The sequence below is a fragment of the Megachile rotundata genome, chromosome 2 (genome assembly GCF_050947335.1).
Source record: "Megachile rotundata isolate GNS110a chromosome 2, iyMegRotu1, whole genome shotgun sequence".
NCBI classification, from domain to species: domain Eukaryota; kingdom Metazoa; phylum Arthropoda; class Insecta; order Hymenoptera; family Megachilidae; genus Megachile; species Megachile rotundata.
The window spans coordinates 16,952,191-17,072,971 of NC_134984.1; the positions used below are offsets into that span (position 1 = coordinate 16,952,191).

The 120,781-nt window shown below is 36.5% G+C and overlaps 5 protein-coding genes across 9 annotated transcripts; 4 read left to right on the forward strand and 1 right to left on the reverse strand.

Moving 5' to 3' along the window:
- Window positions 1–4,694: 4,694 nt before the first annotated feature.
- Window positions 4,695–51,104, forward strand: ken (zinc finger and BTB domain-containing ken and barbie protein). 4 transcript variants are annotated; one of them, XM_076529138.1, is made up of 6 exons: window positions 4,695–8,500; window positions 44,840–45,130; window positions 45,402–45,574; window positions 45,803–46,030; window positions 46,529–46,820; window positions 47,014–51,104. In XM_076529138.1, the coding sequence occupies exons 2-6, from the start codon at window positions 44,843–44,845 to the stop codon at window positions 47,473–47,475; spliced, it is 1,443 nt and encodes a 480-aa protein (XP_076385253.1). In that variant the 5' UTR covers window positions 4,695–8,500; window positions 44,840–44,842; the 3' UTR covers window positions 47,476–51,104. The 4 variants fall into 4 exon arrangements, with proteins under 4 accessions (XP_076385253.1, XP_003699720.2, XP_012144235.1 ...); XM_003699672.3 differs by lacking the exon at window positions 4,695–8,500 and adding an exon at window positions 39,073–39,262; XM_012288845.2 differs by lacking the exon at window positions 4,695–8,500 and adding an exon at window positions 39,073–39,262 and having other exon boundaries at window positions 47,017–51,104.
- A 2,456-nt stretch (window positions 51,105–53,560) lies between these two features.
- On the forward strand, window positions 53,561–56,230 carry LOC100876228 (apolipoprotein D-like). Its single transcript, XM_003699724.3, has 4 exons — window positions 53,561–53,721; window positions 54,215–54,345; window positions 54,443–54,683; window positions 55,631–56,230. Exons 1-4 carry the CDS (start codon window positions 53,608–53,610, stop codon window positions 56,018–56,020), a joined length of 876 nt encoding a protein of 291 aa, XP_003699772.2. The 5' UTR covers window positions 53,561–53,607; the 3' UTR covers window positions 56,021–56,230.
- A 1,207-nt stretch (window positions 56,231–57,437) lies between these two features.
- LOC100876114 (apolipoprotein D-like) lies at window positions 57,438–63,180 on the forward strand. Of its 2 annotated transcripts, none has more exons than XM_003699723.3 (5): window positions 57,438–57,611; window positions 61,153–61,268; window positions 61,535–61,665; window positions 61,951–62,130; window positions 62,517–63,180. In XM_003699723.3, exons 2-5 carry the CDS (start codon window positions 61,158–61,160, stop codon window positions 62,659–62,661), a joined length of 567 nt encoding a protein of 188 aa, XP_003699771.2. In that variant the 5' UTR covers window positions 57,438–57,611; window positions 61,153–61,157; the 3' UTR covers window positions 62,662–63,180. The 2 variants fall into 2 exon arrangements, with proteins under 2 accessions (XP_003699771.2, XP_012144193.2); XM_012288803.2 differs by lacking the exon at window positions 57,438–57,611 and adding an exon at window positions 60,440–60,599.
- A 9,228-nt stretch (window positions 63,181–72,408) lies between these two features.
- Window positions 72,409–103,460, forward strand: dnt (tyrosine-protein kinase Dnt). The gene is made up of 8 exons (XM_003699671.3): window positions 72,409–72,986; window positions 90,504–90,631; window positions 97,625–98,034; window positions 98,257–98,442; window positions 99,328–99,466; window positions 99,752–100,044; window positions 101,065–101,224; window positions 101,738–103,460. The coding sequence occupies exons 1-8, from the start codon at window positions 72,887–72,889 to the stop codon at window positions 101,984–101,986; spliced, it is 1,665 nt and encodes a 554-aa protein (XP_003699719.1). The 5' UTR covers window positions 72,409–72,886; the 3' UTR covers window positions 101,987–103,460.
- A 1,216-nt stretch (window positions 103,461–104,676) lies between these two features.
- Window positions 104,677–116,129, reverse strand: LOC100876000 (uncharacterized). Its single transcript, XM_003699722.3, has 5 exons — window positions 115,900–116,129; window positions 107,237–110,053; window positions 106,725–106,830; window positions 106,493–106,610; window positions 104,677–105,461 (listed from the first exon to the last, which is right to left on the reverse strand). Exons 1-5 carry the CDS (start codon window positions 115,988–115,990, stop codon window positions 105,273–105,275), a joined length of 3,321 nt encoding a protein of 1,106 aa, XP_003699770.3. The 5' UTR covers window positions 115,991–116,129; the 3' UTR covers window positions 104,677–105,272.
- Between the last annotated feature and the right edge of the window lie 4,652 nt (window positions 116,130–120,781).

Here is a 120,781-nt window from a genome sequence, read left to right on the forward strand (position 1 = left end):
CCTCCTCCTACTACTGCCACTCTCCCTCCCCCGCCCCCTCCTCCTATCTTTCGCGCGTAATGATAAACAGCCGCATACTCCCTGTAACGATTACGCAAGGCGTTTGGCCTTCTCGACGTACTTTTAATTTAGACTACACCATAAATAAATAAATAGACAGGAATTTTAGGTGTTTGTTGATTGAGGGGCCTTTGGGATTTTTTGGGGACTTGGAGTAGGGAGGATGTGAGGAAATTTGGATTTGGAAGTTTGGGTAAGTGGGGACTTTGGAAGGTGGGACTTTGAGGGAGTAAGGATTTTGGGGTGTGGAAGATTGAGGGTTTGGAGAGCTGGGAGTTTGGGACTTTAGGGATTTTGGGAGGTGCAAGGTTAAGGATTTGAGGATTTGAGATGTTAAGGATTTAGGGACTTTGAAAGATTAAAGATTTGGAGATTTGGAGATTTGAGAGTTTGGAACATTAGGGATTTTGGGAGTTGCGAGGTTAAGGATTTAGGGATTTGGAAGATTGGAGATTTGGAGATTTGAGAGTTTGGAACATTAGGGATTTTGGGAGTTGCGAGGTTAAGGATTTGAGGATTTGAGGATTTGGGATGTTAAGGATTTAGGGATCTGGAAGATTGAAGATTTGGAGATTTGGAGATTTGAGAGTTTGGAACATTAGGGATTTTGGGAGTTGCGAGGTTAAGGATTTGAGGATTTGGGATGTTAAGGATTTAGGGATCTGGAAGATTGAAGATTTGGAGGTTTGGAGATTTAAGAGTTTGGAACATTAGGGATTTTGAGACTTGCAAGGTTAAGAATTCGAGGATTTGGGATGTTAAGGACTTTGGAAGATGGAGGATTTGAAGATTTGGGAATTTGGAACTTTAGGGATTTTGGGAGTTGCAAGGTTAAGGATTCAAGGCTTTGGGTTGTTAAGGGTTTGGGGGTCTTGGAACATTGAGATCTTATTCAGTTGAAAGTTTGCAATTTTAAGAGTTTAAGGATTTGATAATTTAGAACTTCAGAGATTTGTAAGGTTAAGGATTCGAAGACTGACATTAAGGATTTAGGTATTTGGACATTTAAAAGTTTGAGAGGTTAAGATTTAGGAAGTCAAAATGCTAAGAATTTGAGTATTTGCAAGATTGGAACTTCAGAGATTTATAGACTTACAAGAACACATCGTTAACAATTTTTTCTTATCGAATATGGGAATAATTGATCTATCGGTATGGTAACGTTGAAACGATTCATTATGGCGGTGCTCGTACCGCTTCGACTGCTTATATTTGTCAAAGGTCACCGATTTCTCATCGATTAGCTATTAAATTATTAGTTGAGGAGATGACATTTTTAACTGCTTTGGAACAATAGACTGCTTAATCTTACTGAATTGCAATTGAAGGTTACAATTTTTGTAACATCTAATTTGTTGACTTTTGCAGGGAAAATGGCGATGTAAGAAGAGGACGCTGTAACTGTTATTATATTCTTCTATTGTACAAATTTTGTTATTTTTCTTGATATATAAATTTTATCTAAAAATTAAAAAAATCAAAGTTACAAAATTTCATTAAAAATTCAAAATTACAAAATTTCATTAAAATTAAAAATTACAAAATTTCATTAAAATTCAAAATTTCAAAACTTCATTAAAAATTCAAAATTTCAAGATTTCGCGGTTTCACGATTTCAAAATGTCAAGACTTCAAAATTTAAAAATTCTAAAATTTCAATATTTGAATATTTACAAATTTTTATACTAAACTTGTACAGCAATCTTTATTATTTTCTTATAAAAATGTATAGAACAACTTCTACTATTTTCCTAATAAAAAATTTACAGACCAATCTCTACTATGTCCTAATAAAAATTTATACAACATTCTCTATTATTTCCCCAATAAAATATTTATAGACCAAACACTCCAATATTCCTAACAAAATTTTATATAACAATCTCTACAATTTCAAAAATACCCAGACCCTACCATTCAAAAATTACATAACACTTCCTGTATTTACATTTTCATCCACGAATCCCCAAATCGTGCAAACGAAAACCACTAACGTAACGTTAATATTCAAGATTGAACAAATTCGATTAGTACGTGAAACGAGTATACGCGTCAAGAAAGAGCAAGCAAATGCTTTATCAGGCAAAATCGCGACGCTGTGCATATATCGCATCAGCTGTTACTCGACCTCCTTTCGGAGCGTCCCTCGAGCGAAATTCGTCCACCGTTCTAAGTATAGCAAGCGGCTGCCCTAATCTCCGGACGCGTGCACATCGTTGACCGAATCTACGAATGGCAATAGCTTGCTGTTACGCCTATTTCTGCGAGCAACCGAGAAAAAAGGGACGAAGGACCGATCCTCGTTTCTTCACGCTCGTGACTCGAATTTTTAATTCCGCTTGGCCAGCGGATTTCCTTGAAATTCTTTCCGGCAATGTTTACAAATATCTTTACACATAAAACATTCGCGAATCTTGTTAACATGTTTTTCGTTAAGTGAACAATTTGCGGACGCAAGCTAACACTTGTTTATGAAAATTTTTGTGAGTTCAGGCAGTATTTTATTGTAAGTCTTTTGGCTGTTTTAGGAAACTCTTTTAATAATGTAGTGTCGTTTGGAATAATTAAATCGTGTTCGAGATGTTTAGTTAAATTTATACATTCACTTTCTTTTGACAGAGCTACAGTTTTATTAATAATTTATTTAATTGCTTATGCATTTGTAGGTTTGTATCATTTACATTTATGTCAATAAGACATTAATACATAAAATACAACAAATTACAGATCCTTAAAAATGGCGTCCAATGAATAACGTAAACATAACCTAACAAATATAGCAGCGTAACTTAACCTAACCACAAAAGAGTGTTTAGAAACATTCTAATTCTATAAAACTACATTGTTATACTTCTTGCACATCAATAACTATTATACACAACACTATTACAAGATACTATTACTATTATATTAGCAAGTACTTTGACGAAGCTCCACCTGTTGGGCGCCATGTTGATGCCGCAAGATCCGAATTACCTAGATTCAACTGTTATTGTTATCGTAGCGAGGGTTGGAATAAGGCCGTTTAGAGTAAATCTAGCAGCGATAAGAGTAGTTAAAGATGCTTATGGCAGCGGAGCTAAACTCGTAATCAAAGTAAACGCGGAGGAAGCTTGAAGCCGTAGGTGTTTACCAGCGAGTCATTCAAGCATTTCACTATCGATCACGGTTGAAAGCGTTTCCGATGCATAACTAGAGCAACGACATAATCCTCCGTATGAAAAAAAGAGGAGTTTTCATGGGATAGATGGGCAGCGACCGATTGGGTGAACGTTGCCCGGTCGCCGACCAACGCGTTTTCAGCAGGAAGAAAGCACGTGGGTGCGATGGGTGGCGAGAAGAATAGACGGGTTGGAAGGTCGGCGAAAGGAGCGGGAGCAATCTGCTTGTCTACAACAGAGATTCCCAAAGTGAGGGCTCTTGGGAGCTGCTTTTCGGTGGGAAACCTTCGATATTTGAATATGGGGAATTCGGAAATTATGTAGAAATATTTTCTGTTGGATTAATACGATTTTAACGTGTGATAGGTGGATGAAGAATTACTCTGAGAGGAGCAATTTTGGAAACTTAGTGAAAAGGCAGAATTTTTATATATTAGGAGTTTGTGGTTCAGGGATGAAATTTTGAGATGTTGAGACTGGAGTTTGGACAAAATTTTGGTACTTGCAATATTGTAATTATAAGAAATTTTTGTCCATTCACAACTTTGAAATTTTTTAACTTGCACACATTCAGTAGTTTGGAATATTTTAATTTTTAGAACTACATCAAAATGAGTAATTTCTTTTGAAACTTTGATATTTAAAAACTTTCTTAAACCTTGTGGAACTTATGAACCTTAAAATTTGTAAACTTCGTGATCAATTTAAAAGTTGAATCGTGATAAATTTCTTCGACCTTTGAAAACCAGTGCAATAGCTGTCGAAAAATGACCAATACCATAAGTATATCCGTCCATACTGTAGTAAGCTGGGATGCGGAGGAAGCAATAAACCGAGAAGAGAAGGGAAGAAGAGAAGAGAGAAGACCAACCGTTCTATCATCTAGTTTCGCGAGAACCTGAAAGAGAGACGCGCAAGCGCTCGAGTGCTCGGAGAAAGACAAAGAGTGGTATACCAGCAAACTATAAAGTTTTCAAGCGGTGTCGAAGAAAGAAGAAAGATAGAAATTGTCTCTACACGCGGTGGACACACGGTAGGTAAAGGCTGATGGGAGGACTAACAGAAACAACGGAAGCGTGCATGCTGGGACGGGGTTAGGGGGGTTGTTTCATCGTCGTAAAGAAAGAAGGAAAGAAAAGAAAGAAAGAAAGAAAGAAGAGAATCTCGCCAGAGGTTCAGCTAGAGCTCTCGCTCTATTCTTACGTATTACGTGCACGAGCTCGAACGGAGCCTTGTATTACACCATTACCGTGACAAAGAGGCTCTCTATTCATCGGCGTTCATGCGACGAGGACGAGAATACAGAGTATAGAGCGGTTACGAGTTTTTCGCGTGTTGGTACGTACACACCGTGTCCGTACGTGTGCATAATACAAACGGGACAGACGTAGATGTAGAAACGGGAGAAAAGAAGATAGAAGGGAGAGGCAGATAGAGGGGGAGGGAGAAAGAGATAGCGGAGGACAGCGAGCGAAAAAAAGATGGACGATGCTGTACTCTTATCGTACGACAGTGTTCCAACATGTGCATCATAGCCGCACACCGACGGTGCTTTACACACGTGGCCGGCGTACACAACGGCAACGCTCCTAAACGTACACGGAAGGAGCAACGGCTCACAAACGAGGCCTAGGCAAGAGAGCTATTTGTAATGTAATAGTGAGAGCACCAGTGGGGAAAGGGAGAGTGGAGGAAGGTGGTGGTAGGTGGAGGAGGTAGATGGTGGGAGGAAAGAGTAAGCGTAGGAAAGAGATAGGCCGAGGGAGAGCCAGCGAGAGAGTAAGAGAGAAGAGAAGAGGTGGCACTCGACGAGGAACCAATACTACGGTCCCTTTACAAACCAACTCACGAGGCTCGCGAGGCCTCCTCTCTAGCGTGAGTATTCCGCCGGGAGTTCTCGAGAGAGAGAGAACCGTGCTTTTCGGACCCTCAACCCTTTCTGGCCTGGGCTCGAACCATAAGCCACGGGGCCCACCTGGCCTCTTCTACCACCACCGTCTCGCAACGGGTCACCACCACCGTTTTACCATTTATCGTCACCGTGTCACCATCCTGAACCTCCCGATCGCTGGATGCTACGTACGTACACGCGTACACACGCACGCCTTTCGAACGGTATTCGTCTACCACCACCAACGAATCGCATCAACCACCACCATCATCCTTGTCGTCGTCGTCGTCGCCGTCGTCGCCGTCGTCGTCGTCGTCGTCACCACCACCACCGTCTCTCGCCGACTGCCCGGTCTACCTCTCTCCGCGTTTACCTAGGACCAGACAGAGAAAGAGAGGGAGAGAGAGCGCGCGAAAGATCGTGAGAGCGACGGAGCGAAAGAACGGACGAGAGACGAGGAGAGAAAGGAAGAGAGAGAGAGGGAGGAAAAGAAAGAGAGAGGTAAAGAGTAAGAGAGGGTCTCGGGTTTGCGCAAAAGTTACGACGGAGCGAGGAGCAGTGAGACACACCGCGGAGACCGGAAGAGACCCTCTCTCCCTGAAGAGAAGTCCTCCGGCTAAACGCGAGAGAGAGAGAGATCACACCGCGCGCGAAAAACATCGTGGTGTCGGATCGGAGTGCGTCGTCTTTGCGGACACGTGTGCGCGTGTGTGCGACCCGTGGTGTACAGTGATAGAAGAAAAATTTTCGACAAAGTTTCGTTATCGAGGTGTTTCTAGTCGTCGCGCGACGAGTCGCGAGTGTCCGTCTGGAAAGGACACGTGGCTCCCACATTTCCTTCCGGGTTCCCATGGGACCGTGTCGTCCCCGTAGGAGCACGCGATGAACACCGACGATACTCTTCTCGTACCGTCGTGATTTCTCCGAGCGGTTGCAGCAACAGCAACTCGTCTTCGTCGTTATCGGAGCGATCCCAGTGCGCGTTCTTGCCGAACGAAAACACCGGACACGTGCTCATCCGCACGTGCTTTCATCGACGCACGTGCTCTTCGGGCAAGTTTGGCTACGTATTCGAAAGAGCCGTTGGTCAAAAGGCGAATGTTCGCGACGGTTTTCGCGATCCGAATTCGATCGGAAAGAGGCTAGAGAGAAAGAGGCTCGATAGAAACGAGGGACGTTGATAACTGGAAGGAGACAGTTCGGTGTAAGGGGAAGAAAAGGGCGCGAAGAAGGGGCGAAAAAAGAAGAGGAGGAAGAGGACGAAGAAGAAGCTTCGAATCGAATAGCGAGACTCGCTGGTGTTCGGTTGCCACTTACGTAGTAAGCAAGAGCGAGCCGCGTTGTGTAAGAGCTGAAAGTAAAAGTTGAAACCACCGAGTTGTGCTCGCGGGAGCGCGTGCGGAGCGCGCTAAAATCCGATCCTGTCTCGTAGGCTGGGCATAGCCGAATATCTCCGTTTCTCTCTCTCTCTGTCTCTCCCTCTCTCTCCCTCTCTTTCTCTGTCTTTCCCTCGACGGCTTTCGGATTTGGTCCTACCGACGTCGAGCCGTTTCTTTTTCGAGCCGATCGCGGCCGCCAATGACCACGGAAGGAACACGGTAATTGTCGGGGAAGCGTGTGGTACCAACGAAACCGAACGAAACGAAACGAAACGAAAGGAAACGAAACGAAACGGAAAACCAGAGAGAGAGAGAGAGCGCGAGAAAAGAAGCGTGCAATTGTGTAACCAACAATTTCTAGTCCGTTGCTTCGTGAAATCTGTGTCTAATTTCGATTGGACGACTCCCGTTTGATGAAGAACCGGGTGAAAGAGGTCGCGCACGGTCGGTGAACACGATCCGTCCAAGATCGCCACGTACCCGACGAGAAGAGCTATGGAAACGTTCGTTACCGTGTGCTCCGTGTCGTGCGCTACGAAACGCGACCGCTCAAGGTCATCGTCGTTGGTATCCCACCGGTAACCCGCTTCCGGAACGAAGAAAACACCGCCGGCAGGATCCTCTGTCAACGCGGTGGCGAATTCCAGGCCGATTTCGTGGCAGAATTCGAAGCCTCCCGCCTCGTCCCTTTAGATATCCCGCTCGCTCCGGCGTTAGCCGCGTTCGGCCTCTACGGCTGTGAAGTTTCGTAAAACGGATTACAAAACCAGAAGAGAAAGGAGACAGAGAAAGGGAGAGGCAGAGAGGAAGAAGAGAAGCAAGCAGCAAGTGGAAGGAGGAGAAAAACAGCGGTTGATCCGCCGCAGGAAATTCTCTGCTTAACGATACGCAGTTCGGTGATACGCTTTTACGCGTTGACGTGGACGTGGACGTCGCGGCCGGACAACCGTAGGAGAAAGAGGAAAAAGAACGGGAGCGGTAGTTCGCTGTCGAGGACAAGCCGGTGACGGAGGACAAGTTTGAAAGACGATCCGGATGTGGCTGAATCCTACTTGTTTCTCGCTTACGGCCACCGCGTACTTTTCTAATCCCGACGGAGCATCGTCGTGAAGCGGATTTTCATCGATGCGACGTCGAACCGCCGGTGAAACCGCGACCCACACGCGTCCCCGGTCACTTAAACGCCGAGAGAGATACCCCGGCTAATATCGCGAACGCTGCAGCACGGAGACACGCGGCCGAGCGGAATTAAAAGTGCGTTTAAAAAGGTTAGCGGGATAAAAAAGGCGCGCGCGCGAAAGGATAAGAGAAAGGAATAGGAGCCACCTCCGAGTCCTTGAGAGTACCCAACGGGTAAAAGTGCCGCGCTCGGAGCCAGCCGGTTGACCCTGGCCAGCCAACGGAGCAGACCCCGTTGGAAAAAAGTACTCCACGTCGTTTTTCGTCGTTATCGTTGTCATCGTCGTCCAGGTGATCCGCTTTAACCCTACCGATGTCACCAAGCTAAATCTCCTCGATCCGTTAGAGCATCCTCAGAGCGGTTGGACCACGTGTTTTTCGTGTAGCACGTGCGATTTCGAACACTACTCCTTCATCGTGATTCTCTACCTAACCACCAAATTCGAAGATACTAGCAGAGATCGGCTCGGTTATTGTGACTGTGTGTAGACGTGATTCTCCAGTGTGAGGTGAATTCAGTGCCAACTCCGATGTTGCCTCGATTTCTTTTGGCAGCTATACCGTTTTGTTAATGTTCCACCGTTTCGTCTGCGTTCCTCTACGACGTGCTACGATCTATTTCTCGTGCCGTTCGCGATCACATGCCCCGTATATCAATGTATGCCACGTGTTTACACCGTCGTACTCGCCGCCGCTATCACGGGATTTCGGGTCGTCGGCTCGTGGAGATGCTTCGTGATTCCTCGAGAGAGTTTTGAGGAAAACACCGTCGTCCAATTAGCTTTCATTTTTGGATTATTGGATAAAACGAGGACGATCAAAATCGAAAGGTAACGATTTCATTTTTTAACGATTATCAATATTTCAAGGTACTCCATATTTTCTTTCAGTAATGCAACATTGTCGTTACAATACTATCAACACAGTGTTATTGCTACAATAATATCGATACATTATCAGGATAATAGTATGGATTCAATATTTTCAACGTGGTATCACCAATGTAATATTATCGATACAATATTGTCGACAGTGTTATCGATGCAACATTGTCACTACGGTATTACGAATGCAATATTGTCGATAAAATATTACCAATTCAAAAGGTAAAAGACCGTGAAATATTGACAATCTGAAGTAGCTGTAAGATACAAGAAAGTTGTGCATTATCGACCACTTAAAATTGAACATATCTTAGTCTGAAATTAAAAAACAGTGATTACAAGTTTGCAAGTACACAAACTTGCATAATTTATAATATACATGATACTTTAATTATCTAAAAAAAATTTGTCCTGAAAAATAACTTTCTTCCCCCATATGGGACTTCGACAACCTTGAAGTAAAAGCTATGGCTGCGAAATATGTTTCATCAAGAAACGTGTCACATATCTCGATCGGTTTCTTTGTACAAAGCACAGTTAATTAGAAGGAGGAATTAGTCAGGAAAAACAGCTTCCTTAACCTTAGTTGACAGAGATTTAAATCACGTTCATCAACGTTGAAATTTACTGAGATTAATGTTTCATTAACATCTGAAATCCTGTGCAGAGTATTTGGACAATTCCAGTTTGAGTCCAAAATACCAAAACTGTAAAGAATATTCATAAGTTTGGAAAGCTCCGGGTTTTTGATCTGCTCTGCATCATTCGCCACCACTTGGAATACACGATAACGGGAGAACTGCCAGATCAGCGTTTCCTATGATTGAATGTAAGAGTGTAAATTGAAGTGGAATCATAATTATAGATACAAGTAGATAGACTTGAAGCTACGAGTACAGATTGATAGATTTCAAGGTTCAAGTACAAGTAGATAGGCAAATTTGAAGGTTCAAGTACGAGTAGATAGGCAAATTTCAAGGTTCAAGTAGATAGACTTCAAGGTTACGAGTAGATAAATCTGAAATAGATAGACAATTGCATTGACAACTATAAAAGAACAGAATACTCTTCATAACAGTATCGTGTAGTTTCCAAATCTTTATCGATTTAAATTTCCCGCCATGAATTTTGAAGCAACGTGTTTACAAAACATCACCTGATCGATATAACCTCAAAGGAACTCATCGTGACAAACTCATGTTATTCGTGTAAAAATCAATAGTAACCGCGATGGCTGCCTGCGTTCGCTGCACTTGAAATATTGCCGAAGTAATATAATTAGTATTGCCTAACTTAATCTGACAAAATTAATATCCCCACTGCTATAGAAAATTGCAAAAATTAATCTGAATGAAAATCTGTAAAACCTAACCTAACAAAATTAAATAAATATGTAACTGCAGTAGAAAATGGTGCAAATTAGTTAGAATGAAAAGTAAGTTTATTGACAATAAACTTTGAAATGACAGAACTGAGTCCATGGAGGCTGAGTCCTATATGAAAAGAGTACAATAACGATTTAATGATAATCATGTAAATTTTGTAAAAGAGGAAGTTTCTAGCGTTCATAAAATGATCAAGTGAAGTCTCACGTAACGATGCAAAAGCTTTTTCTGAACGTATAATTCAAGTTCAGGTGTTCCATGGTCGTACGGACGTTGGTTGCGCAACTGTTTTTCAGAAGAAAAAAAAAGAAGGAGGAGGCGGTCGCGAGTCCTATGTGGTCATCAATGACTCGCGATGACGGATCGCAGAGAAAAAGCGATCTCGAGTCAAGGTCGGATCGTCAAAAGCCGTCTTTCGACGGTCGCCATTTTGTACTCGTACGGCTATTATCCGCCGGATATATAGGGTGTTTAACCCATTAATTACCAGACGCTGAAAGTATATTATTTCGTGGACGGTACTCTTTATTACAGACAAAAGTAAATTAATATAGACAGTAAGATGAATAAGTATATGTTTATAGTGATCGCACCCGCGATTATTCGCGGGCGGAGAGATAAATTACGAAATTGGCGCCAAAATCTTGCGCGGAAACACGGCTCGTGCTTTATACTTTAATTACTATTTCAAATTTTATTGGTAAATACACCTAACTATAAAACATTGTTAGGAATAACTTAGAATTTTAAATAGTATTTGAAACAGAACTTAATGTAACTAAATGTGAGACATATCCCAGTAACTTTTGTTTAAAAAATTGTATTTAAATCTGCATTAAAATGAAACTAATCTAAATATACAATTGTAAATATTTCTACTAAATATTTGTATTAAATTTAATTCAGTAGAGTAATGTTTAAAATTGCAATAAAAACTTAACCTAAACCTAACCTAACCTCTACAGAACTGAACCAAAACCTCTATAATTATAAACATCACCAAAAACTTAACAAACTCAACATCAAAAGTATAAATTAATACGAGTAAAAAGATATTCCTTAATCTTGTATCATCAAAGAACTATGTCGGACAAAATGCGATTATGCAATTAAATAAAAAAGGAGCAATCCTTATTACGTAAAATTGTGAATGAAAATTGATTCTTTTAATAAACTTAGAAGACTTGTCTCCAAGTTAAAAAAAAATCCAATTACGCCAATATCTGAATATTTATGCTACTCTGTCTTATAGTCGTAATACATAAATAGTATGATATAAACAGAAATTATGAGCAGGTTTTTAAGGTGAACCAGTTGAAATTCCAGGTTAATTTAATGTTTTTTTTTTATATCACAACTCGTGTGGACATTCTTTTCTCTGATTTGATATAAAATAAACTCTATCACTGGTAAGAAAGAACCGGTCCTTGATAAAATTCGGTTCTGGTGAACGGGAAGAAAAACAATCGATACTTTCCTTTTAACGGGTTATTTTAATATTCAGTTTATAAAAACAAACTTGTAAATTTTTTGTTGTTAAAACCACTTGAGAGATTTTTGTAGAATGTTTCGTAAGATTTTGAGATTCTTTTAAAATTTATAATATGAAGATATATATGCTCTCGATATATTGCCGTAGGTAATACGGTCTGCTATAAAGTAAAAAATTATTAAAATTGAATAGTCACTATGAATTAAAAATTGATTAACACGAAAAAAATACAATACGCGAAGTTAAAAATACAATAAAATTAAAAATTCAGGATACCATAAAATTTAAGGTGCAATAAAATTAAAAACACTATTAAATGGGCAATTTTAAGCCTCGAAACTTGAATGTGTCAAATAAAACATTTTGAAAGTGGCAATTACTGACAAATTTCAAAACTTGAATATAGTTTATTTATAGCGTGAAAGTGAGGTAACCACGCGACTTAAAATATCGTGAGCGGAAAATAATATTCTACATATTTCTAAAGTGAAAATAATATAATAAAAGGGTTATACAATTTTGTATTGCAAAATTCACTTAGAATTCCGTATAAATTAAGAAACTTGAAATACCATTTTTTAGTAAACGAAAGTGGAGCACTTAAAATATCGTTGAAGAAAAAAGGTATACTTTTGTCTGCTAATAAAAATATTACCTAAATTTACATTGCAAAACTGGAAGACAGAAAATGTATTTAAAAAATGATAATTATTTGTACATATAAATTAAACAAATTCGAATATCAATTTTTATATATTGAAAGTGAAAAATGTTTAAAATATTGTTACTCAAAATATCGTCGAGGAAAAAAGATGTACTTTTGTCAGCTAATAAAAATATTACCTAAATTTAAATTATGAAACTGGAAGTCAGAAAACATGTTTAAAAAAATGATAATTATTTGTACATATAAATTAAACAAATTCGAATATCAATTTTTATGTATTGAAAGGGAAAAACATTAAAAATATTGTTACTCCAAATATCGTTGAGGAAAAAGTATATTTTTATACGTTAATAAAAGCAAAAATTACCTAAGTTTATGTTACAAAACTGCAAGACAGACAATACTTAAAAAACAATAATTATTTGTACATACAAATTAAAAAAATTCAAATATTAATTTTTATAGAGTGAAAGTGTATGTCACTCAAAATTTCAATGATAAAAAAAATATATTTTGATAAGTTAATAAATATAAAAATTACTTAAGTTTGAGTTACAAAATTACAAGACACAAAATACTTCAAAAACAATTATCTATAGATACAAATTAAAAAAATTCAAATATTAATTTTTATAGAGTGAAAGTGTATGTCACTCAAAATTTCAATGATAAAAGAAATATATTTTGATAAGTTAATAAATATAAAAATTACCTAAGTATAAATTACTAAACTCCAAGACAGACAATACCTAAAAAACAATAATTATTTGTACATAAAAATTAAAAAAATTCAAATATTAATTTTTATAGAGTGAAAGTGTATGTCACTCAAAATTTCAATGATAAAAGAAATATATTTTGATAAGTTAATAAATATAAAAATTACCTAACTATAAATTAAAAAACTTGAAAAGCAATAATTATACATATATACAAATAAAAATTAACAATATTAATTTTTGTAATAAAAAATTGAAAACCACGTGGATTATAATGTGGTGAGAAGACATATATCATTCGGTAAATTGATAAAAACTAAATATGATGCAGGTAGATACGGCGTTAGATAATCTCCGATAGAGCGTTATAATCAAGTGTTGGTTTCGTGAAGATAATTTGATGAACGGTCGTCGAAACGAAAATATTTTCATTGGTGTCGAGATAACCGTTGTATCGCAACAGGCATATTTGCAAATAAATTATTGAAACAAACAGGTAAACGAACACGGTTTATCGTGGTTAATATTCATGTTTAGGGAAGCCTTAACGTAAATATCTACACGTGGTTTCGCTCGCGTTTCTGTTTTCACCGGCAATGCAAATATGTAATAACGTTTAGCTTACGAATTTCGATCAGTTTTATCGGCGCTGTTACGTGGCCATTGATTGAACGGATCATTGATTCATTATAAAAGGCAATCGCGGCTCGCGTGTGCGATTAGTTAACGAGAAAACTGGTAATGAGTGGCGTACGTTTGATGGGTTGCGATATCTGTTCGAAAATAGTCTACCGGTGCCTATCAATTCACGATGATCGATACACTGCCGGCTAAATCGATCGTGAATCATGTCCAATTGATCTTACGTAAGCACGGTTTGCGTTTCTTCTCGTAATCGCGACTAACAGGTAGATCGTGCACTTCCTGATACCCTGTTCATCACACTTTAGAAATTCTTTCCAATTTTTTTGCTGTTTTTTTTTTTTATATTTTTATTTGAAAACTTGGGGTAGAATTCATTGAAAATTTGGGGTAGAAAAATATGTTGCAGTGGAAATTGATTTTCCTTGTGTGGTTTTCAATTAGGTATGGTTAGGGGTTGAGGTAATTGACTTTCTTTTTATTGCAATATGTAGAAGTTTTTGTTAAGTGGGGAATGGTGGATTGAATTGATTGGGATAGGTGTTATTGTCAGATTTCTAAACTTTTATGTTCTTGAATTTCCAAATTTCCAAATTTCCAAATTCTCAAATTCCCAAATTCTCAAATTTCCAAATTCTCAAATTTCCAAATTCTCAAATTTCCAAGTTCTCAAATTTCCAAATTCTCAAATTTCCAAATTCTCAGATTTCCAAATTCTCAAATTTCCAAATTCTCAGATTTCCAAATTCTGAGATTTCCAAGTTCTCAAATTTCCAAATTCTCAAATTTCCAAATTCTCAGATTTCTAAATTCTCAGATTTCCAAATTCTCAAATTTCCAAATTCTCAAATTTCCAAATTCTTAAATTTCCAAATTCTCAAATTCCCAAATTCTCAGATTTCCAAATTCTCAGACTTCCAAATTCTCAGATTTCCAAATTCTCAAATTTTTTAATTTTTTAAATTCTTGGAATTTGTCAAGCTTCCCAAGTTTACAAAGTTTCTCTAATTTCTCAAATTTCTTAGATTCACAAATCCAAGTTCTGAACTTTCAGATCCCAAAACCTGTAAATTTCCAAGTTTGTAAAGCTACAAATTTACAGATCTCCAAGTGCAGAAATTTACAAGTTTAAAAATTGACAAAGTTCATAAATTATGAAATTTGTAAATTCACAATTTTACAAGCATTCAAATCTTCAAGATAAGAAATTTACAAATTCCTACATTCATGTCGAGGTGCAAAATGAATGAATATTAATTTACATTTTATAGTTTGCTTCTTTATTTTCCATGAATGTGTTTATATTTTATAGTTTCCTTATTTATTTTTCATAAATATGTATGTTAATATATACCTTTTGTTAGCTTCTTAAGTTTTCCTGAATGTGTAAATTAATTTATATCTTATTGTTTGTTTCTTCATTTTTCAAGAATGTATATATTAATTTATATTTTATCGTTCATTTCATTATTTTTCAACTTCAACTTCAATTCACCTTTTCATATTTTAACTCCAATATGAATTTGATGGATTTAATGCAAAATCTAATTCATCTAGTGAATTCGTAGCATAACAACAATAAAAAAATCGCGTTAAAATTTTGATTTCTAATAGAGAGTCCTATGTGCAATAAAATTAAAGAGTGAATAAATTTTTGGAACCCACTGTATCTTTCTAATAGAAATGTTTGCTCCACATATCAGGAATTCGATTATCGCGCGCCAATTGTGACTAATATAGTCACCGCGAGATAACTATAATCACCAGCACTGTACACCGAGTGTATGTTTAACTGGATTGCATTTTTTATCCACACCTTATTTTTTCTTCTTTGCCAATACGGCAATAACAACATTCGGAAAAAACTTATAAACAGATTACCTTCGTATGCTTTCCCGTATCTACTCTTATTAATTCAATAAAAAGTGATCGTATGCACTCCCACAATTTTTTTTAATGATATCATTACGATTGCAAATTACGATCACGAGATATTTTCAAGATTTCATGATGATTTTGCGTATTTGTTAAGAGAGTTTTAACTAAAAGACGCAAGAAGTTGTAATAATTGAGTGCAACGAGTGAAAAAATGAAAGAAGACACGTTGGACAAATTAATGTCCACGTATGTAGATGATGTATACACATGTGTGTTAACCTTTAACTCCAATTCAAGTGGGTTTAATTGACTTACATGATTTTTATTTCTTTCGTTATTGATGTGATTCAATGTAATTCAATACATAGTTATAGAAATATGACTGAAAATTTTTTAAAATTTACCTTATGAGTATGTTGTGCTTAACCATGTGTCAAATCACATATGATCACAGAATCATATGTGTATTGCAAGGATTTGTAGTAAGTGGTATATGGGACTTGGTATGTGATATTTAGTATTTGGAGCTTGGTACTTAATACGTGGTACTTCATCATTAAACTTGGTACTTGATATGTGGTACTTCATGATTAATATTTGGTACTTGATATGTGGTACTTCATGATTAATATTTGGTACTTCATATGTGATACTTCATCATTAAACTTGGTACTTGATATGTGGTACTTCATGATTAATATTTGGTACTTCATATGTGATACTTCATCATTAAGACTTGGTACTTGATATGTGGTTCTTCATCATTAAGACTTGGTACTAGATATGTGGTACTTCATCATTAATACTTGGTACTAGGTACTTGATATTGGCAATCATGATATTTGGTACCTATATGGTATTTAGTACTTGGTATTTGATATGTGGTACATGGTATATGATACCTAGAATGCTACATCTCTAGATCTGTAGATATCTAGGTCCCACATGTTTAGCTCATATGAGCTCATATGTTCGTGTCCAAAGACTCCTGCTGTCCCACATCTCCACATACATATATTCCTCTCACCCCATATTCCTATATCCCTATGACTACATCTAAATATCCCTCAATACCTATAACTGCATACCTAAATAACCACAGACTCCCAGTTGAAATATGAACAAAGCTTGAGCAAAAATGAAACAAAGAGTAGTGACAGTAATTGGCTACCTTTCTCCCAAATTTCGAGACACGTGTCGCCTATCATCCGTCCTCCAAGTCTCCAAAATACCACTCTAGTTTAGATAACATAAAAAAAATGAAAAGTTTCCAAGCTTCTATGTCCCCAACATTTTCACCTACCATTATACGCGCTCCCTGTGTATTCCTTCGTCGACGATAAGACGGGTTATTAAGAAGCGATTTTGCGACGCAGACGCCTCGGATTGGCCGAACGCTTTCGATGTGTTAGGGCACGTTAAATGAAGTTGCAATTAAGAGAGCTAAAAGCTACGCGGCTGACTATGCTTCTCAAGGCCTCGGGCCTCGCTAGAGCGTACTTCCGTTTTTGATTAGCTTCCTCTTTTCCCACATCGTCCTCGTAGTTTCTTCTCTCTCTTTCTCTCTCTCTCTCTCTGCACACCTTCCCACCCTCTGTCCACCTCCTCTCTACGAGCACTCTTTCTCTTTCCTCTCTTTTTTTTTTATTCCTCGTCTGTTTACTTCGTTTCCTCTTCGCGCCTCTCCCTGCATGCTCCCGTCTCCCTTTATCTACGCCGGCGTTATCTCGCACCGTGGGAATCCGCGCGTGCGATTCGCGCCGCGAGAGAGAAGAAGAAAAACCTACGAGGCTACCGTCTTTTCTGCCTTTGCATCTTGATAGCGGTTGAACGGATTCTTAGGGTAACAGTCGAACAGTAGCGTTTTATGAACACCTGACGTGTTGAATCATCTTTGGTTAAGAGATGCAAACGATGAGATACTTTGAGAGTTTTAGAGAGAGTCGTTTGAGGATAAATTGGTTTTTCAAATAAGTCTACTTTTAAATAGAGAGGATTTTCAAGTTTTGATGAGCTTGGGTTATGGAACTGATAAGTGTAAATAAGTTCGTGGGGATCTAGGGATTTTTGATATTTGAGAATTCGGGAGTTGGGGATTTGGGTACTGGAATTATGGGATTTAGGCATTTAGGGATTTGGAAATTTAGGAGTTTGAGAATTTAGGGATTTGGGAATTTAGGGATTTGGGAATTTAGGGATTTGGGAATTTAGGGATTTGGGAATTTAGGGATTTGGGAATTTAGGGATTTGGGAATTTAGGGATTTGGGAATTTAGGGATTTGGGAATTTAGGGATTTGGGAATTTAGGGATTCGGGAATCTAGGGATTCGGGAATCTAGGGATTCGGGAATCTAGGGATTCGGGAATTTAGAGATTTGGGAATCTAGGAAATTTGCAATCTAGGGAATTTGGAATTTTGGGAATCGGGGATCTAGGAAATCGGTGATCTAGCGGAATCGGTGATCTAGGGAATCGGAGATCTAGGGAATCGGGGATCTAGGGAATCGGGAATCTAAGGAATCGGGGATCTAGAGAATTGGGAATCTAGGGAATTGGGAATTTAGGGAATTGGGAATTTAGGGAATTGGAATTCTAGGGAATTGGAATTCTAGGGAATTTGAATTCTAGGGAATTGGAAATCTAGGAATTTGAGAATCTATAGATTTGGAAATTTGGAAATTTGGAAATTTGGAAATTTGGAAGCTTGAAAATTTAGAAATTTGGAAATTTGGAAACTTGCAAACTTGGAAACTTGGAAATTTGGAAATTTGGAAGATGTAAGAATTTCTAAAACTTGCAAACTTAATAACTTAAATACTTCAACACCAAAAATCCTGTAAACGTGAATCTGTGATCGAAGTTTTGAAATTTCTGTTTTATACGCTACAATCATCGATACGTTCAGATTAATGAGAACAATAGAGTACACGTGTATGATAATACTATAGAAGTAAATAGTTATAATTGTAAATTACAATGGCATTCATACATTCTATGAAGAGATAAATGTTACAGCGATGTGTCATTTAATTATCGTTTTATGGAATGCAAGGTTTTATTAAAGTGATCGAACATCTGTTTCGGTCATATGATCTATTACTCCTGGTATTCGTCGGAGGAAAAGTAGATCTACAACTACTACTTTTTCATTCAATGAGACGTCACACGTGTACGCAGAAATTGTATTACAGATCAATGTTAATATTTTGATAATATTGATTGACAGTATTCAGAATGTCAACTTTTATGTGAAATATAATGTATTGAATTTTTAAATTAAAGCTTACTTAACCTATCTCTTTGTAATAATTTTATCACTAAAACATAATAAACAATAAAAAAATTGCTCTAATAATTGTTGTCATTACACATTTACAAATTCGTCAATTGAAAATTATAGTTTGAAACTTCACAAATTTTCTTCGAAACAGAAATCAAATTTTATAGGAAATTTCATTCTAAGTAAATTTACACTGAGTAAACTTGCACCATAATAAATTTACCTTATTATATGCGGTTAAAAATAAAATTTCAATACCTCAATCAATAACAAGTAAAACTCTGAAAAATACCTCAATTTATTCTCAAAACACAGTTGACAATATATCGAATTGAAGATACACCTCTTCACAGAAGATTCGAACGTAAAGTTCAAATTTGCTCGCGAGTCACTCAAAGCCATCGCTACTCGCGCACTTTCACTCGAGCCGTGCGCTTCGCCGAATTGGCAGATACGGTTACACACTGGTCGGTGAAATTTCTGTCGATTACGTGAAACACGGTTTGTTCGATCTTCTCCGCAACGACAAGAAGAAAGCACGTCGCGTTCACTTGGAAATTCGTTTGATAAAAAAAAGCGTGGCTGTTCGATCGAATCGATATTACCAAACGGAAAGAACGTGTTTGATCGTATGTGTCGCAACCTTGAATACTCGGGTTTTAAGAGGGAACCTACAATTTAGTCACGTACATTCGTTCGATTATGAAATATTTGTCAGGGTATCTTCCGATAGAATACATACCGTTCACATTCTCTGGGTTTCGATAAGTTTTGCGAAATACGTGTAACTGAATCCGTTTAACGACCGATAGTTTATTGTGGGAATTTGTCTAATTTGGTCAATTGTTGTGTAAACTCTTCATACTTTGAGATTTTCTGCTCATTAAAAAATCAGAGTGAAGATCTGTAAATTGTTTGTGTTTGTAATTGTTATTATTTTTTAACTTTAAGTGGAAGATATTAAATTTGTAAATAATTAAATTGTGACGATATTGAATTTAACATTATGGTGGGCGTTTTATCGAAATCAGTGTATGATGAATATTTGACAATTTTTAAATTAGGAAAATAATGAGTAATTTTATTTTTAAGTGACAGCTTTGATGGCTCTCTCAAATCCCCAGACAACAAATCCCTAGATAATTACATATTTCTATTCTGAGATTTCTAGATCTTGAAATAAGTGGATTAATAAATTTCAAGGTTTTCAAATTTCTAGGTGTGAAAATTTGTGGACTCCCAATTTCCTAGATTCCCAAATCCCTAGATTGTGAAATTCCAAATTCCCCAAATCCCACATTCCCCAATTCGAAATTCACCAAATCCCAAATTTCCCAAATTCCAAATTCCCCAAATTCCAAATTCCCCAAATTCCACATTCCCCAAATTCCACATTCCCCAATTCCAAATTCTCCAATTCCAAATTCACCAAATCCCAAATTCCCCAAATTCCAAATTCCTCAAATCCCACATTCCCCAAATTCCACATTCACCAAATACCAAATTCCCCAAATTCCAAATTCTCCAAATTCCAAATTCTCCAAATTCCAAATTCCCCAAATTCCAAGTTTCCCAAATTCCAAATTCCCCAATTCCAAATTCCCCAATTCCAAATTCCCCAAATCCCACATTCCCCAAATTCCAAACTCCCCAAATCCCACATTCCCCAAATTCCACATTCTCCAAATCCCACATTCCCCAATTCCAAATTCCCCAAATTCCAAATTTCCCAAATTCCAAATACCCCAAATCCCTAAATCCCCGAATACCTCGGTCCCCAAATCCCTAGATCCCTAAATCCCTATATTCCCCTATCCTTACACCCTAAAATCCCTAGACCCCCAAATCCCAACACATCCAACCCTCCACCTTCCAAAATACCTACATCCTCAAATTCCCAATCTACCATATTTCCAAATTCCCACATCAAAAAAGTCCCCAAATCCCTACGTCCCAAAATTCCTAAACCCACCCACAGAATCTGTAATCCTAAAAAATCCCTATAAATCACCCAAGAGCTTCTCAGTTGCTATATTTTTCGTAGGAAAGGCAGATTTGCTGTTGACTGTACATTATCATAGTTGGCGTGGGGATTTGCTCGTTCTAACAGGTACTCGCGATCGGCTGGTGGTATTTTCCTTGCTTTCTGGCCCGTTCTGGCTCGTGGCGATTGTAAATCTTGAGCTGTGGGCCCCCGTGGCCCGAGTATATGGCGAGCAACACCGACTTGCGAGTATATACGTCCGCCAACCCTTTCTACCTTCCCTTTCACTTTCATCTATCGTGTATACTCGAGGCCCCTTCAGGACTTGCCTTGCTTCTCGCTCGCTTGCTCTCGCTTTGTTTCGCTCTTTTCCTACCTACTTACTCTCCGCATGTAAGTACGTACGTACGTACATACCGTAGGAAAAGAAAAGGAGAAAAATCCAGAGAAAATGTATGCCGTGTGCAACGAAAGAATTGTTTCGTTGTGGTTCGGCTGGCCTTGAATCGTCCGGGATTAATTTAATGGCTGCTATCGTGCGGTGATTCTTGAAAATATTTCGTTGCTAATTTCTTAATTGTACTTTAGTGGTGGATCTGTTGAGTCGGAGATTCGTTTAAATTTTTGGGGGAAAATTGTGTGCTGAATTTACTGGTTTGATTAGTTTTTTGGGTGATGTATGTGGAAAGTTTGTGTAATAATTTTTTAGTAACTTGTAGTTTATTTAATGTCATTGTTATATGAGTGTTTTATTTTAGCGTTTCACTGTTTTATCGAGTCATTATTTTATTGCAATTTTGTTTTGTTGTTCTACTTTTTCATTGCTACGTTGTCCAACTGGTTTGCTGTTTAGTTATTTTATTGGCTCACTAATTTATAGCTCTACTGTTTATTTATTTTACTGTCATTTTATCATTTCTGTTGTTTCTATAATAACCACTTAATGTATGTATTCCAAGATGATTGTTTCGGTAAATATCTCATGCATCACCAATTAAGTTCATAACAATACACGAAAAATAATCTGCATCGTAATATACTTATCTCAGCCTAATTATCTCGATAAAGCATTTTATCTCGCATATTAATAAATTTCTAACAAAATATGAGTAATTGGACGTAATAAATATATGGTATTTTAGCTTCTACAAAAGTAATCAATCATGTGTCTTCCTCGTTACTTTTAATCACTTATTTAATTCGTATCATAATTGTGCATTAACAGAAAATTTCCTGTATGATGTATTTGTATCATTTGCTTATCTCAAGCTTATTAATTATATTTATAAGAAATGTGAGAAAAACTTCTGTATGAATATTAACAATTTCTGTATTTTCATTACTAATTATCTTACAATTCAATGCATTACTTTATCTCATATTTTACTAATTAAATAATTTTTAGAAAAATTATTGTGTCTGTTTAAATTTCCATGAGGATATTAAATAATTTTAATTCTCAATCATTTTTACCTGTCATGTTCATAATTATTTTTAGCTACAAATTCACACTAAAACATAAGAAATAGCATATACATGAAACTTTCTAATTATACCAATTACGTATTTCTATTTTGTCCCTATATTTTTCTACAATCGTTACTTTTAAAATAATAAAACTTAACAGACTCCTACGGGTATAATAAACCTTTCCATAGTAATAACAAGCATATTACGAGAACCGCTATAAAAGTGTAAGTAAGGTCACCAGAGAGCTCGCTTCTTTAAAATAAGCGATCAAACGAGGCGATCTTTCTTTTTAATACAACGTTCAATGCACGCGAAATTGTATGTAACGTGTGCTGTAACAGAAGTATGCAAAAAAATAATGTTAAGTTAGTGACATGGTGAGAAACGTCGTCATTGTCGTTCGTGGCCGTTGGTTTCCTTTGTGAGCTTGATGAAATATGGCCGGCCGAGGTGGCGAGTCTTTCATACGACAGTGAAAGTGTCCCAATTTTCTGCAGAGAAAGAGTTTCCGAAAACGTTAACGGCGATATGAGGACACGGGTAGCCATTGTCCAATTTACTGTTAGAACCTGTTGTACCACTGGACAAATATAGAAACGTGCCTTCGAAAAAGGAGTTATGATCGGTCAACAATAGACACGTAATGTTTGTGCTGTATAATTTGCTATTATATCATGTACTACATGTTACGTGTAGTATTATTTTCATTATTATAGTTGTTATTTAGTAGATGATATGATATTGTTAATATCAATAATTTTATATTATATTGTTTGTAGTAATAGTTATATGGTGTGTACAGTATTATAGCATTGTTGTATTATGTATGTTATATGACATGTTGCTGTATCATATAATATATGATGTTCATATTCTTTGTCATTGGTTTTATAAATTATACAGTGTTATAGTATAAATTATGTACTATATGCATTTCAATATATTATATTATAATGTATGTACAGTAATAATACAATAATGGTATAATGCATATAGTGGTATTAATAAATTGCAATATATCAAGAGTTCAACTATCATGGAATCTTGACATGCAATACCTAACATTAATAACAAGAATAGAATAAAATTGCAATATATTAAATGTCGAACTATCATGGAACCTTGACATGCAATACCTAATACTAATAACAATAAAATTGCAATATATCAAAAGTCCAACTATCATGGAACCTTGACATGCAATACCTAACACTAATAACAATAAAATTGCAATATATATCAAAAGTCCAACTATCATGGAACCTTGACATGCAACATCTAACACTAATAACAATAGTACAATAAAATTGCAATATATCAAGAGTCCAACTATCTCAACACCCTGATACTCAATATCTAATACTAATAACCACCATACAATAAAATTGCAATATATCAAGAGTCCAACTATCTCAACACTCTGACACCCAATACCTAACACTAATAACAACCATACAATAAAATTGCAATATATCAAGATTCCAACTATCTCGACACCTTCACATCCAACACCTACTACTAATAACAACCACACAATAAAATAGCAATATATCAAGAGTCCACCTATCTCGACACCCTGACACCCAATACCTAATACCAACAACAACAACACAATAAAATTGCAATATTTCAAGAGTCCACCTATCTCGACACCCTAATACCCAATACCCAATACCAATAACAACAACACAATAAAATTGCAATATACCAAAAGTCCATACCCCAAAAATAAAATCCACACCCAAAAAGTAAAATTCAAAAAAGTCACCAACAAGAAACTAAAATAAATTCACCCAAAAATTCAAAACAAAATAAATATTAAAAAATACAATAACAATTGTGTTAAAGGAGTGCAGTATTGTAAAATGAAATTGATTGTGAAAAGAAAGTCGTCGGAAATTGTCTATAGTATCGAACGTATGTTGCAAATTACTATGACGATAACAATAATAGGTCAGCGTCTCAGAGAACCTTTCTGCCGTTTAGCATAACTACATTTTCGTTTTGCAATGATAAGTTGTCGCAATCGGTAACTTCTATCGCCGTTTGGTTGACTTGTGTTCGAAGGTATAGGCCTCATTAAAGATCATGACTGTCCTCGTTGTTATACATGATTTTATTTTACCATCAGGTGTAAACATCTGTAATTATTATTATTCGTAGAGAGACGGGTCAATTACTTTCTTCATGGACTTTTGGTTTCGCATTTCTATTTTGGTATTTGTTAGTTTTAAATAATCGTACGTTTTATTTACACTTATTTATTTAATTATATATTTCATGCTTACACTTTTCATATATAAAATTATTATAAAATATACAAAATATATTGTAATTATTATTAAGATAAATGTATTGTGTTAAAATATTCAATTTTTGTCTTACTACTGATTAAATGTTTTAACAAAAATATTGTGTTAATTATAAAATAATTGTGAGACAGTAATACAGGTAAACAATATCAATAAATTAAAAATCAAATAAATTGAAATTAAAAATTTATACAATATTATTAAAATTATAATAAACAACCGTAATGAGTTATAATAATGAAATCATTAACAATCTTCCACACACCAGCCCTACCTAATTACATATTCAGATTAGAACAGAATTAACGTATAACTAATTACGTAATTATCTTTCTCATGTATCCATAGAAATTGCTGAATACGATAATACTCGGTATGAATTCAGTCTAGATAGTTCTAGTGTTAATCACAAATTATAGAACAGTTAGGTGATTCCCAATGCTCTTGCACACCTAACCGACAGCGTAATTTCTCCTTCGCCATTGTTGCTCTCAAACAATCTCGCAATCGACCTCTCTCTTTCTCCCTTGTAACACGCTAATCATCCTCGGAGCTTGTTACGTTCAGTCGACCCACATATTGAATTTCGTTCTGCTTAGTTTCGTTCAAAAATACCAAATCGGTTACTTGGTAAACTAATTCGCTTAGGAAAATTTGAAACTTCGATGAAAACGTGCAACTCTAAATGATTTGGTAAAGCAAACTTAACAAACTTTTATATTTTTCAATTCTCCAGTTTTCAAATTCTTCTACTACTAAATTATTGGATTTATAAAATTGAAATTTACGAGTTTACAAATTCCGAAATATGTGCTGAAATAGGTACTTTTCATATACAGATCTCTAAATCCCTAAATTCCTTTACCTTCAGATCCCTAGATCCCTAAATTGCTGAATGAAGGTCCCCAAATTCTCAAAACCTCCAAATCCTTAAGAGTATACCAAAGTTTCTAGATTCCTAAGTTCTAAATCCTTCAGTCCCTAAATCTTTGAACCTCTGAATCCTTAAATCCCTAAAATCTCACATATCCTAATTCCCAAACCTCTCTATGCCAATATACCGAAACACCCAAACCCCTAAATGCATAATTCTCTACAAAACCCCTAAATATCTAAGTGTCTAAACACCTAACCCCCTGAATCCCTAAATCCCTACATCTCTAGACCCTTGAACCCCTATATCTCTAAACCTCTAAACCCCTAAACCCCTAAACCCCTAAACCCCTAAACCCCTAAATCCCTAAACATCTAAACCCCTAAACCCCTAAACCCCTAAATCCCTAAACTTCTAAACTCCTAAACCCCTAAATCCCTAAACCCCTAAATCACCAACTACCTAAATTCCCAACTCCAAAATTTCCAAACCTCCATCTTCAAATTCCCAAATATCTACCTCTTCAAATCCACAAATCTCCAAATTCGAAATATCATTAAAATCTAAGATTCAAAGTCGAAGCCTTCCGTCGGTAAAAGAAGCCAAAGTCGCACGCGAGCGTGCATTAGCGACAAGTCCCCACCCACATCATGAGATCACTCCGATTACGTAAGTGTCCAGTCCTCCGCGGTGTGAACGCGCATTAAGAAGGTATCGTGTAGCACACCGCATACCGCACCGGTGGACGTTGGATTCGCGTTGTTCCAACGGATAGTTCTCCACTATGCTAGAATTTCGAGGGAAAGGTGTACATATCGGCCGATTTCTTTCGGCCGAAAGTCGACTTTCCACGGTTCGCAGTGGCCCTAGTTTCGACTGTTCATTGTATAAGTAGTCACCGACGCGTAATCGCGGTGAGCAGTGTCGAAGTTCGATGTGGATAGTGAAAGGATGAAAAACAGAATGAATTTCTATAGCCATAGATGTACGGGGTGTTGCAAATGAACTGGACTATGTATTTATGATTTGGTTAGTCTCAAGGGTAGAATTGGGGGATTTAGGGATTTGGGGATTTGGGGTTTTGGAGAGTTGGGGATTTGGGGATTTGGGGATTTGGGGATTTGGGGATTTGGGGATTTAGGGATTGGAGGATTTGATGGTTTGGAGATTTGGAGATTTGGAGATTTGGAAATTTGGAGATTTGGGGGTTTGGGGGTTTGGGGATTTGGGGATTTGACGATTGGACGATTTGAGAGTTTGGAAATTTACGGATTTGGGAACTTTGGGACCCGGAAATTTGGAGATTTGAGGATTTAGAGATTTAGGGATATGGAGATTTGGCGATTTGAGGATGTGGGGGTTTAGAGATTTGGGGACTTGAGGGTTTGGATATTTAGGGGCTTGGAGACTTGGCGATTTGAGGACTCAGGGACCTGAGAATTTGGGGATTTGAGGATTTAGAGATTTTGGAATTTGGAGATTTGGCTATTTGAGAGTGTGTGGTTTGGAAATTTGAGGATTCGAGGATGTTGGCTTTGTAGATTTACACCTTTGTGAATTGTAAGATTTGAAGATTTATGACTTCTAGGATTAGAAGTTGTGGGAATATGGGGATTCAAGGGCTCAAGGATCTCAGGATTTGAGGATTTGGGAATTTCAAGATTTGAACATGTGGAGAGCATATGTGGATCTGAAGATTTGAAGAGTTAGAGATTTTGCGACTTGAATAAATTAAAGAATGTGAGGAATTGAGGTTCACATAGAAACACAAGAGCATCAAAGTCTGTAAACTCCACAAATACAAAACTCCTCAATTCCTAAACCTTCACTATACCTAAAATATCAATGACATCCATCTCAAGATCCACTTGGCCTAACCACGGCAGTGACAGATCACCCTAGCCTGGTATTCAGCTCGTTAATGTCACAACAAGTCTGACATTAAACTTGAATCGATACGAAGATCAAATTTTCCGATGTCACTAGAGACAGCCAGAGTCACAATGGCGCCTATACGAGATTCACGGGTACATAACACACGATCGGCCGCAACGTCGAGTTGCATAATATTTTGAAAAGTGTACGTAACGTGTGTCGGAAGTCGTCGTTAAGTCCCGGCTACAGTTCTCGTCACGACTGACCAAGCGTGAACAAACAAACGAATAGTCGATCGGTTTTGGATCACCTACTTGCTTTGAATTTCGTTCGCTCTCGTTGTTCCTTCGGACCGTTTATTTACCTCCTGGTTTTTTCCCTTTTTTATTTTTCTTCCTTTTTGTTGCACACGATGACAACAACGAGGCTCGCCATTTCCGATTGACAATCGTAACAAGCCATGGGGAATAATTATTCAAGGCTACGGTGTGTTGCAACTGTATCGGCTGGCTAGCTATGCCGATGAAAGTCTCGTCGAGTTCGAAACAACTTCGATCCGTACACGCGCGGACATACGTACACATCCGTAGATAGGCTTTAATAGAACGCTATACTTTCATGAAAACTCGTACCACTTGTTTCTTCCATTGACATCGGACGGAAAAACGTATCGAGCCTCGAAGGCGTGGTGAAGTGAATACGGGTTACGTAACGCTTCTCCTTCATAATGAATTCTATTTTCAAGTTAAAACTGCAATCATTACATTTTTTTTTTTAGTTTATACGGTACAGAGACGAGAAAACCAGTCGAACAATTTTAATAATGACGCACGCGTCGGGGAACAGTTCGGGCTATTTTAAGAAAACGATTGCATAGGACGTACGCAGAACCGGGCAACTTGATGCCCTTCTTATGGCGATCGCTGGATGACACGTGCTGCTAAGGGACCAAATATATGACTGCGCGATCTTGGAATAGGTGTTAATTTTGTAACAGTTTTGTTGCTGTAGAACGATGTCGGTTCTTGTTAGGTAAAAATAGGGTGTGATTCGATTAGAAAATTAGAGTAACTTCCAAATTTTTTAGTGTTACGATAAATTTTGTAAAACATCAAATTTTAGGATGTTGATGTTCTTGGATTTTTACATTAATAAATTGATGAGTTTTTTAATCTTAAAGTTTTCAAGTATACAAATATTTAATTTTCCAAAGGACGACATCTTTAAAATTTCAAAACTAAACATTCAAAGTTTCCAGATGTTTGTATTATGAAATTTCCAAATGTTCAAACTGAAAATTTCCCAAATTCCTTCAATTCCCTAAATTCCTCGAATTTCTTAGATTTCATAAAATCCCTAAGTTTACCTAATTTCCCTAATTCTCCAAATTCTTCAACTTCCCTAAAATGTCTAAATTCCATAAATTCTCCTAATTCTCCAAATTCCATAAATTCCCCAAATTCCTCAAATTTCTCAAATTTCCCAAATTCCCAAAATTCTCTAAATTTTTTGAATTCCCTAAATTTCCTAAATTTTCAAACAGCCAGTCCACACAACCTTTAATGGATACCTGACTCAAAGCAGCAACAAACTTTATTTTAATCCATCGTGACACCGAGAGAATGTGAAAGAGTTCAAGGTTCCTTTTGTAATAGCGCAGAGGATTGTCGAATTTAAATGTTAACATTTTGCATCGTCTCTTCTAAAAATACCACAATCAAGATCAGATAATTCCCAAAAAATTCTGTACAATTTGCAGCACTGTAAAAGTAAGCAAAATAATATCTGTGTCGATTAAGAACTTATAATACTTAATCTACAGTTGCAAATAAAATTATAACAAGAAGAAAAAAATATTTATGAAGTGTGGATTTGAACGTCTGACCCTATCACTTAGTCACGTAACCCATTAACCAATCACCACTTATCTAATTTTAATACTAGTTAGACCAGTAGTAATCGAACGTCACTTTTTCCAGATCATTATTTCCGATAAACGATTACGCGTTTTATCGAATGACTTAATACGTTTTCATGTTATATCACACCGTCTTTTAATCCGTCGACGATGATTCAAATTGGTGTTTCCCCGTTCGCGACCTTCGCGCGTCAGTAAAATTGAAAGTGCCCGCGGGCAAACAGCCCAAAGTGCCCGCACGCAAGGGTAAGATGATCCATCTCCCGCGAAACGTTCCTCATCACACGACATTCTTCGCTTCCGCTTGACTCATTTGTAAGCGGTAACAAGGACAGTCCAAAAGCGGCGATCTTGACGTTATTAAAATATGCCTGCAAGGCGATGCGATTACAAAGTAGCGCTTGCAAAAAGGTGTGTTCATTGATAGAAAAAATATGCGCGTTTCCGTGCATTTTAATGCATTCGCATCATATTTTGTATCAGATAGAAATTATAAGATTTCTGATAACGCTTGACCGTTCGCGTTGGAAATTTTAAGCGATGTGATATCTGATTTTAATGTTTGACTTTTTATGGTATTATTCGGTTTCTGTGCGCTTTAATAAACTCACGAATTATTTAAATGTTTTGCACACGAAAGAGGATGTATAAGAGGAGCATTAAAATATGCAATTTGACAGAATGCAAATTTTAAAGAAATATGTATAAGGAAATGTACAAATCTGAAAAAATTAATTATAAAAATGTTTTGAAATATAGAATATAAGAAGACAAATATAAAATACAAAACCATGTACATTATATAAAAATGTAAAAATATGAAACACATATACGTTACAAAAAATATAAAAGTTTAAAGATATAAAAATATGAAATACGAAAAAATACAAAAATATCTAAGTATAAAAAAAGTGTCAAAAGAACATAAAAGTATAAAAACAATTTTAAATACAAAATGCAAAGAGAAGCACATAAAATTTCACTTAAGTAAAAAACTAAGTCGAATGCAGTCACTGAAAATAACTAACAGAACTTTAATTATTAGCTATACCCATGACCCATCATTTTTTGTAGCGAGATAAAAATGTAGTTCAAGTTCGAACCTGCCGCTCCTTCCTCACAAGATGGCGATCTGGTTCCCAAGAAATAACAAAAGTCCATTCCATCAAAAATAAACGAATATATAACTTCGATGATTCAATATCACTTTCATAAGTGATTCATGCACCCGAAAATAATTCTAAAATACCAAAAGTGAAGCTTAATTTATCGTTGCCAACCGAGCCTGGTAAATCTTCGGTAATAGCCGATGTATAGCTTCTCAAGCATTTCTTAACATTTCTGTAAACTTGTAATACCAAAATGCGTCGGAGTAATGAAGAACACGGGAAGACATTACGTATAACGAAGAAACAAGGTGAAGAAAGAGAGAAGAACGCTCGTGATTGCGTAATACGAATGCACGCGAGTATCTCGCGTATATGCTCCTGTATGTAGTCTGTATGTAGATCTTCTAGGTAGTGAAAGGTCATCCGTTTAATAGTTCTCAATCGTGGCTATATATGCGATCGGATCTCCGACGACCGATGACTAACTTGTAAAGGCATCGACGAGCCAGAACGTAAGTATGTATGTATATACGGTGCATCTGCCGATGCGTAGTAAAAGGTGCAGTCGATGATGCCAGGCTTTGACATTGAACGGATCTAAATCTCGACGTTGATACTTATTTTCCTCTAACTCTTTCGCTGAATATTCTCGGGCCACCAGAATCTCTTTGGTTAAATAACAATCGTCGTTACGTATATCGTTTTTCATGCAGCGAATGTAACCATCTGGAACATCTATGGCAGGTGGGACACTTTCTCTGGGTCCAGTATAGGTTTTCAGAGTTTATTGGTACTTACGTTTATTGGTATTGGGATTTATTTATGGCGAGTGGTGTAATTCGGGGATTACGGTGTGGGTATTTGTACATTTTTAGGTATTGGATGAGTGTATAGCTGGGTTCAAGATTAAATGGCACTGGGTTGTGTTGTGAGATTGTTTGGATATGTAGACTTAGTGAGTTAGTGCAATTATGTTATAGACTTGTCACTCTTCAGAAATTAGAATATGATGAACTCTTTATATTTCCAAACATGTATACATGTATACAATTCCTTGTATGCCCAAATATAATATGTGTATCCTTGAATCCATATATTTCCATATATCCACATCACCTAATCCCCACATGTCTACATCTGTATATCCTAACTCTACGTGTAGTCAAATTCTGTATCTAGAAATCCTTATATCCCTACATCCTATATCCCAAATTTCTAAATTCCAAATCTCCTGCATAGCAAATCCCTACATTCCCAAATCTTTACACCCCCAAATCCCTACATCCCCAAATTGCTACATGTCCAAATTCCTACATCTCCAAATTCCTACATGTCCAAATATCCTACATCCCCAAATCTCTACACTCCCAAATCCCTACATCCCCAAATTCCTACATGTCCAAATTTCTACATGTCCAAATTTCTACATCTCCAAATTCCTACGTGCCCAAATTCCTACATCCCCAAATCTTTACATCCCAATCCCTCACATCCCACTTCCCTACATCCTAGTTCCCTAAATCCCAATTTCCTGCGTCGCAAATCCCTACATGCCAAATCCCCACATCCCAACTTCCTACATACCCATAACCTTACATCTCTACACCTCTACGTCCCCATATCCCTACATCCCCACATTCCTACACCCCTAAACCCCCACATCCCCAGATCCCCAAATCCTTCCAAAGCACCTACCCATATTTTCCAAAAAATCCTGACAAGAACCCTAACTCTGCAAAATAAAATCACAACAAAATAAATAACAATCTACACATAATTAACTAAATTAATTAAAAGTGATCACTTCCAAGTCTCATCTCACAATACAGAAAATACAAACAAAATTATCAGCATTTATCGTATGTTAAAAGTTCTACAAGGCTCCGTAAGAGCAGCTATCTGGCATTAGAGGTAGCAGAGGGCACGAATGCCCTTTAGATTATGGGTTAGAAGAAGAGGCAACGCGATGCGTTCAAGAGAGGCGTACGGATCGTTTATTACATAAGAGAACGCAGCGCGGAGACGCGCGTGTCGCGGCATAAAGCCTGATACACACGAGAATCCACCACGCACACACGCACGAGTGAATCTAGCGTCGATGTAAGGGGAGAAAGGACGAACATCGACGATCACGAGACAGCAACGTTGCCAAAGTCTATGCAGAAATGTTTTTTTTTTTTTGCTTTTTCCTGCGTCATCCTTTTTGTCTCGCTTGCAGTGCCGCCCTTGGTGGACGAGATGTTTTGGACCCCGCGATTTTACTTTAAGATTGGGGAATTTTTAGTTATGCGGTTTTGAGGTTGGAAATTTTCAAAATCGTAAGTTGGTAAATTTAAGTACTTAAATTTATTATTTAATATTTTATTATTAAATTGATAAATTTAGGTACTTAGGAAGTTTGAGTTACGAATGTAGAAGGTTGCAAATTTTTAAATTTGTGAACGTAGAATTCACAAATTAATAAATGTTGAAATTTGCAGGTGTATTTACAAGTTCATGAATGTAAACATTTGCGAATGTAGAATTTACAAATTTACAATGTAGAATTTACAAATGAAATTTGCAAATGTAGAATTCACAAACTTACAAATGCAGAACTATAAATTTACAAATGTAGAAATTTACAAACGCAGAATATACAAATTTACAAATGCAGAAATTTCTGAAGTTAATAATTTTCAAACGCAGAAAATTTTACTCAGCTACAATTGTATTTGCAAATTGACAAACGTATAAATTTAAGAATTCCCAAATTTTAAAATTAAAAAATGTTCACTCATACATTCTCCAATCTAGCTATCTCCAAACTGACAAAATGACAAAATTATATATTTTCAAAGCTTCAAATTACATGAAAAAAATATCTGTCTATATTGCCAATTGCAATAGTACCACACGTAGCAACAATAAAATTAATTAACCGAATCAGTACAATAGCATCGAACGCGATGTCGGTGTTTGGCACGGGGCCCATAAAAGCTAGGTGCGGCTATGGTTTATGAAGTCGGTGTTTCGTCGTATTTCCGCGTTTCCACGTGATCCTGCGGCTACGGAGCTCCACGCATCCTTCTCGTTATGCAACTACTCAAAAGTATCCGACGTACAATATTACGTCTGACATCATATTTATCCTGAAAAGATCGATCAGCTGCTAGCTCGAGATGAGAAAACAAGGTCGAAAGTCGAACGTTTCTGCATCCCACTGTTACCCTTGGCCTCTGCAAAAACTACAAAACAAAATGCAAACGTATAACGAATAAAAAAAGTAATTATACAAAACTTGCCTTTCATAAAGCCGGTTTATCTACTGGGTGTAAAAATATATTTTTTAAATGCATCTGACATTTTGGCGGTAATTTTCAAATTTGGGGTTGCGAGTGTTTGGATGCTTGAGAATTTGGAGGTTTATGACATTTGGAGATCTTAATAGCTCTACATCTTAACAGCTTCAAATATCCATAGAGTTTGATATTGATAGATCTTAATATCTTTAGATTCTAGCCCTAATAGCTCCCAATATCCCTAGATTCCAACAGTCGCAGATTTTAGTATGCATAGATATCCACATCACATATCAACATCTACATATGTCAATATGTGAGCCTACATCTCAATGTCAATCGATTCAGATAGCATCTGACTCTTGCATTTCTATGTCCCTATATCCCTAGATTCTCGTGTTCTTCTAGCTCTATATCCCTAGTACCACATATTCCTAGACCTCTGTATCTCTACATCCTCAAACCCCTATATTTCCACAGTTCTAACTTTCTATACTTTCAGACTTGAAGTGTCTCAAATTTCCAAGCATCCAAATTTCAAAACTCTGAAATCCCCAAATTTCCCCGAATCCCTAATCATCCAAGATTTCTAAATTCCCCAATATCCAACATTTCAAATTTCCCAAATTTGCCAATGTCAAGACATCCAAATTCTCGAATCTATCAAAGATAAATCGTATCCTCTCGTTCCCCAATTAGAGTTCCCTAGAGACCCCAGACCTCTCCACCTTACTACCTAGATCAATCGTAAATTCCCAAAAATTTGAAACTAACAGAAAGCGGCGCTGCACTCGATTGCCCCATAGAGCGAAGAAGTGCACGCGTGCGCGCGTAACAAGCATGCCCTTCAGATCTACAATGATGGAGCGTCTATTAGAGGAGGCGATTGTTCTTATATAATGAATGGATCATGTAACTAGCCGCTTCGCGGACTCGCTTCGCGGAACGAGAGACAGCAAGAGACGAAGGGGGGCGGGAGAGTGAAAGAGAGAGAGAGAGAGAGGGGAAGGAGAGGCGGAGGAGAGGGAGAGACGCCTTCGCGCGTACACACACAAGGCCATACACACGCGCACGAGTGTACGAGACACGCGTGTGTATACCTGGGAAGAGTGTGCGCGACCACGTACCAGTTAGAGTCGGCTAGGTTGGTACGTAAGTGCAGCTGAAAAGGCTTTTTACTTTCTGGCCTTGAGCGAAATGTATCCGGTGACTCGACGACCGCCGATCGGCCGAGGGAACGACAGAGTTCCCCTACGTCCAAACGTATATCCTCTGCGTTCTCTTTTATTGTTGCCTTTTGACGCGTGCTCGCTCTATATTGCCCCGCCATCCATCACACTACGTTCGCCGCTGTCCAATTAATTATATACACCTTTCTTTTGACGCTCAAAGGATGGCCCACGGAAATTCACCTTACTAACATCACATGTTTTTGCCTACACTTTTATTAAGCTTTAAACTTCCATTTTTATAGGACTTCTCTTGTTACTGTTGTCTGCTGAAATTATTTTCTGTTTTTATTAAGCTTCATGCTCCATTTTTATTGACATAAGTTTCGTAAGATTGAGTCTCTTGTTGCAGTTGATTATTAATTTTAATTTTTAATTTTTTACAAGTTTTGAATATTTTATGAGGACATATTTTACAAAATTGTGAAGACACTACAAAAACATAGTTTCAAAAATTGTGAAGGTACTACAAAAGTACATTTCTTAAAATTGTAACCATTCTGTAGAAGTATTTATTTCTAAAATTGTAAAGGTAGTCCCAAAGCACATTTCCCAAAATTATGAAGCTGCTACAGAAACACATCTTCAAAAATTGTGAACATATTACAATAACATATTTTCTAATATTGTGAAGGTACAAGCAAATATTTCAAAACATTTCTGGCCTACTACAAATTTTCTGAAAATTACAAGAATATTACGAAAGTGAATTTCCTTAAATGTAATTAATTTCGATGTTCAAAGAGTGCATCCCTAAGGTTCACGTTCATTTCTCGCGTTATAGCGTTTCGTAATATCCGAACGCGTTCCGAGGATTTTCGTAAGCTTGGCTATATAAAAAGCGGGCGACTGGGTGAGACGAAGAGAGATGAACGGTAGAGACAGAGAAAGAATATCAGAGAGAGTACGTTACAGTCGACGGAGCGATGCGCAAGAGGGAGAGCGTGAGAGACTGGCTGGAAAATAGTAATTCGAAATCAGGGAAAGGTGTGAGTCACTGGTTTCACGGGGTGTCATAACCCTGCCCTCGGTTCAAATTACGTATTTTCAATTCTAAAACGTGAAACACGATGGGGAATTAACGAGCCACGAAGCGCTAGTTACGAGCTGAAAGAATGGCGCTCGATTTCTACAACGCGTCTTGTCAAACGATCAGCCATTTTTGTTCGAACTCTTTCAAATTGAACTACTCTATCGGTGATAAAATGAAAGTTATGACATTATTTTGTTGGAAATAAGAATGTTGTCTACATATTTGCATGTTATGTATTTTTGAGGTTAAGCATGTTAATATATTGATTACGTATTTTCCTTAAACACTGATATTATGAAATTACCTTTCAGATTAAACACAAAAATTAAGAAATGTAGTACGCACTTTTTAGGTTGATCATCAAAATTATGAAATATATTCACTTTTGAGGTTAATCACTGAAATTAAGAAATGTATCTACTTTTGAGGTTAAGTGCTGAAACAAAAAAGTGTATTATGGATTTTTTAAGTTAATCATTAAAGTTCACGCTATGCATCACATAAGATTGTTATTTAATTACTGACACAATAAAATTTGTTATAAACTTGCAATAGAATATGTACAATTATATGTACACGACTCAAAAATGTATTAGGAAAGAAATGTACAGAAGACTTTATATTAAGAATGAAAAGTGAATTTTATCAAAGTGAACATCAATAACCCATTGACTATCATTCATCTATTATTATCGATTGAAATAGTGAAAGTCAAACGTGTTACAATGAAGAATAAAATAAAAATATCGTCACGCCTTTTAACTTTTAGCAAACTATTAATTTCTAAAGTGATAGTACTTATCCATTTCGTTGACGAGCAGTAAATAATGCGTTAAAAATTAAATGAAGTATTCTTAGCGCCATAAATAGCGGAAGGAGCTGCAGCTACGATTAACATTCCTTTTTTATCGAATATAATGAATAACTTATGTCTACAGCACACTATTTATAAATAGCGATATATGCAAATACGTAAGAAGCGGTAAGCGGTGCTTGAACAAACTGAACTGTACCACTTCCGTTATTCGTGCTCTCTCCATTTTACTTGCTTTTTAATCTCAACGTATTTCTTCTAAAATAATGCTCGTTACGTATTTCTAATTTATCGCGATTAAACTCGCTGTAATAGATTCTCAACTTCACACGATCTCGCGCACTTTAACGATCATTATTTGTGGAAAAAAGACGGTTTAATCGATCTAATATATTGCCACTTGCAAGAATTTTCTACGGGAACAATATTGTCAGCAATATAAGTCTGCATTAGGTTATAGATTCTACTAAGGAAACATATCTCACAAATTTTATTATTTGATACTAACGAGTGATGGCGATATAACGCGAGACAGTGTAAGGTGACATGTACATGTAACAACATGCATGTTGTAGGTTAATATAATGTGTAATAGTATAGCACAAGTAAATGTGCAACAATGCAATGATAATACGAGATATATGAAAATGGCGATATAGTAAGAGTCTGCTACATACGCTCCTCAACAATACTTTCAGTAACTATTACTATTGAACAACAGCAATTCTGATGAATTAATATACTGCAATGCATCGTATATTTATACTGCAAGAATATAATATGACAACATTAAAAACGGCAATATAAGGAGAGTCCACTATCCTTAACATTATAATATTTATCACCAACGATATTGATGGTTACACGTCTAATTCCGAAGAGATCATCGACTCCAGCTGAAAGGAATTTCTTCCGAATGTTACATATTTTACAGTAATATGGCGTGTTGCATCCCCGTAATCTATGGTGTTCCAAACGAACGCTTTTCGAGCGCGATGCATGCACATAAAAGATGTCCGATGAGACCGCGAAATACGGCCTATCGAGGCTGGCGAAACGTAATTGGGCCCACAAAAAATGGAGCGGAAACGTCTGAACCCCGTTACAGGCCTCGTAACGAGTTCTCTCTACGCGTTGCTCAATCCGTGCAGGCTGGTTTGCGCGGTTTGAGCCGCCTCGCCTTAATGCGTACCGTCACGATCTGTTCCCTTTACGACAAACACCAAAACAGCTCCATTATTTTCGCGGATCCGTATCGTTGATCAGGGACAAGAAATTTCACGCCTGACGCGTTAAAATTCACTAGCCCGTTTAACTGGAGACGTGCTGAACATGCTCGTCGCTAATGGCTCTTATTTTGGGGGGTTTGACGTTCCGGAATTTGGGAATTTAAGGACTTGATTTGGAGATTTGGAGATCACAAAATTTGGGGTTTGGGGATTTTTTAAGTTTAGGAATTGGGGTTCTGGGAACTTTGGGGTGTGGAGATCTGGGGATGTAGGAAATTGAGGACGTGAGAATTTGAAGATTTTTAAATTTGGGGATTTGAGGGTTGGGTCATTAGATCAGATTAAATCAAGTTCATATTGAAGTAAGTTCGTTTGAACCCATCACGACTTGGCCGCCCATTTCGTTTTCATTTCATCAGCGCTTTTGAGATTTCTCAAAATCATTCCTCTCTTAATTCATCACAGTTTACTAAAGAACGTAACCTTCTCAAAAATTCCCAATTTCACTAAACTTCCGTATCCACAACCGAATCCACGTACAACTCGCTCGAACCCATCACTACTTCTCCGCGCATTTCGTTTTCATTTCATCAGCGCTTTCGAGATTTCTCGAAATCATTCGTCTCTTAACCAGAATTCGTTAAAATCGTGCAACCGAGGGAAACAGATCTTAACATCACGGAACGTTTCCTCTTTCTTTTTACCTACAAGAGTTCAATCTTTTTCACCGTTGGATGTCGCTGGGAGGCCCCCTCCGCCCCCTCTCTCTCTATCCCCCGTGTCACGCTTTAATTTCCAGCCTCGACATTTGCGTAACCCAGTTTCGCCATTGTTCGATTCAATGGTAGATCGTAACGTCCGTCATCCGGATAGATTATAATGCTCGCGTGTGTGTATGCATGTCGACGCGTGTGCGCTCGCGTGTGTATGGCACTGCGCATCGTTGCGTCAAGAGTGTACGTTGTGAACCGACGCGACGAAAGTGTACACACACGCGAGCAACACGCGAGCGTATTAGTATGCCGCGCGGCGATAAAGCGACCGACGTCCATGGAGAGTTCGCGTAACGAAATTTACGAATTCCACCAACTTTCTCCTCTTGTTCTTATCTTATCTCCGGCTCGCGAGGCGAGTTGCACTAGTTCTTATTGCATCGTTACCTCCTTACCGTTCTCTTTATCAAACGCTAGCACGCTCCGATTCGATCTTGCACACGGGACAACCTATGCCTTGCTAATCTTTATGCGGAGAAGCACGAAAACGATGCGGAGTTATTACTCGCGAATTTTGCGCGATACACGCCGTACTTCGTTATGGCATAAACGGTGTCCTACAATTGAAGTTACAATGTAGTCGTTTCGTGTTCTTACGTTTCTGTGCATCGGCGCGGGTGCATTGCGCGCGATTAAAATGGAGGTCTATGATATTCTACGTCGAATGTGATGTGGTTTATCTTGTTTTGAGTTATGGGGAATTAACTTCTTGAGACGGAGTATTGTACAATCTTGTTTGTCATGGTTTGTATGTGATCATTTATTATTTTGAGGTTAGGTTTTGGGGATGGGGGAAATTTTATATTTTCAATTTGGGATTTGAGAATTTAGGGATGTGGTTGTTTGGAGAGTTGTACAATTTGGTAAATTGGGATGTTGAAGATTTAGGAATTTGGGAATTTGGGATCTAGAGGATTTGAGAAGTGGGAAACTGGGGGACTAGGGAATTTGGTAACTTGGAAATTTGTAAATTTGAGAAGTGGGAAACTGGGGAACTAGGGATTTGGTCACTTAGAAATTTGAGAATTTGTGAACTAGGGAATTTGGTAATTAAATAGTTTGGGAACTAGGGAATTTGAGAACTAGAGAATTTGGGATCTCGTGGATTTGGTAATTTGGAAATTTCGGAACTAAGGATTTTGGTAACTGAAGAGTTTGGGAACTGGGGAATTTGGTAACTAGAGAATTTGGGAACTAGGGGATTTGGTAATTTGGAAATTTGGGAACTAGGGAATTTGGGAACTAGAGAATTTGGAATCTAGAGGATTTGGTCATTTGGAAATTTGTGAACTAGAGAATTTCGGAACTAGGCAATTTGGAATCTAGGGAATTTCGAAACTAAGCAATATGGAAACTAGGGAGTTTGGGAACTAGGGAATTTTGGAACTAGGGAGTTTGAAAGCTAGGGAATTTGAAAACTGAAAAATTTGGGAACTAGAGAATTTGAGAACTACGAAATTTAGGAACTGTGGGATTTCTTAGGAAGCCTAAGAAATTTATTACTAACAGCTAAAATATCTAACCATTACAAACCAATATCAATTTCTTCGAAACAATTAAACTTTCCAAAAAGAAACTTAAACTATAAATACCAAAAGAGCTATTAAGATTCTAGTGACACGTATATCGCCTCCCAACGAGCCCCTCACGAAATCCGTGCTGCTCTCTCTACGCGATTCCGCAGTTTTATCAACGAGCGACAAGGCAGAGTTTACCGACGCGTCGAAATGCGTCGATTCTGATCAACCACCGGAGAGAGTGCAGCACCGTACAAAACGAACGAGAGGTACACGTTGACCGGTAAAACCGGCGAAGTCAAGTTTCCCCCCACCCTGGTGGCAGACAAGTGGGCCAGAGTTTTCTGCATGTAGCGGCACGGGGCCTTGTCCCCCACCGTACACGAACGGCACGAGACCCCGCCCGGCAAGTCTTCAAGGTCCAAATAGAAGAAGAAACACGAACGTAAGCGTAAGCGTGGACGTAATGCAGCCGGTCGGTCAGCGATTGACCCTGAACTTGAGCCGTGGCTGCTAACAGCAGCAACAACAACGCAGACGCACCACCGGCCATTTCCTTATTCAGTGATTTTCTTGGTAAGCGGCCGACGGATCATTACGTATGCGGCCGAGTAACGCACGTTCGACGTCATGCCATAATTCTTACCCCAAGGACCTGTTCTTTTTTCCTTTCTTCGGCTCTCTTCGATTCTTCTTGATCGGGAGTGCAATGCTCCGATGTTCGTTGCTTTGCCACGGGTTGCCAAGGTTGCTTATGGAGTGGAAGGATTTTACAGAGCAAGGAGTTGATTAGGATGAGTCATTGGAGGAGTATGTGGATGTGGAGGATGTAGATCTAGGGAGAACGTGGGGAAAATATAGGGAAGGTTTAGATGTGGAGGTGTTTAGGTGTGGAGGTGGATGAATTTGGGGAATTATGCAGTTAGTGATTTGGGGAATTGAGAAATGTGGAGCTTTAGGTAGTTGAGGATTTCGAGATTTGGGGATTTGGGCATTTAGGGATTTGGGAATTTAGAGATTTGGGGATCTAGGTAATTTGCAATCTATGGAATTTGCAATCTAAGGAATTTAGAATTTTGGGAATCGGGGATTTAGGGAATTAGGGATCCAGGGAATCTGGGATCTAGGGGTTTGGGAATTTAGGAATTTGGGAATTTAGGGATTTGGGAATTTAGGGATTTGGGAATTTAGGGATTTGGGAATTTAGGGATTTGGGAATTTAGGGATTTGGGAATTTAGGGATTTGGGAATTTAGGGATTTGGGAATTTAGGGATTTGGGAATTTAGGGATTTGGGAATTTAGGGATTTGGGAATTTAGGGATTTAGCAATCTAGGGAATTTGCAATCTATGGAATTTGGAATTTTGGGAATCGGGGATCTAGGGAATTAGGGATCTAGGGAATCGGGGATCTAGGGATTTGGGAATCTAGAGATTTGTGCATACAGGGACTTGGAAATACCTGTATTTAAGAATCTAGGGATTTGGGCATATCCCCATATGGACCATATCCCTACTCGAAAATAAAAGGATTTGAGAACCTAGAAATCTATGAATATAGAGATTTGGAAATACAACAACTTATGAATATAGAGATATGAACATATAATAACTTAAAGTATATTTCTTTCTACACCTAACTCATCCAAACGTCGCCTGTAAAGTTCATCGTTGCCCATCCGTGTCCCACGTGTCTCCGACACAGTAAATCTCATTACAGAGTAGATCTTCGTGACTTTTACTCAAGGTCTTCCCTTTCGAATTTGATCGAATCGTTCTTCGAAGGACAAATCTAATATATTCGCTTGACGGGCTTTCCTATTGTACCGGTTCCATCACAAGTAGTTAACAGCTTGCCATCTTGTTCTTCAACGAATGAAACTGATATATCATCGATACTTTTTGTACCTGTATAAGATTGATTCAAGGTGTGGAGTCGACATCGATTCGCTTCACTTGACAGAAAATCAGCTGATACAAAGGAGAAGAAACAAACGTGAAACCCATTGTACCTGAGACACGTTTGACATTGCGGAACGCGACGATGTTTACGGCATTGGTTTCATAATATTAATTACAAGCTGCTCGTTCGGGGATAACGTGAAATCAAACTTTCTCTTGGGTTCCCTTGAGGAACGATGGGACTGCGATGAAATGTCAAATTTATTCAAACGATGGTCACGAAACTTTGTCATTGTTGCCTCGTTATGTCACTTATCTGTTGTAAATGATCAAAAAAATAATGTACCTGTTTAGTACAATGTTTAGTCAACGAAGATTACGAAAGAAAGTTTAAAATCATGTGACAATTTATGCTTCAAATTTATGTATATAGAAATAGAGGTTATGTAGTGTTAGTATATATACAAAATAAAAATAGAGGTTAGGTATTGTTACCATATGTACAGAATAAAAATAGAGATTATGTATGGTTGTCATATGTACAAAATAAAAATAGAGGTTATGTACTGCTACCATATGTACAAAATAAAAATACAGGTTATGTATTGTCACCATAAATAAAAAATAAAAATTACACATGTAAATGTTTACATACTAAATACAATCTTAAAATAATTACATATGAACTTACAATATTTGAATGCACACCTAAATACGAATATAACCTAACCTAACATATGATGTATTCATTAATTGCATACGAAACTTTCATTTAAATAAACAATGGAATATTCTAATGATCCTCTGAATTTCTATTTTAAGACAGATTTACAGCTGTTATAAATAATATATGTACGCAATTATCGTATAAATATACGAGGTACATTTTAATTGCCGACGACAACGTTGTGCTATTTTCTAATCGTGAATTAAATTGTACTATAATTGCATGAGTCACGGCAATATTTCATCACGAACTGGCCAGTCTTCAGCGTTACTGTCGCTGCTACTTCAGCAAAAAAATTTCTCGGAGAATTATATAATAGTTTTACAGCATTTTGCTTCGAGAGATCGTTAATCAGCAAGGTCTGAACTGCTTAATTACTGCTGAAATGCGATTGTTATATTTATCAATGCATACGTGGGAACAGATTGTATTTTCTCTTTGGGAAAATAAAATGGCGGACCGAGAGTTGATAAAATGGAGGGAAAATTTGAAATATGTTTTGATTTTAGAAATTTGGAAATTTAGGAGGCTTGTTAGATTTATTGTAGGCTTCTTAGGTTAATCGAATTAACCTAATTCTTCCTAGAATATGATACAGTTATTATTTAATAGTAGAGGACTGAGATTATTGGAGTGCGAGCCACCGAACCGACTATGCCGAAAGTAATTATGCGAATAGGACAACGTATGAAGCAGAACGAATTAAATGGAGTGATTGTTAGTATTTATATAGTATTTATACAGTATTCTAGTATTGTAGAGTCTATCTAAAGCTCTAATTAAGTGGTTAATTAGCGAAGTGCATGTCAAGAACATAATTCCCTAAATTAAGATTTACTTTGATTTCTTCTGATTCCCATTTGAACAATTTCAAGTTCCAGATCAACGTAGTGATATTAGAGTTGTACAGGCTAATTGAAATTCTAATTAAACGAACAGTGTTCTGAAAATTCTACTATTTTTTACTGTACCTACCCCCAGCTATTTTTCACTATCAAATTACTATACCATTGTATAGTATCACAAATACTATAAAAGCCAATTAAAATTGTAAAGAAGCATTTTCCTTTCAATGCCACACATTACACCGATAATAAAACGAACCGATTTTTATTGAAATATGCAAATCCGTGGAACAGAATTGGTATAAATAGCTTAGTGACATGATTATACGTTCTTGCTGTCGCGATTCGAGTCCTTAGCAGAAAGCTGAGCGAATGTCAGAGAAACGTGAGAAGCATAATCTTAGGATACGTCACCGCCTTCCGTTTCGAAGAAAAGCAGAACACGGAAAGATGAAATTAGTGTAACGAAGCCGTCTTTGCATGACGCGAGACTGCAAGACCACATTTATTGGGTGAAGGACGTTTCACGTATATTTCGCTCATTTCATCGTTATGAAAGAATTTCCAGGAAAACGGTATTTAACTTTTCTATTCTGTCGTCGCGTTGCGAAACGTTACTCCGAAAAGACACCTTCGCGTTACATTTTGTGTGAAAAGTAATATTTTGTAAGAGATTTGATATTTAATGGTAGGTGGTTTAATAGTTAAAGGTAGGTTAATAAGTGGGTTAAGCTTTTATTTTTATTTCTCTTGCATTCAAGATTAGGTACACTTGGACTTATTGTTATACTGGAGAATATATATTAATTATTTAATTACTTAGTGCTATGATTTTTTCTTTTATTCAAAAGCACAAAGAAATACCAGCATGATCTTGTTTTGCAAGTCCAGCTCATATGGGAGTGACCTTGAAAACTGAAGTGATGCGCAGTCGGTTATTGTGAATAATAAATTTGCGCAATAACGTTATATTTATACCTCTATGATATTTACATCCTATAAACATAACTGCGCATACATACGACTTATCGTAATGTACTGCGCATAGGTTTTATATTTCAAGGTCAATGTCAAGGCCAATAAAAATAGGTTAAATGAACAACAGACTCCTCCAATAAATTATATTTACAATATACTATAACCATATACAACAATAACTTTTTAACTTTAAGTAGTTACTTCCTCTCAAAGTTCTGTCACCATCTTCAAATACAGATGATATGTGCAGGTTTCTTGATGATGTATGCCTATGTTTGATGAATTTAAGAGTGGTAACAATAATCATGTTAATTATTTGTGCCACATTGTAATTGGTATTTTCATCTGTGCAGACGATGTATACTGACGGTCTCCTGACACTCCATTATGGGAAGCATCCAGCGACCTTGGCCGCAGAGGTCGGAGCCTGGTACACCGGGGACCGTCACGTGGACGTGACGTTAGCTTGCGACGATGGATCCGTCGTGAAAGCTCACCGTGTTGTTTTGGCCGCAGCTAGTCCCCTTTTGGCTAGTCTTCTTCGAAATCCTGCGCTGGACCATGTGGTCCATTTGTCGGGGGTCCGAAAAACCCAGCTGACCCATCTGCTGGAATTTCTTTACAATGGGGAAGCTCTTATACCCGTAAGTAACCATCAAGTTCATCTAATTTACCCAAACTTCACATTAGACAACAACCGTTCAGCACCACAAAACTTGATACATTAATATATCACTAAAACATCTCTGCTAATATACTAGTGTTTATCATATACTAGTAGTCATCATATTCGTATCTTAACGAGGTAGACGTTACATCCCTGAAGTTCAGACTCGCAGTCCAACCTGTTCAATAAAGGCATCATAGTCCGCCATAGTGAATGGTTGAAACGGTTAGTGCCATTTTGATTTACAGTCGACGGAACTGACGCCATTGAGGGAGCTGTTCGAGCTTCTTCAAATCAAGTCGGAGCTGTTCGAGCCCAACCAACCTCAGACCTCCAGCAACTCCGATCCTGAAAGAGTGCCCACCCCTCAGCCTTCGGAGGGCCAGGAAAGTTCCAGCTACGAGTCGCAGTATGACGGCAGGTTGGTAAAGAGGCGAGCGTTAAGTGTTCGTGAAATGTCAATACGATCAACGAAATAGATATTGTAATTTCCAAGATAGAAAACTATTAAGATATCTGTTTCGTATTGATGCAAGATATCGATTCTCATAATGTCATTCTTCCCTCTTTCGACATTTACGTTCGAGTGCAGCTCCAATTTTTTTAATTGATTCAGGATGCAGAGGTTATATGACGTTGAAATTTCCAGGCAATCCAATAACCCCGCAGACTGCTGTTCGGTGCTCATAAAGACCGAGGGCTGCGAGGAGGAACCGGAAGTGGACGTCGAAGGCGTCGAGGGCGAAGCTCTCCTCACGGAGAACAGAGAAAGCAGTATAGAACCGCCTCGACGGAGGGATAGCTCTGATCCTGTCAACCTTAGTTTGAACTCTGGAACTTCGACTACCAGCGAAAGTTCGCACGATATCGTGCCTAGGTGAGGACCTCATCTTTGAACCTGTAGATTCTGTATTTGGTCTAATACTTCTACTTTGTGACTGTTTATGGCTCTTCAAGCTTCGTGTTCTGGTTTTCTTGCTGACATTTGAACATCCTTCAAGATGTCACTTTTTTGGATGCTGACATTTGGTTGTCATCCTTATGGCTCTTTAAGCCTCACTTTTTTGGATGCATGACATTTGGTTGAGACTCAAGTTTCGTTTCAATGTTTTGGCATGTTGACATTTGGTTAGCATTTCGTTTTTTACCATGATTGTCCTGAATCAGATGATAGGTCAACCAAAAGATTGTCTCACCTGAATCAGATGAGACAACCACAAGGTTACCTGACTTAAACGAAGCAACCAAAACACGATTCAACTTGAATTGGATTAGATAAAATATCTGACTTCATTCAAATAAGATAATCAGAAGATAGGAAGTAACTAGTTCAGTTCATCTTAGAATGTGGACTAATATGAGTATTTGTATTTAGGCCAGAAAAGCAATTGCTGGAGAGGCGAGAATCTCTGGAAGAGGCGGAGGAGAGGAGAAGACAGTTAGCGGCTCGACTAGCGTTAGGCTTAGAACCAGGAAAACGGAAACCTGAAGAAATACCTATCCCACCTGCGGAAGCGTACGTTGTGACGCCCCATCGAAAACGAAGGCCAGGATTCCACAATGCGCCAGCACAGAATCCAGCCTTCGTACCGTTTAATCCTGGTTTCGAGACGCCGAGGCGATTGCAGGCGCCACATCCTCTCAGCGTCTCCGCGCCTCCGTACCTGGTATGTCTTTCTATACCATTCTCAAACATTATAACTTCCTTCTAATTCACAATTATATAAACTAGATTAACTAGATTAAAATAGACTGTATTTTTCATTTAAAAAATTAAGTTGCAACAGTAGTTTTGTTCACTATACACCAACCAAATCCTTCCAAGAGTCCATATTTGTAACAAGTGGTTTTATTTTGCAGCAGGACAGGTCAGTGACGCCTCCAGGAGCGTCGCACAGGCCTCCAAGCGCGGACCCAGCATCGGCAGCGGGTTTGGAGCCACCGTGGGGTTCTTGGGCGTTGCCCCCAGCGAGGGCACCTCCGCCGCCACCCACAGACGACCCACCCAAGTCCACTCCCGTCCGCGAATATCGGTGCAGCTATTGTGGCAAACAGTTCGGAATGTCATGGAACTTGAAGACGCATTTGAGAGTGCACACCGGTGAAAAACCGTTCGCGTGTAGACTCTGTGTCGCCATGTTCAAGCAAAAGGCCCACCTGCTGAAGCATCTTTGCTCGGTACACAGAGGAGTGATAGCCGCCCCGGACAATACGTTTACTTGTTGCTTCTGTTCGTTAAGTTTCGATAGTTTACAAGAGCTGATCAGGCACCTGTCGGGTCCGCACAATAATCTGCTGCTCAGCAAGAACCTGCACGACTAGCGACAAGGTTAAGGCCGACCGGTGCTGAAGCGTGACCTCGGCATCATCTCGAAACGATTGTTCCTTCGATCGTGTTCAGATTCGAGAAGTACGACTACCTTCCAAATCGTAATTGCAATTATCGACGTTTGAATTTGGACCTTCAGTGTCTCGTACGAATCTGGACGCCGATCTCGAGATGACAAGGTCACTGCGTGCCTCCAATGAAGAAACGTCCCCAATCGTTTTCAGAACCTCAAAAGTATTTTTGTAACAGCTCGAAAACGTCTGGTGACAATGTTCGAACGTGCACGAACGCGTGTTAGGTGGTTTTTTAAACGAATTTACATGAAGCACGCTAATTTCTAGGCAAAGTACGAAGCGTTGAAGAACATCGGTTTCTTCGGGAAACGGCATGAACAGCACCGGGAGAGCCTTGTTTTATATAAAATCGTCACTGTTGTGACTATCTAGTTCGAAAAATGTATGAAGACCAAGCAACAGTCTAATATTATAAGCGATGACCAGTAACTATGACCAAATAACGTATCCCCGACGATCGGGTATGTTGTGCCGGTCTCCATTACGAAGCGTTAAGAAAGTCGAAACGAGAATGGGTGAGAGTCAATTATCGTCGAATTTTTAGCGGAACGAACTCTCGTTACGTCTTTACTTACTTGAAGAAGGAAGACGAAGAAGCTTTCGAACGCTTTTTTCGTTCGCGTCAGGTGACAGCCAGCGAAGACGTCTCTCGTTTACCTCAGCGCGCGCAAGCAATCTCACGTGTAAATAACGTTAACGTTTTTAGTAGTAGAAACAAGCGGACGGATAAGAATTTATTTATTTTACACTTCTTTTTTTTTGCAAAAGGGACCAACCGATTTTCCACCGATTTCTGTCTTAGGTAGATGTTTAGGTGTCCTGCCCGTCAATCGCCTCGAACAAATTCACTCTCGAAATTAGCTTATGGAAGGTCTTGAGAAAAGACGTTGGCGTTATCATTCGTGGACTCCCGCTATATTGCCGCCGATTGGATTGTATCGGAAAATTCTTGCAATATATTTGGTGATATGTAGATTCCTATGGTGACGCAAGCCATGAAGGCGATATAACGAGAGTCTACTGTACCCCTTTCGGTTAGGATCGGACCTTCACGAATTTTTAAAATTTCAAATTAAACACCCAAGAATATTAAAATTCTCAAATTCAGAATTTTACAAATTTAACTTTTTAAATTTACAAAATCATAAGTTTATAAATTAAGTCTTGTGAGCTCACAGTCGCACGAAAGGTCTGATCCTACGTGAAATATAGTCCTCGCGACGATATAGCGCAGTCGTAAATTAAACTCTTGAAACTCCCAGGACCGTATGCGTTCTACTTCAGGGTCTCTACGCTGTACAGAACTTTTCGCGATACGATCCTGGCCGAGGTTTCGTAAACTTTCCCTAGACGGCGCTGTACCTCGAAGAGTTTGCGACCTCGCTGTATCGTGACGCGGATTCCCTTACCCAATCGAAGAGGAACATTATCGGCGGGACACAATTGTGGAAGAAGCGACAATAATAGAATTTTTTTCTCGCAAAACGGCTCAAGCTTTTGCCGACCAAATAGAATAAAACGTTGCTAATGTTCTTCCATGTATGTACAATCCTCGTCTTCCACTTCACATATCGCCAGAGTCCTCTCCCTTCCCCGTTTTCTCTACCCTCCTACGTCACGGTGTATTTTTTTCTGTTTTGTACCATCGAAACAACGTTCTCGGTATCTCAGCCACACGAGTGCCTTGTCAAATGGGTCCAAATTGGTCGATTGGGCAGTGATTTCATGTGTTCATAGGCTTAAGGTACACGTACACGTAATTAAGATGACGATACGAGCTCGCTTTAGGAATTGAAAGGAAACGTTAATTAATTCACGTAGAAGGTTTCAAATATCACTCGAATTAATCCAAGATTAGGTAGGATCTAGATCGTTGTAAGTAGCAGCTTTTGTTTCTCTGATTTCTGTCTCATTGACGCAGGACGTCATTTATTTTTTTTCTTTTTTTTCTTCTCTTCTTGGTTAGATAGGTATTATTACTTAAGGTGCCTTGAAGAAGGGCCTCGACCTCTCTTTGGTTCCAAAAAGTTTTAGACAGCGGTACAAATTTTTATTGGAATTTGTCAAATTTGTCAGTTGGGTTATTTTTTGACACGTTGATTGTCGTGATGGTTAAAATTTGTATTTTATTGAGTTGATTGGAGTATATGAACATGTGGGAGAGTCATGTGAATAAGACCATGTGGATCATGTTTATATGCAATGTTTATCGTGGCGCTTTTATGTGATAGTCTCGGTATATGGCCACGTGAGAAAATTGTGATAAGCGTCATGCAATGTGTGATTGCCAAAGAATTTTTAATTAGTTTGCAATGATTATAGATTTTACATGTGTTTTTTAGAACTTCACATATGTGAAATTTCAGATATTTAAATAAATTTTTGCACTTTAAAATTGAAGTTTCGAAACTTGTACAAGTTGAACTATTTGTACATTTTCAACTTGTAAATCATTAAATTAAAAATTTTTATGTTAAGAAATTAGAGATGCACAAATTTGAGATTTAGAAATTTATGAACACTAATTACGAAGATTTGAGTTTTGCAAATTAAAAAATTTAAAAGCACTTGATCTCAAAATTACTACATCAAAAATTTATCTGAACAAACATATAATCAGAAATTCTTAAATTCTCAATGTAAACTTGAAATCTTCTTGAAACTTCAAGCTTGAAATAATGGAAAATCCACAGATAATAAAGTTACCCCTAAAATTCACAATTAAATTAGCAAATGTACACGGCAGTCAACGCGTTAACAACAAGTGCATTCCAAATAAATGAAAAAATGTTACAATAATAAAATTGATAGAACCAAAATAAAAAAAGGGCTAAAGCAGAGGTTAGAGGGGTGGTATGCGCTCTCATTAAGCCAGGCATAAACGGCCAGCACAAAACAGTGAACGCAATGTGATACTAAATGATAATAAGGATAAAGTAATTATTGTTTAGCGTGCAACGCCTCGGCGCATGGCACGAGCGCGACTCGTGGCTCTTTCAATAAAAAAAAGAAAAGAGAGATAAACCCTTTCGATCGCGAGAGGAACAAGCATCATGGATTCTTCTTTTTTTTCTGCGAGCCGCCTAAAGAAATTTTTACCAACTAACTTTTCGTCGTTTCTATCCCGATCCTTTTTCTCCTACAACTGTCTCCGACCCCCTCGTCCCCCCTTCTCGAGACGTAAGCGCACTAGGATTTATGTATATAGATTAATTTTAACGTTAATTAGTTTATCGTGTAAAATTACACAAGCTCGCCGCCAGATGTCCTGCGAGGAACACTGAATCGGGAATATTTTTCGAAACGTTTCAAACAAAGAATAGAATATATTTTTTGGACAGTTTTTATAGACGGTAATTTTCTTTCTGTGGAAATTTTGAAATTCGTGGAGGGATATGTGGGCTTTTGGAGAATTTTGAAGGGGTCCTGCTGGGCGTCTGGCACGAGCTGCGTAGAGTTAAGCATCTTCCGAGCGGAATGCGTTTTCCGCGTGCTTTCTTAGTGTTCATAGGTTTACAAGAAATAAATTAATTCAGTTGAGAAATCTATGGAATATAGAGTGATTGGAAATTACTTTCCTTATCCTTTCCTTGGAGAATTGTAATTTTGTAGGAGAAGGGAAATTTTTTTAGGGAAATGATTATGGTAAGTTTACAAATTTTGTGGGGGGAAAGTTTCCAAATATCAAGAACAGAGAAATCTTGAAATTTCAAAGTTAAAACCTTTTGATAATTTTGAAGATCCAAGATCACAAATACCAAGGTCTCAAAGTTAAAATATTCTAACGTTCCAAAGTTCCAAATCTTAAAATTAAAATTCTAAAAAATTTCCAAATCCTAAAATTCTAAAAATGTCAAAGTTCCAAGTACAATTTCTATCATACAAAAATCCACAAATGAACAAAACCTTTCACCAACACCCTAAACAAAAATAAAGACTTCCACGAAATAAAAATCTAAGAAAGTATATAAGAATAAAGAATGACAAGAAAAAAAAAAGAAATTAAATAGATGGAAACTACCATTAATAATGTCGCTGTAAGGTGACACTATAACGGTTCACGGTTTATGGACTTATTAGAGTATGGTTAGAAGAATATCTACTCGAAACTAACGGTTCAATGACCAGGGATTTCATACAAAAAGAAAGCTCGTCGAGAAACCCGTTACCGGCAGACCCATGGTTTCTCGATGGTGGTATATGCTAAACGTCCATGGGTTGACAGTGTCGATTGCATAATTGCAACGTGATTTACATTAAAACGGCTCTAACTTTGTTTCATGTAGGAGAACTCGGGTATCATTTGACATATACTCGCTCCATTTGTTGTACACAAATGCAAGGTTTAAGGTCGAGGTCGTCGAAACCGGCTTCACGAATCACTGCAGGAAGAGGAACATCAGAGGTGCACGTTTCACAATCGTGCATTCCATCTTGGATGCAGGGAGAATTGATCTCTATGCTTCTGATATTCGATGCTTGAGATTCGGACCTTTACTTCAAGTTAAAATTTTTATTCTGAATTTTTATTCTAAGTATACGCTTATGAGATACATTTTCAGATGTTTAAACTTTTGGATTTGTCAAAGTTTTAGATTATGAGTTGATAAATTCCTAAATTTTTAAGTTGTTCAAATCTTGAGATTAGAGGACTTATTAGTTATTTGAACACTCTAGTTACCAAACTTTTCAGGGCGCTCTATTTTTATTTTATTTTAAACCTATTCAAATACGAGGGTCGTTCAAATTCAACCAAATTTTTAAAGTCCCAAACTTGCAAGTGTCCCAAACCCTTGAAATCCCAAATCTCACTAAATCCAAACGCTCAAGATTCCTAACCTTCTCAAATCTCCCAAATTCCCAAATTCCAATTCACTCAAATCCTGGAGTTCTCAAAATCCCCAAATCTCGTTACATCCAACACCTAAGATTCCGAACCTAAATCTCTCAAACTCTCAAATCTCAAACTTCCAAATTCCCCAAATTCTCAAAGTCCCAAACTTGCAAGTTCCCAAATCCTCAAGCCCCCAAATCTCACCACATCCAATCACCCAAGATTACAAATCTTCTCAAATCCCCCAAACTCCCAAATTCCAATTCATCCAAATCCTTAAGTTCCCAAAATCCCCAAATCTCACTTCATACAAATACCCAAAATTCCAAACCTAAATCTCTCAATCTCTCAAACTCTCAAACATCCAAATTCCCCAAATTCTCAAAGTCCCAAACTTGCAAGTGTCCCAAACCCTTAAAACCCCAAATCTCACTACATCCAATCACTGAAAATTCCAAACCTTCTCAAATCTCCCAAATTCCGAAACTCTAATTCACCTAAATCCTTAAGTTCCCAAAATCCCCAAATCTTATCGCATCCAAGTACCCAAAATATCAAACCTTCCCAAATCTCTCAAAATTCCAAATATCCAATTCACCCAAATTCTTCAGTTCCCAAAATCCCAAAATCCCCAAATCTCACTTCATCCAAAATTCCGAACCTAAATCTCTCAATCTCTCAAACTCTCAAACTTCCAAATTCCTAAACTCCCAACCTCGCAAACCTCCCAACTCCTTACCTCCCCAAATATCACTATACCCCAACTAAAAATCCACCTCCCAAATTTCTAAAATAAAAAACCCCCTCTAAAAAGATGCCTATCATAACCAAAGAATCGTCGAATCACATATCCGTTACAATGGCGTCAGTCCGAGGGCTTGGCGTCCCGTCAAATTGATTGACACCAATCGGTCCGAGCAAACGAGGATTTGTCTTGGTTCGGTTGAAAGTACCGTTGTTAAGAAATTGCATAATGCTGGTTGCCCGTTTCTAGACGGGTCGTCGATCAGACCCATCTCGTCTGAATTTCTTTGCCGGCGCAGGTCGGTAGCCACATTGACCATCGTCTGGTGACCAGATTCTGAAGAGTACCGTAAGGATATTCACGTGTTGGTAAAACAGAGGGGGGTTGTGGCCGGTCAACGCTCCTGCACTCCCTGTGTAATGTATATAAAGCATCAGCTTCGAACCTTGCTCACGTCAGATCAACGGTAGACATGATCGGGAAGATTGTTTTCATACTTTCAGCTTTGGGCCTCGCCACCGCACAGATACCCAGTCTGGGTTTCTGTCCGGATTATGTGCCCATGGCTAACTTCGACATGAATAAGGTAAATATATTTTGTTTTATATGAATTTTCGAGACTTCTTTGTTATTTGATGGCTGTCATTATTGGGGTTTTATTAGTGTTTTATTGGTGTGATTGTTGGAGTTTAATGATGGTTTTGTGCTCGTGGTGATTTGTGGGTTGTTCATGTCTTTGTGGTTATTTGATGCTTTTGTGGTTTGTTATGTTGCTGTTAATTGTGGTAAATGTAATTGTAGTCGATGTACTTTGTGGTAGTTGTAATTGTAGTTGTTAATATAATTGTTTGCGATAGTTGTAGTGATAGTTGCTGATATAATTGTTTGTGGTTGTAATTGTGATTGTTGTGATACTTGTAATTGTAGTTGTTCACAAAATTGTTTGAGGTAGTTGTAGTTATAATTAGAATTAATAACATCACTTTTAACTACTTCACTTAAGATGTATTCTGTAAATTGTTAACTTCAAGAGAAGTAACTATACTAAATTATTAAAACCATAATTAATCTTGTTACAGTTCTTGGGTGTCTGGTACGAGGCTGAAAGATATTTCCAACTGACAGAAGTGGTATCGCGTTGTGTCATGACAAACTATACAGTAGGTCCTGATGGCAAATTCAAAGTCAGCAATCAAGTCACAAATAGATTGTAAGTATTCTTAACAAAAATTTAATATAATATCATCAAAATAACTACCTCTGAAATAGATTTCATTAAAAGTTACTTTAATAAAAAACTTCATTAGCACCGGAATCAAGAGAGTCTTAGAGGGCGAAATAAAGAAAGCTGCTTCGAAAGCCGAGGAAGGAAAGCTGACCGTCAAATACACGATACCACTGACACCTGAAACTAAGTACTCTGTTCTCGAAACGGACTATGACACTTACGCTGTTTTGTGGAGCTGCTCCGGTATTGGTCCATTCCACACGCAAAATGCCTGGGTCATGACCAGAGAGAGATTGGCTCCAGGCACTGTCTTGCAAAAGGTACGTTCTATATTCATTTCCTAAATTCAACACATATGTGGATATTTTTATTTTGAATTCGACACAGTGGCCATATATGTGGACACTGACATTTTTTGTATTAATGACATGTGTATCATATCGTATCATATGTTGTAATAATAGCATTAATTTGGACTCAAAAACAATTATTATTTTTTATTTGAACAAAAGATTTTGTATAAATTTTATAGATACAAATCTTACTTCAATTTGTGTATAACATGTATAGGCTATCCAATAATTAATATGATACTGATGGTAATATTAGTTATTAAATAAATATGCACTTCAATAATTATTAACTTTGTTAAAAAAGAATTAGGTTCTGTTAAAATATGTAATATGATAATTGTGAAAATTATCTATTTGATAATTTGCTAAACTTGTATATATGATAATTTGTAGAAATGATCTGTTTGACCATTTGTCAAGCTAATCTATATGATAATTTATTGAAATGATACATATCCCCATTTATTAAACTTATCTATATGATAATTTCCAGCAAAATTTATTTGACCATTTATTAAACTTGTCTTTGTGACGATTTGAAATTACGTATGTGACATTAAAATTATCTGTATGGTAATTAGTTGGAATTAACAAGGAACATACAATTAACAATGTAATATACAGTTGTGTTTACTGCTGTAAAGAATTATAATTGTCAACAATCATTAGACAAAACAAAATTTCTATTAATTACTATACATTTATTGTTACAATTGACAACTTATAATCTTGAAGAGACATTAAATATCTGATCTAGAGACTTGTGACCAAAGATAACTGTGTATATTTACAAAATATTTACAGTCGTATTTTTATACATTTATCAACAACTTTCAAGCTATTCAATAATTTTTCCTTCTCGCATTTTTATTTGACATACTGCAATTATCATTTTATTCTTATTTTGTTAACAGGCTTACGCTGTGCTGGACAAATACAAAATCTCAAAAACCTTCTTCGTAAAAACGGACCAAGAAGACTGCGTCTTCCTAGAAACCCCAGTGAAACCTGTGCCAGCCGCAGCAGCGCCCTCTACCGAAACCAAACCTCAAGAATCACCAGAGACAAACGAAAATGTCCGATCCGCCATTGTACCCGACGCCCCACAAATAATCATCGACACCCAAAGCGAGGAATCCAGCAAACCTCAAGTTGAAACAGCTCAAAAAAAATTAGTGAGCGTTCCTGAACGAATCGTAGAAGTAGCCGAATCCGCAAAGGAAAATTTAGAAAAGAAAGAAGAGAAAGAGGCTATAAAGGAGAAGGCAGATGAAAAGGTCAAAGACGCCGCGAAGACTGCTTGAAACTAGAAATTTTCAATTCATCTCATTTATGAAATTTTTTGTACTCGGGCTCGTAGCGGTTGAAACCAGTCTCGCCCGAGTATTTCGTTCTCATTATTCTTCATACCTTCGAGAATTCTCATTTTCATGGTTTGTGGGGGTGCTTGTTTTAGCTTATGTACAAATGTAAAAAAAAAATGCAATAAATTGTTACATAAAATGATGCGAATATTTTTGTGTTCTTATTGTTTCCTTAAGTAGGAGATATTTAAGTGAATTAATAATTAATAATGCATAATTTTATTTTAATAGAAAGATACAAGTTTCATGAGTTATAGCAAATCTAAAATTGAAAGATGTGACATTAGAAACTTAAAATTTTAATGTCACAAACTATTAAGTTTTTTCAAGATTACATTAAAAAGTCTATGTAGTACAAAATATTTTTAAGAATTTGATCTACAAAACACAAATATGAGTTCTCTAAAAAAAAATATACACCTGCATTTTTATCCACGACCTTGCACTTATAAATAAATAAATGATTCACACAATTGTTTGTTATTTTTATAGAAAATTACAGTTCCGTCCATTATCTAGACATTAGCATATTTTATTGTATACTTGCAAATATTTCACACAAAAATATGTTAGAGGCAAACAAAACCTAACAAGGTTCTTTAAAAAATTATTTTTTGAAATATTAATAAAAAATTACTTTTTGAAATTCATAAATTTCAAATATTTTGTAAACTGTTCATTTTTAACATTACATAATATTTTTTTATACAGAGAACACTGTAAAAATTCACATAAACAAAAAAATATATAAACACATATACTTTGTATGTTCTATGTATACAGACATGTATTATAGTTCATAAAAACAAGTACAAATTTTATAAAAATTGTATACAAAACAAGTATAAATTTTATAAAAATTGTATACAAAATTTGTATAAATTTTACAAAAAATACAAATTCAAAATTGTTACACAAAAAATTGAAAATTTGAAAATTGAACAAGTTTGAAAAAATTTGTAAAAATTGAAAGCACCTCAAAAAGTGTAAACTTCCTCTATAAATTTTTTTATGAAACCTAAAAAATCCGCAAGCATCAAAATCACATAAATTACGAAACTAAAGTAAACAAAATTATCATATCAAAATAGAAGAGCACGTATAGCAAATGTCACTCACACACTTCCATAATAAATCCATCCATCATTCCACCACAAATCTGCAATTAAAATGAAGGTGCAAATGAAGTATAACAAGGTTAAAGACGTTCCGGTGAAAAGTACAAAAACCGGTCGAAATCTGGTCAAAATTAGACGAGCGAAGATCGTGAAGAAGTCGATCGGTAAAACCGAATCGCAGACCCGGGTTTCTTGAACCTTGGACGTACCGTTATTGACCCACTAACTGACAGAAATCTTTCGAATGCATCCAGTCAGCGTTCGCGAGTCTGTCTGCGTGAACGGGACGTGCAAAGAACAGGAAGACCAGTCAACAACGAACACTTGATCCTGTGAGAAGTGTAACTGTCAACACTGATCGAATTCTCTGACCTGTCAACTTTCAACGTTCCACGACTGGCAATCACTATCGGGTACGTGTTTCCATTCCGAATCAAGTTCAGACCGTGACCTTCGTGATTTTCATTCAAAGCGACTAAAGGTCGTGGTATCGAACGATGCATCGCATACATCATGATCGTGACAAGGATTACTATCTTCTGACGCTGATCACTGTTATTTTATTTTTTGGTTTTGTAATATTTATTATTTTTATGCACTTGTGCGTCATTGGATATTTAGCTTTCAAAATTTTAGGTGTTTAAATTTATTTTTTTGGATTGGCAGATCTTTATATTTTTGGGTTTTGCAAATTTTGTAATTTTCAAGTTTCTGGATTTTTTGCATTCTCAAGATTTGGGGAGTAATTACCCAAATTCCTAGATTCTCAATTTCCTAGTCCTCAAGATTCCCAATATTCCAAATTCCTAATCTCCCGAATTCCTAGTCCCCCAAATTCCCAATTTTCCAAATTTCCAATCCCCCAAATTCCCAATCTTCCAAATTCCTAATCCCCCAAATTCCCAATCTTCCAAATTCCTAGTCCCCCAAATTCCCAATTTTCCAAATTCCCAATCTTCCAAATTCCTAGTCCCCCAAATTCCCAATCTTTCAAATTCCTAGTCCCCCAAATTCCCAATTTTCCAAATTCCCAATCTTCCAAATTTCCAATCCCCCAAATTCCCAATCTTCCAAATTCCTAATCCCCCAAATTCCCAATCTTCCAAATTCCTAGTCCCCCAAATTCGCAATCTTCCAAATTCCCAATCCCCCAAATTCCCAGTCTTCCAAATTCCTAGTCCCCCAAAATCCCAATCTTCCAAATTCCTAGTCCCCCAAATTCCCAATCTTCCAAATTCCTAGTCCCCCAAATTCCCAGTCTTCCAAATTCCTAGTCCCCCAAAATCCCAATCTTCCAAATTCCTAATCCCCCAAATTCCCAATCTTCCAAATTCCTAGTCCCCCAAATTCCCAATCTTCCAAATTCCCAATCCCCCAAATTCCCAGTCTTCCAAATTCCTAGTCCCCCAAATTCTCAATCTTCCAAATTCCTAGTCCCCCAAATTCCCAATCTTCCAAATTCCCAATCTTCCAAATTCCCAATCCCCCAAATTCCCAATCTTCCAAATTCCTAATCCCCCAAATTCCCAATCTTCCAAATTCCCAATCCCCCAAATTCCCAATCTTCCAAATTCCTAGTCTCCCAAATTCCCAATCCCCCAAATTCCCAATCTTCCAAATTCCTAGTCTCCCAAATTCCCAATCTTCCAAATTCCTAATCCTTCAAATTCCTAGTCTCCCAAATTCCCAATCTTCCAAATTCCTACTCCCCCAAATTTCCAATCTTCCAAATTCCCAGTCCCCCAAATTTCTAAATTCCTAAATCCCTAAATATCCAAATTTCTAAATTAAAATTTGCCATCTTGTAGGAGTTGTCACTGTTGTTTGAATGCATGGTTTATTATGAAGGTCACTGCCAATCAATTCCATAAATTATCTCTAATTAAATTTTTAATTTATGAGTGAAAATGTAACGATTTGCTAATCTTTTGGTACTGACACAGTTAAATGTCAATGTCATATGAATATGTAAATACAATCTTTAATTTTGCACATATGTAACTATGCAAATTTAAGTAATTTTAAAAAATTATAATACTAATATTTTTAAATGACAACATTATTAGTCTTTTACTTATATTTTTTCTCCTGTCATATGTATTTAAAAATAAAGTTGTAATGAAATTAATTTTGTAATAATAACAATAGGCAGGCGAAGATAAGAAACACAGAATTATTATTAACAAAAGAACTGACTTTTGTGTTATACAGTCTTCTCAATTAGAGTAATCAATGGGTTTTTTACAGGAAGTTTTAATAAATACATATCTGTGTATCATCTTTTTCATAATGTTCTAACTGGAACAAACAACGAATGTGTTACGTAGTTCGACCATGTCCACGTATTTGAAACAACGTTTTATTTCTCATTACTGTTAATTTTGCCTCTATTTTTTATGTTTCACACTTATCATATTCCTTGTAAGGCTATAATTATTTTAACATTAGCTATGACTATAACGGTGATCTTGCAAAATTGGTTGCACTTTGGTAAACAACGATAACCTGTTTTGCAAGGTGGTTCAAGTTTTTTTAAAAATATTTCAATACGATATATTTTATGTTGTAAGATGTAATATTAAATTTTTTTGGAGACAAGAAAAGCAATATTTTAATTTTGAGTTTGGAAAGATGTTAGAAAAAATTAGGTTTCTAATTGTAAAAAATATTTTTGTTCACTTTTAAAAAATTTACTTAAATTTGTTTGACGAATGTATATATTTTTTGTGACATATTTTATTTGTTCATAAATGAATCATGATGAAGTATAAAATTAGTGAAAATGTCATTCTAATTTTTTTTATATTTATTTAACATACTTGAAATAAAAATTGTTGATGGACAACAAATTGGTATTGTATATAATTATAATAATAATATTCTAACAAAATTCTAATATTATTACACTCTTCCTATAATAATTTCTATAATTAAAATAAAAAGTGAAATAACACTTTGATAATTTTTGTAATACAAAATAAAACTATTTCCATAACTCACCTAACATAACATAAGAAATCTAGTATAATCAATTACAAAATAAAATGACAATAAATTTAGTTAATGGTCCTAACCTAACCTCAAACCACCTAATAACTCAGAAAGTAAAGCGTCATTTGTCCTCGCGTTATAATGATCTAATGTACTGTCCCGCAAAATGTTCCTGAAACTACTAAAGTGAACGTGCAAGTCGAAATAATTGCTAAATACACTTATGAATATTTAACATATTGCGATAAAACACGCGAATAACGGTATAAATTTATCCGAACAATTTATCCAGATTATTAAAAGCTTGGACGTCGAAGGTAACTGTTCTCTCGAACGTGGCTTGGTTCATTCAACGATCGTGGTTTTTCTCAGAAAAACATTTGCAACTCTTATGTATTCAAACACGTGCTGTAAGTTTGTATACTTTCATTTGTATTCTTGCGAGATTAAATACTAAACATGTTTATACTACTCTGACTCTAAACACGGTAAAAGAATCTTTAAATGAAGGGATAATAACATTACATTATATGTATATTATTTATATTATTACATATATTGCTTTATTAGTAAAAATTATACTATACATTGTTTAATAAAATGTCATACATTAACAAATTATTAAATTACAATTTTTTATACTTTTACAATTATTAGTAATATTTTTAAAAGTAGAAAAAAATATAATTATAACAGAAATACAATACAATGTAGCAGCAGTAGAATTAAAATACAATTAAAAATGACAGAAAATAGTAAAAATTTAACTATAAAAAAATGTCCTCAATTTGACAATGTAAACAATTTTGCTAAAATTTAAAAATTTATTTAACGTAGTAGCAGTAGAATTGAAATACAATAAAAAATGTCAAAAAGCAGTAAAAACTTAACGATATAAAAATTTTCATAATTTGACAATGTAAATAATTTTCCTAAAATTTAATAATTTAATTTTCTTCACAGACAAGATGTTGCAGTTATCGTTAATTTTAATGATGGTAAGCGTGACAATGGCGCAGGTGCCATTTTTAGGCGTGTGCCCCAACGTGGAAACGATGCCAAACTTCGACGTAAACAAAGTACGTACTTCATTACGTTTATCCTCAACAATGAGCATTAGAAATTGGAATAGATCACCGGTATTTACCAGAGTTATTGGCTTACTTAAGAATGCAACCTGTATTTAGAAAGTTGTCCCCGATATAACATTTGATATACATACATACGTTGTAATAAGAGATATGTAAAGTATTCAAGTTCAACGGAAGTTCAAACTCTCTTCGAAACGCGGACGGAATTTCTATCTGTGTCATTTGAATAAATGAAACTCTTCATTATGTTCTAGTATGCGGGAAAATGGTACGAGGTCGAAAGGTATTTCGCTGTGTTTGAATTTGGCGGGAAATGCGTGACTGCTACTTACACTATGAACGATAATGGTACCATAGGTATTTTGAACAAACAAATTTCTGCGATGTAAGTATATTAATTCATGTTTTTAACTTCTGAAGAACTTTTAGAGATATTGCTTTAAATTTAAAAAGGTTATATTCTAAAAATATTTGTTAACTGTATTTTTGTACCTGTACTTTCGTTTTTGCATTTTGAAGACTTGTATGTTATTTCTATTTTTTGATTAAGAATGTATTTTTAACTACGCACACAGGGAAGTAATAATTACGCTCATTACGTAACAACGTGCAGATAAATATTTACAGGAAGTCAGTTAATCACAGTGGAATAATATCTCTGTTTGTTTAGAACCGGTGTTTCTTCGAGTATAGAAGGAACTGCAAAACCGATTGGCAAAAGTGACGATCCTAAATTAGTGGTTACGTTTCCGTCCATACCTCTTCCATTGGATGCACCTTATTGGGTGCTGGACACCGACTATGAAACTTATTCTGTAGTATGGAGTTGTACAAACTTTGGTGTATTCAGGTAAATAGGCACTTTGCAATAATTAAAAATATCATTAAGCAGTAGTTCTATTTTTAACAAATATAATTTCACAATTTATATTATCTGTAACTACAAGTTATATTTTGTAATATTATTAATAATAATAGCTGCTGAAATATAGTACTGTTAATGAAGGACTTAATATTGCAGTAACATATATAAATATGAAGTTAAATATATAAATATAAATGTATATTATTAGATAGACATGAAAGTATATCATTAATGTTTTGACCATATTTATTATTTAGATTTTTACTAACAAAATTGAGTACACCTCTCTTATACAATTTTACGCGTTTGAATCTCCCGCGTGCTCCTCCACAAAATGGCGGTCCTCACCACTTAAATCTTGACTGTTTCAGCGTACGAAATGCGTGGATTCTAACGAGAGAACCAAAACCACCAGTTCCCGTCCTAGAAAAAGCTTATCAAGTATTAGACAAGAATAATATAAGTAGAGCATACTTTATTCGTACCGATCAAAAGAATTGCCCAAAAGGAAACTAATAGAACTTGCATCGTACGAGCTATCAAGATGATACCTCCAGTTTAAACCAACAGATTATTGTTGTAAAACAAGTAACGATGCTTTAAAAGATTGTAAATTGTAATGAACGTGCTCAATTTACATAACGAATATTTAATCGTGTTTTTCCAGTTTGTGTTGTACATTAATGTGACAGTTTGCTTTACCGTCCATCGATAAAGTTGACTAAGTAGAGTTTAATTTATGGGCTATTTTCTTAATTATATTTCGTTCGTTAAGCTATAGTTAATATACAGCTTTCGTGAAATAACTTTTTATTTATATGCAAAGATCGGTTGAATGTTAAATTTGTGAAATTATGTGGTTATTGTTGCACTTTGAGGTGTATTGTTGTATTTATTGAGTGGTATTTATTTATTTATTTATTAGACAAATTATAACAAACTGAGGAAGGAAATGTGTGATAATAAATAGTTATTTATTGAAGCATATGTAAAATATGAGCTTAATATTGTGTTAATAAAATATATTGTCCCAAACATGGCATTTTTTTTGTTCATTAAAGATGTTTTGAACAGGAAATTATTTTAGTAATTTTTAGTGATTGTTTTAGTATTTTTTCAAATTTAGATTTGGACCTAAAATTTGTGGAAATGATGGAACTTGCACCATCTGATGGTGAAACATGGTAACTACGTAGAAAATCGTATTTTTTTTTTAAATTAGTGACTTTTTTACTATTTTGGAGTTAGCAGTATGTTCACACACCGCACCACTAGATGGCTTCTGATGTCCACAAAATGCACTTCTCTCAATTTTCAAATAAAAAGTTTCTAGTTTATTATAAAACCATATAGTGATCATGGATTAATTTACAAGCATCAACAAAATGTAAAAATGCTTTATTTAAAAAAAAAATGCATTTCTCCATTTCCATATGTGTATTTGACCGCGAGGTGGCGATAGTTGTCCAGTTTCCAAACAACACCCAAATATGAAGTTCGAAGAACAGAAGACTTTCAGAATATCTTTTACTTTGCAAATTAATTCTTTTACATTTAAATGTTAGTTCTTATCAATGTTGTTATAGTTTGAATATTTTTACATAAAATTGCTGAAATACACATTGAATATTATTGTTGTTTACTGAGGATGTTGTCGAGGTTGTTATTTATTGAAGACACAGCTGTGTTCTCTATTTCTTTTTGTAACTAAAAAAATGCATACAATAAATAATTACAAAATTTGTATCTCCTAACATCATCTACCCATCATCTTTCAATATAAAATATTTTATTAAAAAGAAAGAAGGGTTTGTAACTCTAAAGCTCCAGTAAAGTAACATATTTTATGTATGTATTCAGATAATACGTATCTTACAACTACACTCAAACATATTTTACTATTACAATGATACGTGTTTTACGTTCACAATGACACACGTTTCATTACACATAACCCATATCAATACAACATCCCGCGTGTCAAATTGAAATTAATCACGCATATATCCACCACGCGACCATACGTTAATAAATATTAATACGAAAGTGCAAACACAGTCCCCGATGAAAATTTCCCAGCAGACACGCTCGGATAATCGTCTCCCAGTCGAAAAACCCAGGAAACGGATGTCCACGAACCAAATCGAACGTAAATTATTGAAAACACGGCTCACAATACCGTCGAGATAAACAAATAATACCGCGTTAGGGTGAGGTCGCGTGTTAGTTCGGTTTCTAACACTTCGTCACGTGTCGTCTGTGCAAACAGACGCCATTGAATCTGCGGGATATGTCATCAGCGATCCATTGTGCACCGAGGAGAAGAGTCGGATCCCACGAGTCGCCCTATGAAATGGGGATGCATAAATATCTGTTATGGCTACAAAAATATTCGGACACTACTAGTTTCGCTTTTGTTATTTTACGGAAGAGTTAATTTAAATATTTTAATATTTTATGGTTACAAAAATATTCGGACACTACTAGTTTCGCTTTTGTTATTTTACGGAAGAGTTAATTTAAATATTTTAATATTTTATGGTTACAAAAATATTCGGACACTAGTTTCGCTTTTGTTATTTTACGGAAGAGTTAATTTAAATATTTTAATATTTTACAGAATAAGGAAACATTCATGGAAAGTCAAGTTCTGTCTGCTATGATGTCTGATTGAACTAATTGTTTTACATAAAATATTTGACAATTTATCTAGATGTTTATAATCCATTATAAAAGGTCTGCAACAAAATATTAAAATTATCTTCTATATTTTCTATATTATAAATTCTTTATTTTTTATGAAATGTTAAGGTGTAACATTGTTAGAGTGCAACATAGTTATAGTCTATATACTATAGTACAGTAAATTGTTTTAACAAAAATAATTCATACTTTTGTAAAATAAGTAACATCATCCCTTATATATGATAACAAATACATAAGTACAGCTACCGAATATTAACAACTGTAAAAAATACAACTGTAGTCAACGTCCGTCCTCGAAGAATATTTTCGGACCAAAAATAGTTCCAGCAACGTAAACTGTAATATCCGTTGCGCAATGTGGGAAGTAGTTAGGTGCGAAGTTTCTGATGATTTCGGAAGGCGTGTATCTTTCTATTAGCACGTTAGTTCATAAACGGTAACGAGAATCGTTTCTCGTGTTCGGGAATAGGTAATCGGCACGATGGTCGGCGATAAATTAAAACGCGGCGAAATCTAAATCAGAATCTAGGTAGGTAAACAAAGGTCTGGGAGTCACCCTTCCACTTTCAAATTTATCCGACTATCCTTTTTATACGGGACTGCTTTTACGCACGGAATATAAGAGAGACGGTGGGAAGAAGAAGAAGAGGATTCTGCGGACGAAGGAAGATGGAGGACGCGATCGTCGAGACGGGCCCAGATATCCTCGTGGGCCCCTCGGTTTTCGAGCAGCACCGGCCCCTAATAACAGGGTACACCGAGGCTAAACAAACATACACGCCCCTGGCATCTCTCGTTGAAAGAACACACGAGAAGAAATGTAAAAAAAAACGGCAGACAGAGAAAAAGAAACAATTTAGCTACGCCACTTAAAGGATGCAAGGAGAAGTATGATAGCCAGTGAAAAAGTTAATGGGAATCGTGTTTGTACATTGACGAGCAGCGTTCGGATACTTAGGGAAAATGGGAGCTGCTGAACTTGATTGGGTTTATAAGTTATTGAGTTTTGGGGGTGCGTTTGTACATTTTGGTACTTGGTGAAATTTGAGAAAGGATACCTGGCTAAATTTGAGAAATTTAAGAAGTTTGAAAGATTTGAGACATTTGAAAAATTTGGAAAATTGTAGAGTAAAAAGTTGAGGGATCTTGGAACTTAAAAATTTAGAAATTTAGAAATCTAGAAATCTAAAAATCTAAAAATCTAAAAATCTAAAAATCTAAAAATCTAAAAATCTAAAAATCTAAAAATCTAAAAATCTAAAAATCTAAAAATCTAAAAATCTAAAAATCTAAAAATCTACAAAATCTACAAAATCTAAAAATCTAAAAATCTAAAAATCTATAAAATCTACAAAATCCAAAAACCTAAAAATTTAGAAATGTACAAAAATTGTATTAATTGTCTTAATTAAAAATAGAATAAATATTCTGAGTACACTCAGTGAAATATTTGAAAGGTTCGATTAAAAAGACAGTTTGCAATGATACCGGACGTCGAACTTGTACTTCGCCACTTCTTAAGATGAAAACCAAAATATAGATACAAGGCTTGGAAGGATCTTAAAGCTTGCCATATAATTAGGGGAAGTGAAGAACAAAAGAAAATGGAATGACAGTCGGTAGGCATTTCGGTATTGTTTCCGTACAGACAGTGCTACGCACTTATCATTCTCGATATTTCTCAAGAAATGATGTTCATGTAACATTTACCTAAAAGTACACATGTGTATGTTAATAATATAAATTACATCTTGTTACAATTTTTTAAAACATATTTTTCCTACAAATTAATAATTCATGTTTAAAATTGTAACACTCGTAACCTTTCATTTAATTAAAAACTTAGATACATAAATAATATCAAAGGAAGTAATAGCTCCTCGTTATAATATTTAAAAAATAAATTTCACGTTGAATTCATAAATCGAATTTAAAGTATAAAATATTAACTTATTATTAAAATATTCAACCCTTCTATTAATTTATGAAGAGGTTATATCAACAAAAAAGTTTCGTTACAATTTAAAAAAAAATTCCCCTCCAATCAGATAAGAGATAAAGTACAAATTCATAACACCTCCTTAATACACAAACCCCAAAACATAAATCACGTCGTTGAAGCTAAAAACAAAGTCATTAAGAACATCAAAGATAAGTTTCCGTAACCTGATTAAGCGACACTAAAATCCGTCCATAAAAATGCAGCAGTAGCTTATCAATAAACAGCGTGAAAGTTAAATGTTTTAAGGGCCGGTCCATTTGTCTCTAGCACGTGCAAAAGAGCAGCGAAGATCCGCGCAAACTGCGGGAGTACTCGGATTCGAGTAAAAAGGATGAAGGAGATGAGGAAGAAGGGTGTAAGAAAGAAGAAAGAGAAGAACAAGGTAGATGAGACAAGAGGCATTCTGGTTTGTGGGCACAGCCGCTGCCTGCAGCCCACAATTATGATAATAGCCCCCGAGTCCTGAGTCTTGTTAGCCCAACGTGCAGCCAGCTTCTTTTATCTATGTTTTTTTATTTTCAGACCCACCCTTCCATGCCCCCCTAGCCTACCGCAATTTCTACTTTCACTCCTTTGCACTGTGGCGAGGTCAAACTCATCGAATTTTGCCGAGGAAACTTATTGTGTATACGTTCACATGATTAATTTTATGTGATTAAGATTTATTTTTGTGTTAGGAGCTTCGGTTGTAAGTATACAGGTTGTAGGTTTTTTGGGAGGTAAGGGAGGGTTTGGAGAATTTTTGGGGAATTGCTAGTTCTATAGTGATACGTTGGGTTCTCTAGTTTTTTAGGTCTCTGTTCCCAGCGTCCGTAGTTCCTAGCGTTCCTAGTTCCAAGCGTCTCTAGTTCTAAGCGTACCTAGTTCTCAGTGTCCCTAGTTCCAAGCGTCCCTAGTTCCAAGCGTCGCTAGTTCCACGCGTCCCTAGTTCCAAGCGTCCCTAGTTCCAAGCGTCTCTAGTTCCAAGCGTCTCTAGTTCCCAGCGTCCCTAGTTCCCTACGTCACTAGTTCCCAGCGTCGCTAGTTCCAAGCGTCCCTAGTTCCCAGCGTCCCTAGTTCCAAGCGTCCCTAGTTCCAAGCATCTCTACTTCCCAGCGCCCCTAGTTCCCAGCGTCCCTAGTTCCCTGCGTCACTAGTTCTCTACGTCCCTAGTTATCTACGCTTCCAATTCCATACGTCCCAAATTCCTTACATCCCTAGATCCCTACGACCCCAATTCCCTGCACCCCTAGTTCTCTACGCTTCCAATTCCATACGTCCCCAATTCCCTACGTCCTTAATTCTCTACGCTTCCAATTCCATACGTCCCTAGTTCCCTATGCCCCCTAGTTACCTACGTCCCTAGTTCCCTAAATTCCTAATTTCCTACGTTCTTAATTCTCTAAGCCCCCAGTTCCCTACGCTCCATATCCCTAGATGCTAAAGTCCTTATATCCCAAATTATCAAATTTCTGTATCCCAAATCCCCACGTCCTCATATCCCTATATCTCTACATCCCTAGATCTCCATCTACTCCTATATACATATATCCCTAGATCTCCCTATCTTTTCCACTTCAACTTGAAAACTAATTTAGTCAAAAATCTAAATATCCGCGATACAATCAATCCGACAGAATTTTTCATATATATAAACAAAAAAGAATATCTAGTTTTTAATCCTAATAAAAAATAAATAATTTCGATCGACCTATAGAACGACTGTAAGTTGAAGAATAGAACACGGGATCGTTCACCTCATCTACCTCGTATAAAAAATATTGCGTGAATTTTCTTTTTTATGCTTATGCATTTTTCAGCGAAGCCATTCAGGCGTATACGCGACGAAGAGAACGTGACCCGAAACAATAGGCACATAAAGTGTGATTAATATGTACAAACGTTCGCGGTGTATTAATTAAAATTAAACGTGTTCCCTTGAACTGTACGATCTAAAGTTGCTGCGGAAGGCTTTTGCATTTTCGATTGAATGCGGCTAGGAAAAGGGCACAAGGAATAAGAATACAAACGGCAAAAGAGAGTCGACGCCGGGCGTGAGCACAAGGAGCCGGCACACACGCGCATGCGCGTTTATGCACACACGCCACCGACGTGTACGTACGTCGGGCGTTTGTAAACGTTGTAAAAGGCGGTAGCAAACGGAGCACGCTTTAATCCACTTTTCAGCACACCGTCGGGGCCTTTTGACTGTGCGGAAAGCGTTAATTGGAGACCGCGTCACGATCAGGCAAAGGAAGCCTTTCAAAGCGGAAACCTTCGTGTGATACCGCCTGCAGCTTTTTTTCAGGATAACCAGAGAAACGATGTTTCCTCCTTTCCTGCGTCTGTCGCGTTGATCCGAACGTTTCATCAATGTTAGTTTTCTCAATGTCCCACCAAAGCGACAGAAAGCTCTGTTTTCATCCTTCGCCATTATATCATCCCCCTAATGACGTATTATCACGCAGGCCATCGTGCATATATCATACCTCGGCCAATGAGATACAAAGTCGAGCTAAATGGTAATTAAAGCGTTTGCTGAATGCTATTGCCGGGGAAGTGTTGATTTATATTGCAATCTGCCTTGCGTGAAAAAGACGTTCTTTAACTTTATTATCAACTATGGAATTATTTGATAAAATTTACAGATAATCTCTTTGCGGGAAGATTTGTATTCTTTAACTAATAATTTGATCTTTTGATGACTTCAGTTTACCAGACGTAGTATAATGTTTGAAAGAAAATTTTGAAGATTCTGCTTGTTTAAATTGTTCGGTAACTGGTAGGGTAAATTTAGATAAAACGAGAATCTGGCTGGCATCATCGTGATATACGACTGTTTTTCCAGATTATGGCCGACAAAGGAGATTGTCTTGATTTAAGCGAAGCACCCGGTATTTGCTCGAGATTAGATGGAGCCTACGGCATCTTTGTATATTGCAGAAGATACCGGTTCTTTCAAACACGATCTCCAATCACTTCGTTTATATTTAAATAAATTTTATAATCGAAGGTTGAGTAATTCTGTTAGTCTCGTTATATTGCCATCTGCCATATTGACAAACATATCGAGTGATTCAGAAAGTTTTTCTCTTTTAATATTGCAACAGTATTAACAGAAAATATTATACAATATAACAATAGACACTTCACAAATATATATAAAGTCACTTCATAGTTATTCCTTAAATATCTCTATCAAACTGGCAATATAACGAGAGTCTACTACACCATACAGTCAATCGAAATATGTCTGTCACTCCTGATGCATAAAAGTTTAATTATCACGTTCTACTTATACTCCACTTCATAAAACTGGTTTTATTATTAAAAAAAACTCTGGAAACACGAAAATCGGGCGTAACTAGGTTAATTAAATTCGACGTCACAATTATGATAAAGTTGAACTTTCTTCTTCCTCCAATTACGATATTTATCATCCGTAATTCAAGTCTGATTGAAAAGTTATTCCCCGATAATTTATTTACTTGTTGAATACAGTTATGAGATGCGTATCGGTAAACGCCTATAAATCGTGTTTCGATATCGGAGTTGTACAGGTATCGACCTTTCAACAGCGTCGATAAAATATAAAATAATGGTCAACTTAACCACATAATCGTCGAAATTAAGTTAATGGGTTTACGATGAGAATACCGAGAAGAAAAAGAACGACGAACGAATTTGCGTGTTTTATAGGCAGCTGCCAATAGTAAGTGATTGCTCTTATACGGAACACGTTCGAGAATGCCCCTCGCGATGTTCGTTGTACACGAAAGTAATCACCATCCCTTTTTCTCATCATTTTCAGTTCTGTTATGTGCATTTCATCCCAGAAGCGCCTTCAATCAGTCTCAAACTTGCTAAACAACTTTACCTTCAATACTTTTTATCTCCTTCGTTTATCTCTTCTTCTGATTTCACTTTTGCCATACAAATATTTGTACTCTTTTATTTCTCAATATCGTTATCATTCCAAATTGCAAATATTGACAATTCTGAGTCACAAGATTTTCAAAATTCCTAAATTCCCAATTCTCTAGATTGCAAATTCCCCAAATTTCAAATTCTCTAGATTGCAAATTCCCTAGATTCCAAACTTCCTAGATTCCAAACTCCCAAGATTCCCAATTCCTTAGATTCCAAACTCCCTAGATTCCAAACTCCCCAGATTCCAAACTCCCCAGATTCCAAACTCCGCAGACTCCAAATTCCCTAGATTCCAAACTCCTTAGATTCCAAACTCCCTAAATTTCAAATTCCCTAGATTCCATACTCTCTAGATTCCAAACTCCCTAGATTCCATATTTTCTAGATTCCAAGCTCTCTAGATTCCAAACTCCTAGATTCCAAACTTCCTAGATTCCAAACCCCCTAGATTCCAAACTCCTTAGATTCCAAACTCCCTAAATTTCAAATTCCCTAGATTCCATACTCTCTAGATTCCAAACTCCCTAGATTCCATACTCTCTAGATTCCAAACTCGCTAGATTCCAAATTCTCCAGATTCCCAATTCCACAAATTCCCAATTCCCTAGATTCCCAGTTCCCTAGATTCCCAGTTCCCTAGATTCCCAGTTCCCAGTTCCCAGTTCCCAGTTCCCAGTTCCCAGTTCCTTAGATTCTCAGTTTCCTAGATTCCCAGTTCCCTAGATTCCCAGTTCCCAGTTCCCAGTTCCCAGTTCCCAGTTCCCAGTTTCCTAGATTCCCAGTTCCCTAGATTCCCAGTTCCCTAGATCCCCAATTCCCTAAGTTCAAAAATTCTCTAGACTCCCAATTCTTTAGATTCCCATTTACCTAAATCCCCAATACCCCATACTTCTAATTCCCCAAACTCCCAAACCAAATATTTAAATTCTTCAACTTTCCAAAATTTCCTAAATTTTCTAAAATCCCCAAATTCTCAAGTACAAGATTCTGCCATGAAAGATGAGGTATCAGAATTACGAACGCCTAGATAGGCAAGGCGTTAATTACCCATTTCGTTTATGGACTCATAATCTCCCAGAAGTAGCTACATCAATCGTGATTCGATTTAATATTACGTTAATAGCTTTTTACTCCCTTGGTAGATAATTCGATAATAGATTTTTTATTTTTACCTTATTCATGGATCAACTCTCGTACTCCAATTTTATCAGACTTTAATATTCTCTCACAAAAATAAAGTATACGATTCAATTTTATTAGACTACTCTTTCATAAAGTTAAAGATGCTGACATAAAAGTTTATGTATCAAAATTACGAACAGTTACACTGATGAATTTGGTTTACCCGTTTATAATCCTCAACCAGTAGGTATATGAATGGTTGTGGTTCGCTTTAGTGTTGCATCGGTGCATTTCCATTCCATCGGTAGATAATTCCAATAGATTTTTTGTTATTTTTATCTAGTTCATGGATCAGCTCTCGTACTCCAATTTTAATTCTCCCCTTAGTTTGCCGCTCCATCGGAAGACCGAGGCCATCCGATCAGCACGACGACGCCTGAAACGAGTGATTCTCGTAGGTGGACTTCGGCCGAGCTCGGGCACGCTCGGCCAGTTTCGGCTCGCCAAGCCTGCGTCGACCCCAGTCAACCCATGGCGGTCAGAGCACATAACTGGTTGTGACTTTCACGAGGCAAGTACCTCGCGCGCTCTCGTGTGTGCATTTTCGTTCGATCTTCCGTCTTTTGTTTAACGTTTTCGTGAAACGAGCTGTCACGTTAATTCACAGACTTTTCAGACACTTTTCGTCGCGATTACTCGACCGTAGCTTGGTGTACCGTTAAAAAGAATCCGAAGAGTATTTCGCACGGTGAACTGTCAAAACTCAATTCGACTCGAACAGACCGTACATTATTGTCGTGATCGTAGCACGTTTTAATCAGCTCGTAAATATCGTGATAGAACGACGCGATGTCACGTGCGTTCGTACTCGTAAAACAACGATATACGGTAACCGCGGACCATGAATCGAGTTAGAAGACTTTAACGTTATTCGTACCGTAACGTTGCGCGTGTTTCGGAGTAACCTAGTATATACGACCGGTTAAACACGTGGTGGACACGATGCTACTTAAATTGGCAGTGTTGCTGTTCGTCTTCGTCCAGCCAGGTGCAAGTTACTTCAACCTATTCCTTAGCCAAGCAGAAGTGCGGAAATTAATGGGTAAGTACGCTATATTTTTGGGACTTCCGTTTTAAGATTACTCGCATTATATTGCATTTGTACGGTAATGCAATTATTCTGTGCAATTTGTTGCACAGGTGATGGGAGCCTATTATGCATTATTATTTACCTTCTGTTATGGAAAACAGAGTGATATATGATAGCTTGAAAATTTTAACTTTTATTTTATGCTGAATTTGAGAAATTTTTGGAACTCAGTTTTGTACAAGTTTGAGTTTGGTACAAGAATAGGTATGCTGCACCTGCACAGGTTTTTCATTGTTACGGTATAAGTGAAAGTTTTATACAAAAGGAATTGACTACTGAATTCAGTTTTTCCTTGTATCGACATGTGGACACGGGAGTCTTGTTAACTGATCGCAAGAATGTATGCGATAAGAGACCGTCGCTGAGGCTTTATCTGTCAGCATAAATTCGTGTTTATTTTATGTAAACGATAATGTTAATATTTATGTTAGAACATTGTAAGATTGTTTGTAAATAAATATTTGTGATTGTACGCGTGGATATAGAGGTTCACCGTAACTGTATCATAGTGCCAAGTTTCTTAGTCTCACCTCCCTATTTGTGCTATATATTGTAAGACATTTTGTATATTAAAATTAGTAGCGAAATTATTATTTGATTATTCTATGATACTACTGTTTTACTGATTACTATAGTACTGCTTCACTGAACTACTTTTTTACCTTTACTATAACACTAGTTCTATTATAGTATATACTATTTTTAGATTTCACTATGCTATTATGACAGTAGTTCTTATATGTAACTGCTTCATTCTTTTACTGTTTTATTTTTTACTGATTTATTACATTCTTCTTTCACTATTTCACTACTGTACTATTTCACTATATCACTGTTCTAGTCCTTACATTATTCTTCTCCTATTCCAGTATTATACCTCTATTACTATTTTAGTAATTCTTTACTATTTTACCATATTTCTATTAGTTCACCTATATTATTTCTATTACTACACTATTATCCCTTGTTCTATATTACTATTCTGTTAACTTCACTATATTACCACAATTCTGGTATTATTATATTTGATCATTTTATTAATTTTACTCTTTTACTGTCTCACTACTTCACTCTACTACCATATCATTATTCCTTCTCTTCCAGAATTTTGTTCTTACTCTTATGCTACTCTATAATCAAACACAAATTTGATCAAACAGTCGCCATTTTTAATAACCTTTTAACAGTACAAAATTTTAATACTTCACCACAAAATAATGTATCATAAAGTACATGATAATGTATCATAAACTACATGATAATAAAGTATCATATACTTGTACGTTTAAATTATATCATTCATATGGCCTGAATATACTTTATCAGAAAATACACTGGATGATACTAAAACTTGTTAATAACACTTTGATATAAACGTATCATTTTTATATATTCAATCATGTTTGAATTTAAACTGTCTTCAAATTAAACAATCCTAAAATTGAGTCAATTCAGATATACACATAATTAGAATGTTTTAAGTACGTCCTCCGACGCTCACAGGTCGCTGAAAATTATACAAAGCGTCATATAACCTCCATAGATCCCATTTCATTCAAGTTTAATGTACCTCGTACCACTATCCCAAAGACCAATTATTAACGAACCAAAATTTCGCCGCATCGTCGAAAAATGACGGCGATAATCAAGATCGATAGTATTATTTCGCCGCTGCGATTCGAGGGCTCTCCGCAACAAAAGGCACCGAAGCTAGCTGACGCGTCGAACTAACACAATTCGATTTCGAGGCGGTTGCTTAGCGAGCAACGTTCACGTTAAAACCGGAGAAAGGTTGTACCGAGATGCATACGAAATAGGTGTCGTCGACCGTGGAACGAGGTGTAAAGTGTGCGGCTGAAAACGCGCAATCCCACGCACGAGCGCATTTCCCGCAAGGGCGAATCGCCGGTTGAAACTCAACGGTTCAGGTGTCGTCGCGTCTCCTCTTATAGCAGAAACGCGATGCAGGGCACAACCAGCTGAACGCTTTTCGCGGATCAACGAGCCGAGAGCGAATTATCCGCCGCCGTGGAAGTTATCGAGGAAATATTGGAAAGTTCGTGGCGTCGAGTGGCTTTTACCTGTTTCCGGTACAGCGACTCGCGCGCGGCAACCTCGGTCGACGTCGTTTTCCGGCTAATGGGAACTACAAATGAAATCGGGAACGAGAATACGCACGGTGAAAAGGGGGGAAAAATACGAGAAAAAGGAGATCGAGAGCGTGAGAATGGAACAACCGATCGAGTATCGTCGCAAAACGAATTTCTTCGGTTTTACCGCCATCGATTCAACTCTGATTTTAATAGGTCGTTGAACCGATCTCGCGATCAGACGCGCCCAAGCTATCGGCTTTTCGTTTAATCAATTTTATCCTAGCCAGACCTCTTGTTAATTGTGCACCCGAGTGTATTACTTCAAAGTGGTACAACATTCGATACAGCTCACACTGGAATATATAGGCAAACTTTGTTAAAAATCAACTTGTACTTCCATTGTTAATTAACCACTCATAACGTGCACTTTGATTGAGAAGCTGATGTTACAATATGAAGCATTGATCGCAAGAATTGATTTTACAAAATGAAGAGATACTGCAAATTGTATTTTGTATATCACATTGCAAACTTCAATACAGTTCACACTGGAATATATAGGCAAACTTTGTTAAAAATCAACTTGTACTTCCATTGTTAATTAACCACTCATAACGTGCACTTTGATTGAGAAGCTGATGTTACAATATGAAGCATTGATTGCAAGAATTGATTTTACAAAATCAAGAGATACTGCAAATTGTATTTTGTACATCACATTGCAAACCTATGAATGTCCTGTTATGGACATCTTCAGAATCTTGGTTTCTGAGACAATTTAGACTTGAACTCTGTTCAGAGTCATTTCAAATCTCAACTAGGACGTTGAAGACCTAGGACGATCCCCAGGTTCTTGATTATCCATCTTCAAATTTCTCGAATCCAACACTCTGTCATTCCCAAATCTTCAGATGCAAACACCACTATATTGTGTCCAGGCTTCCTCAAATCTCCAAATTAAAATTACCCAAATTTCTACGACCCGAAATTCGAAATCCAAATACGAGTTCCACCACATGCAAGCACCCATAAACTCCGCAGTCCAAGTTGCATTTCCAAACGCATAAAAATCTCAGGAACGTCCTCCCGCGAATTTATTAAAATTCAACAGCCAAGAAATAAAAGTTTGCTCATCAAAGATGCGCGTAACATCGGTTCCCGGCTTACGAGCGTTTCGTCGCCGTTTCGCGATAACACAGTAAAAAAAAGTATGGAAGATTCGTAGAACAAGATGGCATCGGAATATATATGAATTCGAGACTCAATAAAATATTATAACGAGGTCCTTGTTAAGCGGATGCAGCATGGGGTGCCGAGTCACAGGACTGGACCCTAGTTTGTTTAGACACCGAGTAATCGACAGTCGCTTCTCTTCGTCTTGTTTTCCTACGGGTTGCCTCGTCCTGTTGGTTTTTTTTTTCTTTCTTTCGTTGCCTTCTCATTTTAGTCCGATGGCCATGTTGCGTTGTACGCCGAATGAACCTTCCTTAGATAGAGCCCTTGATACCGATTTCGGTGGCCCTCTTGGGTCGCTCTTCATATAGACCTCCGTTTTTTCCTTAGATACTCGTGCTTCCTGGAACATCGACGTTTCCAGTTTCGGTATTTACTGGCTTTTTCGTCCTCTTCCTGGCAGAATCGTGCTCCCACAAAAAGTTGATCCCAAAAGAAGTTTAATTTGTTACCTTGTTTCGTGTCTGTAATCATTAGCGAGGTTCGATCGGTGATTAATTGTTGCCTTTGCGTACAGAATTTTTGATGTTTTTGTGCTTCTATAAATAGTGTTGATTGCGTAATAAATTTGGGGAGGTTGAATTGATTAGTTGCAGGTTAGAAAATGAACATGGGAGGTAGAAATTATTTTTATTCGATTATTTGGGAATGTACGATGCAAGTTTGTCAATTCATGGTTCATGTTGAAATTTCTTAATTTTCTCAATTTTATCAATGTTCTCAGTTTTTTCAATTTTCTTAATTTTCTTGATCTTCTCAATTTTCTTAACCTCCTTAAATTTCTTACATTTTTTACATTTCTTAAATTTCATGAATTTTTAAAATTTCTCAAATTTCTGTTCCTAAACGTACGCTTCAAATTTCCCCTAAACTGTGTACGCTGATAACATTGTGTATCTGATAATTTATCCAACCGTCCAAACCCTATCAAATCGTCAACTTCTCCTCCACAATGAAGTGTACCACTACTGAAGCGCCCTGTACACTCCTATATTTATCCCACCTTCATTTTGTTCACTTCAGCGTTAAATGTTTTCCCCGCGTCAAAACTCGTTTTGAAGATCCAACACGCTTCTAAAATTTTCGAGTTTATCTTAAAGCATTACAGTCGTACGAGCCTGCTACCACTTCGGTATCATGTAGCATCTACTTTGGATAAGATAACTTTGAATTCCACCGGTGCCACGTTACATTCCTATTTCTCTGATTTCTTGCTCGGAGCGGACGAGTAAATTACATACCTCGATCGTTCCAGATATCAACAGTTACTTTTGCCTTCGAAAAAGACACGTTAATTGATAAAATTTTTATTCGCGACATCGTTAATACGTAATTTATCGTGATATGAAAAGGTTATCCTGGTCTGTATTTTCCATTTTGTTAACTGTCGGATAATAAGACTTCTGGCAACGATAAATACTGCAACAACGCAGATACAACGTATCTTGGCTTCTCCGTAATTAATGTATTACCCTCATAATTAATTGCGGTTGTGCAACAGCTGCGTAGCTGGTTAGCTGTGATTTTGCTTTGCAATATTTCAGTGCACGGTTGGACATTGTACCAATAAATTTGCATCCGAGTGTACGTGATTATCTTATTACTGCGTTATTCTCGTTTTGTTATTGATGGTTGCGTTAATTGTGGAGATAGATAAATTGCTTTTGACATCTGGTGATAATTTTCACATTTAGCAATTTAGGAATTTGCTACTTTGTATATTGATGGGATGCAAGTTTTTAGATGTTACATCTTCTTCTGTATTCACAAATATACTCATATGTCACATGTGGATCTGCAGCTCCACCCTATAACGCTATGTACTTATTAAGCTATTATATGTTACTTATTTCATACATTATCTATCAGTACAAAAAATGAATAATTTCATATTCAATTCATGTGCTTAATGAATATTACACTAACAAAATCAATACGAATAATCATAACAAAAAAACCTCACCACCCATATAGTCTCACATATTTATCCTCCTGTACACATAAAAAATTATGGATATTATTCATTACGAATAACAAGCCCAAAATTTGTTGACGCACCCAAAGATCCGTTGTAGGAATTTCCATACGAGCAGAAAGCTTGTAGAATTAATACTCCGTTCAATCAAGAAAACGTCAAACCGCAATGATCCGCACGAGCATCATCCATCAGAAGTCCGTGTCAAAACACGAAAGTGGTGTGCACTCGACAATCTTGTGCCGGAGGCGGTGTTTTGCTCGTGTGAGTCCGGTTCGGGCCCGACCTTAGCTAGTTAGGGCCTGACAGGCCCATCTTGATGTTACTCGAAGAGTGGGGCGGCCACAAAGGTCCCGCCTGGGCTCCGTGAAAACGTTTATGCACGCACAGTGGCGTAGACATCGGTGGCACTCATACATTTCTTACTTTTTATTATTTACATTTCAAAATATTTTTGCAAGACAGGTTGCCATTCAAAAATTTTCCAGGTGCAAAGTTTAGGGTTTAGGGTTTAGCGACTCTTAAGGTTAATTGTCAGTATTAGGTGTTTTAATATGTTTATACATTATGTGTATGACATTGAGATGTTCAGGTGTTCCTAATGTGTATCACTATGTATATCTACATGTCTATGTATCTACATATCTGTATATCGACATGTATATCTATAGATGTACACATATGTATAATCTTCATATGTGGTACACATTGGCTAACAATGCTCACATACAGGCTACCCAAAAAGGTTGGGACTAAACTTACTCTATATTGATAATATATGAATCCTTTTTATCTAATGTCACACACCCAAATACTTAATCTAGATTAAGCTGCATCATCCACTCCATCTCTAATTAGTCACCGACTTTCACCATGATTCATACCAAACTTTTTATCATTCCTTACCATATTCTTAGTCAGCACCCAAAGTTCACTTCATCAAACCTGCAAATACCCCTATTTTCATATCTTCAACATCTCTTGCATAACTATTATAAAATCGCTTCTTGACATAATATGACTCCTTCATCTTTGCAAGCAAAGTCGATCTTCTGGTTATCGAAGTGCTACCCTAAATCCACAGAAACCTCAAGAAAATTCCCAAACCAAACTCAAGATCCCAAACCAAATTTAAGATATCAAATTGAACACCATAGATTCAAACGTGTTCGTACACCCTATGTGTATCCAGAAATGTAAAATACGAGAAAAGCGAAGTAAGATATTGTTAGATCGTATCCGTCGATGCGAGAGTGACAAAGAAATATGCGTTACGAGGAAAAGGCTGGTAAGAAGAAACGATCGAGTATGGTTTCAAGATGGACCCGACGAACGGATGCTGCACCGTTGTCTACATCAATCTTCGGCTCCTCGTTAAGATCCGCGCCTTTAGTTTTCGCTTGTGTGCGTTAGCTCGTTTCGTTCGAGCTACGTGTCAGGGACACTCCGCGGGATGTGTTGGTCGGACATTTACATGAAGAGTCGTCCAGAAGGATACTGGACCCCCGTGGATTTTCTTCCAAGAGCGAACGGACTCGACTCGCTTAGCCTTCCTTTTCTTCTATTTCGCGCTCGGCGAAAGTAGAAAATCATCGATGAAACGCTTGGCTAGTTTATGCGATAGTGACACGTGTTAAGGCTAGTTTACATTGCTACACTGAGTACTGCCCGGGAAAAATGTGACAGTGATGTTGCACAATGTGTCTTCTTAGACCACTGAGTACTTGTTATTTATTCAGGGAGTAAATCAACTTGATTCTCTTTTAACAAACCTATAAGAGTGACTTCACTTGTTATTTTCTGAATACATTTGTGGATGTAACAGAACTTGCTGTTCTTTAAATGAACTTGTACAAGTAACTGAACTTGCTATTCTACAAAAAAACTTGTGTAAAGTAATTCAATATGCTATTCTGAAAAAAAACTTGTGTAACGTAACTGAACTTGCTATTCTAAAAAAAAACTTGTGTAAAGTAATTCAATATACTATTCTGAAAAAAAAACTTGTGTAAAGTAACTGAACTTGCTATTCTGAAAAAAAACTTGTGTAGCATAATTGAATATGCTATTCTGAAAAAAAAACTTGTGTAAAGTAATTCAATATACTATTCTGAAAAAAAAACTTGTGTAACGTAACTGAATATGCTATTCTGAAAAAAAAACTTGTACAAAGTAATTCAACTTGTTATTTTGTAAATAACCTTATGAGAAGTAACTGAACTTGGTATACTATAAAAAAAACTTGTGTAAGGTAACTGAATATGCTATTCTGCAAAAAAATTGTGTAAAGTAACTGAGCTTGTTATTTTATAAATAAGCTTGTGTAAAGTAGCTGAACTTGCTAATTTATAAATAAACTCGTGGAACTAACAAAACTTGCTATTCTGTAAATAAACTTATAAAAGTAACTTAACTTGTTATTTCCAAAATAAATTTGTGGAAGTAATGGAACTTGCTATTCTGTAAATAAACTTATAAAAGTAACTTAACTTGTTATTTCCAAAATAAATTTGTGGAAGTAACAAAACTTGCTATTCTGTAAATAAATTTATAAAAGTAACTTAACTTGTTATTTCTCAAATAAATTTGTGAAACTAACAAAACTTGCTATTCCACAAACAAACTTGTAAAAATAAATAAACTTGTAACTCAGTAAATAAATAATGGGTGTACAGTGATATTAATGTAAAAAATAAAATGACATGAGAGAAGATTATATGCTTTAGAGTTTTGAAATTAATTCTAATAGAAGTATAGAAATTCCCACGTCTGTAACCGCTACAAAATTATACTTTAGAGTGAAAGGATAGTAAATTCCGTTACCACATAATATTCCCCATAAAATAAACGAAAATTATCCCCTATTGTAAAGAACTATTGTAGCAGATGCACCCGAATCACAAATTCCATGAGGAGTTTACGAAACACAGTCACGAAACGTTTCGATTGTCCGTAGTTTCTAGAACGGCAGTATTTTCGAGTTCTTTTCTTCACGGTAGTTCGTTCTAGGTAGCAGCGTAAAAGGTTGAGAACGGGCACCACTTAAGGAGCCATTTGTCAGGAACTGTTTGTGGCCCTCGGAAAGAGTTAAACTTCTTGCCGAGTCACCTTGAATAAGGGCCGATGCATCGAAGTCTATACGTCAGAAAAATGTTTTCTTCCATCACATAGTTAATATCTTGCGAAGTTCTTCGGGGAAAGGCGGAAAAAAACGAGAAGAAAAAGGGAAAACTTGTATTCTGTACGGGAGTCTGAATCACGATCTTATATTAAATCAAGAAAGGCACCAGAGGACTTAAGTGCTTCAAGTGCGCGTGATGTTTTTCACTGAGGATCCTGCAGGGAACGGCAGACTCATCTTTAAGAAGCAGATGCTCGTTAAGATCCTGCCACTCACAACTTGTTACGTGGAAGTCAAAACAGACTCACAAAACGGAATTCCCTTTGCGAAGATAACGTCGGGGAATTGATGAACGCGATCGTTAACAAATCAAAGAAATAAATGGCGAACATTCGTGGAACCTTTGTTCAATTGATTCTTTCGATATGGGAGATCTTCATCGATATAGTCTACTACATTAGTGACACCACGTGGTGGTCTACATTTCTAACTACCCTTCAAGATATTAAAACAGGAATAATTTGACTTTGCAATAGTATTTAAAAAATCCTCCTCTCTACTTTGCTGTCAATAGCTTTCTATTATCAACAAAATAAATATTGAACATCTTCCAAATCCCATTGAAATCTCAACGAAAATGATCAAGTACGAGTTAGCTTCCTTCCACATCTAAAACACTTACAGCTCATAGCCGTAGAGTTTCAACTGCAGTCTCATCAATGAAGGTTTCATAAAAATGAGACTACGTCTAAAACAACCTCGATCGATAAGTTCTGTCATTACAGAGCGTCCTCTTTTCCCATTTGACCCATGACTGACGCATGAATACATCTTCGAGGAAAAGAACTGACCTAGGAGTACACGTGTTCCCCGACAACCTAGCTCTCCCTTGTTGTCCCCGGAAAGATCAATCTTCCTTGAGAAGTCCCAATGGCATGGCAGTTCGAAGGGTTTGTCACGTACGATTTATCACCAGAGGCTGCCAAGGGATGAGAGTACAAGGACGATCTCTCCGTCGAGGAGATAGACGGATAAAAGGACACTGAACATAAAAAGGCAGAGCATCCCCTGCTGCGGGGCTGCTGAAGACCCCGGCTGAGATGGCATCTACCTTCGGGTTTTTAAATGGCGTCGATTCTTCGATAATTCCGTGGTCTATTCCGTCTGCTGCAGGATGACGTATCACATAGTTAAGAATCGTGTGTTGACTTTACTTCGAGTTTACATTGTGTCAAGGACGAACCTGACGAACTAAGATGTTGAGAAGAGGTTGGTTTGAGGAGTTTTGAGGATTTGACGATGTGGAGGTGGGTTGGGAATTTGATGACTTAGGTAGTTGGGGATCTAGGAATATGGGAGTCTAGAGATTTGACAGTAGAGGGATTTGAGGATCTGGAGACTGGTGGGTTTGGGGTTTTAGGGATATGGACATTCAGAAATTTGAGGATTTAGAGATTTGGGAACTTATCAATTTGGGTATCTAGGGATTTGGGGATTTATCAATTTGGGTATCTAGGGATTTGGGGATTTATCAATTTGGGTATCTAGGGATTTGGGGATTTATCAATTTGGATATCTAGGGATTTGGGGATTTATCAATTTGGGTATCTAGGGATTTGGGGATTTATCAATTTGGGTATCTAGGGATTTGGGGATTTATCAATTTGGGTATCTAGAGATTTGGGCACTTATCAATTTGGGTATCTAGAGATTTGGGCACTTATCAATTTGGGTATCTAGAGATTTGGGCACTTATCAATTTGGGTATCTGGGGATTTGGGGATTTAGAGTTTGGACAGATTGAGGGTTCATAAATTTTTGCACGTAGGGATTTGGGGATCTAGGTACTTGATGCTGAAATATGAAGTACTCTAATATTGAATATGAATATTTGGACATATATATAATTAAGGATTTAGAAACCCAAAAATTCCAAATTAAAAATTTTAAGAATTTTGAAAGTTTAAACTTGAGAACTGCAAAACACGAAAACTAGAAAATGAAAAAGATTTAATAACCGAACGCAAAGGAATTCGTCTGATAATATGACAAAGGCAAAGTACCGTAAATCGGATTAGCAGGAATTTAAGTTATTCCTTGAAATTATTCGAGAATAAAAGAATCGGTGACGTTGCGAAGCGGACGGCAAGAAGGATTAAGCTTAAAAACGAGAAAAATCGGCCGCGAGAGATTTGAGAGGATCAGAAGTCTCGGTTCCTCGAAGTCGACGACTTCCTGGCGAATCCTTCTTAACGAGCACCGTTGATAGAATGACACGAATCACAGGAAAAGGATGCACGATCGAACGTCACGATAAATTCAGTCGGTCCGTAATCCTCTTCACGTTCGAGTCCTGATTGCTAGTACGGTGCCATATGTCTTCCCTGCAGTGGCGACAACGTCTCAATCAGTTCACCCATCTGTCACTTCTCGGCCAATACGCTCCCTAACACAAACGTCATATCTATAAAAAGGGAGCGCGTTATATACAACATTCGTTCACAGCTTGAAACTGTATTTCTATAATCTACACTTTTAAATGGGGTAGAAATATAACAATTGGAGAATACAGTTTATCATATGAGATCCGCCATTTTGTTTTATTTTATACACTTCTTACAACATGTTTCATAAACTCTTCAGAACTTCTCCCAATACTTACCATTCTACATTGTGACAATTATAAATTTGTTTAAAATAATTGCATGACAAATAAAAATTATTTTATAAATACTATGATGCATCTAATAGGCGCCATGATGCAAGTGAATCTCAAGTGAGACTATGTAATACTTCTGCAATTTTTAGTTGCATGTAGATTGATTTTTTAAACGATCCTATATGAAAAAGTATTAAGGTATAATATCAAAATGGTGGAATTTGTAACGTATCACAATTTTTATACAAAAATGAAGTATTAAGTACAAGATGTCTCTGAAAATGCATCTGCACTTCCTATGTATAGAATCCAAAGTGCAGAATGCTCGCAAAAAATAAAAATCGTAGAAAAATAGAGATGGTGACGTGGCAAGTGGGCGTCACAACATGGCGCCAAGGCATATGATTTACGCCAGCAATAGATTTCTTTTGTGAAAGACTGTACTATCGTCACCATACCGATATAACGAGCTGGCTAAAGCTCGCAATCGTATTTCCAGGGTGCACGCCAGCAACAATATTATTTTAGCTCCTGATGCCAGAATCACGTCCGACCCGATGCAGGTTTGCTTTGCTTCCCGTTTCGCTGCCATTCTACCCTCGATAAATAAACAGGACTGGGGTTGCCTACAATGCAGAGAGTCCATCTACTGTTCTTGCTCCTCGTCTGGGGACAATGAACCACAGATTTAATTCTTGCGGAATTATTTTCTTTTCTGGATTGAAAATAACGTCTTTGTACCTAATCGTTCATGTCAGACATTTCTTTGTCATAAAATGTGCTCGTATAAATTTAAACGTTGTATTTTATTTGAATATTATTTTTATGGGTGGTTTTAGTTTGGTTTTGTGTTATATGATAAATGTCTGCATCTTGAATGAGGGAAATATAATTTTTAAATATATCTCAGTAAACATATTTTAAAAAAAATACAAGTTATATTATGACGTACATATAAAATATAAATTATGTTTACATATGAGTATAAAAATTATAAATTATACTTTTAAGCATATCAAAAATATATAAAATATTTGTCCTTACATAAATACAATATAATAGCTGGTGTTAATAATTATTTTAGAATATAATAGCTAGTGTAAATAATTATTTAAACAACCCAAGTATAAATATCGTAGACGTAAAGCTAACGTTACAGCACCGTGAAATGCAAGCGAACCAATCTTTCACTAAGGGTCTAGGATTTAGCCGTAATAGTATACCCTTGACAGAAAAGTTTCTCCTTAATCCTTCCTGTGCCCCGGCTATAAAGCAACGAGCAAGTTTCGGAAAGGCACGAAACGCTATCCTTGAAACGACGACACAAGCCAAAGGCACATATACACTTGGTCTTTTTCGACTTTTTCTTCTCCTCCCTCCTCGTTCACGACCCTTTAGAGTGAATTATAACCGGTGTCGCGTGAAGTTACGCCTTCCTGGATGTGACCTATGGCCCGCGAAGAGAAACAGAGACAGAATCGGTCTTGCAATAACGGAAGAGGACAAACCGAGAATGGAGGAAAGGGAATACAAACGACATTCAGGACTTGGCCAGGACTTATGGGTTATTCAGAAGAGGAGACCCCCGTTGGCAGACGAACAACCCACGTATTCGTTCGATATATGCTAACCAGACAGCCTTCTGTGTCATATAGGGTGAATCTATTCTATCAAATTGCTTATTTCGCGGTTCTGTGTACGTTGCAATTGCTATCGTTTTGCTGGAAAGTTTCAATTTTTCACAGGTCTTTTCTTGAATACAAAATACAAGTTAAATCTTGGACATCTAATTACAAACCTAAGTAATTGGTCAAATATGAAGTACAAATTAGGAAGCTTTAATCCGCATGTAGTTACAAATCTAGACCTGATTATGAATGTACACCTAGAATATATGTATGTACAGGTAGTAAACTGCAAAATACAGATTAGGAAACATGGTCCAGATCTAACAACAAACCTAGACCCAAATAATTAGCAAAATGTGAAATAGGACTTAGGAAGCTATGACCCACACGTAACTACATATCTAGATCTAATTACAAATGTACACCTAAAAGATATAAGTGCTGCAATGCAGAGAACCATGATCCAGATCTAACAACAAACCTAGACCCAAATAATTAGCAAAATGTGAAATAGGACTTAGGAAGCTATGACCCACACGTAACTACAAATCCAGATCTAATTACAAATGTACACCTAAAAGATATAAGTACTACAATACAATATACAAATGAAGAACCATGATCCAGATCTAACAATAAACCAAGATCCAAAATAAATTAATACCAAAATTCCAAGTATAATACAAATGAAAAAAAGGCAGTCTTTTTAAGAATGTACATATTGTAAAATTGAAAGGGTTGAGAGGAAAAAGAGCACGTTGAACAAGTGTTGTAAGGTTTCTTCCTGCATTGTTCCCCTTAATCGAAGGAAGTAAACGTTTTGCACGTGGGTGTACGTGCACCGGGTATATACGCACGCCCACGTCGTTTGGCTGCACTGGCGAAAGTGAAAAATATCCTATCCAAAGGCAGCACGTGTTTTGTGTACGTACGATACACATGCAAGTATAAATGCGAGCTCGTTTGTAGATGCACAGGCATACACGTGGATACGTTATTAGATCTCCTGAGATTTCATGTCGAGGTATTGGCGAGTACCAGCTGCTTGATCTGGTCGTTAACCTCGGCTTGCGGATCATTTTTGGATCTACGTGTTTCAGTTTACCTAGGAGCTATTATATTTCAAATTTAACTTTGTATTCAACATTATTTCAAATTTGTTTTACAGTAAAAATTATTTCTTTGTGTTAAAATTGTCTTTGTGGTAAAAATTATTTCTTAATCAAATTGGGATCAAATTGTCTTTGTAGTCGAAATTATTTCTTTGGGATCAAATTGTCTTTGTAGCAAAGATTACTTCTCTGGGATCAAATTGTTTTTGCAGTAAAAATTATTTCTTTTAAAATTATTACTTTGTGTTAAAAATAGTTACCCTCTATTCAAATTGTCTTTGCATTAAACATTATTATTGTGTACTAAAAATAATTATCCTGCATCCAAATTGTCGCTCTATTAAAAATTATAGATTCTTCTCAAAATTATCTACCTAATAAAAATTATTTCCTAAAAACGCAAATTTCTAAATAAAATTATCAAGCATTCCTAAATATTAAAATATAAAAATTCTTAAAGCTGAAAGAAAATGTCCGAAGTGCACATAAAATGCAAAAGAAAATGGTGGGTGTAATGAAGAAAGATTAAGAATTGAAGGCAGTGCATTGTAAGCAGGCGTCACGACACGTAAATCTAATATTTCCTGTTTCTTTGACCTGCACTGCACCCCTTCTACATTTCCCTCTATTCTCTTTCCTCCTACTTGCACCACGTCGTTGTTATCTCTTTTTAAGAGCTTCGCCAGTGGAGGATCTCGTTATAAACGTTCCATGGGGTTTCGCGTTCAAAAGGTGTTGGGTTTCTGACCCAAAGCCTTGGGGCCGAGGGACCGAGAGAAACTAGGGCCCCCGCAGTTAGCCCGCAATTCACCGGCTCCTTTTTTTCCTTCTTTTCTATTTCTTCTTTCTTTCTGCTCTCTTTTATATCGCGACTCTTGGGGTTTCGCTTGTCAACTCGCCTCCATACTGTATTTTGACAGCGGGGGACACGGTTCCCTGCGAAATTTTGCCGGCTGTTTCGCGCCTCGCGAAACGAAGATGTTTGTTCGCTTTCCTTCTTTATCTGCAGCCTTTATGCCCGACACTTTTTTTCCCTCCTTTGTCCGCCATTACGGACGAACACCTTAGACCTTTACAATTCTGACCGTTAACAAAAAGGACAATTTCCCTATTTATTTCGTTTTCTCCTACAGATTTTTATCGTACGGCCATTTTTAAATCGCTTCTTTTTGGGGTTTGGATTAGGTTCTACTTTTTGATATTTACCTACACCTATTTGCAAGCATTTATCTCATGAATCTATTCATCATATTTGAACTTTGCAAACCTACGACTACAAGAACAAGCTCCCCATTTTGCAAACTATCCACATCGAGCTACCAACATCACACAGAAAGCTTATAAAGCTGTCTCTAAAACGAGACCCGCAAAGTAGCCAGTTGCAGTCGAAAACAAGGGTAAGCATATCAAAGAAGGTGCATACAAGGAAAGATCTGTTAGAGAGTTCTTTTACACCTTTGTTTCGCCTTCCAGAATGTTGTTGATCGATATCTGACTTGCGGGCAGGTTTACCGAGTCGACTGGCCGTCTGAGAATTTCTTTGCTTCCTTATCTTTGATCCCGAGCATTTTCCCGGGTATCAGCAGTTGGCGGTAGGGTATAACAGTTAGAGTGTTCTAGCAAGCACGTTGTAGTTGAAGATCGCGCATGTACCAAGAGGAAAGGTTCCGAAGTGCCGCGGAACCCCTCGTGACAATTGTGTCTGGCACTCGTTGTTGAGGGTCGACGCTTTCGTTGAAAGGGCTCTACTTCTTTCTTTCTTTCTTTCCCTTACCGCATCTCCTTCATCTTGTTCTTTTCTCTTTGCTGCTCTTGCTTAGTATGTACTTTGGCCCGTTGCAGGCATACCAGACATCAAAGGATCTCTGGTATCCGCCACCTCTTTGCTAACCTACGCGTAAATGCGTAAGAAGATCTTAATGCAACCCTCCCAAGTTTTGCTTAACGAAAACACCTATGTCGTCGGTGGACAATAGGCAGCTCTTCGACTAATTTTATGATTATGTCTACAATAGAGAATGCTACAATTGACTGTTTCGATGATTATTTTAGACTCTACCTTTTGATGGTTATCTTAGAATAGGAGTAGGTAGGGATCCACTCTTCATCGACTGTTTTAACAATTATACTGACTTGTACAACTATCCATAGTTTCAATATTTAATTACCAGTAGAGTAGACAGCTAACAGAATTTGTATGATCACTGAAAACTTAAAAACAACTGAAAAATGCATAAGTTTAATACACTTATTAATAAGAATACAAATCAGCCCAAGTAAAGTACATTTCAATTAGCGTAACCGCCACATAGCTCGTCAAATAAATTTCCGTGTACGTTTCCCAACGAAGACTTTCCCGTAGAGCCTTCGATGACTCAATGACTGCGGGCGAAGTCCGTATCATCAATATTCGGAACGCGCGTATAAAAGTGTCCCGGTCCGAGGATTTGATTTTTACCGGCGATAACTCAGCGTGGTTTCGAGGATCGTAAGATAATTATTTTCCGAGAGGATCCAACAGGGTGCTCGGCGTGTTTTTTACGACTGAGGTTGGTCTCCAGGAGAGAAGGAGCAGCGTGCAACGAGGCACTGGTCGGAGGAATGGCGGCCGTTGAGGTCGTGGGTATACGATATCTGATGCAGAAAACCGGTAAAGGCCGAGGACCGATGGTAAACGGGAGGCAAGGGACGACGAAAGAAGAAGAGGACCAAAAGTAAAGACACGATTGTGGGGGCTACGGCACATTGTCTTCGGGTGACTTAAAAATCCGACTCGTATCTGATACAGCGAACATAGACCCTGCGAAGGGTGTACCGCAACGTGTGCTCTTTTCTCTTTTGCCCCGATCTTCGCCCTTCGATTTTTATACACGGGTCTTTTTACTCTCTTCCTAACCTTCGGACTCCCGAATGTGAACTCCGCTACTGATCCTAGGATTACGATGCTTGTTTCAACAGACTCTTCTTCTTCTCTGAACAACGCGTGGATTCTCGATACTATTGGTTATTGTAATTTTATATTTTGTGATGAATTTATTTAGAATTTATTTTATGTAATTTTTTGTTTGATGATGATGATGTAGAATTGTTTTGATATGACTCTTTGCACTAGAAAGTATTTTTGATAGGTAGCAACATAATAGCTGCTGAGGATGGAAAGTTGAGAAATGAAAAATTTAATAAATTCTGTTGAGGTTATTATTTTACTATTATCTTATTTTATGCTTATCATGTACAGCACCATTTTAGTTAAAAAAAAAACCTTGCTACAATATTTATTGACCACATACTTATTGACTATATATACCAACTACAAATACATATGTGATCAATGACAAAAGATGAATACATTATTTTTCACATGTACAGCCCCATAATTGTAACAAAATATAATAATGTCATTTAATAAACAATAATATCATTTTTATAAATAATAAAAATTACAATGAACATCAATTAGAAAGCTCCAAAATTCATCACCTTTCTAATCAAAAAATTGAGACCTTACACAGTTTCTAAAACTACCACCTGTCTAATAATAGCAATAGATGCTTCCTGTTCCAATATCAGACTTATGCACACTTCCCTACAATTTCAACACAATTAACATAATGAAAGAACAATAATGAAAATATATATCTGTTGCAGGTCTGCAAGCAGAGTTGTTCTACGTGCGAGAGGGTGTGATAAACGAGTACGCGATTAAATTCGTGGTCCCAGTGCCAGCGCAGGTTCACAAGCTACATTTCACTTGGGAGAACCTTGCCGGCAGACCGGTAAGTTTTACAAAGGCTTTCAAGTAATTGCTCGTAACGATTCACCTCGTAAACCCTGCGAAAAAGGGATCACGTACAGAAGAAAGATTTCGCGTTTGAAAGTTAAGAAAACGCGAGGACGGAGGACGAGAAAGAAGCGTGGCGCGCCAGGAGTGTTTTTTAAAAGCGTCGTTGGCGTCTTCCGCGTACTTTATTCCTCATTTACGTTTCTTTGATTCCTCGTCAGGCTAGATCAAAGTCGACAAGCAGGTAGGAGACACTGTGAATTCGCTCGTTAACGAAGGAATCCGCGTTACGGAAGCTTATTGCGGGATGAATCCTTCACGGAGACACTTCTGGGGTGAAGAGACGCTGATCGCTTGCGATCTTTCCTCGTTATTTCTTTTCTGTGAGGTACGGTCGGTGGTGAGTCTGGATGGACTAGGGAAATCTTGATGGAGGAATGGGGGGTTCGTTTGTTGGTTTGTGGAGGTTTTTGGGGATTTGGAGAGTTGGAGGTTTGGAGATTTGGGGATTTGTAGATTTGGGGATTTAGGGAGTTGGAGACTTGGGGATTTGGGGAGTCGGGGACTTGGGGATTTGGGGATTTGGGGATTTGGGGATTTGGGGATTTAGGGAGTTGGAGACTTGGGGATTTGGGGAGTTGGGAACTTGGGGACTTGGGGATCTGGGGATTTGGGGAGTTGGGGATTCGGAGATTTGGGGAGTTGGAGATTTGGGGATTTGGGGATTTAGGGAGTTGGAGACTTGGGAATTTGGGGAGTTGGGGACTTGGGGATCTGGGGATTTGGGGATTTGGGGAATTGGGATTCGAGTATTTGGAGAGTTGGAGATTTGGGGAATTGGGGAGTTGGATACTTGGGGATTTGGGAATTTGGGGAGTTGGAGATTTGGGTTGTTGAGGAGTTGGGGAGTTGGGAATTTGGAGATTTGGGGATTTGGGGAGTTGGAGACTTGGGGATTTGGGGATTTGGGAAGTTGGAGATTTGGGTATTTGGGAAGTTGGAGATTTGGGAATTTGGAGATTTGGGAATTTGAGGAGTTGGAGACTTTGGGATTGGGGAATTTGGGATGCTGGAGATTTAGAGACTTAGGGTTATAGAGATTTGAGAAATTAGAGATTTGGGAATTTTTAGAATTGGAGATTTGAAGATTTGTGGATCTACAGACATAGAAGTTTAGATATTTTCTGCTTCATTAATCTAAGCAAGAATTTCTAGACCAAAAAATTTTTTAAACAACAAAATTTGAATGTCAAAATTCAAGAACCTGCGTATTCAGAAATTAATGAATAATAGAAGTGTAGAAATGTAAAAATTAAATTATTTTGCAATATTAAAACTTGAAACAAAAAAGTTCAATTACATCCACAGATCCATAAATGAATATCTTCTTTACTGTCTCTTAGAGGTTGATGCTGTATATAAAACGTAAAATAAAAAGGAAGTCATAAACATTTAACGTTATATTGCTTTCATATTTCTTTCCGTCTTATATCAAACGTCTTGCTCAGCATGAAAGATTAATCTAAATCCGTAAGAAGAGTCGCGATTATTAAAGATTTCTTCAAGAACCATTGAACAGAAACGATTCGAGGCTCGTCTTGGTAAATTCATTTCGCTAAAATGTCGGGTAATCGTGGATGACGGTGCTTTGTAACGCGATTCTGCGAAACAGGAAGCACCGTCATGCCTCGATAATCCGGATAACTTCTGGTCGATACTGCCTGAACTTCCTTTTTGATTATGAACGTAGTTATTGGATAGTTTGGAAATTTGCAAAGTTACAAATTTCAATATTAAGGATTTGTAGAAATTTGAAATTGGAGAATTTAGAATTTGGAGAAATTTGAAATTTGAGAATTAAGAGTTTGTAGAAATTTGAGAATTAAGAGTTTGTAGAAATTTGAAATTTGAGAATTTAGAATTTGGAGAAATTTGAAATTTGAGAATTAAGAATTTGTAGAAATTTAAAATTTGAGAATTAAAAATTTGTAAAAATTTAAAACTTGAGAATTAAAAATTTGTAAAAATTTGAAGCTTGAGAATTAAAAATTTGTAAAAATTAAAAATTTGAAAATTAAGAATTTGTAAAAATTTTAAATTTGATAATACAATATTTCAAGCCTTCCAAAATTCACAAACTCTTTACATACTCGATTGCCCAAAACAAAGAACATCACATACAACACTACATATGATTCAAAATAAGTGAACACAACAGTCGATTACGTAGCAATTTCAAAAACATCCAATCCATCGTAAGAACTCGAATGGAGTCACGATACGAATTGAATGAATCAGTGTTCTCGTGGGTAAATTTTTTTGCCGGTGCGTTCTCGTTGAGGTTGAAAGTATGTACTTTGACAAAGTGCCGACGAAAAGTGGGTAGAATGCGACACGGTGTTGGATTGACTCGTCGACGATGTGCAGAAAAAAAAGAGGATACAACAGATCCAAGAGTAGGACAAAGTGGTCCAGCCACTTCTTCGAGTTGTCTCGTTGGAAGGACGAGGCTGAAGAAGGAGGCGAAAGTCGGAGACTGATGACCAACGTCGGGACATCCGTCACCTCCGTGACAAAACCGAGTGTTCCGAATGCTACTTAGGCGAATCGACCACCTGCCAATCAAACTCACGATTTTTCAGTCCTTCCGACAAATTCATCGAATACCTCTGCAACTATTTCATTTTTCTTCTACTTAATTAAACTGTTACGTTTACATTTATTGTTTTTTGTCAAATACATTTTACAAGATTTCATTTAATAATTATTAGGAATTTTTAATAATTTTAATACTTTTGATTGTTTTTAATAATGTTTAGTATTTGTTACAATATTTACTAAATATTGTTTTAATAATTATTTTAATTTTTGTCTAACTTTTCATTGGGTAAACTTATTGAAATAATGAGGTAGATACATTTCAACCCTCAAAGTACCAAACTGTTATATTTAATAATTATTGAATATTCTGATAATTTCAATACCTTCAATAATTTATAACTGTTAAAATATTTTTTAAAAATAAATAGAAGTGTCGTAAGATAAAACCTGAATCACTAATTCATTCCAGAGTACCATTTCCCTCCTCTTATTAGACCACTCTCTAATCAATCATTCCTAACTCTAGCCATCAGACCATACAAAAAGAAATTCTTCAAAAAAATATCATCATACAAAAATGATTGAACAAATGATTGAAAAAACTTGTAGTTGATCGGCAAGTTTCTGATGATCGGTTTTCAAGTCGCGAGAAAAGGTAGCTCGTCAACCTGTTGGTTTGTCGCTACCAGTCTAACCTAACACCGCTAATTCCACGTGGAGATCAGTTACGACCACGAACTACGTGCCGACAGTGAATACCTCGGTAAAAAACCGGCTAACCATTCGATTTAAACTGTCCACAATCTTTTTTTCAGATGTCGTTTTTTCGTATGATGCTTTTTCTCTTTCATTTTCTGAGCGCCTCGTAACTGCCTGACATTTCGCGAGAAACTTGTCGAACGACGAGATACCGTGACATTTTTACGAACGTATCGTGTGAAAAAGAATCCTTTACTTAGAATTTTTAAATGGCAGATAAGTTGCCGGCTGTAAATTATCGATGGGACGGACCGGGGATATTGAATATTTCTTTTTATAACTTGAGTTTGTATAATCGTTTTTGGTTTTTATTGTTTTTGGGCGGGTTTTTTTGATGGGTTGGTATTTGGATTGTTTTGAGTGTTTTGGAATTATGATTTATTGTTGGTAAAATTTTAAGTTATGGGGATAAGTTGGTGGTACTGACATTAGTGATATCAGTGTTAGTAATGATGGGAACAACAGTAATATTTTGGTGATGTCAATGATAATACTAACACTATTAGTAACGTTAGTACTAACACTAATATTATCACTAGTAGTGACATTAATACTATCACTGATAGTAACGCTGGTACTAACATTAATACTACCAGTAATGCTGATACTATCACTAATATTAGCCATTGATAGCAAGGTTAATACTAACGCTAGTAGTGACATCAATACTCTCACTAATAGTAACGCTGGTACTAACATTAATACTATGAGTAATGCTGATACTATCACTAACATTAGCCATTGATAGCAGCAAGGATAATACTAACACTAATACTAACACTAGTAGTGACATTAATACTATCACTAATAGTAACGCTAGTACTAACATTAATACTATCAGTACTACTATCACTAACATTAGCCATTGATACAACTAATGCTAGTACTAATACTAACACTAATTGTAACATTGAAACTAAAGCTACCAGTTGTACTAACGCTAATGGCAATACTAATATTGGTGCTACTGGTATCCTTAATGACTGATAATAACAGTGTTAATATTAATACTAATACTAATTCAGATACTACATCTATACTAATGCTAATGATAACACTAATATTAATGTTACACTAATCACACTGATACTAATATTAGTGCTGATATTAAAACTAACATTAATATTAATACTGACACTGTCACTGACTCTAACATTAATACTAATACTAATAGTACTAATACTAATAGTACTAATACTAATAGTACTAATATTATATTTTGAATGCTAATATTGCCAATACTAATACTAATTCTATTGATCAATATTAGTACTAATACTGATGCTAGTGTTAATATCAGCACTAATACTAATATTAACAGTAATGCTACTAACAAGGGTTCTAACCTTGATACTATCACTAACCTTAATACTAACGCTAATACACTAATACTACTAACAAAACTAACACTATCCTTAATACTAACACTAACCCTAATTCCAACCCTAATATTAGCACAAATACTAACGCTAATACCTCGATACTAACACTAATATTAACACTACCGCTATCAAATCTAATCCTAATCTTAATACTGACCCTAACCTTAACCCTTAATACTAACACCAACAAGTATCAATATCCCAAAAAAAAATCGACTCACCAAAAATTCGTGACCTCTCAAGATTCAAAATTCAGTGACGTAATAAACAAACTATTCTCACGTAATAAAATGCACAACTCTCTCCGTAATTTCAACACATAAACGATCCGATAGCAATTAATTGGCGGTCTCATTTAAACTGGAATCTATCCCGTATAGAAAATGATAATTACATGATTGTTTCCCGGGAAATGATACTTACCGACAATTACCGACGTTATCGACGTCGTCAATCGTACCACAATTTACGTAGAGGGGAATCGGCAAAGTGCAGTGGCAAAGCGTCCTCTCTGTGTCTAGTCACTTCTTTTCTTCTTCGCTTTGCCACTTTTGCCGTTCCTTCTTTCTATTTGCTCCTCGTTCTCTTTCTCTGGTTTCTCTTGCCTGCGGTTCTCTAGATTTACTTTGCCCTCCGCTGGGCGCAAATTGTCTTCCGAGAATGGAACGTTTCAGATTATAAGAAGGTTCAACGTTCGCGTGATTACGAACAAGCGGTAGCAGTTCATCCTTTGCGTCTTTCAACTTTGTGCCACTTTTTTTTTTTCTCTCTCTTTTATTCTCTACTCGATGTTACGTATAGTCGGTTCGGTGATCTGATAAGAAAATAATTTCTCGTTTGTATCACTTTTACGATCTCGTATACTCTTTTTTTATGCTTCTGCCTCTTCAACTTTGTACCTGTTTTTATTCTCTTTTCGTTGCTGCGATGGTACAGTTCGGTGCTCTGATAAGAAAATAATTTCCGCCGTTTATATCACTCTTGCGATCTCTTGTTCTCTTTTTTAATAGTTCTTTAATAGTCTTGCGTCCTTCAACTTTGCGGGTTTTTTTTCTCTTTTAGCCTCTTCACTGTGGCACAGTCGGTTCGGTGCTCTGATAAGGAAATAATTTGTCATCGTTTGTATCACCCTTGTCATCTCTTCTCTTCGTTTTTTTATAGCCTTTCTTAACTATTTATATCGAGATAAAAATATACACTGTTTTTATACACAATAGGAGGCTTTAATTATTCACTCATTTATCTCAAATTACTCATTTATTCATTTATCTCAAATTTGTCAAATTTATTCAATATAAGCTACTTCATTTATTGTTCATTAATTCAGCTTAACTTTACAATTGTCATGTATGAACCACTTAATAGTCACTTCAATAATCATCCACTGATTTAGGTCAAATTGAAGAGCATCGCATGTATGTACCAATTATAAGGCACTTCAATCATCATCCACTGATTTAGCTCAAATTGGAAAGTACCACATGTGTGTACCAATTATATAAGTCACTTCAATTATCATCCATTGACTTGGTCCAAATAAAAAATTGCTAAAAATATGAACATTTTGCAGGACACTTCAATTATCATCCACCGATGTAGTTCATATAAAAAATTGCCATATATATGTATCTTATACAAACCACTTTAATTATCATTCACTGATGTGGTCCATGTAAAAAACTGCCAAGTATATGGACATTTTACAAGTCACTTCAATCATCATTTACTGATGTAGTTCACATACAAAATTGTCAAATATATGAACATTTTACAAGTCTCTGTAATCATCATCCATTGACTTAGTTCATATAAAAAACTGTCTAATATATGAACATTTTATAAATCCCTTCAATCATCATCCACTGATGTAGCTCATATAAAAAGATGTTTAATATATAAACATTTTATAAGACACTTCAGTAATCATCCACTGATGTAGCTCATATAAAAAGATGTCTAATATATAAACATTTTATAAGACACTTCAATAATCATCCACTGATGTAGCTCATATAAAAATTTGTCTAATATATAAACATTTTATAAGACACTTCAGTAATCATCCACTGATGTAGTTCATATAAAAAGTTGTCTAATGTATGAACATTTTATAAGACACTTTAATCATCATCCACTGATGTAATTCATATAAGAAATTGTCTAATATACAAACATTTTATAAGACACTTTTATAATAAATCAATAAGTACATCCACTCATAAATTTGATCATATGAATGTTTCCAGCTCCCATACACAATGACAGTGGATATCAGTAATCCGTCGGCTTTAACCAGTTCCCTGAACATATCTCAAGCCGGAGAAATACCATTCGGCGGTCTTCAAACTTGGGCTTTGGCTTTGCATTGCGGCCCTTACGACGCCGAAGTCGACCTAAGCCTTCGGATAAACGTCTCCACTCCATCGAGACGGAACACCACCAGCTTAGACTTCAAACGGAAGAAAATCTGCTTGAAAGACAAGAGTAACATCGGAGCTGAAGAGATTCTTGTGGCCGCTTCTGGATCAACTTCCGGCGGACAAGTGTTTTACGCCGCGATCGGTTGCGCGTGTGCTTTCATCGCCGCCATCTTTGTCCTCGTGATTGCTTACTATGTCCGGGACAAAAAGACTAGGAGACATCGTGATCCACTTCAGTGAGTGTCTTTTTACTTATGGTCTTCTTCTTCTTATTTGCTCTTTTCAATTAAAGTTGGAATCTTAAATAACTGTAAGATATTAGAAAGAGATATTGTAAATTATATGTCAAGTTTCTTCTCGCGTGTTATTTATTTTTAGGGTCATTATTTTTGAGAAACTTTTGAAGGCATTATATGTGAAATGTAGGTATGTGTAATGTGTACAATATGTTTTTATAGAGAGTCTAGAGGACTTAGTTCAGCGTGCAGTGTGGAAAGAGGGACGGGAGTTGGACCTGCACAGACATTTTTGTCTCCTGAAACTCCTCCACCTACTTCTGCAACGTCTACTTCGACCTATAGGAGATTGGATGATCGGCCTAGTCGAGAGTTACATGAGAGAATTCAGGAGATCACGGTTCAAAGGTACTTGATACTAACGCTAATTTGGTATCAAGGCTAATACTAATGCTAATTGCAATTTAGTATCAAGGGTGGTATCACTAATTGTAGTGGAAGTACTACCATGTGTCTATTGTTGATATTAATACTAACAATATGAGCGTGTTGACAAAATCTAGTATTAGTACTAACGCTGACACTAAAATACTGTTAATACTAATATTATCTAACACTAATACTTACGCTAATCTTACTATTATTATAAATTCTAGTTCTAATATGTTAACTCCATATTAACATGACTAGTAATGCTAGTATCACACTAATAGTGATACTAATACTTATTATAATACTCATACTAACACTAATCTTCGTATCAACTTATATACTAATTCTAATATGTTAACCCCATATTAACATAACTACTAATGCTAGTATCAACCCTAACACTGATACTAACACTATTAGTATCAACACCAACACTGATACTAACACTATAAGCATTATAACACTAATACTAACACAAAATCCACTACTACAAAAAACCAAACACAATCTAACATTCTCTCTTAAATAAAATCCTAACATAATTAATCCTCCTACCAATACTAACTCCATATTTAACAAACATACTAACCGCTACTGTCACCACTAATACTTACATTAACCCAAGACCTACTACAAAAAATCGAACACCATCTTGCGTTCTCCCTAACAAGATACTTATCTCCGCTCAAATTTGCAACGCGTTAACAACTTTTCAATTCTGAAAACTCTACCCAACAGTTAATCAGCCCGTAATTTCGTGCAACAAGATATTGGATGCTCGTATAGAATAATTACATAGTGGTTTCGCGGATAAACGAGTCACGAAGACTGAATTATAATTATGTTTCGTACTTGTTACAGATGCAGGGTACGCCTTCTCAGCATCGAAATGGAGGGCACATTTGGTCGCGTGTATAGAGGCAGTTATCATGAAGAGGGTGCGTCTTCCCCGAGGGATGTCCTAGTGAAAACTGCTGCCGAGCATGCATCACAATCGCAGGTGAGTAATAATCTTTATCCTTGTACGCTGTTTATACGCTGTTGTACGAGCATTACCACTTTCCTTGTTCGTATTTAATTTTGGGCGGATTTTTTTTTGGGGTGGAAATATATTGCTTTGGATTAGCAAAATTTAGAGTTTTATTTTTAAGATTTTGCTGTTTTTAAACTTTTAGATTTTTACATTTTTACATTTTCAGATTTTTAGATTTTTTAGTTTATTAAAGTTTTACAGAAAAATATGAAAAAATAAAAAATTGTCAAGTTGCCCAATTTGCATTCGAAGGTTGCTCTGCTGTTACGAGAAGGTTTAGCGTTATACGGTTTGAGTCATCCAGCCTTGCTGCCCGTTTTGGGTGTTTCTATCGAGGACAGAAGCGCGCCTTTTCTGTTGTACCCTCACACTGGTTATAAGAACATGAAGAGGTTCTTGCTGAGGTGCAAGTTAAGTAGCGAAGGCCCACCGCGAGCACTAACCACGCAAGAAGTTGTAGAAATGGCTCTTCAGGCTGCTAAAGGAGTCCAATATCTTCATAGGAAAAGACTGGTACACAGAGATTTGGCGGCTAGGAATTGCGTGTAAGTAAATTAATATTGACTGGAAGCATTTGCAGATATTCCCCAATTCCCACATTTCCTAATTCCCACATTTCGCAATTCCAACATTCCCCAATTTCTACATTAACCAATTTCCACATTCCCCAATTCCAACATTCCTCAATTCCAACATTCCCCAATTCCCACATTCTCCAATTCCAACATTCCCCAATTCCAACAATCTCTAATTCAAATATTCCCCAATTCCAACATTCTCCAATTTCCACATTTTCCAATTCCCACATTTTCCAATTTCCACATTCCCCAATTCCAACATACCCCAATTCCAACATTCCCCAATTCCAACATTCTCCAATTCCCACATTCCCCAATTCCAACACTCCCCAATTTCCACATTTCCCCATTCCCATATTCCCCAATTCCAACACTCCCCAATTCCCACATTCCCCAATTCCAACATTCCCCAATTCCAACACTCCCCAATTCCCACATTCCCCAATTCCAACTTTTACTAATTTCTACCTTCCCCAATTCCCACATTCCCAATTTCTGAACTTCCCAATTCCTCAAACCCCTAACGTGTAAATTCTACAATTTCTAAATCCCCCAGTTTCTAAATTCCCCAATTCCTAAATTATCTAATTCCCTAATTCCCAACTTCCCACCTTTCAAATTTCTAACGACAAAAATTTAACAACCGTAAATCACCTACTACCATTTTTCCCATACCCCGTCATTTTCCCCAAAGAAGATCACGCTCAGTACACTCGAAACCCAAAGTCGTAACATTTCATTACGAAATTAATTGACCGCGCGGCTTTAATTAGCAATAAAGACGCTGTTTCGTGAGTAATTACGAGCAACACTGGTTTTTCTCACCGAGATTGCTCGAATACAGTTTAACGCGCTTTTAAGCGAGTTTTTGCGTGTTAACTCGCGAAACACTCGACAGATTTAAAGCAACTCCGCGATTGCTTTATTCGTATCAGCGGTCGAGTACGCATTCAAGACGTTTAACGAGCGCTCTTTGGATTTTATTAGCGTCGACGATGATCTGAGGGTTCAAATCACGGACAATGCTCTGGCCAGAGACCTGTTCCCCCAAGATTATCATTGTCTTGGTGACAATGAAAATCGTCCCATTAAGTGGCTCGCCATTGAAAGTTTACTCAATAAAACGTTCAGCACTGCTTCCGATGTGGTGAGTAAATTTTCATCTTGATATTGTACTTAATATTTTGATCACTTTTCATCACTCTAGTAATTCTACATTTCCTCTAATATTAAGAGATTACTTAAAAATTTTTATTTGAGAACTTTTGTATAATAACATATTTTATTGAAATCACATTTTTTAAACTGCAAATAATTCACAATATTGTCAAGGAAAGTAATCATTAATTTTGTCAAAAATTACTCCCATTAATGTTTTATAACAGCAAAGTATTTGATATTAGCAAGGTATTAAGTTTGACTAAATAAATTTGTTCAAATATTTATTTACAAGTTTCATAATTTGAAAAGAAAGGATTTGATCATCTAGAAGTTTACGAATAACTGTAACATCCTAAATAACTAGAATAAGTTGAAACCTAATAATTGTTGCTAATGATTGAGTAACTTAATGATTAAAAATGGCTCACCCTATAAATCAGAACAAAAAGTAAAACATATACCAAAGCTACAAATTAATGAGAATTGATTTGATTTTCAGTGGGCATTTGGTGTTCTGTTATGGGAGTTAACAACGCTGGCACAGCAACCATACGTGGAAGTTGATGCATTCGAAATGGCTTCCTATCTCCGAGATGGATATAGATTGGCCCAGCCAATAAATTGTCCCGACGAGTTGTTCGCAGTTATGGCTTATTGTTGGGCAATGTCCGCGGACGAGAGACCGACGTTTAGTCAGCTGATCGTTTGTCTTCAAGATTTTCATACTCAATTGACCAGATACGTTTGAACCTTAACGATGTATAAAAAAAGAAACATGGAAGCGAAAAGTGCCGGGAGTACGTGTACATAATAGTAGTACTTAAAGAAAGTCATTTTTAAGCCCGCAGAAAAGTCGAGTATTTGACCTGACTAGAAAGTATGTAGTTCCTTATTTTGTAGAAAAATAGATTTACGAGATCTTCTACAGTGTAGGTGTAGCGATGGGTGTAAGTCGTCAGTGTTCAGTACAATTGGGTGCAGTAGTTGATGTAGGGATATTATTTATTTTGACGGTTTTGTGAAGGGTTTTGTTTGGGAATTTGGGGTTTGGGGAACTGGAGGTTTTACATTTTTTAATTTGGGGATTTGGAGATTTTTAAATTTGGAGATTTGACATTTTTAAATTTGGAGATTTAGGGATTTGGGGACATGGGATTTGGGGATTTTGAGATTTGACATTTTTAAATTTAGGGATTTGGAGATTTGACATTTTTAAATTTGGGGGCTTGGAGATTTGACATTTTCAAATTTGGAGATTTAGGGATTTGGAGGCATGGGATTTGGGGACTTGGAGATTTGACATTTTTAAATTTGGGGATTTAGGGATTTGGGAAATTGGGGATTTGGAGACATAGAGATTTGGGGACATGGTATTTGGGGATTTGGAGATTTGACATTTTTAATTTTGGGGGCTTGGAGATTTGACATTTTTAAATTTGGAGATTTAGGGGATTTGGGAATTTGGAGACATAGGGATTTGGGGACATGGGATTTGGACATTTGGAGATTTGGACACTTGAAAATTTAACATTTGTCAATTTAGTAGTTTAGGAATTTAACATATATAAATTTGGTAGTTTGAGAATTTGGGAATTTGTCAATTTGGTACTTTGAGGATTTGGGAATCTAACAATTTAAATTTAAGCATTCTCTAATCTGGATATTTTGTATTGGGGAATATAGTGTCATAGTAACATGAAATTTAAGAAATTTCACAAGAGCTTAGTACACTAAACAATTTGTAAATTTGAATATTTCAAACTCCAAATACCCCAAAATCAAAGAATCTAAAAACTAAATAATCAACATAAAATCTCACAAATTCTATAAATCCTTGCACCCAATTGTACAAGACCAATTTCAAAGTAATCGTTAAGCTTTAGAAACCTGTAATATAGCTTCCATTTTGACTGTAAATGTCCCCCCACGTAATCAATGAACTGTCCATAAAACTGCCAAAACCTGAACTGCCAATTTCGTACTCAGGAAGGTTCCACCGATCGAACGTATTGTTCGAAACTTTTTCGACTGATGTGATATGTTCTTCGCTTGCCACGTGTGTTTCGAGTGTGCCAATTTTTCTACTTTTGTACATACATATATCCACGTTAATTATAAATGCAAACGAATAGTGTATATAAATAAAGGAGAGAGGTCAGTGAAGAACGATATAATGTACAAATCACGGACGTTATTATAACAATAAATTGACTGATAAACGATGTTGCTGTTACCCGTTCCTTGTGAACATGTCTTCTTTCGCGACGGTGGCAACGAGACTCTACGAGCGAGCTATTTTCGGCGATTCCAGGCTGGTTGAAGCAACAGAGGAGGGAGAACACGGCGCCAAAAGAGTTTTTGTTTTCTCGGAAACCGTTTATCAAATCGTGAGATATCGCCTCGTAAACGAGTCTTGTAATTTGTGCACCCCGGGCCGGGAACATCGGGTGACAAAATTAATGGTGTCGCCCCTGACGTCTTGTTTAAAATGACGGATGACTTCTACGTCTGATTCTCTGTCGGCTAATAAAGAATCTCGGGTTGTAAATTATTACACTTTTCTCCGATCTTTTTATAATTTTCATTGTTACTGTTATGTGCAGATGTGCAGCATGAAGTTTATTGTAGTATTCAAGTTTATTGTAACTTTTATTGTATACAGTTTGGACTGAGATTGTTTAATTAGTGTAAATTGATTGGAACTGTGAGAGCTAATGGTGAAGATATTTATTGTAACTTCTATTATTAATACAACTTGGATTAATTAAAGTGATTGAACATTTATAATTTTAACGTAGGAATTGTGAAATGAATTTTAATATTGAGGGTTAAAGCTTACTGATGACAATTATTTATATAGTTCAAATATTACTAAAGTCCAACATACTCCCCTAAATTCCTTAAAACAATATACTTCACAAATTGTACTACCCTTAAGCGTACAATTGCACCTTTTAACAATTTCTTCGAATGAAAGTAAGAGAACATGCGAGGGTGAGTATTGATGTCAGAAGGGAGTTTTAATGAATTTCAATGATCTTCCTCGTCTCTTCATTTGCACAGAGGCTTAGGCAAATACTGTATAGATGTAAATAGGGGGATTTAAAGCCACTTTAATCCCCACGTGCTGGATGCGATGATACACCGAGGCGGGGTGCATTTTAGAGCAGTAATTCTCGCGTCGAAAGAGCAACATGTGTCATTCATTGACCCTGAGTGTCTTCCTCTTTCGCGCACGAGGGTTCTTTCAATAAAAGCGGCGTTACAATTTTACCCACTTAGGTTACGACGATTTACAGAGAAAATGTGCCGAGGCATACTAACCGGATTAATCTCGTACCTCCGCAATTGTTTTCTTTCTCATCGTCAAAATAATACAATTATTTTACTCCCACGGAGACTTAAATATTAGAAAATATTTTAAACATTGGACCAATATGATTGTAAAATGTATTTATTAGAAATATTATTAAGTAAATTTTATAAATATTTTAAAAGTGAAATAATTAAAATTGGCTGGAAAAAGGCCGTCTTACCTACAAAGGGTTAACGAAGGTACTTAACTACTAAAACTTACTCTAACTAATAAAAAGTAACTTTACTTTCACATTGCAAGCATTGTCGAATTTAATTAAATACAATTTCTATTACAACAATATTAATCTTTTTTCTATAAAAAGAGAACAAAAATATATAACATGGAAATTTAATATCTTGGACAAATAAAATTTAAATATGTGCAGAAATGTACCATATTAAGTAAACTAATTGCCACTAATAATTTAAGCTCTTTAAAATAATTCACATATGTGCCTTTAACATTAAACTCGGTCTACGATAACTTGATTAATCGTCGAAATAATATCTATTTCACCTTTTGATTTTCACCTAAACAATATGAGTATTTATCTAGCATATTTGGCAAGCTTAGTAATCTTATTTATAACCCTGAGTTACAGAGGACCTTTGTTTATAAAAAGGAATAAAAAGGGCACATGTTCCGTTAATTCGATTGTCAGTGTTAATGAAGGCATTTATTCTTCAACGGTGCGGAAAGTAATTTTTCCGTTGTCATTCACCCCTGTGGTTGCTACTTTGCGGGAGACCGTTTTACCGTCCGGTCCGGTCATGCTGTGGGAACTCGAACTTGAGAATACACCGTAAGTTCCTCCAGATGGCGGTGGAAGCTGTTCACCGAATCTTGATTCTACTCCTGGTGCAACCTAGAAAAAAATTTTAACAACGTTATTTCCGATACTTTTATTATATGGCCGCGCGTTACATCGCCGTGGATCGCTGCGCGTTGCGTGGTTACGTGTTGAATTGTTACTTGTTAAATTTCCGTGCGTAAGATTGTCTCGCGTTGAGTTGCTGCATTTTAAAGTATTGTACGTTAGATTACTACGCGTCAGATTACTGCACGTTAGATTACTACGCGTTAGATTACTATATGATAGATTACCACGCGTTAAATTACCGAGTGCGTTAGATACTCACGCGTTACATTGCAACGCGTTAGATTGCTATGCGTAAAATTACTACGTGCTAGATTACTGCACGTTAGATTACTACGCGTCAGACTACTGCACGTTAGATTACTACGCGCTAGATCACCACGCGTTAGATTACCGAGTGCGTTAGATACTCACGCGTTACATTGCAACGCGTTAGATTGCTATGCGTTAAATTACTACGCGCTAGATTACTGCACGTTAGATTACTACGCGTCAAATTACTGCACGTTAGATTACTACGCGTTAAATCACCATATGATAAATCACCATGCGTTAGACTACCGAGTGCATTAGATTCTCGCGCATTATATTACAACGCGTTCGATTACTGTACGCTAAATTACTACGCGCTAGATTACTGCACATTAGATTACTACGCGTTAGATTCCTATACGTTAGATTTCTACGCATTGGAGTTTTAATCATTCGACTACAGCGCGGTGGATAACCACGCATTGGAACCCTACGTGTTAAATTTCCACGCGTTAGACTACTACCCGCTAGATTACCACATATCTGATTACTACTCGTTGAATTATTACAAGCTAGATTACTACGCGTTGCGTTATTGCATACTAGATTACTCAGCGATAGATTACTATACATTGTACATATTTCTATGCATTATTTCAGCATACATTGAATTTCTAAGTGGTAGGTTCTTATAGATCCAAATGTATCCACATATCATACCATTATATATTATCACATAAGCATATATATAAATTTTCGAGACTTACCGGATTAATTGCGCCAGCTTGAAATCCACCTTCAGGTCCTAGGTTGATGCTGGAAAAAGCAGTGTGTGCACCAGGAATAGAACCAGCGTCGCCAATGCGGTTTGTGGCGTCAAAAATCCTGCATAGAGCATACATGTACACATATTAAGAACATATGTAAGATAATTATTATTCTGGTATATATACTATATAACAACAATTATATCATCCTAATAAGCGAGTTTAAACGTACGCTTGTTGCTGCTCTTGAAGACGTTTGAAATTCTCCTCCATTTGCTTTTGGAAATCTTGGAAATTGTAACCAGGGAATGCAAAGGAGCTGTGGTCAAATGGTTGACCTGTAAAAAAATATAGGGATGTTAGAAATGTAGGTGTACTAAATTGGGACCATAGAGGGACTTAGGAAAATTTTTTATTTGAGAATCTTGAAACTTCAGGACTTTGAAAAGTAATCCAAATATCAGTATAAGAAGAATCATCATAATCAAAAGTGGGTCTCAATCCACAAGAATTTGTGAAGCCTCCCCAAATCCTTCCCAAAGCAAGATGTGTAAACTTAAACCTAAAGTGCCTCAAAAGATGAAGATCTCATGATCTCACGTTCAACACCTCTCAGACCTGCTATTTCAAATAATTATAACAGTAACAACCCTATCAATTTCCCAAAACTAAAATCATCACATCCACTTGATCACCCAGCAGACAAACAATCCCGAACTCTAGTGTCCTTTCACAAAACATTACCTCCTGGAAACTGGGGTATCTCCGGGTTAACCATATTTGGTTCGTTGGCCGTGTTGGCTATGTTGGCTAAGCTTTCACCAAATCCTCCGCCAAAACTAAAAGACATCGGATTGTTATAACTAGTATCGGAAGCTCCAGCGGTCGAAGAGGCAGAAGCAGAAGCCGAAGCGAACGCTCCAGCATCTGCAGCTCCTCCATCGTTCGATCCAGGCCCCTCAAAATTACCCGGAGTGGGTATGGAATTTGGGTTAGGTAAACCGTAATGATTGAAGAAATTGTATGGATTAAATGGCATGAAATCTCCGGGGTTGCCGAACGTAGGGAACGTGAAGGGTGGAAGGTTTACAGGATTTGTAGATATTATTAGAGTTGGATCTGACATAGGATTCTGTCCTGACATGGGATTCGGTTCTGACGTAGGATTCGGTCCTGTCGTAGGATTCGGTCCTGTCGTAGGACTCGGTCCTGACATGGGATTCGGTCCTGACGTAGGACTCGGTCCTGACATAGGCTTCTGAGTGGGCTCTTCAGGCATGTCTACCGATATCCCAAAATCATCATCGAATGGACCGAAGCGAGCATTGAACGAAGGCAATGGCGAGTCACTCGGCTTCTTCGGCGTCGTGGGTTTAGGCGTAGGTGTTTGTTTGGGCGAAGGTTTGCGAGGTGAATTGGACGTGGGAGCTCGTTTTGGCGATGCAGGTTTGTTAGGTGGAGAGGTCGACGGCTCCGACTCGTCCGATTCGTCATTTGGATCAGAGCTGGGCTTCCGTTTAGGCGACGCAGGCTTTCTAGTTGGTTTCGGTTGCTCTGATTTGGGAGGCTTATCGGAATCATCGGAAGGAGATCGTTTCGGTGAAGGCTTGTTAGAATTAGGAGTCTTAGGTTTGGGCCTGTTAGATGTGGGCCTAGGCTTAGGCTTGCTAGGTTTGGGCGTTGTGTCATCTTCTTCAGATTCTGGTTCAGGTTTTGTGTCATCATCTTCTTCAGACTCTGGCGCAGGTTTCGTGTCATCATCCTCTTCAGAGTCTGGTTTAGGTGTTGTGTCATCATCTTCTTCAGACTCTGGCTCAGGTGTTTTGTCATCCTCTTCGGAAGGCTTGTTAGACTTAGGAGCCTTAGGTTTGGTCGCTGGTTTGCGTGACTTGGGCTTATTAGACGGAGACTTAGGTTTAGGCTTGCTAGGTTTAGGCGTTGTGTCATCTTCTTCAGACTCCGGCTCAGGTTTTTCGTCATCATCCTCTTCAGAGTCTGGCTTGGGTGTCGTATCATCATCTTCCTCAGAGTCTGGCTTAGGTGTGCTATCTTCTTCAGAATCTGGCTCAGGTGCTTTGTCATCCTCATCTTCAGGAGGCTTGTTAGATTTAGGAGCCTTAGGTTTGGATGCTGGCTTGCGTGACTTGGGCTTATTAGATGGAGGCTTAGGTTTAGGCTTGTTAGGTTTGGGCGTTGTGTCATCTTCTTCAGAATCTGGCTTAGGTGTTGTGTCATCATCCTCTTCAGAATCTGGCTTAGGTGTCGTATCATCATCTTCTTCAGACTCTGGCTCAGGCGTTGAATCATTATCCTCTTCAGAAGGCTCGTCAGGCTTAGGAGCCTTAGGCTTGGACTTGGGTGACTTGGGCTTAGGTTTAGGCTTGCTAGGTTTAGGCGTTGTGTCCTCATCTTGTTCAGACTCTGACTCAGGTGTCGTGTCATCATCCTCTTCAGAATCTGGCTTAGGTGTTGTGCTATCTTCTTCAGAATCTGGCTCAGGCGTTACATCTGTATCCTCTTCAGAAGGCTCGCTAGGCTTAGGAGTCTTAGGTTTGGATGCTGGTTTGCGTGACTTGGGCTTATTAGATGGAGGCTTAGGTTTAGGCTTGCTAGGTTTGGGCGTTGTGTCTTCTTCAGACTCCGGCTCAGGTGTTTTGTCATCATCCTCTTCAGAGTCCGGCTTGGGTGTCGCATCATCTTCCTCAGAGTCTGGCTTAGGTGTTGTGCTGTCTTCTTCAGACTCTGGCTCAGGCGTTGAATCGTTATCCTCTTCAGAAGGCTCGTCAGGCTTAGGATCCTTAGGTTTGGACTTGGGTGACCTAGGCTTAGGTTTAGGCTTGCTAGGTTTAGGTGTTGTGTCCTCATCTTCTTCAGACTCTGGTTCAGGCGTTGAATCATTATCCTCTTCAGGCTCGTCAGGCTTAGGAGCCTTAGGCTTGGACTTGGGTGACTTGGGCTTAGGTTTAGGCTTGCTAGGTTTAGGCGTTGTGTCCTCATCTTCTTCAGACTCTGGCTTAGGTGTTGTGTCCTCGTCCTCTTCAGAGTCTGGCTTAGGTGTCGTGTCACTATCTTCTTCGCTATCTGGTTCAGGCGTAGTCTCACTATCTTCTGGGGAGTCTGGTTCGGGAGTAGTTGTAGGTGTCTTCGCTCGTCTCTTAGGCTTAGGAGGTTTGGTCGTGGGTTTAGGCGTCGTCTCCTCCGAATCCGGTGTCGCTTCCGTAGTTGGCTTTATTCGCCTCCTAGACTTAGGTTTGGGCGGGGTCGGAGCACTTGGCTTTGGAGTCGTGGAATCTGGTTTCTTCTTCTTGTTGCGCGGAGAGACCGTCGTAGGCTCCGTGGATTCGGTGGAGTCTGTTTCCTCTGTTTCCGTATCTTCTAAACTGTCAGTCTCCCGCTTCCACCGCGGCGGCCAGAAGGTCGGCGAAGGATCCATGGCAGACTTGATGGAATCTGCTTCCTCTCTTTCCGCATCCTCCAAACTGTCGGTCTCCCGCTTCCACCGCGGCCAAAAGGTCCATAAAGTTCTGCCTTCGGGCGCGACACTTTCTAACGATCCATCATCTTTGCAGGCGAAAAGAAACAAAATACCATTTTTCGGTCGGTTAGCAGTTCTCGGTAAAACACGTCACTGGGTTCGTACACATACCGTTGTTACTCTTGGCATGCGTTTTTAGGTCTTTTTAGGAGGTTACGTCGAGTTGCATGCATTGACACTTGAGTATTAAGTATTGAACATACACGTTAACATTGATGATTTCCTTGTTTCTTCTGATGCTGATTCATTTTGTGGGTCGAACATTCGGAGACAGATCATGCAGGTTATGTAGAACAGTTATGGACTTATATGCCCATGGACGCTGGAAGAGTACTTACTCGTGGACAATTTTTCGGTTTGAACAATCTTTTTTTAAGGGAATTATGGCAGTGGCAGATTTTTAGTTCACTAATCTCTTAAAAATTTACCTTCCATTTGAGGAAAAAAATCTTGGATGAAAGATGGAGGCTGAGAACTAATCACTGCTAGGAAGTGCAAGCTAACTTTAAGTTATACGTGCAATTTAATCCTAATTACCTATTTTATCATATTTATATAAAGTACAGTAATATTTTCTTACTTAGTAAAATTTTAAAATGTTTATTTCAGTCCTAACAGAATATTTCCCAGAGAATCTGTTTCTTGGAAAAGGTGCTAAGGAGTGTTAACTTCGTCACTTTCAGAAGCTAAAGGATAGTGACATCAACTTAACCTTGAGTAGTCTTCTAAAGGTCATACGTTCAGTGTTAACATTCTTCAACTTCTATTTATTAATTCTTATAACCACCTGATCTTATGAGCTTATGAAATATTCTAAATTTTTTTGCTACTTTCTATACATGAAAAGTATTGTACTTCCTCATGGCAAATGTTCTTAGTTACATCTCTCAAGTACGCTGTTATTTTACATTTGAAAAATATAACCTTGCAGTGTCACTCGAGGTCAAGATGATGTCATGGTGTCTGAGCGTCTTTCAAAGTGAACAACTTTTCTTCTTAGCACTTCTTAAGAAATATTTTTTGTATACAATTATTTGTTAGGATTAAAGCTAAAACTTATTAAGACAAACACTGTATAATCTAATTGGATACAGTTTTTAAAACTTACTATTAAATATATTATACGAAGTACTGATTTTCAAGATTGTTCGTAAACATAATTATTTTATATCATATGAGAAATTTGAAATTTTACAGTATTTAAAAACTTTGACTTACTAATAGTGTGTAAACAGAATCCATTAAAGTTTCACAACAATTCGCGTAGACATAACTTACTATACTATACTTTGGAAAGTGATGCTATATAAACAGAAGACGAAGGAATTTGCCAAGGTCAAATCGAAACGAAATTTTCGATGTATTAATATCGGTTTCGTAAACGAGGAAATTCCTTGTAAAATCCATTTAAAATATATGTAAACATGTACGATTTTATATAGTACATTAAATTATAATAATCCACTGCTATTTAACTTTTAAATCATCTTTTGTGAATGAATCTTACTTCAAACAAATTTACTGTGTATTTAACTTTAAATAAATTGTTAAATCATTTTTTGTAATGAATGGTATATGACAGACTTTTAAATTATCTTCTGTGAATGAATTTCATTTCAAACAAATTTATTGTGTATTTAATTTTAAACAAATTATTAAATCATTTTTTGCATTGAATGATATTTGACAAACTTTTAAATTATTTTTTGCAAATGTATTTTATTTCAAACAAATTTACTGTGTGTTTAATTTTGAATAAATTGTTAAATCATTTTTTGTAATGAATAGTATATGACAGACTTTTAAATTATTTTTTGTAAATGAATTTCATTTCAAACAAATTTATTGTGTATTTAATTTTAAACAAATTGTTAAATCATTTTTTGCATTGAATAATATTTGACAAACTTTTAAATTATTTTTTGCAAATGAATTTCATTTCAAACAAATTTCCTGTGTATTTAATTTAAAACAAATTATAAAATCATTTTTTGCATTGAATGATATTTGACAAACCTTGTAATTATTTTTTGCAAATGAATTTCATTTCAAACAAATTTCCTGTGTATTTAATTTAAAACAAATTATAAAATCATTTTCTGTAGCTTTTATTTTGAAGGAATAGTCCAATCATTTTTTGCAGTGAATTTCATTTGAAACAATTTCAGATTTATTATCGAGAAATACAGTTGCCACGATGCAGCAGGAAATAAAACAGAAGCAAAGGAAGTAGAAAGTATCTCGGTAGAGGTCAAGGTAAAAAACGAAACGAGGTCATGGTTCACAAACGTCGACAAATTATCTTTGCACAGCAACGTATTAATGAACATTCACATGCAAAGAAGAATGCGTTGCATGAATAGTAGTTGACGTTATGTACACTTAGGAATATCGATTATCGATCATGTTATCGCGGCTGGAAAAATCTTCCGCTTCTGTACGGTATCTCAACATGCAGAAATTATACGGCAATCGATTATTATACTCTTCGATGCTGTTATACCACTTTTCAAATTTATGTTGATATTTTACCTTGAAAACAGAATTAATATTTTTCTAAATCAATCTTTGATTCAATTCAATTTTTTCTTTAGATAGATAGGGATTTATCAAATATTTTTTATATTGTAATATTTATTAATAAATGTTACTACATTGTTGATATTTGTTATGTAATATTATCAACCATGAGATATGAATTGTTTGCTATTTCATTTCTAAAAATATTCTACATGTGTATATCTTTTCAGTTTCAAAAACTAATTCAAAGTTTACATCACTATTTTTCATTTTATCACAAATTCAAGATAATTTTTTAAAATTATTAAATCATCTCAAATAAAATATTACCTACATTAAAATCATACCAGCGCAAGGTACTTCGAATTCAAATTTCCCGCGAAAAGCTGGTATTTCCCAAACCCACAGATCAATCTTTGTAATTATAAAATGGTCACCTTGAGCTCGGTGTCTGAATCATACTCCACGATACACCTTTATATCTTTCTAATTGCCTCAAATTTTCAATCCTCAATTCGCACAAACGTCATCGACCACAATAAAAAAAAATCTACAAATCCACATTTTTGGGCAAATTAAAATAACGAGGTTATAAGTAATCTCCTTTTTATTCAAATAATCGAACCCGGTTTAAAATATCGTTTCTTTTTTAATTCTACGGACAAACATACATATGTATGGACGTTTGATAAATAACTGCTCAGACCTGTTTCAATGTTAGCTTCTTAAGGTTAAAATTTTTTGTTATCGACATAAACGTTTACCTGTTCCAAATATTCATTAACTGAGGTTTGAGGATTTCTTAACTCGTCAGTGGGTCAAACCCATTCGTTTTCCTTATTCTTTATTACTCAACTACGTGAATAATAAATTGTCGAATAATGTGGACTATATGAATTTCTATTTACGACTGATGTTTTCAATTTTATAGACTATTTAATTTTTGACTACGTTTAAACGTAGAGATGAAGTAGTTGGTATAAGAAAATTATAGGTTATGTACGTAATTATGTATGTTGAAATTTAAATTAAATATTACGTTCATAAAATTTGCAATAGACATAAAACCTTTCTAAGAAATTTCTAAATTTTCTATGACATTTCTAAGTTCCAAAATTTTAAGGCTTCTATATTTATCAATAAACATAAATTTATTGTGCACAACAATTTTTCCTAGTTCCTCCACAAAACGAGGGTCTAAAAAAACCCAATGATGGGTTTTCAAGGGTTTCTGGGTGCATTGTTTCATAATCACCATTCCCGGAATTTAAACACCCGATTACCGATTATATAACTTATTGTTGTATATAATTCTTTGTATCCTTGTACTCAACGCAAGATGGTTTCCTTGTAAATGGCAGTCGCTGATTTACGTCCTTGAAAAGGTCGAAGAACGACTCTAATGAATCATGCTTATTATGCACAACATCGATAATAAAATGAGATTTCGTTAATCTTCCGTTATTCTGCGTTACAAAATCGTGACATCAGTGTTGTGCTTAAATTTTCAACTCCTTGTTTTTGATATTCAAGAGTTTTTTGATCTTCAATAAATATTAATTGTAATTACTCTAAACGATAACTTGTTTACTTTTGTTTGATGTAGTGGTAGTTTTCAAGTTAATATAACAATATTTTTTAATTAATATAACAAAATTTTGTAGTTAATAATATTTTTGGCTGATACTTTTAGTTACTTCTTAGTTAATATAACAATATATTATTACTTAGTTTATTTTTATTTTGTATATATTTTTGAACAAAAATTTATTAGTTAACCTTGATGTGAATGAATTATGTGAAAACATATTATTTTGTGTATGTCATTTATTAAATAAATAAATATTGAATGAATAGTAAGTAATATACACAATAAATAAATACTTGAGAAATTACATATAATATATAATATAAATAATAATTAAATACTTAGAGAATTTCATGTATAATAAGTAACACACGTTATTTACGTAAATAAAAATTTAAAAACTGAAAGAACATCACGTACGAAATATTCAATATCTCCTCCAGAATTACAAGAATACCGTTACAAAGTATACCAAACAACCAAACCGAATAGAAAACAGTTTTTTTCAAAAAATAACGTGACGCGCGTCATAAATCATCCAACCTTCTGTCACATATGCACATTTTTTCGTAGCTAGTCATATCTCAAAACATTGATAGGATATTCCTCAGAAGTAATTATGTTATCGCGTAAATGGGAAAGCCTAACTAACATGCACTTTGTAAACGAATTACATGTTTATACGCGTGTTGTAGATTTTTGCATAATTACTAGTTTTCGTCAACAGCTCTGCAGACTGAATCAGTGGAGTGCCAGTAAAAAATCTCTTCACTTTTTACGTTTGGAAGATTAACTCATTAAATGTTGTGTTAATTGCATATTATTGAAAATAATGATAATTTATTCTCAAATTACAAATTTTAAGTTTTTCGAATTTTGGGGAATTTGAGAGTTTTGGGACTTTTGACGTTTTGGGTTTTTCAGATTTGTTAATTGATGTTTTTGCAACTTCTCAAGTTTTCAAGTTCTCGAATTTTCAGATTCTAAAATTTTTAGATTTTTTTCTAATAATGGTAATTTATTCTCAAATTATAAATTTTAAGATTTTTGAACCTTTAGGAATTTGAGAGTTTTGGCACTTTGGAGTTTTGGGTTTTTCAGATTTCCAAATTAATGTTTTGGCAACTTCTCAAGTTTCTAAGTTCTCGAATTTCCAGATTCTAAAATTTTTAGATTTTCTCGAATAATGGTAATTTATTCTCAAATTACAAATTTCAAGATTTTTAAATCTCTGGGAACCTGAGAGTTTTGACACTTTGATGTTTTGGATTTTTCAGATTTCCAAATTGATGTGATTCCAACTTCTCAAGTTTTTAACTTCTCAAATTTCCAAATACTAAAATTCTCAGATCTTCAAATTTTCAAATGCCCCATTCTCAAATCATAAAGTTGTTGTTTGTTCATAAAACTAATCAGAAGTAAAAGCATAAAATAAATGTTCAAAAAACTAATCAAAGGTAAAAGCATAAAATAAATGTTCACAAAACTAATCAAAGGTAAAATCATAAAATAAATGTTTACAAAACTAATCAAAGGTAAAATCATAAAATAAATGTTCACAAAACTAATCAAAGATAAACGCATAAATTAAATCACAAATCCTATTCATTTCACGACACAATGTTAAATCGATTGCTCAGTTACTTAATTGTTAAACCGTAGTTAGACATGCATACACGTGTAACAACAAAACCGGTGAAAAAAGGTAGTCAATGAAGAAGCATTCATGGAATCTATAGAGGAAAAGAAACTCTATTTACTCACTTCGTCGCGTTCTGAAAAAAGGTGAACGAAACTCCGCGGTCGAACTTGCGACGCAGACGAACACCAGCAACGTCAAAAGTTTGACGTCCATTTTGTCGACGACCGGTTAAGGTTCACCGTTGCAAAAAGAGTCGAAAACGTATGCTTGTTTGTCACTGTGGAACGCGCGAATTGAAATCGATCCTGTCGGTGTCGTAGTTTCTGAGAGAATGACTGAGTCAATTGGTTGGCTCGTCCTCTTATATAGCATTCGTGGCCGTCCACTTCCGTTTGTTGCCGCGGTTTTGACACTTGCACGTCTGCGACGTGTGAAAAACTTCACGCTCCGTTGCTTTCGTGGAAATTAATTTTGAATACATATTTTCTTCTTTCAATTGATCTATTAATTCTTTAAAAACCTTGTTAGAGGTGGTACATTTTTGTTAGAAACGATAGAACTAGAGTTGATGACAGCTATTACGTATTAGAGATTTTGAGTGATAATTTTATACGCTGTTTTCTTATCGAGAATTATTATGTCAGGGAATAATTGATTTTTCAAGATTGTATAGGATACATTGAATGACATTGTTAAATGTAAGTCTATAAATAGTGTGTATTGTGCATAAAAGATGATTTGTGTAATTTTTAACTAGGTATGAACTTTGAAGTGATGATTGTAATGAAATACTGAGGATGTATGGTTATAGAGTCATATCCTAGGGATATGGGGATGTAGGGACTCATGATATATGGGGTTGTAGGAACTAAAATAAGATGTAGGAAAGATATATGGGGATGTAAGGACTCAAGAGACATGGGGATATAGAGGTTCTAGAGATGTGGGGACATAGGAGTTTAAAGATGTGAGATTATAGGGACATAGGGATATGAAAGTTTGAAGGTGTTATTTGAAAGTTCTATTTGTTACGAAATGGCAATATAATTAGAGGATATTTGGATCATGAAGTGTAGAGACCCTGAGGGATACAGATAAGTAGGGAGTTATCTAGATATAGACCTAGAGACTTAGATATTTAGGACATTAGGTGAAGAAACATATGGATGATATGTGATGTAGCTAGCTATCCAATAATTCATTGATTATAGTTTCACAATTGGGAAATTTAAAAATTTGAAAATCTGAGAATTATAGAATCTGGAGATTTGAGAAGTCCCAAAATCCAAAATTCCAAAACTCAGCAATTCCCAAAATTTCAAAATCCCAAAATTCCAAAGTCAAATAGTGTTAAAAATCCCAACATTCCAAAACTAACAAATTCTAGAGCCTATAGTCCCTAAAATCCATAAAGTCTTTAAAGTCCCTTAAATCACTAAAGTCCCTAAAATCCCTAAAGTCCCTAAACTCTCTAAGGTCCTTGAAGTCCCTAAAATCCCTAAAATTACTAAAGACCCTAAACTCTCTAAAATCCCAAAAGCCCTTAAAGTCCCAAAACTCACTAAAGTCCCTAAAGTCCCTAAAGTCCCTAAAGTCCCTAAACTCTCTAAGGTCCTTGAAGTCCCTAAAATCCCTAAAATTACTAAAGACCCTAAACTCTCTAAAATCCCAAAAGCCCTTAAAGTCCCAAAACTCACTAAAGTCCCTAAAGTCCCTAAAGTCCCTAAAGTTCCTAAACTCTCTAAAGACCCTAAACTCTCTAAGGTCCTTGAAGTCCCCAAAATCACTAAAGTCTCTAAAATCCCTAAACTCCCTAAAATTACCAAAGACCCTAAATTCTCTAAAATCCCAAAAGCCCTTAAAGTCCCTAAAATCACTAAAGTCTCTACAAACCCTAAAGTTTCTAAACTCTCTAAACCCTCTAAAATTCCTAAAATCTCTAAAATCCTCCAATTTCCTAAAGTCTCTAAAGTCCCAAAATTCGAACCCACCAATTTTGCAAAATAAACGAAAAACAACAAATTAAGCAATATAACGAAAGAATGAATAATGCGAAAATAATAGGAATCAATGACTCAGTTATCGAAACGGTGTAAAACACAAATTCGATTTCGATTCATTGTTCCTGTCAATAATGAAGAAGTACGTCTGGCATTACTCACAAGTAATAATCAATAAATCGAATCGTAATTGTTCTTACATCCTGTTGCACGTGGTGCAACAATCGATTATAGATAATTGAAGCCGCTCATCTGCTATCTTTTCGTAGACGCTACAAAATGGTGCCTAAGGATACTTATTGTTAAACAAACATCTCACAGTTTCTGAATAATTCGATCGATGTTGATACAACCGATAATTATGCGGTTTATTAATTATATTGTAGCAACCCGCAAATTTCTGTCTCTCGTGCAATTTTCATGGAAACAATTGTGCACGCTTTTAGTAAACACGATGAAACATAACACAAATTTCCATTGGGTCTTTATGATGCTCACAATTGATTGCAATGAAAGATGACGTGTACGATCGATAACGCGTGCTTCCTTTTGTTGTAACAAGTGTTTTACATGATGGTTTGTGTACGAAAGGAAAGAGTTTAAAAATTATTTTATTTGCTCATGTGCGGGTGTATTTTATATATAGGATATTTTTATATTAAATTCTTGAAATTTTATTTGAGGATATGGGGACATGGAACAAGAATGTATGAAGAAAAAAGAAAATTGAAAGTTTTAGTTAGGAAAATGAAATTGCACATTGGGTGACATTGCAAGAGGATAAAGAAAGTGAAGAAATAGAGAAAGTGATATGGCCATTCTGTATATGTACATGTGTACAGGGTGTCCCGCAATTAGTGTAGGACCCGAAAAGGGGTGGTAGGTGGGGCGATTCTGAACAACTTTTTCCTTTGCCAAAATATTGGTTGAGGCTCCATTTTCGAGTTATTAGCAAAAAACACTGACCAATGAGAGCGTGCATAGACCGGGCGCGCGAAAGCGCGAGCGACAGCTTCGAATATGACGGCCGATCGTCGTCGTGAACAAACGTATCGATACCGTCGGTATAACGTCGGTATAACGTCGGTATATCGTCGGTATAACAGGAAGCTATTAGGTGAAAGTTAAATTGAATAATGAATTAAGAAGTTAAGAATAATATTAAGTTCTTCGTAATTCGTGAATGGGAGATAAACCAATTAGTTGTTGCTTACCCAGACCAAGTATCTTGTATTTATTTTAAGCCTTCAAAAAGGAAAAAGAATAAATTTACGAAAATTCATTCTGTCGATTATTCTAATGAAGCAAATGAATAAATTCACGTTTTAAAACGAATGAGTACCTTCCCTACGAAATGGGATAAAATTGGAATAAAATATCTAATGCAGTACCTCATTGAAGTGAAATAAATCAATTGCTGCGTACGTATAATTTTTAAAATATGGAAACAACTTAAATAAAACTTACCCATTGATTCATGAAAAAACTAACTTCGATAAAAAATATTTGTGTCACCGGGTAGATCCACCGATCAGAGCATCAACAGCTGATATCCTGGCAGGGTCAATGAACTCTCAATTTATTTCACTGTCTCTTTCTAATAATTTCTAATAATTGCACAACATAAGCACGACCGGTAAACGGACCGAATGAAAACGCGTGAACGATTATTCATAGATATGTATGTTTAACGATACGCTATATTCTCATTATAAGGTATCCGAATTGAGGAATCGATATTATATTGTATTTTATTAGAAGACATTGTTAGACTGGCCACGGATCGCGGTTTCGTTCTCGATCGCGAGGCATACGTCGCGAACGGTTGCCATGCAACGATGATCTGTTGAACGACTGCGGCGTCGATCGACAGTCATCGTTTATTGTCGAAAGATACGTGTTGAAATAAAATGTATCGTTGTTTTTAATAAAAAATTCTGTTTTCTTGCTTTCAAGATAATATAGTTTAAATTATTTATGAATATTCGTTTATGTGTTTTCATTCGTCGTATTTATGTGTTGAACTCACAGTGAAAATTAGTGAAAATTAGTGAAAAATGACAGAAAAAAGTGATAATGAAAACTAATAATGAGAGATGACAGTGATAGGTGACAGTGAAGTTTCTTGAGAGTTTTTTCAGAGTTTCTATTATTTATGAGAACAGTAAGGATCGGTGGATCGACCCAGTGACAGAGATGCATTTTCATCGTGATTATTTGCGGTTCAATGGGTGAGTTACATTTAAATTTATTAATTATTCAATTCAAATTTTTATTTGTTGAATAGAAAAGTTATTTAATTTTTTAAAAATGAGAATTTGTTTTTTTTCATCATCACAATATCGAACGAAAATAATTTTCCATATTTTATCCATTATTTCTTTGCCATAACGAATAAACGTATCGAATAAATTCGATTTACTTTGATTACGTGAGTAGAGACTAATTTTGTTATTTCTTATTCATGAATGAATGATAATTCAACAATAATCCAGATTTTTTTATTCATTATTCAACGTAACTTTCATCTAACAGCTTTCTATTATACCGACGTTATTCCGACGTTATACCGACGTTATACCGACAGTATCAATACATTTGTTCACGACGACGATCGGCCGTCATATTCGAAGCTTTTGCTCACGCTTTCGCGCACCCGGTCTATGCGCGCTCTCATTGGTCAGTGTTTTTTGCTAATAACTCGAAAATGGAGCCTCAACCAATATTTTGGCAAAGGAAAAAGTTGTTTAGAATCGCCCCACCTACCACCCCTTTTCGGGTCCTACACTAATTGCGGGACACCCTGTATATCTTGAGAGAGTAACCTTTTAAGGACTTTTTTAAGGAGACGTTCAAATAATTTGAATTCTGCAAGTAGGGAAGTTTGGGAGTTTGCAAATGGGAGGATTTAAGGGGTTATCAAATTTAGGAATTGGAAATAATGAAGATGTGCAAATTTAGGACTTTGTGACGTAATGTGGAACGTGGGGTTTTAAGAATTTGG

Coding starts and splice junctions, on each gene's coding strand:
- ken (XM_003699672.3), top strand. Junction 46,031..46,528: donor TCGCACGATATCGTGCCTAG/GTGAGGACCTCA, acceptor ATTTGTATTTAG/GCCAGAAAAGCAATTGCTGG. Junction 46,821..47,013: donor TCTCCGCGCCTCCGTACCTG/GTATGTCTTTCT, acceptor TTTATTTTGCAG/CAGGACAGGTCAGTGACGCC.
- LOC100876000 (XM_003699722.3), bottom strand. CDS start 115,990: ATGGACGTCAAACTTTTGACGTTGCTGGTGTTCGTCTGCGTCGCAAGT. Junction 106,611..106,724: donor CTTCAAGAGCAGCAACAAGC/GTACGTTTAAAC, acceptor TGCTCTATGCAG/GATTTTTGACGCCACAAACC. Junction 105,462..106,492: donor AAGCTGGCGCAATTAATCCG/GTAAGTCTCGAA, acceptor ATTTTTTTCTAG/GTTGCACCAGGAGTAGAATC.
- dnt (XM_003699671.3), top strand. CDS start 72,887: ATGCTACTTAAATTGGCAGTGTTGCTGTTCGTCTTCGTCCAGCCAGGT. Junction 98,443..99,327: donor CAGGAGATCACGGTTCAAAG/GTACTTGATACT, acceptor TACTTGTTACAG/ATGCAGGGTACGCCTTCTCA. Junction 100,045..101,064: donor TTGGCGGCTAGGAATTGCGT/GTAAGTAAATTA, acceptor GGATTTTATTAG/CGTCGACGATGATCTGAGGG.
- LOC100876228 (XM_003699724.3), top strand. CDS start 53,608: ATGATCGGGAAGATTGTTTTCATACTTTCAGCTTTGGGCCTCGCCACC. Junction 53,722..54,214: donor CTAACTTCGACATGAATAAG/GTAAATATATTT, acceptor ATCTTGTTACAG/TTCTTGGGTGTCTGGTACGA. Junction 54,684..55,630: donor CAGGCACTGTCTTGCAAAAG/GTACGTTCTATA, acceptor TTTTGTTAACAG/GCTTACGCTGTGCTGGACAA.
- LOC100876114 (XM_012288803.2), top strand. Junction 61,269..61,534: donor CAAACTTCGACGTAAACAAA/GTACGTACTTCA, acceptor ATTATGTTCTAG/TATGCGGGAAAATGGTACGA. Junction 62,131..62,516: donor ACAAACTTTGGTGTATTCAG/GTAAATAGGCAC, acceptor TGACTGTTTCAG/CGTACGAAATGCGTGGATTC.